General features: G+C 35.9%; 6 protein-coding genes, 1 long non-coding RNA gene and 1 pseudogene across 13 annotated transcripts; 6 read left to right on the forward strand and 2 right to left on the reverse strand.

The window, feature by feature from the left end:
• The first annotated feature begins 27,463 nt into the window (after positions 1-27,463).
• Positions 27,464-31,851, forward strand: LOC147521003 (protein DETOXIFICATION 14-like). Of its 3 annotated transcripts, none has more exons than XR_015217590.1 (8): positions 27,464-27,957; positions 29,194-29,738; positions 29,882-29,968; positions 30,218-30,274; positions 30,370-30,608; positions 30,693-30,898; positions 31,115-31,413; positions 31,584-31,851. XR_015217590.1 is itself a non-coding variant. In XM_086595216.1 (8 exons), the coding sequence occupies exons 1-7, from the start codon at positions 27,718-27,720 to the stop codon at positions 31,178-31,180; spliced, it is 1,440 nt and encodes a 479-aa protein (XP_086451342.1). In that variant the 5' UTR covers positions 27,464-27,717; the 3' UTR covers positions 31,181-31,204; positions 31,584-31,851. The 3 variants fall into 3 exon arrangements, 2 of the variants coding, with proteins under 2 accessions (XP_086451342.1, XP_086459407.1); XM_086595216.1 differs by having other exon boundaries at positions 31,115-31,204; XM_086603281.1 differs by lacking the exon at positions 27,464-27,957 and adding an exon at positions 28,821-29,088 and having other exon boundaries at positions 31,115-31,204.
• A 1,259-nt stretch (positions 31,852-33,110) lies between these two features.
• LOC147521004 (Pentatricopeptide repeat (PPR) superfamily protein) lies at positions 33,111-36,244 on the forward strand. 5 transcript variants are annotated; one of them, XM_086564557.1, is made up of 3 exons: positions 33,314-35,419; positions 35,564-35,832; positions 35,998-36,185. In XM_086564557.1, the coding sequence occupies exons 1-2, from the start codon at positions 33,437-33,439 to the stop codon at positions 35,828-35,830; spliced, it is 2,250 nt and encodes a 749-aa protein (XP_086420683.1). In that variant the 5' UTR covers positions 33,314-33,436; the 3' UTR covers positions 35,831-35,832; positions 35,998-36,185. The 5 variants fall into 5 exon arrangements, 3 of the variants coding, with proteins under 3 accessions (XP_086420683.1, XP_086415701.1, XP_086425443.1); XR_015202820.1 differs by lacking the exon at positions 33,314-35,419 and adding an exon at positions 33,111-33,302 and having other exon boundaries at positions 35,570-36,244; XR_015204220.1 differs by lacking the exons at positions 33,314-35,419; positions 35,998-36,185 and adding an exon at positions 33,145-33,302 and having other exon boundaries at positions 35,564-35,701.
• A 733-nt stretch (positions 36,245-36,977) lies between these two features.
• On the reverse strand, positions 36,978-39,150 carry LOC147521005 (palmitoyl-acyl carrier protein thioesterase, chloroplastic-like). The gene is made up of 6 exons (XM_086581517.1): positions 38,693-39,150; positions 38,438-38,571; positions 38,208-38,321; positions 37,941-38,109; positions 37,777-37,845; positions 36,978-37,672 (listed from the first exon to the last, which is right to left on the reverse strand). The coding sequence occupies exons 1-6, from the start codon at positions 39,080-39,082 to the stop codon at positions 37,346-37,348; spliced, it is 1,203 nt and encodes a 400-aa protein (XP_086437643.1). The 5' UTR covers positions 39,083-39,150; the 3' UTR covers positions 36,978-37,345.
• Positions 39,151-41,916: 2,766 nt separating this feature from the next.
• Positions 41,917-53,671, reverse strand: LOC147521006 (DExH-box ATP-dependent RNA helicase DExH3-like). Its single transcript, XM_086588586.1, has 19 exons — positions 53,094-53,671; positions 52,359-52,513; positions 52,144-52,231; positions 51,802-52,035; positions 50,906-51,001; positions 50,016-50,204; positions 49,745-49,904; positions 49,537-49,667; positions 48,280-48,447; positions 47,917-48,189; positions 46,501-46,695; positions 45,983-46,186; positions 45,740-45,809; positions 45,461-45,609; positions 44,394-44,702; positions 43,972-44,031; positions 43,712-43,864; positions 43,486-43,596; positions 41,917-42,969 (listed from the first exon to the last, which is right to left on the reverse strand). Exons 1-19 carry the CDS (start codon positions 53,496-53,498, stop codon positions 42,496-42,498), a joined length of 3,624 nt encoding a protein of 1,207 aa, XP_086444712.1. The 5' UTR covers positions 53,499-53,671; the 3' UTR covers positions 41,917-42,495.
• Positions 53,672-60,120: 6,449 nt separating this feature from the next.
• LOC147521007 (uncharacterized) lies at positions 60,121-62,330 on the forward strand (annotated as a pseudogene).
• Positions 62,331-67,199: 4,869 nt separating this feature from the next.
• On the forward strand, positions 67,200-71,690 carry LOC147521008 (F-box protein CPR1-like; the record flags this gene model as incomplete). Its single annotated transcript, XM_086557809.1, has 2 exons — positions 67,200-68,372; positions 70,165-71,690. A coding segment is annotated over one exon (1,008 nt), but the record flags the coding sequence as incomplete, so codon positions are not given.
• A 23,664-nt stretch (positions 71,691-95,354) lies between these two features.
• NIP5;1 (NOD26-like intrinsic protein 5;1) lies at positions 95,355-99,855 on the forward strand. Its single transcript, XM_086604089.1, has 4 exons — positions 95,355-96,250; positions 98,029-98,448; positions 98,584-98,645; positions 99,318-99,855. The coding sequence occupies exons 1-4, from the start codon at positions 96,032-96,034 to the stop codon at positions 99,511-99,513; spliced, it is 897 nt and encodes a 298-aa protein (XP_086460215.1). The 5' UTR covers positions 95,355-96,031; the 3' UTR covers positions 99,514-99,855.
• Positions 99,856-101,198: 1,343 nt separating this feature from the next.
• LOC147521010 (uncharacterized) lies at positions 101,199-103,047 on the forward strand. The gene is made up of 2 exons (XR_015220923.1): positions 101,199-102,451; positions 102,546-103,047. It is a non-coding gene; the product is annotated as an uncharacterized LOC147521010 (long non-coding RNA).
• Positions 103,048-128,866: the final 25,819 nt, after the last annotated feature.

Here is a 128,866-nt window from a genome sequence, read left to right on the forward strand (position 1 = left end):
TTCGGACGAGCACATTACAAATTTGAGGCCTCGAGGTTGAGGAAGCTAGATTGCAATCTGTAATACCCGAGTACCACGGTCGGGGGAGAGAGTGTGGTTTGCTATGGTTTAGCGGTGAAAGGCATATCAAGCGGTTTTGTCCCGAGTCCACTTGGGGTGGAAATAGAGACCACGAGGCGAGGTGTATTATCTAGTGCGAGGAAGAAGTTGTGGATCCTACGTCGTGTCCAAGAGGAAGCCACGGTATATAATCTTATGGGGGCGGATCTCGGCCTTCACCGATCAAGTGGTTGAAGGTATGATATGTCCATTTTACACATAATGTGCATGTCCTGTTTGATAATGGTGCTACTCATTTCTTTCATTGCTAGAAATATGGTGAAGATTCTTGGGTTGGATGTAGTTAATACCGAGGAAGCTTATTCTATCTACTCCTCTAGGAAAGAAAACTATGTTCTTTGAAGTTTGTCACCATTGTGTGATAAAGATAGGTGATAGGGAGATGATAGTCGATCTAATCGGTGATGGACCTAAAAGATTTCGATGTCATCGTTGGGATGGATTTGTTAGGGAAGTATCATGCCCATGTAGATTGTTTTGCCAAGACAGTGACGCTTAGAGTAACGGGACAGCCTGAGGTTGTGTTTGAGGGGATTAGAAATACGGTATCTCGAGTGGTGAAGGCCAAGTCTGACTTCAAGTATGATAGATCACGGTTGTTAGCTGGTCTTAGTCTCGGGGGCGAAGTTCGAATCTTCCGAGCTTGTTCCCGGATGTAGTTAGTGAGTTTGCGCCAGTTGTTCCCGGATGCATTCGGATTGCCTCCCTGGCGTGAGATAGATTTTGTAATAGATCTAATGCCGGGAACGTCGCCTATTTCGATGATTCCTTATCGAATGGCTCCTCTCGAAATGAGAGAACTCAAGTCCCAATTAGATGAATTGAAAAGATTGGGGTTTATAAGGAAAGCCAACACCTTGGGGAGCACCAGTGTTATTTGTGAAGAAAGAAGGATGGGTCATTTCGGCTATGTGTGGATTATCTGGCTGAATAATGTGACTATCAAGAACAAATATCCGTTGCCTAGGATCAATGACCCTATTTGATCGTTAAGGGGTGCCAAGTATTTCAAAGATAGATCTCGAAACGCGCTACCATCGGATGAGAATTGGGAAGAAGATATCTGAGAAAACTGACTTTCCACCACGGCTAGGGCATTTTGAGTTTTTGGTGTTACCATTTGGATTGACTATGCTCCGCTGCATTTATGGATCTCATGCACCGAGTGATGTGGAAATACCTAGATCAATTTGTTATCGTATTCATAGATGACATCTTGATTTATTCCAAGACTAGGGCTGAACACAAGGAACACTTGAGGATTGTCTTCCAAACATTAGTTGATCATCAGCTTTATGCCAAGTTCAGCAAGTGTGAGTTCTGGTTGAATGAAATGAGATTCTTAGGGCATGTTGTATCGGAGAATGGAATCAAAGTTGACCGTTCAAAGATAGAGGCAGTGAATAATTGGCCGAGACCGACGTCAGCGACGGAAATCAGGAGTTTCTTGGGATTGGCAGGGTATTACCGTCGTTTTGTAGAAGGATTCTCTAGCATAGCATCGTCCTTAACTAGATTGACACAGAAGGATGTGAAGTTTGAATGGACGGAGGCATCGCGAAAAACTTTCAAAAGCTAAAGACGATTGATAACACCGCCAGATTTGACTATTCCAGATCCCGAGAAGAGCTATGTGATTTATCTTGATGCCTCTAACACCGGGTTGATGTGTCTTAATGCAAGAAAGCGCAAGTGATAGCGTATCGTCTAGACAATTGAATGCCCATGAGAAGAATTATCCTACTCATGACTTGGAGTTAGCGATCATTCATGCTCTAAAGATATGGAGGCATTATGTGTATGGTGAGAAGTTTGAGATATTCTCGGATCACAAAGAGTCTCAAGTACTTGTTCTCATAGAAAAGATTTGAATATGAGGCGGCAGAGAGATGGGTTGAGTACATGGAGGACTATACCTTCACATTGCAATACCATCCGGGGTAAAAGCAAATGTAGTTGCCGATGCATTGAGTAGGAAGCGAGAACATGTCCGTGCTCGATGATGATGAAGAAGAGTGGCAATTCTTTGGAGTCTGCTGCTTCTATGGTTTTGAAATCACGGGGAAATGGAAGTGGAGATCCTCATAAATGCCGTTATTTAGCACGGATGATGACGTGACAGAAAACACCTTGGTTCAAGAGATTGTGAATGCTCAAGAATACCTCGAGGGATGGACCTAGGTACCAAGGATATGTGAATAATCTTGAGGATGTTGATTGGGAAAAATCCGGAGACGGAAGCATCGATTCGTGAGGAAGAATTTGGGTACCTTTTGATCACTCTTTGGGAATAGTATCTTGAAGGAGGCACATAGATCGAAGTATACCATTCATCCCGGTGGTACCAAAATGTCTGACGTAGATCCGCCATCATGCGGTTTGGTGGTAGGGGCATGAAGCCGACACATTCAAGAAATATGTGAAGAAATGTGCCACATGCCAACAGTGAAAGAAAGTCGAACACCACATAGACCACCTGGTCTTCTTAAACCCTCTGGAGATTCCGGAATGGAAGTGGGAGAATATAACTATGGATTTTGTATCCGGGTTACCGAGGACCAAAATGAGGGAATGGATTCTATATGGGTCATTGTTGATAGACTAACCAAGTCCGCCCATTTTATACCCACAGTAAGACTACTTACTCTGCTGAAAAGCTAAGTAGGATCTACATGTCGATGATAATCGAGGTTGCATGGGGCACCACTCTCTATAATTTCAGATAGAGGTACTCAATTTACGGTTCTTTTTGGAGAAGTCTTCAAAGGGAATCGGGGACCAAACTGAAATTCATACAGCATTTCATCCATGACCGATGGGCAATCGGAAAAGAGTCATCCAAATTATAGAGGATATGCTTCCGGCTTCTTGCGTGCTTGATTTTGGGGGGTAGTTGGAAGACTCATTTGGCATTGGCTGAGTTTGTTTACAATAACAGCTTACCAATCTAGTATTGGTATGGCTCCGCTTGAAGCGTTGTATGGCGGACCTTGCGAACACCTCTCTGGCCGGATGAAACCGGAGATAGTATTATGTTGGGGCCGAGATGGTTAGTGACACCACCGAAGATTAGAGTGATAACGAATCGGTTGCTCCACGCCCGTGAAGTCGTCGAAAAGCTATGCAGATAGGCGAGACGTCCCTTGGAATTTTATGAAGGCGGCGTATTTCTCGAAAAGCATCTCCGAAGAAGGGCATTCGGAGGTTCGGGATGAAAAAGGAAACTTGCACCTAGATATGTGGGACCATTCACGATTATTCAAGATCTAAGAGCTAGCTTATAAGCTCGAAGTTACCGTAAAGGCTATCACGTGTTCATAACGTGTTCCATATCTCGATGCTACGCAAGTATGAGCCGGATCCACTACATGTTGTCGATTTGGAATCGTTGGAGTTGGAAGAAGACATTACCTATCCGGAAGGGCCAGTTCAGATCCTAGATGCGAGAGAGAAGAGATTGAGGTCCAAGGTCATTCCATTGGTAAAGGTCTTATGGAGAAATCACAACGCGGGAGGAAGCAACATGGGAGAAAGAAAACCGAGATAGGCAAACAATATCCGAATTGTTCGAGAACTAAGGTATGATTTAATTTCGAGGACGAAATTTTCTTTTAAGGAGGGTAGGATGTAAAGTCCTGAATTATTATTAAGGGTACTTGTGTAAATTTCATATCAAATCTAGGGTCATTTATGTAAATTGGTCGTCGGGTTTATGTTTCAAACGTACGTAACTGGATGAAACTTAACTCCGACTCATAAGTCACGTTAGGTAAGCGACCATAGGCGAAAAATTTGACAAAAGGCGGTTAAGCGGTTTTAAATCGTCGGCACGAAGTTAACGCTTCTACGCCGAGAGTGAGTTATTATTATAGCCTGCGGAGAGATAGAATATGGAAGATTAAATTTAGCGGGATGAGCCGGAAAAAATAATTACGACGCGACGTCAATTTCGTAGTGGTTAGGAGTCTAAGTAGGACATTAAGGCTAATTAGGATATATTGGGCTTGGGCCCAAATATATCGGCCCAAATTGAACCAACATCATGGCCCGAAAAAATCAAAAAATCGTAAATCAGCCAAACCAAAATCGCGAAACCAACCTCTTCTTCCCCAATTCGTTACTAAAACCCTAGGAGAGAGAAACTCCTTTCTTCCCCAAATTCAGTGATTCAAACCCAAAAATTTAAACACCCAATCACTAACAACCCTTAATCAAGCGTGGGGATTCGAAAAAATATTGGAATTGGCGTCGTATTTTCGCGAAAGGTAAGTTAAATTCATTTCAAATTAATGTTTAGATTCGATTCAATAGCTTGAGGTTGTATTTGATGAGAGATATTGAATGGGGTTGTATAATTCGACAAAGAGCTATTTGGAGGAATGGCTTAACGAAATCGGCCGAAATTTATTGGATTATTGTCGTTATGCCATTTGCCACCCCTTTAGGGTGAGTTTAATTTGCTTCAATCGATAGTTTAAACTCATTGCAATGGAATTGATGTATTCTTGAAAATATGGAACGGTGGTGGTGTTTGTTTAAAGAGCTTTCGGTTTGGAGAAGGAGAGCTGCGATTTTGGTGGAGCAGCAAGCTAGGAGTGATTTTGTGGCTGACTTGGTAAGAATTTGATTATTCAATCCAATTTCGAGCAATTCATGTTGATTTATAACTGTTTAAGACTTGAATGAGTAATGAGTGAGGGATAAAGAACACCCGATATTATTGTTAGAGTTAATATGAATCGAAGCATGGGATTGATTGTAGTTGAAATTTGGGACCCGAAAGTAGGATGGAATAGGATTGGCGTCGATATGAGGGCACGCGATGGCGAAACAGCCCATTAGAGACCGTCCGAGTTCTGATGCGAAAATGGCATGTAGCTCTGTTAACGGTAGTTAGATGGAAAGTTATCCGAAACCCAATTCTTAACGTCGAGAATTCTTCTCGACTTACACTAGATAAGAATTCCTCGTTGTTCGATCAATTCTAATAATCGACGTATTTGTATATGCTATTATAGGAATGAATTAGTGGATTGGGTTAAAGCGGGATTGATTGATTAAGTGAAATTTGGAGGAGAACGGAGCTTGCTAAGGTAGGAACCTACATACCAATATATAGTCTGCTTATTTTCATGCATGATTTGAGTTGTTTAAAATGTTAAGAAATAGTTTGCGTATCAACCATGCATGTATATATGATATTCATGTTTTTGCATTGTAGTTTTCCTCGATATGAATTAAGTATATGGATAGCTTTAGTGAAATGGTTTTCTCAAAAAATCGGGGTAGCGAGGATTGTTTTCTCGTTAAAAGTGAAAAACTGGTTTTGGGGAAAGGTTTGCGTCTCTTGTCTCGGTAAGGAGGCAGAGAGATGGATTTTGTAATGCGGGTAAGGATTACCCGGTTGTTTGTAACTAGGTGCGAAGTTCGGATTGGTCCCGGATGGTCGTGTTTATTTCACGATGATTAGCCGTTTGGGAATCATCGGTTGTTATTTACTATGATCCGCCCGTTTAGGAATCATAGGTTGTTACGCTTTCGATTTTTGGGAAATCCAGAACTCACACCTATATAATCAACGCTTTAAAAAAGAAAAACTAGATATGTAACTAGAGTATTTGAAAATAATCGGTAATAATCACAGTATATATATATAGATATTACTAGGTTTATCACGAGGAGATTTAGAAAAGGAACTGTGAATTCCTATAAAGAAGGAACTGTTGTCGCATTTCCAGGCGGCGGTTATTTCTAGGATTCAAACTGTGGTGTACACCTTTTCGAGGTGGTGGGCCACCTTTAAAGGGATGCATCACCGGATGTAGTCCGGGAATTCCTTTTCTACTTTTCTAGATAACCATGCTTGTAGTGTCCTTATTGTATGGTGATTAGCTTGAGTGGGGTTACATGTTACCTCGATGAGGTTTAGACGCGAGGTGAGTGAGAGTTTAGTCCACTCGGATGTGTGTCGATCCCGCGATCTGCGGTCGTCGAACGGTTGACCACCGTAAGTTAGGTGACAGCCCGTGTGGGGTTAGGTGGTCACAGGGCCCACCGAGCCCTAAAAGCTTTGGGGATTTTGTGTGTGCACGAACACAACAACGGCATTTCATCTCCTGCCCGGTAAAATCGAAAACAACGGTGCATGGTTCACTTATTAATCTTGAACCGAGATTACCGTATTTGGGGTCGAAATACCGGTCGTACCCTCACCATTCTAATAGGATCGTGACGCCACGATAGTTGTATCTGATTGTGAAAACTATATTTTATATATCAATGAAGCATGTCAAGAGGATTTCTCGCTAGTTAGTGATGTATATATACCTAGTCACAATATTTGAATACTATTATAGAAACCCCCGCATGTTTTAAATGTTTTCTATAAGTAAACTATTTATTGGCTATAATATGGCGTTTCTACCGGCATAGTTGTTTGCTCATCCTACTTAACATTTCGCGAGCGATTCATGGGAGGAGGGTTTCCACAACCCTAGTGATGACGTTATGGTGATTTGGGAGGATTTCCCCATGCTTGACAAGAGGCGAGTCAAGTTTATAGTTTGGACTTGTATAGAGATGACTTAGGTTATTCTTTTGCTTGTATATAATGAGCCTAGCTCTTTTCCTTTGGTTGTATAGAAAGAGACTAGTTTCTTTTTGTTGTATATATAGAGAGCTAGGTCATTTTGATGTAATAATCGTTTTGGCAAATGCTCTCCTTGTTTTGTAGTTATATCGTCATATCCCCTGTAGTAGTTAGAGTTAAGTGTAGTATATATGGTTGTTGGATGTATGTATGGTTGGAGGAATGAATTATAAGATGTCCAGGGTTTATGACAGGTTATGACGAGTTTTTAGGTTTCTGAACGCCGATCAAACAAAGGAAACTCACCGAAATTTCTAGAATCGGGATAGGTGTCCGCCTCGAGATTCATTCCACGCCCCTGATGTGTGTTGGGTCTCGGCGCGACATTGTATGAGTTGAAGCAAGCACCGAGGCGGTGGTACATAAAGTTTGATTCCTTTATGGCGAAGCAAGGATACAAAAAGTCCGCTTCGATCATTGTGTGTTTGTTCGTGATTTTTCGGATGGGGATTTCATAGTGTTATTCAGTATGTGGATGATATGTTGATAGTTGGCCCCGAACATCAACAAGATATCCAAGCTGAAGAAAGACTTGAGTAAATCCTTTGAGATGAAGGATTTGGGTCAAACAAAAGCGTATACTTGGGATGTGGATCACTCGTGACAAAAAGAGTGGGAAGTTGTGGCTTTCAAGAAAGCTACATTGAGAAGGTGTTGAAGAGATTCAACATGGATCAAAATAAAACCCAGTCAGTTGTCCGCTTGGTGGCCCGTTCATGACCAAAGAGATGTGTCTAAAGGGTGAGCATGAGCAGAGTCGATAGAAAAGATTCCTTATGCATCCGTGAGTGGGCAAACTTGATGTATGCCATGGTGTGTACAAGACCGGATATTGCTTTTCGCTGGATTGGTGTTGTAAGCGTTTTACGTCAAAACACGGGTAAAGAACATTGGGAAGGTATTAAGTGGATATTGAGAGATATCTCAAAGGCACTTCCAAATCGTGGTCGTGCTTTGGTGGAAGTAAGCCCTTACTTGAAGGCTACACCCGATGCATACATGGCGGTGATGTTGACTTGATGAAGTCCACCTCCCGGTTATCCGTTACTTTTGCGGGGGAGGTTTCTTGGCAATCAAAGTTGCAAAAGTGTGTTGCCCTCTCCCACTACTGAAGTTTAGTATATTGCAGCCACTGAGTGTTGCAAAGAGTTGTTATGGATGAAGAGGTTCTTCGACGAACTAGGGCTAAAGCAAAAACAGTTTGTAGTTCTATGTGACAGTCAGAGCGTCATCCATTTGAGAAAGAATCCGAGTTTTCATTCTAGATCCAAGCACATACACGTGCATTATCATTGGATTAGAAAAGTACTCGAAGACAAGCATTTGTGTATTGAGAAGATCCATACTGACAAGAACGGGTCGGATATGATGACCAAAGTCTTACCAAAAGGTAAGTTTGATGTTTGTTGTGTTATTGCCAGAATAGCAGCACACTCCTCATGTTGATTTGGAAATTGCATGGAGGAATCCTCCCTCACTGTTCGGGAGGGGGAGATTGTTGGCTTTATCCCTCACATGAGGAGAGTCCACTCTGCGTGGAGATGCGGTATCGCTAGCTCGAGATATCTCTTGCTTTCGGGCCGACCGCTTCCGCGACTTTGAAGGACTTCCAAGAGCGAGTGAAGACGCACAATACGCTACTTGGGCCCCAGTTGCGACTTCTTCGAGTCTATTTTTTTTTGGGCTTTGCTATAGTAACCGCGAAATTTGTTTTTTGATATAAAAACAAAATCAAGATTTTGGAAAACCTAACCAAGAACCAAACCAGAAAAGAACCAAAGAACAAAGAGAGAAACCCAATCTTGAAAGCAATCAAGATTGAGAGATAACATTTACAGAGAGACAACCCTGTAAAGAGATAAGAGTGATCTAGTAAGGTGAGAGACTGAAAGGAGAGATTGTAATCTTCCTTCCCACTTTATAAAGAACTAACTCTTGTGGAAGTAGGCACCATTGGCCGAACCACGGTAAATCTTTTGTGTTGTGGTTTGCTTTTGCTGCTTTACATTATTATCTGTTGTTAATAGTTGTTTAGCGAGTTGGGCATGTTAGTATAGATTGTAGTTGATATTTGGAATTCATTTGGAGTTGAAGTGTGTTCATACAAGTTATCTGTGTAATGGGGAAATCGATTGGTATTGGTATAATCCCCAACATTCACCTGATCACCTATAGTGCAAGATCAACATTAGGGGCATCACCACCACCATGAGGAATATTAGCATCAACATCACCGTTGTTTGTCTGACCGTTTATGTAATAATTTACTCCCATGTGTCGCATTGTTGTGGTCCTCAAGACCGGGTGTCTATAATAATGTATGCCGTACACATAATTCTGACCAGCACGCATATCAATAGCAGGAAGTCCTGCAGCCATATTCTGGGCATGATCAACACCTTTATATATTTGGATTGTATCGTGCACCTCTAATCTTTTAGCACGAACAAACTCCCTCCATCCCATTTTCAAGCGATAGCTTCCATTACAATGATACGTCATATTCATGGCCGGCTCAACCATATAGCAAAGTAGGCCTCCGCTTAGGGCCCTGTAGCCCAAGGCCCCCCACAATATAATCCAGCCATTGAAATAAAGAAAACAATTAAAACCAAAACCCACTATTGTTTTTAATTTAATTTTAACTGTTGGATAAACGTTTTTACATTGGCAAATTGGAAACCATAAAATCACGTTAAATAGTGTTAAACACTTAAACTCCTTCAGTTCTCTCGCATTCTCTAACAAAAAATAGCACACCTCCATAACTAATTAAAGTTCTTCATCACCCCATGACAAATAATCAAGTATATATATGCCAACAATTTAATCTTACTTATATCATTTTTTTGCCTTCTATATGGTTTTTCTCTATAATCTCACTCTCTCTCTTTCTCTCTCAATATTTGTTTTATTTGGTGTAGAATTATTCTGCATTCTCTCTCTCTATATTCGCAATTCTTTGTTAAATAAATTTATTGAAGTTTCAAATTTGTGCGAAGACTATTTAAAAAGAAAAAAGATAAAGTTTGGATCATATGAAATAACGTAAACAAATCAATAACATGTTGTGAGAAAATAAAATAAAAAAGATGTAACAATTTTTATTTGTTAAAGTAGTGTTAAACACTTAAACTCATTTGGTTCCCTCGCCTTCTCCAACAAAAAATAGCACACCTCCATAACTAATATAATTAAAGTTTTTCATCACCCCATAACAAATAATTAAGTATAATACCAACAATTCAATCTTACGTATATCATTTTTTTGTCTTCTATGATTTTTCCTTATAATCTCTTTTTCTTTCTATATTTGTTTTATTTGGTGTAAAATTATTCTGCATTCTCTCTCTCTATTTGCACTTCTTTCTTAAATAAATCTATTAAAGTTTCAACTTTGTGCGAAGACTATTCAAAAAAGAAAAAAGAAAAAGTTGGGATCATATGAAATAATGTATACAAATCAATAAGATGTTGTGAGAAAAAAAATTAAAAAATATATAATAATTTTTATTTGTTAAAGTAATGTTAAACACTTAAACTCTTTCGGTTCCCTCGCCTTCTCCAACAAAAAGTAGCACGCTTCCATAACTTATTAAAGTTCTTTATCACCCTATAACAAATAATCAAGTATATATAACGCTAACAATTCAATCTTACCTATATCATATTTTTGCCTTTTATGGTTTTTCTCTATAATCTCTTTTTCTTTCTATATTTGTTTTATTTGGTGTATAATTATTCTACATTCTCTTTCTCTATTTGCAATTTTTTGTTAAATAAATCAATTGAAGTATCAAGTTTGTGTGAAGACTATTAAAGAAAGACAAAAAGAAAAAGTTGGGATCATATGAAATAATGTAAACAAATCAATGAGATGTTGAAAGAAAAAAAATAAAAAATAAAATATAACAATTTTTATTAGTAGATATTAATCATAGAAGATTCTCTATTCGAACTTTGCTTAGAGCCCCCGATTATCTTGAGCCGCCCCTGGTCATATTCCATAAATTGTTCATAGGATCAACGTATTATTGGTTGGTACATGCGATCATTTGCATCTAGACGAGGTAGGCGCAGCTCAGCATGTTGTCTTGGGATAATAATGTTGCCAAGAACATCAGTATAGCTCAATCTCTTTTCAAAGAGTTGCTCGTGCCAGGCCACTGACTGACGTGATCCATCCGAAATTTCTACCCTGCAGAAAAGCATGTACACGTAGAGTTTCAAAATTGCAAGCATTATATGCATTATGTCTCTTAAGATTTTTTATATTTTATTAGTAAAATCTAGGTAGATACAATTCATCAAATGTGAATCAATTTCAAACCATTGCTCTAGAAGACCAGAATTAGCATATGTAAATCTTCGAATTTCAGTACACTTGCTAGAAAAAAGAGCAAGAAAATCAAACCTGTGTTGCATTGCCATATCTCAAACTTTCAAGAAACCAATTTTTGCACGAGTATTAAGCTATTGGTGAGTCTTAAATGGAAGAACGGTTATCTGTTTTGTAAAGAAAAGAGAGTGAAGGAGGAGAGAGGGTGAAAAAGATAGCAACTAACGAGTGGAGTGAATTCTTGATATTTGGCTCTTACTTGAGTATTAAGCTATGAATAAGAGTTTCAATTTTTTGCTGGCGGATTAGAATCTATATATTTAAGTATATAATATGGTACATATTTCGATATGGTCGAAATATCAAGCTCTCAATATAAACGTTTTGAGACTAATAACTATGATCGGAGTCACTCTGGACGCATCTGGATATGCTGGGATCCGTCTGTAGTTAGAGTTCTTCGAACGGACGCATCGGATCAGTATATACATTGTAGAGTTACATATCTTCCGAACCGAAGAGTTCTTGCTCCGCGAGTATACACGCTAGTAATGCTCCACGGAAAGACTAGTGTTATGGAAGGATTTGCATGGTATACACAAATCGATTCAGATGCCATGGTGCGTAGTAGGAGACTTCAATAACATTTTGGCTGCAAATGAAAGGATAGGAGGAGATCCTATGCATCCGAATGAAGTGATCGATTTTAGTATATGCATACACGAATCGCGGGACTCTCGGATATAAAATCCAATCGGGTTCTTTTATACTTGGTGGAATAAATCCATCGGATCAGCCTTCCGGCCGAGGATTGATAGATGTTTGGTTAATAGCATGTGGCTATCTCGATACCCGCAAAACTATAGCTGATTTTCATGTTTCATCACTCCCCTATTCTCATTACATGGAACGATTTTAAGAGAAAGCCAACACCGTTCAGATTTTGCAACTTTTGGGTTTATCAGGATGAGTTTAAAAGTATGCTAGAGGAAGTGTGGGCAACTCAAATCTATAATAACCCGATGTATAGACTGATGCAGAAACTCAAGTTACTAAAGGAAAGGCTTAGACCATGGGCAAGAAGGAACTTCTCCAATTTACATGAGAGAGTAATTGTTGCTAGGCAAAATTTACAGGATGCACAAGTGCTGGTCCAAAATAAGTCTGATGATGCGATGTTGGGAGCACAGGAAAGGGCTGCAATGCAGAAGTACATAAGTCTTGCACGAGCAGAAGCGGAGGATATGAGGCAGAAAGCAGAGGAGAAATGGATGATAGACGGGGATAGATGCACCAGTTTTTTCTTCAATTCATTGAAGGAAAAAGCCGCCAAGAAAGGTATTTGGGCAATTGCAAACGACCAGGGGGTTACAGTTAAGGGTCAGGCAGATGTATCAGATATCATTGTTGAGTATTTCGGATGATGGGTGCCGAGGGGCGCCAGCCGAGAGAGAGAGTTTTTCATGGATTTGAAAGTCCGAAATGTCATCGAGCGAACATGAGATTTCTACTTGATGCAGAGGTTACGAGAAATCGTAGATTAGGCGCTATCTTTGAGATGGAGAATAATAAAGTGCCCGGTCCGGATGGGTTTAATCCGTTCTTCTTTAAATATTGTTGGGAGACAAAGGGGAGAGGATGTAATAAGTGCCGCTAAAAATGTGTTCGATGCTTTAAGATGCCGAGGGGTATCAATGCTACCTTCCTTTGCCTCATCCCAAAGGTGAGCAACCCTTCAAGAGTGGAGGAATTTCGACCCATAAAGCATCGCAAACACGATATATAAGTGCATATCGAAAGTAATCACCAATAGAATACAAATGGTGATATCTGAACTTGTACATGAGAACCGGTGTGCTTTTATCCCGTAGATCTATTCAAGATAATATTCTCATGGCCCATGAAGTGTTGAGAGGATATGATAGGCGGCATGGCACACCCGTGATGCTCGCTTAAACCGGATATCGAAAAGCATATGATATGGTTAGTTGGCAAAACGATCCTCTTCTTGTTGGAGAAATTTGAATTCCCTCGAGAAGATCACGAAGATGGATTCATATGTGTATTAGTACAATTTCTCCGTCCCGGTGAATGGGGCTCCGAAGGGTTTTTGCTTTGCGCCAAAGCTTAACCCTATGTCTCCGTGATATTTTTGTGCTAGTCATGGAAATTTTGGGAATTGTGATCGGAAAAGCATTGGATCCAAGCTCATGCAATATCACTCTAAATGCAAAAGGAATATGTTGACATTTGGCCTTTGTCTGATGACGCTCTCATCTTCGCAAAGGGAAGTAACCTCTATAGAAGGCCTCAAGGACTGTTTACAAATATTCAGTGAAGCTACTGGACTCAGCATTAACCCGCAGAAGACTACTATAATGACGGGAGCTATGTTTCATGATGATGCACGAGCGCTGGCCCAGATACTGGGTTTGGAACTTGTGAAACCTCCAGTAAGATATCTCGGTCTCCCACTCATTTCTGCTCGACTTGGAATCAAAGAGTGCCAGCCATTGATTGAAAAGGTCACAGGCCGCATAAAGGACTGGAAAGCTAAATTACTATCTCACGCAGGCAGACTACAGCTGGTCCTCGCTGTTTTGAGTTCTCTAAACATCTATTGGGCCAGAACTTTCATACTTCCTGTAGCAGTGCTGGAACAAATTGAGAAAATATGTGTCACCTTCCTATGGAGCGGAACTGAATCCAAAAGGTGTGTACATCAAGCAAGCTTGAGTACCATATGCAAAACAAAGGAGGAGGGTGGCCTAGGGATGATGAGTATGGAAATATGGAACAAGGGCGCGCATTGTGGGCTGTTGTTCAAGATCGCAAGTAAAGAGAGTAGCGTCTGGGTCGAGTGGATTTGGAGAAATCAGTTGAGAATAAATTCTTGTGGACTATGCCGATTCCCGAGATTGTTCTTGGTCATGGCGCAATATCTTGAAGTCGCGAAAGGAAGCAAGAGAGCTAATCTGTTATTCAATCTCAAATGGGGAAGACACACTCTTATGGCACGACATTTGGTGCAAGCAGCAGAGTCCTCTCTTACACAATTCACAAGCGGTAGTTTGAAATCATGCTTCCCCTCAATGCAACAAAGGAAGGAGCTATTGACCAATGGAAGCTGGAATGACATTGTAAATAATATACAAAGGCGACCCTCGTGAGAAGATATCTTGAGTACCAAAGTGAATCGACATATAGAGAGATCGAGTAGTATGGACACCGCATCATAGTGGATCATTCACGAGCGGTCAAAGGCGCACTAGAAGACATGGGGGTAAGGTTAGATGGCAACGTATGGTATGGGGCGAATCGGTTATCCCTAGTCATTCCTTTTGCCTCGGCAATTATTCTCGAAGTCTTCCACTCAAGACAAAGTTAGTTTACAAGAAGATTCTAACACATTCATCTTGTTGCCCGCGGTCAAAAAGTCGGAATTCTCAAATCACCTTTTCTTTGAATGCTCCTTCTCTCGAGAGGTGATCAATGGCATTAAGATAGTCTTGGGTATTGGAACTGATTGCAGAAGCTCAAATAGAGAATGGTCTTCACTGCTGAAACTTTGCAGAGGGTCGAGCCAGGTGGTGGAAATCTATAAGAGTTACATATGTGCAATAGTTAATGGGATTTGGAAGGAGCGAAATGCACGTAGGTTCTCCAATCATAGTAGGCCAGCATCAGCAGTGTTGAAATGCATTCGAAAAGATGAGAAGGTATCTACGGTGAAGGTATCGAAATGGAGGACACGGACGTCGCCGAAGGCTAACTCGTGATATCGGAATCCGTGAAGTTTAAAAGCGCGCACAACAGTTTTGTACACTCGAACCACCGAACAGGATAGATTCAAATTGAATACGATGGGCTGCATTGCGGATAATGGTACGGGTCATGGGGAGCAATCGTAAAATAGTAAGGGTGAGTTATTGAGAGCATTCAATCGGTAGTGGAGGAGAGAGGTCGATTACTCTTCCAAGAATTGAAGGCCATCGAGATTGGGTTGAGTATATGTTTGGAAATAGGTCAGTGTACAAGTGGATGTGGCATCGGACTCTCTACAAGCAAGATAAATGAGTAACAAAGCTTGCCAAGCCGCCATGGAACTGCCAAGATGTGCTAAACCATATTTTAGATATAGCGTCACAGTTGTTAAGTTGTACTTTCTCGCATGTTTTTAGGGAGTCTAACAGAGTGGCCGACCACCTAGCTGGCCTATCTATTGACCATGGCTGTAATATTGTGTATGTTGGTCCTCCAATAGGTAGGGAGTTGTATAATTTCGTTGAGGAGGATGCAAGAGGAACCATATATGTACGAGTTGGATGATGAATACAGGTGAGGGTCAGCCTAACCCTAGCTTAAAGTTTAAAAAAAAAAATAAGATCGAGAAAATGATTCTCATATAAACTTTAGTTTCTCTGTTACATTTACTATTTAATGGACTTTGCAGTTAAAGATTCTAACAGAATACAAACACAGAGTTCTTGTTGATGACGTGGATAACTGTCTTGATGCTGATGTGTCTCTATTATTAGGAGGCCTCACAAGTTCCAAGAGTGACGAATTACAACATCCGGTTTCTTGCAGCTGTCTTAAGTACATTCTCGTCAGCTTGGTCACACGCGCTCAAATGGCTCAATCTAAACTAGGTCTGTCAAATGGTTTTCGATAACCCGATAACCGATCCGAACCAAACCGATAAAAAATGGTTGGGTTTTGGTAATTTGGTTTGCCTTCCACAAATCCGAAACCGAACCGAACCAATAAGATATTAGTTTGGTTTCGGGTTTGTCCTCTACCGAACCGATATGAACTCAAACCAATAAAATGATATTTTAATAATATTTATGATTAATTTTATATATATTTATCAATTGTGTGGCTAAAATTAATTGATTTAATTTAGAATTTAATTGATTTTATAGTTTTCAATTCGGTTCGGGTCGGTTCAATTTTGGTTTGTAATATATCTTATCGGTTCGGTTTGGTTTCGGGTTCTCAATTTTCTTATATGTTCGGTTCGGTTTTGGGTTCCCAATTTTCTTATCAGTTCGGATTTAGATTTTCCAAAATCTTACCCAAACCGATCCATTGACAGCCCTAATCTCAACTGAGCGAGTCTGTGCCATGAGCACCCATTAGATTGGCTTCCTTCTATATGATCGGGATTTAGTCAATTATTCAAGCAATCCATGTCTTCTAAGATGATGTAGTTTACGATTGGAGACTCTGTTGCTCAAAAAATAAAGTCAAGGGGGTACAATTATAATATATAGACTAGTTTTTGAACCCGTCCTACGAACGGATGTTGTTATATTAAATTATTCTAAAAAATATTAGCAATTATGCAGAGCTAGGAGATATATATGAAAATTATATTAATCGCTCATTCAAATTTCTTGCACCACTCTCAATAAAAAGAAAACAACAAATTTATCGCTTTCTTTTAGTTGCTAGGTTTAATAATTAAAGTTTGATTGAAGTTTTATGAAAATGCTCAATGTGGCCAAAATGATATTGAAACTACTTGAATAGCAAGACACTCTCAATCATAATAAAATAATTATGATAAACACTATTTAAAATGCAAAACTATACTTGTTGAGACATTATATTCCCCCAACAAATAATACAACTATATTTCGAGGTTAGTTCAATGCATTTGCATCAAGTTTCCGATTTTTTGTTAATTATTCATTGAGGTTAGTTCAATGTAGTTATTGTATCTAGTTTCCGATTTCCAATTAATTATTCTTTGAGATTAGTTCAATGCAGTTGCATCAAGTTTTCGATTTCCCATTAATTATTCATTGAGGTTAATTAAGTGCAGTTGCATCAAGTTTATGATTTCTCGTTAGTTATTCATTAAGGTTGATTTAGTGCAATTGCATCCAGTTTTTGATATTTCATTAATTTGTTTTTTAGATTAGTTCATTGCATTTCCATCTAGGTTCCAATTTCTCATTAATTACTCTTTCAAATTAATTCAATACATCTGCATCCAAGTTTATGATTTTCAGTTAATTATTTTTAGAGGTTAGTTCGATGTTCAATGCATTTGCATCTAGTTTCAAATTTATGGTTATTTATGCTTTGAAGTTAGTTCGACCAGTTACATCTGATTTTTTATTTCTAGTTAACTATTCTTTGAGGTTAGTTCAATGCATTTGCATCAAGTAGTTTCGATTTCCGGTTAATTATTTTTGTAGGTTAGTTCAATGTAGTTGCATCAAATTTAAGATTTCCCGTTAATTATTCATTGAGATTAGTTCAGTGCAGTTGCATCCATTTTTCGATGTTTTGTTAATTAGTCTTTGATATTAGTTCATTGCATTTGCATACAATTTCTGACTTCTCGTTAATAACTTTTTGAAGTTAGTTCAATATATCTGCATCTAGTTTTTTATTATTTATGCTTTGAGGTTAGTTCGATGCAATTACATTCGGTTTCTAATTTTTCGTTAACTATTCTTTGAGATTATTTCAATGCATTTGCATATAGTTTCTGATTTCCTGCCAATTATTCTATGGGGTTAGTTCAACGCAGTTGCATTCAGTTTTTGATTTTCTGTTAATTATTTTTGAGATTAGTTCAATGCATTTGCATCTAGTTTTCGATTTTCCGTTAATTATTATTTGAAGTTTGTTTGATGTATTTGCATACCATTTCCAATTTTCCTTTAAATATTTTTCAAGGATTTGCATCCAATTTCTAATTTCTCGTTAGTTATTCTCTGACATTAGTTTAATGCAGTTACATCCAGTTTCCGATTTTTAGGTAATTACTTTTTGAGTCTGGTTTATTGTATTTGCATAAAGTTTCCGATTTTCTGTTAATTACTTTTTTAGCTCAGCTCAATGTATTTGAATCCAGTTTCCGATTTCCTTTTAATTATCCAATGTGGTGTGTAATATCAACTTCAAATAGGACATAAAAATAAATTATGTTTGATTTACTATGTGGGATCATCAAAAATTATCCAATTCCCGATTTCCCGTTAATTATTCTTTAAATTATACATGACTCACTATGTGAGATCTTCAAAGATTATCTACGAACGTGTGATGTTATATTAATTATTCTAAAAAAAATTTGTAATTATATATGCAGAACTATTATATATGAATATTATATTAATCACTCATCCAAATTTCTTATAACGTGAAAACCCCACTATCCATTAAAAAAAAAGAACTCATCCTAAATAAAACCCTTCAACTTCATTTTGTTGTTTAATAATAGAAGTTTGATTGAAGTTTTGTGAGATTGCCTAATAAGACGAAGTTCATATTGAAGCTATTTGAATAGCAAGGCGTTCCCAATCATACGAAAAGAGATAAGATAAACACTATTTTAAATGTAAAATTATACTTATCGAGACATTCCTACAACATATAACACAACTATGTTTTGAGGTTAGTTTAATGTATTTGCATCCAGTTTCTGATTTTCAATTCCGTTATTTATTTTTTTATGTTAGTCCAATGCAATTGCATCTAGTTTCCGATTTTCCGTTATTTATTTTTTGAAGCTAGTTCAATGCGGTTAGTTCAATGTATTTGCATCTAATTTCCAATTTCCTATTAATTGTTCTTCAAGGTCAGTTCAATGCATTTGCATTCAATTTCCGATTTTCCGTTAATTATTCTTTGAGATTATTTTAATGTATTTGCATTCAGTTTTTTATTTATTGTTTATTATTCCATAAGGTTGCATTTGCATCTAGTTTCCGATTTCCTGTTAATTATTGTTTGAGACTAGTTCAATTAATTTGCATCCATTTTTCGATTTTTCGTTAATTATTTCTTGAGGTTAGTTCAATGCATTTGCAACAAGTTTATTTTTTAAGATTAGTTCAATACAGTTGCATCCGATTTCCGATTTCCCATTAATTATTATTTAAAATTAGTTCTACACATTTGCATCCTGTTCCCAATTTATAGTTAATTTTTCTTTGATGTTAGTTCAATGTAGTTGCATCCAGTTTCCGATTTCCCATTAATTTAATCATTGAGGGTTAGTCTAATGCATTTCCAACCAGTTTTCGATTTCTCGACAATTATTTTTTTATGTTAATTTGTTATATTTGCATCCAAGTTTTGATTTCCCGTTAATTATTTTTTGAGGTTAGTTTAATGCAGTTGTATCCATAGTCCGATTTCTCATTAATTACTTTTTAATATTAGTTTAATGTTTGCATTTGCATCAAGTTTCCGATTTTCTGTTAAATACTATTTAAGGTTAGTTCGATGCATTTGCATCCAGTTTTTGGTTTCCCATTAATTGTTTTTTGAGCTTAGCTTCATGTAGTATTATATATATTTTAAAAATATTTGTCATTATTGGTTTGCCGTTATTATTTTTTATTTTATTTTTTTTATACATGTGAGCTTGTGTTAGAATGAATGCAAAATTTTCTATTATATGTTTTATGATGTTATTTTTTGTATAATTTAATTTTCCACTGTAATTTGTTTTGGTTTGGTATATATATATTAAAATTGGAAATTACATTATAGTGTTGAAAAAAAAATTTATAAATTCAAAAATTTAATTGGAATATGTCGTAATTAATGTGGTTTTTGAAATCATTAACGATGGCTAAATGTCTAAATCCCAAAGTGGATGATGATGCATTAAATCTATCCAACTTTATTTGTTTAGGCCCATATAGACATATAGTACCTACAATGTAATTTTATTTGTTGTCCCCTTAGTTTTGGGTGTATACTGTTATTTATTTTATGATTAGTTTACTTTTATTTTTTCTTTTTTTGTCCCAGTCACGTGTGTGGTTAACAAATGTAGAACGTAAATGTTTAGGCAACTCAATTCATTTTTTCCTTCATTATTTCATTGTCTTTTTCTATAAAGAAACTTTGTTATGTTAAACTTCACCTAAGATTAGTGTGGAAACGATTCTTTGTCTCCTATTTTTTCGTAATTAGCTATAGTGTTTAGGAAAAGTTGGAGAATTTGTGAAACTCTGGATAAGATTGTTTCCTTCTTTATATCATTTTTTTTTTGTCTAATTAATAATAGAGTTTAGAAAAAACTGGAGTCTCTATGAGTGCTCCAATTGTCTGATTTTTCCATATTAATTTTCTACTTTTTCGTAATTAGTCAAAGAATTTTATAAATATTGGAGACTCTGTGAATGCTCAAAAAATAGAGCCAAGAGGGTACATCTATAATATATATACTAGCTTTCGAACCCGCCCTACGAACGGGTGTCGTTATATTAAATTATTCTAAAAAATATTAGCGACTATGCATAGCTATGAGATATGAAAATTATATTAATCACTCATTCAAATGTATATCACCACTCTCTATAAAAAGAAAGCACCAAACCTTGATAAAACTCATCAACATAATTTTGTTGTTAGATTTAATAATATAAGTTTGATTGAAATTTTGTGAGAATGCCCAATGTAATGAAGATGATATTGAACGAAGCTATTTGAATATAAAACATTCCCAATCATAATAAAAGAATTATAATAAACACTACTTAAAATGTAAAACTATACTTGTTGAGACATTATATTTAATGTAAAACTATGTTTCAAGTTAGTTGAATGCATTTGCATCAAGTTTACGATTTTACGTTAATTATTCTTTGAGGCTAGTTCAATGTAGTTGCATCTAGTTTCCGATTTCCCATTAATTATTCTTTGAGGTTAATTCAATATAGTTGTATTAAGTTTCTGATTTCCTATTAATTATTCTTTGAGGTTAGTTCAGTATAGTTGCATCTAGTTTTCAATGTTTTCCGCTTAGTTATTCATTGAGATTAATTCATTGCATTTGCATCCAGGTTTCAATGTTTTGTTAATTATTTTTGAGATTAGTTTATTGCATTTGCATCCAGATTTTTGTTAATTATTTTTTGAGGTTAGTTCAATACATCTATCCAGCTTCCAATTTCCAGTTAATTATTTTTTGAGGTTAGTTTAATGCATTTACATATAGTTTTCATTTCCAATTATTTATTTTTGAGGTTAGTTCAATGCATTTTGCCGGTTTTCAATTCCAGTTAAATATTTTTTAGGTTATTTCAATGCATAGCATCCAGTTTTCAATTTTTTTAAATTTTCTTTAATGGATATTGCTTCCAATTTATGATTTCCTAGCATGTTAGTTATTCTATGATTTTAGTTTAATACAGATTGCATCCAATTTTCAATTTTCTAGTTAATTACTCTTTGAGGTTAGTTCAATGCATTTGCAGCAATTTTTCTATTTCCCATTAATTGTTTTTTAGGTTTGTTCAATGCATTTGTATCAAATTTTGATTTTCCATTAATTATTCATTAAGATTAGTTCAAGGTCACTTTGCATCCATTTTCGATGTTTTATTAATTAGTCTTTAAGATTAGTTCATTGCATTTATATCCAGTTCGATTTGTCATTAATAATTATTTGAGGTTAGTTCAAATACATCTGCATCTAGTTTATTATTTATAATTATTTATATTTTGAGGTTAGTTCGATGCAATTTTATTAGGTTTCGATTTCCGTTAACTATTATTTGAAGTTATTTCAATGCATTTGCATCTAGTTTCTGATTTCCCGCCAATTATTCTATGAGGTTAGTTCAATGCAGTTGCATTCAATTTTTGATTTCATGTTAATTATTTTTTTAGGTTAGTTTAATGCATTTGTATCCAGTTTTTTATTCCCCGTTAATTATTATTTGAGGTTTTTTTGATGCATTTGCATACCGTTTTCGATTTCCCGTTAAATATTTTTCAAGAATTTGCATCCAATTTCTAATTTCCCGTTAGTTATTGACGTTAGTTTAATGCAGTTGCATCTAGATTCTGATTTCTAATTAATTACTTTTTGAGTTTAGTTTATTGCATTTGCATAAAATTTTCGATTTTCCGTTAATTACTCTTTTGAGCTCAGTTCAATGTATTTGAATCTAGTTTTCAACTTTATTTTGATTATCCAATGTGGTGTGTAATACTAACTTTCTACTAATCCACTTGTAGTGTTCTTGCAAACATGACATAAAAATAAATTATGTTTGATTTATTATATAGGATTATCAAAGATTATCCAGTTCTCGATTTCCGTTAATTTTCTTTTTTAAATTATATCCGACTCACTATATGGGATCTTCAAAGATTATCTACTTAACGGTCCTCTCATATTAATTATTCTAAAAAATATATGCAACTATATATCCAAAACTATTATATACAAATTTTATATTGATCATTCATCCAAATTTTTATAACATGAAAACCCCAATGCGTATTCTCCATTAAAAAAAACTCACCACTAATAAAACCCTTCAACTTTATTTTGTTGTTTAATAATGGAAGTTTGATTGAAGTTTTGTGAGATTGTCTAATAAAAAGGAAGTTCATACTTAAATAGTAAGGTGTTCCCATCATACTTAAAAAAATAATAAAACACTATTTTAAATGTAAAACTATACTTATCGAGACATTCTCACAACATATATACACAATTATATTTTGAGATTAGTTCAATGCATTTGCATCCAACTTTTTGATTTTATGTTATTTATTTTTTTTTAAGTTAGTTCAATGCAATTGCATCCAGTTTCTGATTTCTTGTTAATTATTTTTGCAATTAGTTCAATGCATTTGCATTTCCAATTTTATGTTAATTATTCTTTGAGATCAGTTCAATGCATTTGCATCCAACATCTAATTTTTCGTTAATTATTCTTTGAGATTAGTTTAATACATTTGCATCCAGTTAATGATTTTTCATTTATTATTCGATAAAGTTGCATTTGCATCTAGTTTCTTATTTCACATTAATTATTGTTTGAGGTTAGTTCAATGAATTTGTATCCAATTTCCGATTTTCCGTTAATTATTTCTTAAGGTTAGTTCAATGCATATGCATTTTTTTTTAGATTAGTTTAGTGTAGTACTGTAGTTGCATATGGTTTCCAATTTCCAGTTAATTATTTTTTAAGATTAGTTCTACGCTTACATTTGCATCATGTTTCTAATTTATAGTTACTTTTTTTAGGTTAGTTCAATACAATTGTATCCAGTTTCGATTTTCCCATTAATTTAATCTCGAGGGTTAATTCAATGCATTTGCATCCAGCTTTTCGATTTCCCACAATTATTTTTTTTATGTTAATTCGATGTATTTGCATCCAAGTTTTGATTTCACGCATTTTATTATTATTTTTTGAGGTTGTTAATTATTCTTTGAGGGTAGTTTAATGCAGTTCTATCAATATTTCGATTGTCCATTAATTACTTTTTAAGATTAGTTTAATGCTTCCATGTGCATCCAATTTTCGATTTCCCGTTAAATATTATTTGAGGTTAGTTCGATGTATTTGCATCTAGTTTTCTGTTTTCAGTTAATTGTTCTTTGACGGTAGTTTCATGTAGTATTATATATATTTTAAAATATTTGTCATTATTGGTTTGCCGTTATTTATTTATTTATTTATTATTTTCTATTATATATTTTGTGATGTTATTTTTTGTATAATTTAATTTTCCACATGTAATTTGTTTTGTTTTGGTTTGGTATATAATTTATTTAAGCCCAATGTCCACTTTAACTAAATCAATAGTTATATAATTTATTTAAGTCAACATCCGCTTTAACTAAATCTCGTTATTCCTCTAAAATTGAAAAATTATAAAATTCATAAATTTAATTGGAATATGTTGTAATTATTGTGGCGGAATTGTGGTTTTTGAAATTTTAACTATGACTAAATGTCTAAATCTCACATGGATGACATATTAAATTGATCCAACTTTATTTTTAGGCCCATATATATATTACATACAATACAATTTTATTTGTTTTGGTGTATCATTGTTACTTATTTTATAATTAGTTTTTTTTTTTTTTTTTTTTGTGGTTAACAAATGTGTGGTAAATGTTCAAACAACTCAATTCATTTTTTTTCTTTGTTCTTTCATAGATTCATTGTCATTTTCTAGAAAGAAACTTTTGTTATGTTAAACTTCATCTTGATATTAGTGTGGAAACTATTCTTTGTAAGCGTAAGAGTTTTAGAAAAATTATTTTTTGTTGAAACTATTGTTTTAGCAATTTAGTTTTTTTTTTTTTTTCATTTTTTCCTTACGTAATTAGCTATATTATTTAGAAAAAGTTGGAGACTCTCTAAAACTTTAGATGAAATTGTTTCTTTATTTATATCCTACTTTTTTCATAATTATTAATAGAATTTAGAAAAAAACTGAGTCCTGATCCGTGAGTGCTCCAAAAAAATAGATTGGTGACGGTATAGCTATAATATATATCTAATGATTTGGATTTTTTTTTTTTTTTGGGTAATTAGTGTTAGAGTTTATAAAAAATTGGAAACTCTATAAAGCCTTGAAAAATAGAGCCAAGAGGGTATAGCTATAATATATATCTAAAGACAAATATGGGATTGTTTATTTCTTTATATCATATTTTTTTCGTAATTAGTAATAGAGTTTTAAAAAAATTGGAGTATCTGGGAGTGCTCTAATTGTCTGATTTTTTCATATTAGTCTCTTATTTTTTTCGTAATTAGTAGTTTTACAAATATTAGAGACTCTGTGAATGCCCAAAAAATAGAGCCAAAGGGTACAATTATAATATATATCTAAAGATATAATTAAGAGATATTCATAGACAAATTGAAGAGTAATACTGTATACTTGTATAGTGCCCCTAAAGATATTATTCATAAACTAGGCCTCAGATACTGCCTCGTTATTAGGAATGGGTGGATCCGGAGAAGAACTTGTTCGCACAAGATAACCTCCTCCACATTTAACTAAGGGGCTATTTGTTTTTTTGGGTTAAGTTATAAGAGGGTCTTATAAGACCATGTGTTATAAGAGGGTCTTATAAGATGGTCTTATAAAGTGGTTTGTTTTTTCATTTTAAGTTTCTCTTAAAGCAATGCAAAAATAGAAAAAACAAATACATAACATCTTATAGATGGTTATTTGACAAATATAACCCTACTTTTACATCACATTTAACATGAATAAATTAATTTAAAACAAAAATATAGTTTGATTTTTCCTACGATTTCAAATCAATTTTGATAATTAGAATATCGATTTTAAAACTTTGACTTAGTTGGCAAAAAAAAAGTGGTCTTAATAGCACTTTCAGTGGTAGTGGAAGTGATGAATCTTGGTCTTAATAACACAGAGGTATGTGGTAGAGAGTAGTAGTAGAAGTGGTGGATATCTTAATAACACCATTTTGGTGATAGTCTTAATAACAACAGTGGTGGTGATGGTAGTGGTGGTGATGGTAATACATGATGGTTTTCAGTTTAGTGGAGGTGATGATTTGGTCTTAATAGCTTGTGGTAGTGATGGTGGTGGTGGTGGTTTTAATAGCACCACAACTGGTGATAGTCTTAATAGTACTCTAGTGGTGGTGGAGGTGATGATGGTTTTGATAGTGGTGGTGGTAATTAAAAAAGTGGTGGTGGTGGCAAAATATGGTGGCTAGGGCAATGGAGTTATTTGGAGAGAAGAAGATAATGAAAAGTAGGAAAGAAGAGATAAATGAGGTTAGGGGTATATGGACCGGGGTGTTTGAGTCATTTTTGCAAGTTATAAGACTTATAGAATTGAAGTAGATCCAATCTTTATATATATATTATAGCTTCTTCCCTTTCAATTGAGGGAAGCGTTTCTAGGGTGTCCACTTCATGGCTAATTAAGAAAAATAGGAGATAAAATAGAAAACAAATATTTATTTTTATCCTTAGATATATATTATAGTTATATCTTCACCCATCTATTTTTTGGCAAAGACTCATTTTTTAAACTCTATTATTAATTATAAAAAGTATGATATAAATAAAAAAACAATCTCAAAATTTCACAATCTAACTTTTCCAAACACTATAGCTAATTATGAAAAAAAAACAACCCCATCTAGAGTTTTGGGTGTCTCTAACTTTTCCTAAACAATATAGCTAATTAAGGGGAAAAAATGAGACAAAAACTAAATTGCTAAAAATAATAGTTTCCACCGAATGATTTTCCTAAAACCCTTTTCTTTGATCGTCATCCACTGGGATTTAGACATTTATTCATAGTTAAGAAATCTAAAAATCACAATTTTGACCACAATAATTATGACATATTCCAATTCCTTAGATATCTCTACTTTTAGTTTTTTGTAATTTTTTTATAAGACATTTATAATAGAATGCCTTTTAAGAAGCAAAAACAAACCAAAAATGTCAAATATCAAGTCATTATCTTATAATTTATAAGACCTTAAGGTCTTATAAGAGGCAAAAACAAATTGTCAAGAGGGGCCATTTGTTTTACCTATAAGACTTTGATGTCTTATAACCTCTTATAAGATCCAACCCAAATGATTTTATAAATTTTTTGTAAGGACTTTTGCCTCTTATAAAATGCATTCTACTGAAATGTTTTATAAAGGCTCAATGTACCTAAAACCAAAATTAGATCTACTTCAATTCTATAAGTCTTAAAACTTGAAAAATGACTCAAACACCCTCGTCCCATATACCCCTAAATTTCATTTTTTCTCATCTTCCTTTTTCATTATCTTATTTTCCAAATAACTCTATTACCCTAGCCACCACCGGTTACCACCACCACCACCACCACTGCCGCCACTACCACCACCACCATCACCACTACCACCACCATCATTACCTCCACCTCCACCACCACAACCACCACCACCACTGTGCTATTAAAACCACCACCACTACTACCACCGTACTATTAAGACCAATATTATCACTTCCATTGCTACTACTACCACCACCACCACCGTACTATTAAGACATCCACCACTTTTACTACCACCACCATTATCGTGCTATTAAAATCAATATCATCACCTCCACTACCACCGCCGCCACCAATTAAAGTAGTTTCCTAAAATCGATATTTTAATTATCAAAATTGATTTGAAACAGAAAATCAAACTATACGTTTGTTTCAAAAAAATATATTCAAGTTAAATGTGATGTAATATCTAAAGTTATATTTGTCAAATAACCATCTATAAGATGTGAAGATTTGTTTTTTTTATTTTACAAGTGCCCCTAAGAGGAACTTAAAATAAAAACAAACCACTTTATAAGACCATCTTATAAGACCCTCTTATAACACATGGTCTTATAAGACCCTCTTATAACTTAACCCAAAAAAACAAATAGCCTAAGTATATATCGATCACTACTGAATGTTGTCCCAAATACCATTGAGATGCACAATACCGTCCCATCGAGATTTGTGCTGATTGTGTAGTTTGACGGAAGTTGGCCCCGACCATAGGCCATGGTGGAGTACTGGAGTCACCTAGCCTTGTCAAACTTCCTACGTAACAAAATCCTCATATCTAGGGACAAAAATTGACTCCTACTAATCATCAAACTTGTGTTTAGTCCCCATGTCGTCATACCATAGGCCATGTCATCTATAAACCCAATGAGTATTGTGTGATCTTATTCTGTACTACTGGTAGGGTGCAGTTTTTCATATTCTGTACTAGTGGTACGTGTTGTCAATAAATTGCTATCGGAATATACACAGAGAATCCTGTTTTTTAAGAGAGAGCGAGATTGAGAGAATGGAGGAGGGGTTGTTGTTGAAGGAGAGAGAGGAGAAGAAAAAGGTGTTAACATGGGATGTATTTAAAAGGGAAGCGAAGAAGGTTGGTTTTTTAGCAGGACCTATGGTTGCAGTGTCCTTGTCTCAGTATTTGTTGCAAGTTATCTCAATGATGATGGTTGGGCATCTTGGTGAACTTGCTCTTGCTAGCACTTCTATCGCCACTTCCCTTACTGCTGTTACTGGCTTCAGTCCTCTTGTAAGTCGTTTTTTTTTTAAACGTTCTTTGATTTGAGGTCCTTTATTAATTGCTTTCTCTAACGTTCTTCACAGCAATGTGGTAACGTGGACTTGCAAAATACTGATTAATAAATTTGGGAAATTTATACAAAAAAACAACGGATACGAGCGAATATATTAGTCACCGGGTTCGAAGTGTGTATATCGCATTCGTAATGAACGACTAATAGATGTCTTTCAGTTCCTACTTTTGACAAATAATTGGGACTGCAACTTGTCTCTGTTTGAAACAAGTAATAATGCATATATTCTTATAATTCTGGTGTGGCTAGCTAGCTTAGAAACACTAAGGGCATCTCCAATGGGGGGTGTAAACCGTATAGAATAGAAATTTTACACCCCAAATATCAAAAAACTCTTTCCAATGGGGGTGCTAAACCGTAGGTAATAGTGTATTAGCTAATAATAAAGGGGGTGGGAATTCCCCCTCTCGCCATTAGTTAATAAAAAAAGCCCGGACGTCACTTAAAATAATGTCTGTTTAACTTAAAAACTCGGACGTCACTTCAACACACGTTTGAAGCTTTATTTTTTAACTCGGACGTCACTTAAAGAGGGACGTCACTTGGAGTGACGTCCGAGTTTAAAATCTATTTTTTTTACACTCTAGAGTGTGGATATTTATGAGCTATACAATACTATATAATTAGAGGTGTAAAATCCTAATGGCACCTACGTGGAACTTAGGTGGAGGTGTAATTTTACACCCCCATTGGAGATGTCCTAAGACAACATAAATAAGCTTATTATTTAGCAAAGGCGGAGTAAATTATAGAGCAGCACACAATACAAACTGTCCTCGTCCAATTGTGGTTTGAAATTTTATCGCCTCCATGTTTAGTCTCCACTAGTTCAGTCGTAACTGCTGTAACAACCCGAAATCTCACCAACATCAAGAGATATTCGTTAAGCAAGAAAGGTTTTGCTGCTAGTTTCAAAGAGATTCACACTTATATCCATGAACTCTCTCATATCTGGCGATGCTGGACTATTAATTTTATACACCGAAACACATGCTTCTTGGAGTTTCCTCTGTATTGAGTTCAAATTGCTTCCTACTGCCATAAAGGGTTCTTCTTACTCGAGACTTGTAAGTACACCTTAAAACTAGAAATAGTTTGCCACAAATGTAGTCTAATAGGTACAAAATTTCTGAGTTGCGCATTGATGATTAAATGATTTAAATGACCCGCAGGCAGGAATGGCAAGTGGACTAGAAACGCTTGGTGGTCAAGCTTATGGGGCACAACAATATCAAAAGCTTGGACACTATACTTACAGTGCTAGTATCTCTCTCATAGTACTCTGCCTCCCTCTGTCTCTTATTTGGATCAGCATGGGAAAACTACTCATTCTCATAGGCCAAGACCCTCTAATTGCACTTGAAGCTGGCAAATATGCAATGTGGTCGATTCCTTCACTGTTAGCTTATGCAATTCTTCAACCGGTGGTGAAATACTTACAATGTCAAAGTTTGATCCTTCCAATGCTCTTGAGCTCCTCTGCAGCACTTTGTATTCATGTTCCTCTGTGTTGGGTCTTAGTGCATAAGTCAGGACTGGGAGTAGTTGGAGCTGCACTAGCAATTGACATATCTTATTGCTTGAACTTGATATTTTTATTATTGTACGTCAAGTACTCCTCATCCTGCGAGAAAACACGCGTGCCACTATCGATGGAGGCTCTCAAAGGTATTAGAGAGTTCTTGCGCCTTGCTGTGCCTTCCACTATAATGATTTGGTAATGTTGTTCTATTATTCTTAATTTTTCCGTTTTTTTTTTGTGCTCTTTTTATTTTATTTTTTATTTAACTTTTTATGTGCTTCACATTGAATCATTTATTCTTGTTCTCTATCCTAATGCATTTCCTTCATATGGTGCAGTCTTGAATGGTGGTCATTTGAGCTGCTAATTTTGTTCTCTGGAATGTTACCTAATCCACAGCTCGAAACTTCCGTTCTCTCTGTGTGGTAAGTAACGTTTTTAACGTTCTCCTCATCACTGGAGATGAGAAAATTGTTCTGATCCTTCACTGGTTGAAACAACAGGCTCCCTTAAATAGGGACTAGTCTATTTTTGGTACATACTTTGTTGAGGGGGGGGGGGGGGGGTTGATTTCCTTTTTTCGTAGATTTTCAAGCAAGTGCTCATATTTAATTTGGTTTAGTTATCGTTTTGTATATGAATATAACATTTGTTTTATCTATTGCTTTAAACAGCCTTACAACAATTTCATTTCTCTACTCCATTCCGATTGGTCTTGGTGCGGCTGCAAGGTTGACTCTCCATCTACTTCTGCTTGTGTTTTCAAATGTTTGTTCATGCAGTTTTTTTCAACAACTGTGCTCACAATTGCTTCCATTCCTTACAGCACTCGAGTTTCAAACGAATTAGGAGCTGGGAACGCACAGGATGCTCGTATTTCTGTATGTGTTGTAATGCTAATTGCAGCAACGGTGATGGTTTTTGTAAGTGCCACTCTTTTTGCAAGTCGCAATATCTTGGGATATGCCTACAGTAATGAGAAGGAGGTGATAGATTATGTCACAACACTCGTTCCTTTAGTTTGTCTCTCAGTTATCATGGACAGTCTACAAGGTGTCCTCTCAGGTTAGATATAAACTTTGTAGGTCAGTGCTTTAACTTTATTTTCTTGTCTGAACAGAGGTTTGAAAGATAATCTGTATTGTTCAGGTATTGCGAGAGGAACGGGATGGCAGCATATGGGTGCCTACGTTAACCTTGGGTCTTTTTATCTTGCGGGTATTCCATTAGCTGTTTTGTTGGGTTTCCGTCTACATTTTGGAGGAAAGGGCCTCTGGATTGGAATAGTGATAGGTTCTGCCATACAGTCATCTTTACTCGCTTTTATAACATGCTCCACAAATTGGCAAAAACAGGTGTGTAACCCATTCCATTTTAGCTTAAAAAGTATGCTCTGTGGCCCTTCTTGGTGACCCAGAATATATGGTACTTGTGAGTTCTTGGTAATTCCCAAAACAGTTAACTGTGTCCAGGAACTCTCAATCAAGTGCTCATTGAACCTACCTTTTCTTACTCTGTTGGTGAACTTAACTGTTTATGTTTTAAACACTGCATTTGCATGTCTCTTGTAGGCACTGAAGGCAAAAGAGAGGATATTTGAGGGTAGACCTTCGATAGAGAATGAAGCAAGTGAATAATGGTTTCTGAAACGCCAATTTTTAGTGAGTCTATTCATAACTCTTAGAATAATTAAGTGTTGTTAGAAATGTATTTGCTCCCTACAGCTCCTTTTACGTACGTTACTGTTTGTTTGGTCGATCAGTATACCTTTGCTGTTTCATGGCTCACAAGTAAACCACCCTGCAAGAGCATATCTTAGTAAGAAACCTTTGCGGGTGCATGGTAGTACCAAAAATCGCTCTCAAGGAAGGTATTCCTCGAACCATCCATCGCCTACTCCCGACACCATATATGCGTCTGAAAACCTCCTGAAGAGGAGAATCGTTTTTTTCCTCAAAAGTCAAAACCATTTCAAATTCACATTATTCTCTCGCATCTCCTCTTAGCGCTTTGGTAATAATTGTTTGAGTCCCTTTCCAGATGAGGCAAACAAATGAGATAATCCACGTGACGGGACACCATACATGAACTTCAAGGGTGCTGAGTCTGCTGTGAAATATATCAGCTACAACAACGACTTGATTCTTTGTGTTACTATATCCAAAAAAGCATTGTAATAAACATCAGCACCATATCCCAGTTTTGGACCTTCTTCCACTCGATCAAATCGATTTCTGGTGAGGTCTGTACATCGATGAGGCTGGGTTAGGCAGTATCCAGTTATATGACAGTACATAATAGTAGTATAGTACACTCTAACCGCCAAAATACACTAGTCGTTTCTGTGCTATTTTCTTTACAGGAACTCTTAATTGGACTATACTCTATGTAAAGGAGCGTTTTAGTCCTCCTTTACATACGATACGATATTAGGAAGAGAAGGGGATTGAATATTGGAAAGACCAAGTTCGTTGTTGAGCGAACTGCCTACGTATCTATCTCTCGATTCTAGGGGGAGAGAAGAATCAGGTCTGGCGTAGTTTATATGGGACGTATTTATAGCTAGGAAAGGTGGATCTCTATCCAACACGTCCTGACAATCACAAATGTATGGTTAAAATTGAAAAGAAGTGTTGAAGTGGTGGTGGTAGGAATTTTGTAATGATGGGGAGTGGTTACAGTGGTTCGTAATTTGCGGTGAGAAGAGAAGCAAGTACAACTTTGACAATGATTGTTTCTAACTCTTAAAATGTGGCCCTATATGTGAAATTCAACGTCAAAAACAAAAATCGAAGCATTTTTTGCCTAAGCGTTATTATTTATTATCTCCTTTTTTTAGAAATTCTTTTTGTTAAGATTTTATGCATCTTTTGATTTGATATGTGAAATAGCAAGTGGATTTAATAATTTCATTAGCTATATATAAGCTACAATTAAGCCTATAATTATATTGTTATTATTAGTAAGTGTATATTCCAAGGTGTGTTAAACACTTTTACTTGGACTCTGGTGGACCGGTCCCCCTTACTTTGCCAAAATATCCCCAAAGATGTTTGTCCTTTGTCCTTCCTCTCAAATTCGTAATGATTGTTTCTAGAAGATCAAATCATGATATAGAACGTTCCAAAATTTCATTTGTTATAATTAATGTCGTATGTGATTTGATGACGAGGTAACCAAATGTTTTAAAACTAGGTCGTTTGAGGCCGCCCTGGAAGCGTTGATATTCCCCGAATGAGAATATATACACTCTAGAAGCGTAATACTATTCATCAAATCTTCCACATCTGTTTGTCCTTCCTCTCAAATTCGTAATTTCTTGCATCAAATCAATTCTTGTTCCAAACTTTCAACTATAATTAATGTCTATAATAACCAATGTTTTAAAAAGCGTTTGAGGCCGCCTCGGAAGCGTTGGCCCATATATAAGATGCATACATTTTTGAGGGGTTCCCAGGCCCACATTGCATTAAGCCTCCATCGCACAGACTTTAGGCCACACTACAAACCCAACTTTTTAGTCCCATTTTAAAGTTTTCAGGCCCAAAAGGCCCTCAGGCGCACATAGTCTTTTCAGCGAAAACCATACACATATTTAATGGAGTGCACTCAAAACTCCTCTTCTTCTTCTTGTTAACCTTTCTTCTTCCTTACAATAATGGTTAAAAAGAAGGAAAACACAAAATACTGATGATCCTCTGCAGTGTTAGAACTCCAACAGTCTTGGGCACTTCAAAAACTTCAGTTTTACTCTTCAAGGTGCGTTTTTTTTCAAACTTTCTAATCCATATTCACAACAAAACCATTCGAAACAAGGAAAGATACATTCTTTTACGAAAACCCGTCTTCAAAAGTTAGTTTATAACACCATTGATAAAAACCCATGTGCATTTATGTATGGTTATAAGGTTAATGATACATTCCAAGTTGTTATTAATGACCAAGAGTTATTTATACGTGTTCTTGATTCAATTCGAGAGAGACCCAAAGTTGCTTTAAAGTTTTTTAGGTGGGCAGAAGTTCAACCTGGGTTTAATCCCAATGAAGAATGTTTTTGTACTATGTTAGAGATTCTTGCCGAGAATGAACTTATGCGGACCGCGTATTCGGTTATGGAAAAGATTGTTTGGAATAATTTGTTTGGAGTAGTGGATGTTCTGATTGACGGGTACATTAAAAATGAGGTGAAAATTAAGCTTCTTGACTTATTGCTTTGGATTTATACCAAAACTTCGATTATTGTGTTATGTTTAGTGGCTTTTGATAAGATGGTAAGAAAAGGGTTGTTACCAGATGTGAGGAATTGTAATAGGATACTAAGGATGCTTCGAGATAAGAATTTGGTGAGGCAAGCTAGAGAGGTATATAAGGTGATGGGTGAGTGTGGGATTAGGCCGACAATTGTTACTTATAATACATTGCTCGATGTGTTTTGCAAGGAAGGGGAGATTCATGAAGCACTACACCTCTTTTCAGAAATGCAGGAGAGAGGGTGTGCACCCACTGATGTTACTTACAATGTTTTAATTAATGGGCTGTCGAAGAAAGGGCAATTAGACGACGCTAAGGATTTGATTGAGAAGATGTTGGAATCGGGTTTGGTGATCTCAGCATACACTTATAATCCTTTAATATGTGGGTATTGTATGAAGGAAGAGTTCAGTGAGGCTTTAGCACTTGTGGACGAGATGATGAGCAGAGGTGTTTCTCCCACGATATCGACCTATAACACATTTGTTGATGGGTTTTGCAAATGCGGAAGAATGATTGAAGCTAGAGAACAGTTCAGCAACATCTTGGGCAACAATTTGGTTCCAGATATAGTTTCGTATAACTGTTTGATATATGGGTACTGTAGGATAGGGAACTTGGAAGAAGCTTTTTTATTGTTGGATGAGTTAAGGAGTAAGCGTCTTACTCCATCTGTTGTTACGTATAATACACTTATGGATGGTCTTTGCAGAGTGGGAAACTTGGAGTCTGCTCAGCAATTTAAAGAGGAGATGATCCGTCAAGGGGTTATCCCTGACATATTTACCTATACAATTCTTGTGAATGGAAACTGCAAGATGGGCAATTTAGCCATGGCTAAGGAGTTCTATGAGGAGATGCTGAGAGAAGGTTTGCAACCAGATAGTTATGCATACACTGCTCGTATTTGTGGTGAAATGAAGCTCGGTAACCCATCCAAGGCATTTAGTTTACAAGAAGAAATGTTTTCCAAGGGATTCCCACCTGGTTTGATAACATATAATGTTTTGGTAGATGGGATGTGCAAATTGGAAATTTTGGAAGATGCACATTTGATGTTACAGAAGTTGGTTGCAGATGGACTTGTACCTGATCATATGCCCTATACTTCCATAATCCACACCCATTTTGTGAATGGGCAACTTAAGGAAGCTAGACAGGTCTTTGATGAAATGCTGAGTCAAGGATTGTCTCCTTCAGTTGTTACCTACACGGTGTTGATTCACGGTCATGCAGTCAAAGGGAGACTTGCACTTGCCTTTAAGTACTTCTCAGAGATGCAGGAGAAGGGGGTCTTGCCAAATGTGATTACCTACAATGCCATGATAAATGGTTTGTGCGAAATGCGGAGAATAGAACAAGCTTACGGACTTTTTGATGAAATGGAAGAGAAAGGGTTGGTCCCCAATAAGTATTCCTACACTCTACTAATAAACGAGAACTGCAACATCGGCAATTGGCAAGAAGCGCTAAGATTGTACAGCCAAATGCTGGAGAGAGAAGTCCAGCCAGATATTTGTACTCACACTGCATTATTCAAGCAACTTGCAAAAGATTATAAGCTTCGCGCTTCCTTGTTCCTTGACAATGTTGTACTAGGAAGTGATTTCACTATAAAAGAGACAGTTGAGTGAAAAATTCATCACACATAAAATTTACAATATTGAGTTTGCTGATTCTGTATGATGCTTTTTCCATTAATTAAATGATATAGTCATATAGCTGATTTCATGAAGCGCCATACTGAGACTGTTTATTTTTTGGGGCAGCCACAGACAGCCAAAGACCTCCAATATGGCCGAGTGTCTGCGGCAGAGTTGGTGCAGGCTGTCCATGACATGCTATCCATGGCTGGGATCAGTATGGACACCGAAAAGCAATCCCTTCTGCAAACGTCTCTGACTCTGCAAGAACAACTTAAAGAATCTCAGGCTGCACTTTTACTTGAAAGTCTTCCTTCTCACTTCTGTCACACACACACAGATAAAATAGTACAATCTTGTTGTTTTGGTCCTTATGGACAATTATTACACTGACGGTAATCATTTTGAAGTCTTTAAGCTCCCAGTGCAAACATAGGCTACTGGCTTCATTTATGCACCGATTTGAAGAATTTTATCTATCTACTACCCAAGTTATAAGATACTTGTGACTGAGTTAATTTATCTTTCAAATTAGTTGCTGATATTGAACAGATTTGCAGGAAAAGGTAGACGCTGCGGTTAAAGAAGCTGATTCTGCAAAAGCAGCTTGGTCGTGCCGGATATGTCTAAGTGCTGAGGTCGATACAACTATAGTTCCTTGTGGTCATGTAGTTTGTCGAAGATGCTCCGCTCAGAGAATTGCCTGACTAATTTTACGAGGTAGAAATGGAATTGCCAATATGTGAAAGTGTTGTTTGTTCATGATCTCTTACAATACATTTCTAATTAAGAAGAAAATTTACAGTATACTCTAATCTCTATTCATCTTTTCCATTTCTTTTCCTTTTAGAATATAGTGATATTAATGTATTATTATATGCCCCTGTGAAATTGCAATACAAACCATAAGAGGGAAACCTACCAGACTAGTAATTATTCTTTGGTGCTGCAATAGAAAATAGCTGATGGAAAATTCGAATGAGCAGCTTCGTGATAGACTACTTGTTCTGATTGTGACTTGTGAGTTGTGACAGAAACTCCAGGCCTTCGGGCTATTTACTGTTGGGGGATTCAATTAGTTAAGTTGGTAATATTCCTGCATTGGCCTTGTTTTGTTTTTTTAACCTGCAAATTCCCAATTAAAAGAGCACTTACTAAGACATATATTGAAGGAATTCTGACTTTGGAATTGCCAGATTTCTTCAATAAAATAATCCGGACAGATCAAAGGGAGGTTAATTTCTCAGCGACACTTGATACCCATATACTTCGATGTGCCCAATGTGTCCGTATCCATGGACAATTCTAATATGGCTACTTCAGTAATACTTCTTGGACACTTATACCACATACGGTATCACACTGGCGTTACTTTCCTACTTCTCAACATTTTTGTTGTTTGTTTGGGACAATTGGCACAATACCATATTGTGACAAAGGTGACTACAGAAAAGATTGCATTACTAAGTGTTGTACTGTATAAAGGAAATTCGATAATAACATAAGAAATTTTGCATTTACGCTAATCCTGCAAATTAAGTACTCCAAGCCATACTGTTTCATATATAGCAAGGTGTGACATGTACATAATCTAATTCCATTAAAATGAATAAAAGCTTGGCAGAGAAGAAGACGTTTCAAATATCAAAGTACATAGGAAACTTCGTAAGATATGTTTTCCCCTTTTTTTTTTTTTTTGGAGAACAGGGGAATGTGACGTATGGATTAAACTTGTACAGGATACCTAGCATGCAATGAACCTTGTGGACCTGCAAATACCTCCACGAATTGAATCCTTTTACTTACACCTCACAACCAGGTAGCCAACATCTTTTCCTGATACCCAATCTCTTTTAATCAAATCCACTAATGCAACAAACTCCATATGGGATGGTACCTATAATTTTCTTAGATAGAAAACGGAATGGTGGATATCTTTCTTTTCCATGTAGTTCTTCCTCTAACAATCTCTTCATTTTCTCTTTCACCTTTGATTTGGAGGAGATGTGTGAATTTCATTGGTCCCATGTCGAAGGACCCCATGAGTCCACGGCCTACAAGAATATCTGATGGCAATGAAAATCCATTAAGTATGTTAATGTCATTGCCTTGCTGAACTTCATCTTCTTCAGGGTCACAAAGGGATTGAACGATATCTGCACGTCCGCATTCCCTCCTATATTCCAGAGTGATACTGGATAGCTGGTGGCTCTCCAAATATTTGTCAGGAATTGTCTGAAATTCAATAAATCATAGATTTGTGAGGACGAAATCTAAAGGAGGAGAAGAAAAAAGAAGGAAGAACACTAGATGCGTCTCAAGAACATCTATGTATTTACCTCAAGCATCCACCTAACATATTTCACATTGTTGACATGGTGATTCATGTCCAAGTCACTCCTCTTTGGCTACAAAATTCAAAATTGTACGTATAAGTTTGCTTCGTAAATTAGAAGTTAGAAATGTGCTAACAACAGTATGTTATCTGGTAATATTTGTTTACCTTCAAGTTGGTCGTCACATACTTCGCCTTGTCATCCAACTTTTTGATTTTCAATGAGGCATCATGAGGGATGGCTTTTTTGGTGATGAACCAAGGTGAGATTTCGCCTCTTACTTCTTCTGGCATTTTTGAGAGTCTCCTCGTCTTTTGATTCATCATCACCCAGGTACTGTTTCATGTTCAGCAACTAAATTAGAATGAGTATCGAACCATCAAAGGAATAAACAGAACTGATAAAAACAAAAACAATGTTACTAAGTTTCGTACCTGGTTCCACGAGCAAAAACATGTCCAGTCTCGTGACTTCGGATAACCCAATCCCTTCTCATCCCATTCTTTCCTGAGGCTCCTACCCATGTATCAACTTCCAGTACTTCACCCCTGCAGAAGTCGTTATGTAGATGAGGATTAAGAGTTTTGCCATAAAAAATAGAATGGCCTAATCTTATCCCAAAGGAGGATTATCAAACACTGCTGTTTATCACAATAGGACTCACCAGATGGGATAGCTATCAACTTGGACTTGCAATCTTGTCACAACCCATATGAGATCGTTCTTCATCATGCCATGGGTAGCCCCAAAGCCATCACTTAGAAGTCCTGACATCCAGACGTGGTTCAAGGCAGTTTCCTGCATCATTTCAAAATATTCAGAACGTGTAGAGTTAAATGGAAGTACTAGTGTACTAGTTCCCAATAAGCACATTTTATACAACATATTGCTCTGTAGGACCAGAGTATAAGACCACTACCTGAAGAAGATTCAGGATGCTTTCAAGCGTGGCAGTCTTATCAGCACCGACTTCGTAAGACCTTATAACAACAGTCTGTCTATATCCAACCCCATTATCAATGATCAAGCCTTGACGATATGGATCAACCAACTGTTTCTCTGTTGGAATATTTTGTCTAGTCTGTTCCTTAGTATTAGTGTTATATTCAGTCTCAGCTCTGGAAGTAACAGCAACTAGTGTAGTACCAAGACCAGTTGATGACTGAGTTAGTCCCTCAATCTTGGTTGTGGACATTGCCGAAGTCCCATTTATTTTCATGGAATTAAGTTGTTGGTTGTTCGGATTGTTGTCTCTATTAGAAGAACATCTGATGGGGGCAAAGGAAACATAACAAGCAAGAGAAGCCATGCTTTGAGAGAGAGAGAGAGGAGAGAGGAGAGAGAGAGAGAGAGAGAGTTTTTGAAATTTTGGAAGCTTGGGGACCATGAGTGTGTTATATAGGTTATATAGTTGGCGGATGTGTCAAAGGAAGGTATATTTTTTAAAGATAAAAATAAGGTAAACGCAGGTAATAATTAATTAATTGAATTCATCAATTAAGGCTATTTCTTGTTAATGGTATGTGAAAGAAGTGTAGAACTAAAATGTAGTATCTTAGGAATAAACGTTTAGGAAGACTGAAGAGGACAAAAGTGGCAATATGAAGAGGACAAAAGTGGCAATATGATTAGGAGTTTAAGTGTGGGAAGTGCAGGTGAGCATGGAAAAGACATCCGAGTCTTGTATGTTCCTATGATCTTGGCTTTGTATTTATGCATATTATCAAAGTAAGGGTTCGCCTTGTGTAACAGCTTTTTAGTAACAGAATTAGCAAGACTGAATACTGTGTTTATTATCGTAAAAAGAGTGGAGACTGAAGAGTATGGTCAAGACTAAATACTGTGTTTATTATCCTAAAAACCAGCATAGATTGGTGTAGCACCAAAACTTAGTACAAATTAATTCATACTGGTCAAGCTGATTCGACTCAGGCTTATTCATTCCGTAAACATGTATTTGACTGAACCTCCAACTCGACTTGGAATCATATTTAGTCAAATTTTAGTCTGAATCGACTTGCTTTATATTCAAAGAAAGCATTTTCATGGTATGTTTGTCACTCTCAGAAGACTCTTTTTTAGGCTTTCTGAAGACTTGGATCCATATATTTTAGCTTTTTCCTGATGGAGTTCCTAGATACTGGTTTTTGTGCATTTTTTCGTTTACATGAGTATAATCCAACATTACTGACTACATTACTGAATAGTATTGTTACTGAATAAGATGATTAAAGTAATTGACGGAGGTGTTTAAAATTACTCTTTAACAACTCTTTAACAGGGTTGTTTCCTGTCGTTCCTCTTTCTTTTTTCGAAAGAGAATGATACCTCCAAGTTAATCGATCACCTCAAACTCAATGATACCTCTTTCCACTCTGTTGTAAGTTTGTAACAAAATTCAAGGATGGTTACACCCCTAACACTCCATCAAATGATTCAACCCATAGCATAAACCTAGCTAGTATACTATGTTAGAACATGCCTTTGTTCACCGCTTCACCCTGAAGACATAATAAGCCAAATTAGACCCTTGATTTTGCCTCTTGATTCGACATTTTCATAGGCAATATCAGAGAAACCTAAGGACTTGTTATGTTTTATGTAAACGAGGTGGTAAGATCAAAAAATGAAAGTATGTTTAGGTTGCTTTGCACTACAATGGCATAAAAGAGAGTGCAATCACCATCTTTTCTATGGAAGTTCCATCATATATCAAAACAAAATCAAATTTGGTAGAAAATTGGCAATTGACGTTTAGCTGTTCCAAAATGAATCTTAATATTAACTTCAAAGCCCTAAAATTTTCTGTCTCTAGGATCTGAAAGAGCAAGCACACACTTACACAGCTCAAGGTAAAGGACTACAAGTACAACGGTTGAACTGTCAGATTCCATGGGCTTAAAATATACAGCTCAAAGTACAACTATAAACCATCAGATTCAAAGATTCTCATGAGCGTAAACAGTGTTTTTGCATAGATGTGAATTGTCACAGAATGGCCTATTTGATTCATCTTTGGTTTTGAGCTTCATGTGGGATCAAATATGACTGTGAAGAGAAGTAGCGACGAGGTGCCTTGGGTCGAATTGAGGCTATGTTTATTGATGTTTTTCATTTCAGAACTAGCTGTGTTGGACTGTTGGTTACTGCATCTCCTTGCATCATAGTTTGCCATCTTTTTGTGTGCTTCAAATCAAAACTGTGTTTGCATTGGTCGATTCTCTATCGTTATAGTTTTGGTTTGGTAACACTGTAATAGGAGACTTGACATTCATACTTCAGGAATTCATTTGGGGCTTGAGGATGGAAAACATAAGTTTGTTCTTGTGAACTACATATTATTCCTTTATAGCATTTCCAATGCAAGTCATTATTCTTCCCCTCTTTTTACCTCCACGTAAGCAGTATTTCCCCTCTTTTCTATTTTGGTGAAAAGCTACCCAATGCAAAGGTGAATATTAATCTCGGACGGGATGTTAGATTCCGTTTCGACGTAAAAATCGAAAAAACACTCTAGACGGAATGAAACATTCCGTTTGAAATTTTAAAAAAAAACGAAAAAAGTCAAAAAATCATGTGAGACGGAATAAAATATTCTGTCCAAAAAAAAAAACCTATTTTAAAAAAAAAAACACACACAAAAATGGAATCCAACATCCCGTCCGAAGTTCACAACTCAGCCACTATCTCGGTTGAAGGTTTCACCTTCCTTTTGACTTGGGAAAATAGTTACCTTAGTATTCACCTTTGCATTGGGCAAAAGTTTTGAACCATTTGGAAATGAATAAAATCACAAACCCACCATAAAGACTTGCTGGGAATGCTCTTAAGGTGTCTTTGTAGGTACCACTTGGGCAGGTTTGTAATTGGTCTTTGTATTACTCCCTATAATGATGATACTCTTTGGGAGAATTGTAAGTTTTATCCTTTGGTTATTGAAACAAGTGGGGGTCTGCCTAACCCCAAAACTTACTCAAAAAAACAAAAACATAAGCAGAACTGCAGAAGTCATGCAACCCCTATAAAAGGTTAAAACACGTGCCAAATAAGATGGAACATGGGGCATTTGCACGGACAAGTATAGTGTATACCTTTGCTAGCCAAAATATGGTGAGTTATTTTAACCAGCTGTAAGATCAGTCAATCAGTAAGTAAGAATTTTTTTCAAAAATCATTTCATGATATGTACAGTACACGCATTGTGCAGGGGCTGAAATGAATAAAAACTTATTACAATTACTATTACAAAACTAAATGGCAATACAAAGGTAAACCTCATCGGATGCATGAATTTGGCATCTAATGTAATTCATAACAATGCTGCTGATTTACAAAGAAGATGAATGCCCCCTGATGCAGTCACCTCGGAATGAATACCCTTGGGGGTTTAAATGAATAACATCTCTCTCCTTTTCTGTTGTCATTGGTGGGTATCAAGCAGACTCATGTTCTGACCCATCCCGTACTTCATCAGTTGCCATTAGTATAACAATGGAAGCAACCACATACTATTCCCAGAATACTCCTCAATACCATCATTCAAATAACAGGCTCTTTTGGGGAATCATCAACTATGTTTCAGTATCAGAAAACCCTGAAGAACTATAACTTCTTGATTGAATGCATAACCAAGTTCAAGATGAACACTGCCCACACTGAAAATTGCCTTGGACCTGATGCTCTGCTGTTTGTAATGATACCCTATTGTTCAGTTACATGCAGCTAACTTCTTCTCCGGTGTTTCTTGTTAGGCTTCAGGAGCATTGACAAATGGTCAACCTTTTCAGGACCCGACTGGGATCCATTTGTCAGCCACTGTAAAGCCTCAGCTGCTGCATCTTTCTCTGCAAGCTTCTTGTTGTTACAAGGCTGCCCCCCTTTGAACTGCATGCCATTAAACTCCACCATTGCACGATATTGGTTGTTCTTGAGTTCTTTTGTCTTGTAGGTTGGGGCCTCATGACCTGCCCTGCTAAGCAGAGTTTGCAGCTGGTTCTTGGAATTATCACCGCCGCTTCCACTGCTGCTTCTTGAAGACATCTTTGATGACAACAATTCTCTTGCATCTATGCTTGAGGGTTTCAGGACCTGACGGCCAAAGACAAATTTGCCATCACAGTGGTCTTCTGAAACTAGCAACCGCACAGCTGATAGAAGGTCTTTGTGTGAATCAATGTCCATCTTGGGATTCATAAGCTTCCACAGAAACAAAAAAAAAATGTTAAAGTGAGGTAAAAGTAAATAAATTAACTATCTTGGACATTGAGGTAAAATATAGTAAATACTTTGTCTATACGTGTCTGCATGTGTTCGTGTGTGTGAGAAACCAAAACAGCATGACCCAAGTCAAAATGAGATATAAATATGAATGGCTCTTCAAAAAGAAAGACTCAAAGATCATAGCTACTCAATGGTGGTTTCCATGATGTGTTGTGCTTATTTATCCTCCAGCTCTGTGTACGTTTACTTTTCCACTTTTTGGACTGAACATGGATGGGTACTCTTTTGAACTATGTCCAGTTATTTAATTACAACTTTCTTCCTGACCTTTGATACGCAAATTACAAGTAAATAATTGTTTTATAACATGACTGAAATATGGCAACAAGAAATAAAATTAAAAAAATACTCTGGATATGGTGATATTGGGAATTCAATATTCTAAACAGCATACAGGCATACAGCTTACAGCTACACAGCATTTTCACTTACTTTATTTTGAATAAATTCATCAAGTTCTCTCTTTAAGTGTAGATATGTTTCTGCCAAGGCAGGTTTCATGAAGAACTCTAAGTACCCTCCCAGCATTTTAAGATGTCCATCCTGTCAGACAGAAGTAATTGATCAGTTAGTAAAAGAGAATGGAAAGAGTCATGCATGATGCACGACTATAATCATACATTAAAATTGAAAAGCATAGTGTCTGTTTTAAACTTACAAATCCTCCTCTGGAAACATTTCCACCAAAAAGGAGAATCACGGAATCTGATATTGCTGTCGAGTCCCGAAGGAACACAGAGTTGACTTTCACCTTCTCGTTGAAAACTAACCATGGGTATGGAATTTTCATTTCCCGGGCATTGATTGAGTTCTAAAAAGAAGAGTGAGGTATTTAGTATTAGAAAAGTACGAAAATAAAGCAGATTCTTAAAGGTTACTGATAATTCATCACAGGAATGTCGTACGAAAGGAGCTTACCGAATGAAGGAGGACTTGACCATCCTCCATTGTCTTCAGTGTTATAGACTTTGACTTGTTCTGTAAAATAATTTAGATCAACAATTGTTGAGAGAGTATTATGCAGGGAAAGAAATTGAACTGGTGTATTTGGTCATGCAGATTGTGTTTTTCTGCTTCCACTGTTCTACATTATGTATTTTTCTGAAAAACATGATATCATGTTTACCAATCTACTGAATGATGTGTTACTGAAATAAATTTTTATTCTTTCCGCTCAAACACCATGTAAGTTACTCTCAGGATCTAAACACCATTTCACTTATTTATGAACGACAAATATTCTTCACCCATATAAAGGTTACGTAAATTTGAAAACTTGTATGTCAAGGATAAAAACAATATAGGAATGAACCAATAAAATTAAAATGATCAAAACTCACCACAACAGAACATATCCCAGGATATAGGCCAGCACAAAGAACTGCTCGGATGAGGTGCTCATCCTGGCTCCACGCGCCACGAGAGGCTGTGTCACCATCAACCAGGCCAGTATCCTTGAGTAGATGAAAAAACTGCTTACGAAGAGAATCGGTCGCTTTTAGCGTTTGCGCAGAGAGAAAATTTTTCCAGCAATATTCATAACCGTTCCGCTCACTTTCAGCATTTCTCCAACCATCATAGGCTCGGATAAGTGCCAGATGATCACTATAGCCTCCTGAAGCAAATCTGGACTTTGCAGATTCTGCAAGCTGTGGAACAGGAATAATACAAGTTAGATAAATCCCTCGTAACCAAAATAACCTCCTTATTCATAAATACAAAATAGGAAAAGATAAAGTTGATAGGTGTAGCATTACAATTCTAGTTAGGACTCAATCAACCTCGGTACTCACACCTAACATCGGGGCCAACACTTTACCAATCAGGTTTTGATTATCAAAGGTATACTTTTAATATCTTCAATAAGCCCAACGAGAAAAACATCACATTTGCAGTTATTGTGACATTACTCGGTTGTCAAGATGAACATAACTCTGTTAACTTTCTGTTTCTTCAAGAGCACAATGTTCTATAGACATAATGATAGTGTTTACTACTTGGTTTTCCTCCGTGTGTCTGCATGAATACACATGCAAGCACAAACAGACTAGACTAATAATCCAGATAAAGTGATTCTCACCAAACCTATTCTTCTTAGACAGTCACGGACTATGCCAACACCCCCTATCAATCACCCAAGCAAAGCAAGATTCAACAAGTAAATATAGTTTCTATCTTTTTCTGCATCAATACTAATTAGTTTTTACTTATGCTGCTGGAACTCAGAAATACATCTAGCAAGTCGCAACTGAAATGTGCCAATTCAGAGTATATGAGTTTTCATTAAGAAAAAAATATGTTATTTTCACAACAGACTTTCGAGGATATGTCCAACTCCAAGTAGTTTATTTTCATGATCTGCTAGAAAAATGAATTAATAAAACCAATAATAGGGAAGTTCTCTTACGTCCTTCTTGTCATATGGCATCATGAACGGGTCTCTAACACTGAGACCTGCAACAACAGTTAAGATAGGGTCGAGGCATTTGAACATAGCCCCTAGTAGGAGCATCTTTCCAAGTTTGGGTTCGACAGGAAGCATCGACAAGTGACGTCCTGTACAGTTGAGCAGCATGAGTTAGGTCTTGGATTACAGAAAATTTTCATCTCAAATATTAAAGATCTTGTGTAAACAGTAACACGCAACCTAAACCCACAAAAGAAGAAAAGGAAAAAATTTGCATACCTAGAACAGTAAGATTTTCTTGCTCGTCCAGAGCACCGATTAGTTTCAAATAGTCAACAGCATTTTGAACCTACAAATATAAGTGGCTGAAAATTTTCAATAAGAAAGGACAACATCAACTGCTTTTTTGTTTTGTTCTCATTTACAATACCTCTTATTTTTCCTGTTTTTAACCAAAACAGCACACAAAATAATAGATTTTGATGAATAATAAAAAAGCAAAGAAGATATACTAAAGCTCACCGACAGTTGTTCTGGTGCCTGTAAAGCCATAGATAGAAACTTCGAAATACTTCCTAGTTGAAGACTCTTGATTTGCAGGCAGAGAGATTGTAAGGGTGTCCTTAAGAGCTCTGGCAATTGGTAATCTGCGAAAGCATCATATACACACTTTGGATAGAGATGATAACACTCACCAGATTGAACACGACCAGCTCTTCCTCTCCTCTACATTTGTGAAAAAAATAGGATCAACATCCATGATATCAACACAGACTAATTAAACAATGAAGAGACTTACTATCATAAAAGACTAAACTACAGCAGTACAAGTACAGTATATATGCTAACCTCCCTTTTCCTCCCCTTTCACTGTTTTTATCATTCTATTTTCAAGTTTTGAACTTAATATAATCAATAATTCAAATTTCAGAATTCAAGACTAAATACTAGATGTACAATTTCACAGTATGTACATGCATTATCTATCACATAAACTACTAGATATATAATATAATTATATCTAATCAATAGACTTTTACTTGTCGAGCAGAAGCCTTTGAGATCCAAGAAGGAAGCAAACAGGGTGTGTTATTCAACGCATCATAAGATGTCTCCTTCGCTTTTCCACAATCAACAACAAAAACCACATCGTTGATGGTGATACTTGTCTCGGCCATATTAGTAGCCAGCACAATTTTTCTCACTCCATCAGCAGGCTTATCAAATATTAACCGCTGCAGGAAATTGAAATAAACAATTCAGAGCAATATATGGAGTATTAAGCATCAACAACTACTAGGGATTAATGTGGGAAATATATGCAATTTAAAGATGGAAGCATATAGATAACATAAATCAGATGTTTACAAGATCAAATACAGCAAGAATGTTGATAGTTCATAATCCATTTAAGGGTACGCATCGATTGAAACCTCATTATCAAGTCTGGGAAGGAGTAGCAAATTCTTGCTTCAGATTCTCAGAAGTTGAGTACTGATAGCTGCACTTGATGACGGACAAGTGTGTAAAACAGTCTCTCAGGCCAGAAATGTAATCGACTCAATTTGATGAAAATCATGGGCAGGTATCGGGACATTTTTTTGCAAAATCTCAGAAAATTTGGCAAAAGAAGATGCAACATATCGGCTACACCAACACTATACTGAAGATATTCCGGAGTTGTATGCGTTAAACCAAAATTTAGGATTTTAGAGCTGTGCAAATCTTAACAATTTTGAGATTTTCTTCTATGCTTTATAGTTTATACATTGCATCATTAGCACTATCTAAGTCAGTATACCAATGGTTTCACAAACTTTATTTCCATTTAAGAAAGGCCAACATAATTTATGTCAATGCAAGTGCAGCATTCCCATTGTGACAATTTATTGTTCAGTGGGGTGTTTCAAGGCAGAAAATTTCCATGTCGGGCTATATATCGTGTACCCCAAAACCTGATATATATCGGAAATATTGGAGATATAAATCTTTTTTGATGAACCGGTCAAAATATCACTATATATCGGTATATCTCGGAAATATATCGGTCAAACAGTCAAAAAGTCAAACAATATATATATCGGATATGTCAAATATATCACCAACATATAAAAAATATATCAGAAAATGCAATATATATTGGCCGGAAAAAGCTAAATATCCGGTGGAGATATATCAAATATTTCCATATCAGGTACCCCAAAAACCGATATATATCGCCATATCGGCGATATTTTAGGCCTTGCCGGTGTTTAGACTTCTCAAATCAGATTTTCTACATTGATCCACCCAACATTGATTGGGATTGTTGACGCATAAGCACAAAACTCTACCAAATTTTCACTCAAAAAACAGAGAGAAGATATTATTTAGTGGACAGGTCACAAGAAACATACTACAATAGCAAAATTGTAGTCTACACCACATCAATACTTGTAATTCAAAACAAAGTTTACCTGCTCCGAGCTTGCCATTGAGCCATGACATGCAAGTACTAAAACTCTGCTTGGATCTCCCAGAAGAGGATGACATTGGAGCTTATCCTTCAAAGCATTTATGTCATCCCACCCAGTCATAAACACCAAAACAGCACCAGCCCTTTCATTTTTATAGATATGACATAAAACATGTTCTATAAGGTTGAAACCAATAGAATCAGGATCCCAACATGACAAAGAATCCTGAGTTCTGGCGCCAAATTCTCGGTAAGTTGCAGCCCCAAGTGTATCCTATTGAGTTTAGTATAAATTGTATTAAGAGAGAAAAATAAACTCCATGCAAAAACCTGATACATATTTACCCTCATAAAATTCACATACCTCAACAGCAGATGCAATTTGGCTCTTCCTCTTTCTGAGCTTTTGGTTCTGCATTTTCCACTTCTTATCATGGCCATAATCATCAATTTGGTTATAAGAAGTTAACCTATATCCAGTTGTTTCCAAAATATTTTCCAGGAAATGCGTACGAACTGGATAAGTAAAACCCTGAGAAGTTCCGAAAAGGAGTTCAATGTATTACAATAAAATAAAAGCAAAAACAGAGAATATATTATTACCATTTGTTTTTTTGACAATCAAAGAATACTACTTAATGTGACTGTCAGAATCTCCTGGTCCCGTTATTTGGGAATATGGGAATATAAACACTTACATGTAAAACTTCTCTATTCTATCAGAAAGAATAATTTGGCTATTAAAGTGCTTCTTGTTTTCACACCTAGTACTATAAGGACAACAAATTCCCTTCACTAAGTACATGGAACCATTCCACTGATCCAAAATCCACAAAGGATCAGTAAAGTGGACATCTCGGAGAGAAAACAATGGGATAAAAGGCAAAAAAAAGCCCTCAGCTCCTTGCCGAAAACATTTAATGCAATTGCAACACCAACACGCCAAAAATAATAAAAATAAAAATAAAAAAATGGACGCCACAGACACGTTTGATCAGAAGTATGACATTATCACTGCTAGGAAAGATAGTTGCATATACAATTGGGATTTGTTAAGGAATCATAAACTGGAACCATTCCACTGATCCAAAATCCAACAAATGGACGGCCAAAAAAAAAAAAGCCCTCACTCTGTTTTCCTTACTAATCTTATTTATTCAAGTTTCAAATTTTTTCATAAACTCAAGAACAAATCGCGGGTTTCAAATTTTTTTAAGCGGGGCAAGCATGACCATCCAATATTCTTAAGACATACAACGTTAGTCTTTAATGCTAATTGATTTTGTTTCAAGATGCATCCCAACAGAGTGGAACCTAGCTCAGCAAGCGGAAAAGGAAGAACCACTATATCAGTATTTACTTATTTTAATTGATGATTATTTCATGATTATGGATAATCATCAATTCTCCTGCTTTAAAACACCCACAAAAGCACAAAATATTTTTAGTGATTGGGGAGGAATCATCACATCATCCACTAATATCCTGCAACTAGAATAAAAGTCGGATGAATCTGAAACTGTTCATCATGCAAAATAACAGATAACTCGTGAAGTCGTGAACTAATCTACATGATAAAGATACGAGTTGCTTCTCAAATAAAAGATGATAATGAACTTACAGGTATGTGTATCATTGGAGCTCCACCAAAATAGGATGAGAAAAGGTCGGCGTTTAGCGTCGCACTCATCAAAATTAATTTCAGTTCAGGTCGGCGGGGAAGGAGCTCTTTGAGGACAATAAGCAGAAAATCTGAAATTCAGACCGCCTAGTAAGAACTCCATTTGACAACACTATCAAATATAATCTTATATAGGTTTAAGCGTTACCTTCATTCATTCCTCGCTCATGAATCTCATCAACAATTACGTGGCTTATGCCTTTCAAGCTTCTGTCAACCAGCAATCTCCTCAACAAAATGCCTGTGGTGCAAAAGAGAAGGCGTGTATCCCTCCCCTTTGTACCCTCTAACCGAACTTTATATCCAACCTTTCACCAGAATGAATGAAGAACCAGGAATTAATTGACTTGATTTAAAATACAGAAGCAAGCCACAAATGTTCAAAGCAATTGCCTAAAAACCGTTTAGTGGTAACTCACTGATTCACCCAATTTCTCCCCTCTTTCCGCAGCAACTCTTTCAGAAACGGACATAGCCGATATCCGTCTAGGCTGTGTACATATAATACTACACAAAGCTCCACGTCCAGCTTCTATCTCCGATTCTAAAATGTACTGTGGGAGCTGTGTGGTCTTACCACAACCAGTTTCACCTGAGACGACAACAACCTGCAAAATCATCCAAGAGATTCTAATTTTCATTAAGACCATATTACGACTTATTATCTATCTCAGTTAGCATGGAACGGGATGTGTCAGCAAAGTGAATGTTTTATATTCACATTACGAAAATAATAAGAATATTTCAGAAATCCAATGACATAGGAAGTACTTGGAGCAAATGAAGGTTACAATTGCAGATCTTCGATTGCGTTGTATACATTTCGGAATTTCTCAGTTAAAAAAAAGTTTCTATAAGAAAGAAACAGCTATAGTGGAATAATACAAAAACACTCTAAAGCTAAAACATAAAACTTCTCCCCACCACTTTTTAGCTAGATAAAGAGCATGGGATCTAGTGATGGTTTGCTTGTTTTTTTATTATTTTATTCTATCTTTAGAAGTGGAAAGGAAGCTTCCTTGGTTGGCACTTATGATTTCAGAGACCTAGTAAAACAGGAATGTTCACAAATTCTTTCCTTTCCTTCAGTTGAATTTTAACCTTTTAGATGAAAAGGAAGGCCCACTGAAAGACGTGCCCACCAAAAGCAAATAAGAACAAGTTGCAAGAAATGTATCTGTTTAATTAAATAAATGTAGTATTATTTTATATTATCAGAGCATTGATATCTTTCAATAGGAAATCGATCCAATCCATCCATGTCACAGTAACTTATGAGTACAGGTTCTCTGCAGGAGATGTAAGCAACCTGATTTTGTGAAACAGCTTTTAATAATGCATCCTTTTCGTTGTATGCAGGGAGGCCTCTTCGAAATTCTACCATCTTTTGACCTTCAACGGATTCCTACAGAAGTAAAATAATCATTACAACCTAGCTGTCAATATCGTACGATTATATATATATATATATATACAATACACAGGTACAATATGATACTCGATACAGTAAAATGAAAAATGATACAAGATACGATATACGATTTGATGACTATGCTTAGAACAATAATAACCACAATAAAAGAAAGAGAACTCTAGCATCTCAATAATTTAAGGCATGCTACCTAACAGTAAGGCAGTAAGCATGTCATGGAAAACTTAATGACAGGGAAAAGAGTCAAAAGACTAAGGAGTTTAGATGTTTGAAGCAAAATTGTTCATACTGTTCCAGATTTCAAGAGAAGAGAAGTCAGTTGGGGCTCTTCTGATCAGTTTGTCAGTACATCTCAAGTCAAAAAAGTTTGCACCGTTGGGAGAGATGGAGTAATGGAGACGGCATGAAAATCAAAGAAGTGGGTTGGAGGGAAAGAGATGCAATCATGGCATCTTTGTCTGCAATGAAATGGATATTCATCGCATTGATGGAGAGACAAAAATAAAGCATCAAAAATTCAAAAGGATTCTTTTTTTCTTTTTTTTTTTTTTTAATTTCTTAACCATAAAATTCTGCTACCAGTTTCTTTTTTTAATTGAATTATGCTACCTGTTTCAAATATCAATTTCTAACAAATTCGCTAGTTCTCCCATAATCTAAATACCACAGCAATTAGTAACCTAATTTGCAGAAAAAAAAGCCAAATATAGTCTTCACGATAAGAGAATATTTACAAACAATATGCCATGGATAATCATAGAATCAAAATTTACCTGCCAAGCCTGTTGCTGTTCACACAGTTGCAAACTTTTCCGTTTCAAGATTTTCTCCATGACAGCACTAATAGGCTTCAGAGGCTCTTGTTGCTCGAAAAAACCTTCATCAGTGTCCATACGGCCACTGCTGCTGGCATTCTTTGATGAAGACCCTGGTTTCATGGGCTTTTGAGAAAGGTGTTCTCTGAGTAAAGCATCCACTTGTCGTTGCAAACCAAACTGTATTGTCACCTTTAATTTCCAAAAAAAATCAATTATATGTACTGGTCCAAGGGAAGAGGAAGATTTACTTTTTCTTTTGGGTAATGTGAATGCACGAGTAAAATATTAAGAAATCACCTCTCTCTGAGGACGCTTGTCATCTAGATCTGATCTGTAGTTTGGTAGGGGTACTTTGCTAAAGACAACCACTCTCGAATATTGACGGCTGCCCAAGGTAAATATCTTCCACTTGTAAAAAAATATAATGAAAAATAAAGAAAAAAAGTGCTCAAATTAAAAATGCGTTCCTGCGAACAAAAATTTTCCCTTCTAGATGTTTATCAAAACTGTACCTGTACAAACCCATTCTGGTTGCTAATGCTTCGAGATGAGCAAAATCACGCCTATCCTTTTTGTCCTTTGATACCAACTCTTGCTCATCCTTATTCCTAACGAGCATGGTAAATTTCCACTTCCACTCTTCGATGTTATCTAGGGTTGAAGCCCCCTAAAAAAGATTTTGTGGATGAAAAGTGAAACGTAAGAAATTAATTGCTCATAGTTAATGCATAATCAGTAACAAAACAATTGATCAGTAATAAGCAGGAACCGCAAACATAAAAAGTTAAGTGAAACTAACTAAAGCAAAAGGGCGTCAAGTGAAACTTGGAAATGATTGCTCTCCTCCACAACCTCTCACACTCAAATCTAACCCTCCACAAACATTTACTCACGAGTTCACAGTTCGAGACCACTCTGATCGCACTTGACCAAACACACTCTATCCATGACGTACCTCCTTGTTTTGTTCCAAGGAGCATGAAGAGAGTCAAGATATACCTTTGGAGCATTTTGTGATAAATGGGAGTTACTTATTTCCATCCAGTTGAATTTGCTTTGTAGTTAGTGTTGTTTTTGCTCCTTGTACCAGTGGGACAACCTGATACTACTTTCTCTTATTGGTGTTATGTTAATTATCCTGGTTTATTCCTATAATTTCACATTGTACCACTACACCAATGCTCATCTTAATAACCAATAACACGTCTTTAATACGATTCAGTCACAAATGCAGCTAAAAAACTTACCTTCTGAGATGAAGAAGACGCTTGAACGTCATGATCAGATTCCTCTTCAGAGTAATCATCATAAGCATACCGCCCATAAGAAAAATTCTGCTGCAATTGTTGAAAAGAAGGAAAAGGAGTATACCTCCGACTCGAAACGGGCCCATTTTGATTCCTTTCCAATTCAAAATCAAGTGAACGACTACTACTACAAGAAGAAGAAACAATCACGGATTTTACACGGTGTGAAGGGAAACAAGAAATAGCTGAAGAGTGGAAAAGTGATGTTTGGATAGGAGTTAAAAAGAGTGGGTTTTTTATAAGCTTTTTGGGGTTTTTGAAAGAAAGAGTTGGTTTTATCAATGACATTTTTAGGTATGGACCAACTTTTAGTTGGTGACGAATTAGTAGAGATGAACAAGGCATTTTCTTTAATGTTGTAACATTTTTTTTTTTTTTTTTGTTTTGTTAGGGTTTTTGGTTGAAGAAGAAATGAGTGGAGGGTTTTTGAGTAGTGGACTAGAGATTTTTACAAGGTCGTTATCGTACGGGCTTTTTGTTGGTATCACACGAACTCTATGGGATCGAACGGCTGGGAATTGGATTGGGCTTTGGACCTTTCTTAGAAATCTTTGGACTTGGGGCTTGCGGGCTTTTTAAGCTGATGAAAATTTTACAACAAAATTAGGGTTTTAAACTCTGAAGAAGAAATTGAATGAAAGTATGAAAATGAAACACCCCTAAGAAATTCCAAAATAATGAACCGAAAAATCCATTCTCATTTTAAAAACACTCTCAAAGACAATAGTTGACTTTTGTTCGAAAAAGACAATAATACTCTAGTATGTACAGGTGTAGGCACAAAATATCAATCATCACAAAGAAAAAACCGATGTATATCGGATATATCGATATTTCGATATATCACCTTTTAAGGCAACCAGTCCAAACTATTTAAAATATCGAAATATGCATACAAAATATAAAATATCGGATAAGATTTGAAAAAATATCGGTAAAAATTTTAAAAAATAAAAGTTAAATATGTCCTTATTAATAATTAAATCGTTCCATATTATTTTTCTTGTAGTTATAAGCCAAAAAAATTCTATATCAATGGTTTCAAAGCCTAGTTGTTCTAAAATTATAATTAAAAGTGATATCGGCAATTTTGTCCATGGACATACACATCAAAAATTGTCCAAGGGACTAAGATTGAAAAGAGTAAAAAAAAAAATAAAAAGTTGAAATATGTCCTTATTAAAATTAAATATGTCCTTATTAATAATTAAATCGTGAAATATGATTTTTCTTGTAGTTATAAGCCAAAAAAAAATTCCTTATCAATGGTTTCAAAGCCTAGTTGTTCTAAATTATAATTAAAAGTGATCAAATTTGTGGACATACACCAAAAAATTGTCCACAGGACATCATAGTCTAATTGGCCTATATTGGCAAAGCAAGCTAGCCGACCTACAACTCATAAATACTACATCAGTTATCATTTTATTTTTTATTTTCTCAACAATGAAACAAAAAAGAAAAATAAATTAAACATAGATTTTAACATCCTTCTCCTCGAACAAACTAAGAACGAAAGTTCAAATTGAAGTCGCTATCATCTTTAAATTTTCTGACGACAACAACTAAAATTAGATCATTGAGACGATTTAGAGAAATACCAATGAATCCACTTTTTTTTTTTTTTTTTTTTTTAAACTTGGTTTTGGTATGAATTGGTACAATATTTCATGGAACTAAAATGATAGCCGAGGCTTCTAAAACTTGGGTTGCGTTTCCAAATAAGATTTGACCTTGCCAGATTTGGATTAAACATCGTCTCACGGGATGCTCTTACTAGTAGAGGTGCGTCGGAGAAGATGAACAGTCTGCCCCTTTTTTTTTTGTTGTTTCTTTTCTTGTTTATTCACTTTGTTGAAATGAAAAAAGAAAAAGAAAAACTGATGTTCTGGTCCTAGTTTTATGTCCACTAATCTCACTTTGCCCAGTTGGACCAATTAGATTATGCTGCCCCATACTTTTTTGTGTATGACTACAAATTCAATATTTGATTAAAACTAGCCATGCAGCCCGACCTGTGGCCGGGCCTGTTATTCTTAAACCTATCATGTCTGGGCCTATATTTAAGGGAAGCACTTGGAAGTTTAACATATCCATATCCAGCAGTAATCCATATCCATATTTATTAACTAAATACATATATCTATTAACTAATAAATATCCATATCTACTATCATATACTGTCCATATGTACTGCTGGAGGATTTTTTCTCCTATGTGTCACCCTCTAATATGAGAGTTAGATTTTTCTCTGATCCCATGTGCCACTATAATATGAAAGATAGTATTTTCTAATAACCTACAATCCTACCTACATTGAACCTCTTTGGAGAGTTTGAGAACCCTTCCAATTCTTATATTTGGAAAAATTGGAGAGTTTGATGTATTTAATTCTTATATTTGGTCCAGTTTGAGTGTATTGTCAATTCTTATATATTTGATAAAATAAAAAAAAAAATGCTAAAAAATAGGTGACATGTAGAATGTAATTTCATATTACGAATTAAACACTTTTATTGTTCTAATTTTTATATATTTGATCAAATAAAAAAATTGCTAAAAAATAAGTGATTTGTATAAACTAATTCCATATTACAAATCATACAATTTTAGTGTCTATGAGACTATGATAAAACACCGACTTATTTCAATATATCTTTAACAAGGTAATTATACTAAAAATAACATCACAAAATATATAATAGAAAAAAAAAAAAAACGACAAAGCAATAATGACAAATATTTTAAAATATGTATAATATTGAATGAATATACTAAAACATAGACCTTTAAAGGAGGATTTTCTCTCTCCTATGTGTCACTCTAATATGAGAGTTAGATTTTTCTCTATCCTATGTGCCACTATAATATGAAAGATAGTATTTTCTAATAACCTACAATCCTACCTACATTGAACCTCTTTGGAGAGTTTGAGTGTATTTCCAATTCTTATATTTGGAGCTCTTTGGAGAGTTTGAGTGTATTTCTAATTCTTATATTTGGAGAGTTTGAGTGTATTGTCAATTCTTATATATTTGATAAAATAAAAAAAAATGCTAAAAAATAGGTGACATGTAGAATGTAATTTCATATTACGAATTAAACACTTTTATTGTTCTAATTTTTATATATTTGATCAAATAAAAAAATTGCTAAAAAATAAGTGATTTGTAGAAACTAATTCCATATTACAAATCATACAATTTTAGTGTCTATGAGACTATGATAAAACAATTTATTTCAATATATCTTTAACACGTATAAATTATACTAAAAATAACATCACAAAATATATAATAGAAAAAAAAAATAATAACGACAAAGCAATAATGACAAATATTTTAAAATATGTATAATATTGAATGAATATACTAAAACATAGACCTTTAAAGGAGGATTTTCTCTCTCCTATGTGTCACTCTAATATGAAACCTATCCCTGCCACTATAATATGAAAGATAGTATTTTCTAATAACCTACAATCCTACCTACATTAAACCTCTTTGGAGAGTTTGGGTGTATTTCTAATTCTTATATTTGGAGTTCTTTGGAGAGTTTGAGTGTATTTCTAATTCTTATATTTGGAGAGTTTGAGTGTATTGTCAATTCTTATATATTTGATAAAATAAAAAAAAAATGCTAAAAAATAGGTGACATGTATAATGTAATTTCATATTACGAATCAAACACTTTTATTGTTCTAATTTGTATATATTTGATCAAATAAAAAAATTGCTAAAAAATAAGTGATTTGTAGAAACTAATTCCATATTACAAATCATACAATTTTTGTGTCTATGAGACTATGATAAAACACCGACTTATTTTTATCTTTAACACGTGACAATTATACTAAAAATAACATCACAAAATATATAATAGAAAAAAAAATAATAATAATAACGACAAAGCAATAATGACAAATATTTTAAAATATGTATAATATTGAATGAAAATAACGTAAAAAAAACACAATTAATGGGGAACCAAAAATTGGATGCAAATGTATCGAACTAACCTCAAATAATATTTAACAAAAAAATCATCTTGCAAATACAAGCATTAAACTAATCTTTAAAAATTAATTAATAGAAAATCGAATATGGATACAACTACATTAAACTAACCTCAAAAGAATAATTAACAAAAAAAAAAACTTGGATGCAAATACATCAAACTAACATTAAAAAATAATTGTCATAAAATCGAAATGGATGCAAATACATTGAGCTAACCCTCAAAGATTAAATTAATGTCAGAAATCGGAAATCAATACAACATCATTGAACTAACCTCAAAAAAACTACTAAAAATTAATTATAAATTAAATTAAAACATAATGCAAATGCAACTAATCTTAAAAAATAATTAACGGAAAATCGGAAACTATATGCAAATACAACTTTATCAAATAATAAACGAAAATCAAAATCATGCAAATACATTAAATTAATCTCACAAATAATTAACGGAAATCAAAATGCAAATACATCGAATCGACTTGAAGAACAACAATTAAATGAAAATGGAAAATTAGATGCAAATGTATTAAACAAAAAAAAAAAAAAATTAACGATAAATCGAACCTGGATGCAACGGCATTGAATTGATCTCAAAAAATAAATAACGAAATTGGAAATTGGATGCAAAGTTAAACTAACCTCAAAATATAAATAACGGAAAATCAAAAACCGGATGCAAATGCATTGAACTAACCTCAAAAAACATAGTTGGGTTATATGTTGGGGAATTCTCGATAAATATAGTTTTGTATTTAAAATGGTGTTTATCTTATCTCTTTTCGTATTCAAGTAGCTTCAATATATATGAACTTCATTTATTAGGCAATCTTAAAACATCAATCAAACTTCTATTATTAAACAACAAAATGAAATTGAAGGATTTTATCAAATGCAAGTTTTTTTTGTTTTTCACATATTTTTGGTTTAGTGATAAATATAATATTAATATATAATAGTTAGGGTATTTGCAAATATTTTTTCTCATAATTAATATAACAACACCGTTCAGGGTTAATCTTTGAAGATCGATTCCATATAGTGAGTCATGTATAATTTAAAGAATAATTAATCGAAAAATCCAAAAACTTTTTAATCTTCGATGATCCCACATAGTAAATTAAGCATAATTTACTTTTTATGTCATCATGTTTGCAATGACACTGGAGATGGATCGTTGAAACTTGGTATTACACACCACATTAGATAATTATAAGGAAATCTGGATTCAAATACATAACCGAGCTCAAAGAGTTTAACGGAAATTATAAACTTTATACAAATTGCATTAAACTAACGACAAGAATAATTAATGGGAAATTAGAAATTAGATGCAAATCTTTGAAAAATATTTAACGAAAAATCGAAATAGTATGCAAATACATCAAACAAACCTCAAATAATAATTAATGGGAAACCAAAAACTTGATGCAAATGCATTGAACTTAACTCAAAAAATAATAAACAAAAAAAAAAACCGAATGCAAATCAGATTGAACTAACCTCATAGAATAATTTGTTGAAATTGGAAACTAAATGCAAATGCATTGAAATAACCTCAAAGAATAGTTAACGGAAATCAGAAAACCTAATATAATTGTATCGAACTAATCTCAAAGCATAAATAATCGATCTAGATGCTTGACCATTGAACTAACCTTAAAGAGTTATTAACGGAAATTGAAAACTGGATCCAAATGCAATGAAGTAATCTCAAAGACTAATTAACTCTAAACATTGAAAAATGGATGAAACCATTTTGAACTAACCTTAATGAATAATTAACGGAAATTATAAATTTGATGTAACTTTTTGAACTAACCTCAAAAATAATTAATGGGAAATCGAAACTTGATGCAAATACATTGAACTAATCTCAAAAAAAGCAATTAACATAAAATCGAAATCGGATGCAAATGCATTGAACTAACCTCAAAAATAATTAACGGAAAACCAAAACTGGATGCAATTGCATTAAACTAAAATGAGATTAACTAACGAAAAATAAAAAAAATTGGATGCAAATGCATTGAAATAACCTCAAAAAATAATTAACTAGAAATCTAAGTCGGATGTAATATCGGAGCTCAAAGCATAAATGTCCACTTTTTAGCCTTCTCACATGAATAATTCGAGTAATTAGGAACCCAAAAAAAGTGAATTTATAAAAACAGACCTTTACATATATGTAAACTTCGATAGAAATTGTAAACTATCGAACTAACCTAAAAAAAATTAATAAGGAAATCGAAAACTAGATACTGAGATGTATTAAACTAACCTCACATTTTAATTAATGGAGATTGGAACATGGATGCAAATACAATGAACTAATCTCAAAGACTAATTAACAAAACATCGAAAAATTGGATGCAACTGCATCTTGAATTAACCTTAATGAATAACTAACCTGAAATCATAAAGTGAATACAATTGCAATTTGAACTAACCTCAAATAATAATTAACATAAAATTGGAAACTTGATGCAACCGCAAACTAAAAAAGAATAATTAATGAAAAATTATGTCCTGCAACGTGCTACATTAAACTAATCTCAAAGAATATATAATTAATGGAAAATAAAAAACTTTTGCAAATGCATTGAACTAATAACCCTAAAACATATTTGTATTATATGTGGTTTCAAATGTCCTAAATATAGTTTTGCATTTTAAATAGTATTTATTATAATTTTTTTATTGTGATTGGGAATGTCTTGCTATTCAAGCAGCCTTCAATATTATTTTGGCCACATTGGACATTCTCACAAAACTTTAATCAAACTTATATTATTAAACCTAACAATAAAAAAGAAGTCCATGAGTTTTATCAAGGTTTGTTCAAGCTTTTATAGAGAATGGTGCAAGAAATTTAAATGAGTAATTAATATAATTTTTATTTTTTCATAGTTATGCATTTGCTAATATTTTTAGAATAATTTAATATAATGACACCCGCTCATAGGACAACAATGTGATAAATCTTTTCAAATGAGAGTAGTGTATTTTTTGATGATATGAAAATAATCAAACATAGTGATTTGTACATTAGTACATAAAATTTGAATGGTGATGATTTACTGAAATCACCATAAATCTAATAAAATGCTATCATACAAGCTAAATTTTCTGTTTAAGATAATTTTATTTGAAAATTATGGATTAATATTCTAAACCATAAAGTGAAAAGGTTATCTCAATTAAATCCCTTTAGTTTCCAAGTACTTATACACCATAATCGCCACCATTAACATATTTTCGGTTTATTTTCAATAAAAATATATTGATTCAAAATTTGCCCTACACTATAAATCTAAGAAAACTATTATACAAAAATGATAGAGTTTAAGATAATTCTATTTAAAAATTACGGTTAATATCCTAAACCACAAAGTGAATATGCTATCTCAATTTGATCTCTTAGTTTCCAAGTACTTATGCACCATAATCATTAAACGTATTTTGATTTATTTTTAATAAAAATATATTCTTCGAAAATTTGTGTGAGACATTTTGTAAAGCTTTTCAAAGAAAATATTTAATAGATCCCAGCGTATGCCCCTCCAAAATCTAGTCTATTAACTAATACATATCCATATCCATATCCAATAACTTTACATATCAATTAACTAATTCATTGTTTTAAATTTGTTTTTTTATCCCATCGCTTGTTTGAAATAATGAAATAATCGTATTTGTTTTTTTGTTTTAGTCCATGAAAGGACAATTTTAATTTATATTAAATTAGAGAGCGGAGCCAAATTCAGGGTTAGTTTGGTAAGAAGGCAAAGTAATTATTTTTCAAATAGGGACTATTTTAAAAACTTTCTATGACTCACAAATCTTGGGAAAATATTAATATAAAAGGATTGGGAATTGGGCCTTTTGGCTTATTTCTTGTTGACTCATTGGTTGGATTGGGCTTATGTCCTTAACCGGGCTTGGACTTTGCGTTATTCTTAAGTTACTCCATCTCTAGATCTAACGGCATTGCTTAAATAGAGTTCAAATTGTTTCAGGCAAGTAAAAAAAATTCGTTTTCTTCTGCATAGCCTGTATTGCTATAGTTTTTGTTGTTGTTTTTTTATTATTATTATGTTTATCCCAATTGTTCTCGTGGCCTGTTTCATTAGGTGTTGAAGTTTGTGGTTATTCAAAGTGATTGTCTAGTTATCATTTCCTACATTACTACCATGAGAATGTTTCGATGGAGAACCTTTGCAGGCTTCATGGATGGGGAATTCGTGAGTCTCCGCGGTGTGTCTTTGTCTCTTTGATGCTGTGTTGTTCAGCAATGAGGTTGACATACTTACAGTCCGATGGAATGAGTTGTACCCTTACATTACACAATTTGTTCTCCTCGAATCAAATTCTACTTTCACTGGGTTGCCAAAGCCTCTTGTGTTTTCCGCTCATCGAGATGATTTCAAATTCATTGATTCGAGACTGACTTATGGCACTATTGGAGGGAGGTCTAGGAAAGGAGAGAATCCATTTGTTGAAGAGTAGCCTTGGATCACCTTCTCAGAATAGCAGGTATAACTGATGATGATTTGTTGATAATGTCTGATGTTGACGAGATTCCAAGCAGCCATACAATTAATCTTTTGAGATGGTGCGATGAAATCACTCAAGTCCTCCATCTCCGGTTGAATAATTACTTGTACTATTTCGAGTTTCTCCTGGACAATAAAAGCTGGAGAGCTTCTGTTCATAGATATCAGACGGGTAAGACAAAGTATGCACATTATCGGCAGACTGACTACGCCTTATCAGATGCGGGATGGCATTGCAGCTTTTGCTTCCGCCGTATTAGTGAGTTCGTTTTTAAGATGAAAGCATATAGTCATTTTGATAGGGTAAGGTTCTTGCACTTTTTAAATCCCCAAAGGATTCAGGATGTAATCTGCAAAAGGGGCTGACCTATTTGATATGCTTCCTGAGGAGTACACATTCCAGGAGATTATTGGGAAGATTGTACCGATTCCTCATTCTTTTTCAGCTGTTCACCTGCCGGCGTTTCTTTTGAATAATGCTGAAAAGTATAAATTTCTCTTGCCAGGCAATTGCAAAAGGGAAAGTGAATAAGTCTTATAAGGATTGGAGTGTTTGCACTGTAAATTTAGACACAGTTGCTTAATGCAGTTGGGTCATTGCGGCAGGTGATGGACTTTAAGGTGAAAATATATATATTTATTTTTTTTACGCTAATCTTCTTAATTTTATAGTGAAAAAAGCTGCAGGTTGTTTTCAAAAGCTTGTGATCGAGGTGGTTCAAGGCGACCCAAGCAAGGTTCAGGAGTTGAATGTGAGGTGGTAATATGAGTATGACTGCTTGGCCTCCTAATAGTTTTTCTTTCTTCTTATTATACTGTTAATTGTCATACGAGGAGACAAATTCTGGACAGGGGTGCAAAGGTGACAGCAAATCGAGTTGATGAAGTTGTTGTAGCAAATGAACAGAGAGATGCTAATGTTACATCGGAGTTTTAAGGCGTCTTGAAGATTGAGATGCACGTGGGTTTGTTTTTTTATTTTCCTTGGATACTTCAGCGCGGGTTGCTCCTTTTTTCTTGCATCAGGTGAAAATTATGTTTTTTTCGCTGAACAAACTGACAGATTGGAAGCACAAGTGAAGGTACTTGGATAATGCATAATAGAAGATTTCCCACTAAATATAATAAAAAACAAAGGGGGAATAAGTTAAATACCAACTTACCACACATGACATAATGTCGCAAAGAACTGGACTACAAAATTACAAACAGATCAGGGTGTGTGCTGGAGATCAGAAGCCTCCACCTATTTCTCTTGGCTAGTAAAGTAACAATAGTTTTTATCCATAAGTAAATATACCATCCAAGAACCCTTGGTGCGTCAAAGGGCCTCAAATTTTCTTGATCCACCCCTGATATGTCCGACACGGACATATATATGTGTGTGATATACCTCCATTTATATTTCCCTATGTCAGACACTTTGTCCGTGTGGGGCATATGGACACCGTATAAGTGCCAATGTAACTTGCACGAAAACTACTACCCAAGCAAACACAAACTAAAGCAATACTTCTTATCCTAAAGTAAGCATACCGTGCAAGAACCATGGGTGCCAATGATCCAGTTTAGGCAATAGGCATATAGCTTGCACAAACATTGGCCAAACCAGCCCACCATTGAATGGTCTGATTTTCCACAAAATAGAATCGTGATTCCTGAGATTGATCCTGGGCAAGAGTCAGATCTAAAGTTCCTACATTAGATCACACTGAATGATGTTGAGTGTCCAGTCAACATCAATCAAAAAAGTGAAGATGTTGAGTGTCCAGTCAACATCAATCAAAAAAGTGAAGACAACATAAGACGAACTCAGACATTCTGTACCTAAAAATATCCAGCACCAAATACTAATAGAAAATTGGTTTAACACATACCTCGCTAGTGCCTACAGACTGTAGTTGAGTCATCTCGTGTCTCTCTTTCAGTCTATTTCTTTCTATTCTCCAACTCAATTCCTTCTCCAATATCTTTGATGCTAAATCAACTCCTATTACGTTCTTTTTCATTTTTTTTGTTCTTTTATGACTGATCCGAAATGAAAAACACATTTTTTTTTTTTATTCTCCTAACAATGTCCTCATCAGACCTCATCTAACAATGTGCTCAATGTCCTATTATCTGTAGGAAAGTGCCTACAGACTCCTGGGAATTACAAACTTGGCTGAGTCCTCCAAAACTTCAGTACTGATCAGGAACAACAGCTCAACTAACCAACCTCAACGTAGTACAGAACTACAGATAGACCATCGTCATAAAGCTTGGGCATTCACACTCAGACGCTCTCACTATCTTATTCAAAGTATAATGGCTACACTACAACAATCATAAAAATGTAAACAATAGATCCTTAAACTGAATAATGTAAACCAAATATAATCGTTATATTTAAATTAGTGATTAATCAGATGTTTAGCCAAACCTTCTTATTCACTCTGAAACATACTCTTTGCGTAATTAAAAGTGGCTTCGACAATGACAGCAGGGACAATGTTAACGTGGGAAGAAAACACTCATAGCATATGAATGTGTATCTGGAAACCTAAGTCAATTAGAAATTGATTTTGAAGTCAAACCCTAGAATTCATATATCAAAACATATATTGCAGTTGTGAAAACAGAAAACATTGAACTTATTTTAGTAAACAAAAACGTTACATAATTGTCGTTTCAAAACCATTGAAAACCAATTTCTTAATTTCTCTGTATTACATATACACACCAACTCCACACCAATTCCAATCGAAATCAGACACCAACTAATTTCTCTTGCAATCGAAATCAAACACGAATTTCACTGTATTACACATACACACCGACTCCACACCAATTTCTCTCTATACAGGATTTGAGTTTAATCTCCCTGGTTAACAATTGGGTCCATTAAAACCCCCTCAATTCGTAACAACTCACAAAATCTCCCTCCTTTTTATAAAATATAAAACTGACAAAAATACCCCCCACTTAAAAGCCTGATTCATTCTATTTTTCTCTCTTCCTTCTCACTTTCTTCTTTCTAGCTTTTTATATCTAAAATATCTTCTCCTGCCAGTCTAAATTCCTACATGAGAATAAAGTGGACTGGATCATCAACAAAAAAATATGAAAAGCAACAACGAGAAAAAAAGAACTTCGATCTACAATTTCGAAAAAACTGAAAATCCAAACAAAAAAAATCAAACCTTTAAGTTCTAAACGAGATGGAGATGAAATTGAGAAGATGGCTGTTCCAAAAACTACAATGAACAAACCAAATCTGGTGAGAATCTTCAACCTTTAATAATATTTTTATAAATTTGTATGAAAAATTAAAATGAATTTTCATGAGTTAGTTTGTAAATATGAATTTACATTTGTTTAGTGATTTTACTATTTGTTTAGTGATTTTACTATGTATTTTATAGTTTTCATAGTTTTGCAATTTCAAGTTTGGATTTATTAAATATTTTTAAGTTTGTGTATGTAGTAGTTTTAGTATGCATTTTTATATTTTTGTAGTAGTTTTTATTCTGCATTTGTAAATTTGCGTAGTATTTTTACTATGCTTTTTTATGTTTATGTAATGTATGGTGATAGTTTTATTCTGTATTCTTTTAAATTTGTGTAATAGTTTTACTATGCATTCTTAAATTTGTGTAGTAGTTTTACTTTGCATTTTCATATTTGTGTTGTAGTTTTACTCTACAATTTTAGATTTGTATAGTACGTATAGTAGTTTTACTCGATCTGCATTTTTAAATTTGTATAATAGTTTTATTCTGCAGAGGCGTGATTTGTATGGTAATTTATTTATACATTTTAAAGTTTGCATAGATAATCTTTGTTATTAATTGGTTTTTCTCATTGTAATTGAAAATGTAAACGAGCATAAGTCATACAAGCCCTTTAGAGCTTCCGTGACCCTTGTTGGTCTTGTGGCAGATTTTGAAAAAGGCTTGGAGTTGATTATATATATATCACAACAAAGAAAATGAGATCCAAAAGAAGAATGCAAGAAATGAGGAGTTGATTTTTGTTTAATCAGTTCTTGGTGGATTTGTTAGATCTTTGATATAATAACTACAATTGTTAGAATTATGGATGTAAAAGGCTAATTTGGCTTAATGTGTGTTGGTAGATTATATAATGGGAATCTGTTTTATCTTTTTAGTTGGTAAAATAGTTGGGTTTGTTACATGATATATACCGTGTAAAAATAATTTTGCAAATATTATAATCGATATGTTCTCTATGAAAATATAACTTTTAATAGGTCAAATTCTTATGTGTAAATTTAAATTTACATAGATCGTATCAGTTGTAGTAATCTCTTGTGTAAAAATACATTTTAACATGCCGTATAAAATTACATGAGTTCATTATATCGGATGTTAGATTAGTCAATTTCAAAGAAATGTTATGTGAAAACAATTTATCATGCATAGTTTCTTTTTGTTTGCACTTGTAAACACACTCTTCTAAATTTAAATTTTTATAGATCAAGTTCTTATGTAAATTTAAGTTTTCATAGCTTTTGTTATGTAAATATAGTTTTACATATATATTATGTAAAAAATACATTCATATATTCTTTTAGTTGTCGGAAAATTTTTCAATTCCAAAAGTTCTTATGTAAATTTAAATTTTCATAACTCCAACGACTATGTAAATATAGTTTTACATATATATGACTATGCAAAAATACATTTATATATATTATGTCAGGTGCCAACTGGTGTTCCCAATTCATTCTCTATAAAAGCTCGGGCTTTCTGTGGCGAAAAAGCAGGGACTCTATCCTGCAATATCATATGAAAACCACTTCAAATTACTTGAACAAAATCACGATAAGACATACAGTAATTTAACTACAAATGATTGTGGTTCATACAATTTTATTCCACATGAGCATTTCCACAAATACACTACCAGCAATAAGTAGATTCAACTTTTCCTCCAGTCCCCCACTCAATTTTGTATCTATAAAATGGTTATCTATAAACCCATTTTTTGTCACAATGAAATCGGTGTTCTTTTTTAGTGTAAGGATGAAGAATCTTTGTTGTTTGTCTGCTTTATCAGAGAGGTGTTCTTCAATGTAAGGATCTCCAGTTAATTTAAGGGTTTGATTTAATGAAAAGGGTAGAATGGGAAATATAAAATTTCAGGAGATAAGAATTAGACAGCAAATTGCTCATAATCTGAAAAACAGGGAGGTTAATTAGCAAGGTGTAAATAATAGGGAGGTTATATAGGTATGTTCGTGAGGGAGGAGTTTATATATAACCGGACTGGATTGAGGGGGCTGACGCCCATTTCTTGTCTCTCTATATATATGAAGGGTTTTGTTGAGAGGTATAAGGTTTTTTTTTTAAGGAAGAGTCATATAGTTGAAATCCAATGATAAAGTCTCTATATTCTTTCCTAAAAAAGTTATGTTCTTTCCAAAAGATTTCTTCCCTCCTCAACTTTCATCCATTATTTATCAGTAATTTTCAAGTAAAAGAAATACAGAGTATCCTCCCTCTAGACTACCTGTCAAGTCTCTTCTACAGTTTAAGTGCGTGTCCAAATCATGGCGTTCGTTAATTAGCGATCAATGTTTTATCGAAAGGCACCTTCACCGATCAAACAAGAGCAGCAACTGTTTACTAGTACCTGGACGTTATGCTACGTACTTGGTAGACTCTAATACAGGTCAGCAGATTGTAAAGTTTGATAACTTGCCACTGATATCGACTGGCACCATTTGGGGTTCTTGTAATGGACTATTATGCATACAAGTAGAGAATGAACATACCCTTTTTTTATGCAATCCCTCTACTAGAGAATGCAAGAAATTACCAGAACCTTCACTCAAAGGCTACCTTGCTCCTTTCACTGGGTTTGGTTACAATACAATTTCCAAGGATTATCTAGTTGTAAGAATATTTTGTCCCGAGGCACGTATGGAAGCACAAGTTTACTCACTTGCCAAGAACTCGTGGCGGGTTATCCAACCGGTAGATTACAGAATTACTGCTGGGAAATGCAACGGGATTTTCTTCAATAACGCTTTTCATTGGATAGGGACTCCTAGTACTACCGAAGAAAGTGGAAGTGACTTAGCCTCGAATTTTGTAATTGCTTTTGACACTACGAGTGATGAGTTTCGAGCAGTTGTACAACTGCATCCCGATGTGGCAGAGGATAGTTGCTGCATTCAACTTGAAGTTATCGATGGGTGCCTTTCTCTATTGTGTAACTTTGACTATGAGGATTTTGTCAAGTTTGAAGTGTGGGTGATGAAAGACTATGGTTTGAGGAAATCTTGGGTTAAACTATATACTGTTACTGGATTTGATCATCCTTACGGAATTACGAATACTGGAAACTTCATCACACATAAATTATATTCAGGTTTGTATGACCCTCAAGATAGAAGTTACAGGGATATCAATGTCCAAGGGATTCATAATCCAATAGTAAACTACACGGAAAGTCTTGTTCCACTATGCTGAAGTGCAATGAAACTGTGGACAACTGATGCAAGGGGTGATCAGAGTAAAGAAAGAAAGAACATGACACGGACTCTTGTATTGCTTTCACATAAAACTGTGCCATGAATGTGAATTTTCAGAGGTGTAGTTTGTTCTATTGTCATATATGGGAAGGCAAATATTGAGGTATAACATGGATGTTTATGATTCCTGATACTTGATGCAGTCTTAACTTAATCTTTTCACTGTTTCTTGTATATTTCCTTATTTTTCAACCACTATATTTATTTGTTTTTTCTATTTTTTTTGGTTTATCTGTGAATCTGTGCAAACCTATTTCTTTGAATTAATAGTGTGCACTATAATATTGTGATGCCAGCAAATATCTTTCAAATCCTAGGTTGAAATTATTATGGATTAGAGCTTAATTGGCTAGATATCAATTGTGGAGACAGCCACAAGTGATAGTCACCACAACAAACTTGGATGCCTGTTGTCACAGTTTTGAGGCACAAGAAATCATCAGACTTGAACCGTTGTCAGATGAACTGCCCTGGGACCTGTTTCGAAAACAAGTTGGTTACATTCTAGATTCTCCTCAGTTTCAAACAGTAGCTAGAGAAGTTCTCCACGAATGCAAGGGTCATCCATCTTTCATCGCACGTCTTGGACAGAAATTGACGGGAGAGAATTTAAGTGAGTGGCTTGTCGCTGCTCAATATTTTAAACACCCACGATGGAATCGGAAAGGGGAATGTATATTTGATGGAGACGCTTTTCGTAACCTTGGCTTCAATGCTCTAGCAAGCAGGGAAATGGAACTCTTTGTTGTTTATTTCCCGCAGGGTGCCAAATTCATAATGATGAATGGTTGAGGTATGTTATTGGAGAAGACATACTTGTAGGCATTCATAGTATACAGGATGCAAGAGCTAGATTGGTCAATATAAGGAAGAAACTTTATTATTATATACGGTTAGTAGCTGCAGATGAATTCATAAGTATATACGAATGGCTATAGAACTACTCATGAGACTTCCGATACTTTGTAAAGGTAAGAGTAAGATATTTTCGTATAAAATACTTGTTAGTCAATGTCTGATATGTATTAGTATGACTCAGACTGAATACTTATTCAATCACCATTATGGTTTCTAGAGTCAATGTAATTGAGCTTGCTAGGCACTGTCTGTGGAACGGTAAGTCTTAACTTGATAAAGTCATCTGCATGTATTTGTTGTTAGTATAGAAGCGAAAAAAGTGAAGTTAGTAGACGAGTGGCGGTCTAGGACATGATTCAGTAATATTAGCAGCCAAAGACCTTGTGTGTTTACGTGGTTCATGTCAATATGAACTGATCCAGTTATGCGTGATGCGGGGAATAGTGGTATGACAAAAGACGAATTTGTTCTTACTCGAAAATGGTTCCTCTCCTATATCTCTCTTTGTGCCTAGGTTGATTGGTTTGTTTGTTTGTTTGTTTTAAAAAAGTACGACAAAAGACGAATTTGTATTTTACTTAAAAGTGGTTCCTCTCCTAGATATTTATCTCCCTAGGTTTCTTTTTTACTCGTGTATTTGACATAATTATAAATTTAGAAATATTTGTTTCCTTGTAGTGATGTTTGAATTTCATAACATAGGGAATAAGTAGGACATAGTTCTGATTTATTTTGGTTACATTTTCTTCTTAAGATGTGAAAAGTTTCCCTGGGTGTTATATCAAAGAAGGTTAAAATGAAACAGATCTCGACTCTTTGGTTACAAATTAAAGGAACAACTGTTGTTACGCTAATGATTTATTTCTTTTTTATGCTTTACATTGGAGTAGCATGGGACATAAGTATTATTTACAGGTTTTGCACTGTAACTGTCATCTGCCTTGTCAACTGTGGTCCTCAGCTTTCTGTCATTTACTTGTCTCAAGGTTAAGCAAGCTATGACGTTTAGGGAACTGATGTTTTGTGTCATTTTGCAGAAAGGGTGCAAAGGAGGAAGTGAACTAATAACTAACTTCAAAACCAGTTGAGGACAAAAGTCCCCAGTTACAAATAGTCAAAAGTTGTTTGGTAACAAATATTCTCCTCAGTACATATTTGCTGCAAATATATTTGTTTGTGTGTGTTCTATAATGGATTCGTAAGCTCAAAATGGTTGGAGCACTCTTTGTTGAGAGGTTGATGGTTCAAATCCATCTGCTTCCATAAGTAAGATATTTTTATGCATAATACTTTTGTTCAAGATATGATCTGTTTATACGTATCTCATATTGATTATTCGCCTATTATACTAGTCAACGTTAAGGAAGCATTTTCTGAGCTTCCTAAGGCCTTGTGTATTGGAATGTGTGCCCCATACAAGGGGCATATTACAATATAGTATAAAAGTACAAAACCCTACACTATGACATCAGTATGACATAATGACCACATCATAGAATACACATACTCTTAACAGAATGCTTAAAGCATAACTTGCAATTCGTGTTTTGATATATGAATTGTTGGGTTTATTCAAAATCAATTTCTGATTGATGTAGGTTTCTAGATGCACATGAAGTGAATAAGAAAGTTCCTGATCAGTCCTGAAGTACTCCACAAGTGAATCTGTATGCACTTACCTAATGAGATGAGCAACTTTCGTCCCAGTAGAAGCTTTTTTAAAGTATATGCCTAAATTGGGTTTTTAAACTTGTCCCTGTTTTTTGTTTTATTCCTAAAAAGTTGCATTCTTCTGTTCATACCGTTTTAAGTGATAAGTGTCTTCTTGGGAACGCTGGATTATGACATTTATCCTTCATGCTGTTTTCTTATGAGTACTATTTTATGCTAGCAAAAACTTGTTTTATACCAAATTATAATCTGTTCTAGAAACCGATATATTATGTACTTTGGTTCTTCTCTAATGGGTTTCAAATAAAAAATAATAATAATAATAATAAAGAAAGAAATATAATATGTACTTATGTAAGTAACCAATGCCATTGTGGGAACGCTGGATTGTTACATTTGGTTTACTGTTTTTTTGTTGTGATTCTGTTGCAATGGTGCTATCTTTTTATGGCATTTTTTTTACGATTACAAAACTTGTTACTAATTTATGCGATGAATGTCTGTGGGAACGCTAGATTATGACATTCTGTTAATTTATACATTTTTTTTGGTGATTCCTTCAATTTATCAAAACTGTTTTTTCTTCCAATATCAAAACTGGTTTCACGAATAAGGTTTTATCTTCGAAAAAATTACTTTTCTTTTCAAAACAGAGTCAATAACTTGTGAGGATATTTCTCAGAGAATACAAATGGTGGAGAAGATGTAGAGTTAAGAATCTAATGACAATTCTGAAAACACTTAGGTACTAGACATACGTCAGTATGTATCTTTTTAATGCACTTTACATTGTGATGAGCTTATAAAGAGTTGAAGACCATTTTGTAATTTCACTTGGCTTACCTGCATACTTAATATGTCGCTAATATATGATGGGTTTAGTTCAAATTCACCAGATACACACTCATATGCTATGTTTTCTTTTCATTTTCATAGTTTCATACTTTTTGGGATTATATAGGTGTTTCCTTCCTACACTAATATTGTCATCCTGATTGTTGACGCCACCTTCAAGTACGCAAGTAATACAAAGGTCATTCGAGTTACACTTTGGTTTTTATAAAAGAACTGCTAACTGGAGCAAAATCGTAGGAAGAAAAAGGGAGATATAGTCCCAAAGGGAAATAGGTGAAAGCTAGTTTAATTTTTATCTCAAGCTCAAGTAGCTATATAGAGGTATAGCTATATAGTTTATTATTCTTATTACGACTAAAATGCAGACCAACAAGCTATGTGTCTCAATGTAAATAGATGGTCTTTACTGTGAGATTCTTCTCATTTTGGAACAGATAGAGACCGCCAACTTGATTGGGTGTTACATCTAAGATTGCTCCTTACTTGCGCAGCATTGAGAGTGGTTAAGTATGGACATGTGTAGCTCGAGAGTGATAAAAGTTTTGCTAGGTGTGTTGTAACCAGAAAGTCTGAAACCATCATGGAGTGATTAATTGTTCAAGATTTGAACTCGGGAGTGTTATTTTATATATTCGTTACGAGTTTTTTTTTGTTTGCTTGGTAAGTTAGAATATATTAAAACTTTAATAAAAGTACAAGGGTGGACAACATGTTGTCTCCCTCCCCTAGTTCTTGCTCTACATTCATGAATGTTACAATAAGTATGGTGTAGTGTATTCTCACAAAAATCTGAAATGCCGCCATTATGAGGATAAGTTGTGTGACTTACTCTGAAAGCCATTACGTCTTGCTTCTATTATTGCTTCTTTTTCTAAATTAATCTTCATGTGCTTCTGGTTTGAAAACTTTCACATCTCTCTCTGATATATGAATTCTAGGGCGACGATGAATTTTTACCTAGCACCGAGAGTTGTTAAGTGTGGACAGTTTTGCGCGAGAGCGATGACAGTTTCCGTAGGTGCTGTAATCAGAAAGTCGGAAACCATCGTGATTACTGATTAATTGTTCAAGATTTTAACTTGGGAGTGTTATTTAATATATTTATATGTATTGGGAGAAGTTGGGTGACTTATTGAGAAAGCCATTACCTTTGCTTCTATTATTGCTTATTTGTTGTGTGTTTTTTAGGTTCCATTTTGTTGAGGTGCTAGGACATGTTTCTTTATATCTGTATTTTTAATACATGAACGTACATTAGCGTAATAGTTGTACTTGGTCAGGATCATGGTTAGGGCATACAGTGTGCTACATTATAATATAAGGGATAGGCGTTAGAGCCACTCATGCTCACCCTCTCCTTCTCTGTATGATATTTAACTTTGCAGAGACGTGATTATATTGGCCTTCAACTTGGTGTGTATCATGGATTCTGCGTACCTAGGTATACATTAGCTGATTATCATATTGGCTGTACTTGGTGAGCTACTTTATTATACAAGGAATAGACGATAGAGCCAGTCATGCTCATCCTCTCTCTCTGTATGATATTTACCTTTGCAGAGGCGTGATTATTTTGGCCTGCAACTTGACGTGACTCAAGGGTTTCAGAGTACCTAGGTAAATTATAAAGAGATTCAGCAATTGAAAAGTGCTCCCTTTGAAACACATCCGCAGTCTGGACTTTGACTGGTCTTTGTGCTTATAATAGTCAGCGATATAGCTTGTGTTTGGCTTTCAGGGCTGGAATCTTCCACTTGAAGGGAGGAAGCTCGATAATAGGTGGTTGGTATAAGTCTTCTGGCACAGATGAAAGTAAAACCAGGATACATGTATATTATAGCTGGTTGGCTGAAGAATTGGTGGTTAACAGTTTGTATGAGGTGGGTAAACAGTAACCCATGGGAAGGTTACATGGAAATTTTGTGCAAGCAGACGGCAAGAAGCTTGAGGTAATTTTTGTAGGCCGATGTACTTGTCGGGTCAACTCTTACTTTGATTTCAGACCCAAGCGTGGCGTGTATAGTTGGCGGTTATAATACGAGGGATAGGGTCCCCATACTAGATGTGAATCATCAGGGATTCTGAGTATCTAGGTACACTTCAAACTTTAAGGAGATTCAGCAGTTGAAAACTGTAACCATCTTGAAAGTGCTCCCTTTGAAACAAATTGTTAGTCTAGGCCAGGGAAACAATCTTTGAGTGGCCCTGTGCTTATAATATTGTCTGTGATATTGGTTGTGTTTGGCTTTCAGTGCTGGAGTCTTCCACTGAAGGGAGCAAACACGATGATAGGTAGTTGGAAGTCTTATATCAGAACGCAGAAGTAAAACCAGGATACAAGTATATAGTAGCTTGGTTGCTGAGTGCTGACTTGCTGGTAGATTGGTGGCCTTAATGAAGCACGTTTCTATCCATGGCTTTTTTTAGTTGGATTGTCCAAGACTGCCAAAGTCGCTAATGTAAGTGCACATCAATTAATTGAACCTAAAAGCATGGCGCAAAATATTGCCGATATATTGTCAATATATATCGTTTTTTTTGGTACACCGACATAGATATATTTGATATATCTCAGTCGCTAATGTAAGTGCACATCAATTAATTGAACATGAAAGCATGGCGATATATTGTAGATATATATCATTTTTTTGGTACACCGACATAGATATATTCGATATATCTCAACTAAATATTGAATCCTTTTTTTTTGGATATATATCGTAATTTCTGATATAACGATATATATCGATTGATATATATAATATATCTGATATAAATTGTTGACTTTGACCGATATTATTGACTTTGACTAAATATTGTTGATTTTAACCTATATATTAATAATATTTATGATATAATCGATGATATTTCAGATATATCGATATACAAAACAAAATTTTGCCTAGTCAACAAAAAAAATAGATATCTCCGATATATCTGATATATATCAGTTTTTAAGTACATCAAAATATTCACCAAATTCGATATTTTGGGCCTTGTCTGAAACTGAAAGTACATGTATCAATTTTTAAAAGAGCTGGGATTTTGGGCTTTGAAATATGGGCCGGGTTTTGGGCTTTTTAAAATTAAAAACTGCTTAATGATTACGCTGAGTGTAGATATGACGTGGTTATTTTCATTGGCTTAGTTCCCACGCAAGATAATAAGGCGGTATAGTTACTTATAAATACAAGGTGTGGAGGGAAGAACAACAGAAACGAGAGCGAGTAAAAACAAGGTTATCTTGTTTTATTAATTCTAGTCTAGTTTCATCATCCTAAAATTAGGGTTACTAAACAAATATATTTTTTTTCAAACCAAAACAAATGCACACTCATATGCCATGTTTTATTTTATTTACATAGTTTGTAGGATTATATAGGTGTTTCCTTCATACACTAATATTGTTCTTCTAATTGTCAAAGCCACTTCAACTACACAAATTATGTCAAAGCCACTTCAACTGCTAGATTGGGATCGTATAGTGGCTCAAGGTTAAGGTTAAGAACTCAGTTACTGATTGCCAACTAATATTTGAACTTTTCATTATGGACTTTGTACTTTGCTAAATTTTGGACTCCCAGAATCTCTACTTTGTAATTTTTCTCATTTTTAAGCCTCCGTTTTGTTTACACATTTCCGATATATGTTTTGAGGCCATGATGAAATTACCTGGAAGAGTTTCCAGAGTTTCCTGACTCGAGTCCATCTCAAGCTCAAGTAGCCATAGAGCTTTAGGATTTTACGACTACAATGCAGGCTAACAAGTAATGAGCATATTTTTTTAGCTTAAATCATATTTTTTTACCCCTATGTAAATGTTTTCTTGCTAAGTCAGTAAAAGCTTTTCTATATAACTTGTCCTTGTTTTTCTATATTTCTTAAAAAGTTATATTCTTCTTTTTATATCGTTTTAAGTGATAAGTGTCTTCTTGGGAACGCTGGATTATGACATTTATCCTTGATACTGTTTTCTTATTAGTATAGTACTATGTCATGGTAACAAAAAGTTGTTTGCTACCAAAATCTGTTTTAGAAACACATATATTATGTACTTGGTTTTTCTCTAATGGTTTTCAAAAAGAAATAAAAAATCTGTACTTATTTAGTAACCAATGTCATTGTGGGAACGCTGGATTGTGATATTTGATTTACAGTTTTTTTTGTTGTGATTTCTTTGCAGTGGTGTTATCTTCTTACTGCGTTTTTTTTACGATTACAAAACTTCTTACTAATTTATGCGATGAATGTCTCTGTCTCTGGAAACGCTATATTATGACATTCCGTTTGTAACTTTTCTTTACTTTTGGTGATTTCTTCAATTTATTAAAACTGTTTTTTCTACCTAACTCAAAACCGGTTTCAGGTACAAGGTATTTATCTTCCAAATATCGAATGACCATTCTGGAAACACGTAGGTTCTAAACAAACGATGGTAGGTATCTTTATAACTCACTTTACATTGTGATGAGCTTATGGGAGACCCTCTAGTAATATCACTTGGCTTACCTGCATACTTAATATGTCATTGCTATATGATGGGTATAGTTCAAAATCACCAGATACACACTCATATGCCTTTTCAAAGTATTATGTTAATTCTGATTTAAAAACCACTCCTATTAAGCACTCCAATTTGATTTAAGGGAAATTAGGAGTCCACAATACACATTCATATGCTTTGTTTTCTGTTAATTTCATAGTTTCAAGGATCATATAGGTGTTTCCTTAATACACTAATATTGCCATGCTGATTGTTGAAGCCACCTTCAAGTACGAAAGTAATACAAAGACACTGCATTCGACGTACGCTTTGGTTCTTATAAAAGAACTGCTAACTGGAGCAAAATTGTTGAAAGAAAGGGGGATACAGTGTGGAAGAACTGCAAAAGGAAGAAGGCGGCTCGAAGGGAAATAGGTGAGCGCTAGTTAAAATTTTCATTAATTCTTGCAAATGCTGGTGTGATTAATCAACGGACGTTAGTTTTGTAGTGGCATATGAAACAGGTTAGTGCTTCATTATCGAGTGTAATGTACTTGGCGACTACAATGCAGACCAACAGGCTATGATAACTAGAAGCTTTGAAACAGGTTTCTTACCTTGTTTTTTTGTTTCAATTGCTAATATATTACTATACTATAGACTGCGCTGTGTCTTGGTAACACAGATCACATGGGTTATCGATTTTGAGTATATCGTAAGTGATGTAAATGGATAGCCCATCATTGTCTCTAGAGAACCATTCTTCCAACAGGGTATGTGCTTATTCTTTCAGTACCTTTATTTCTTTCGGCATGCCGCGAATGTTTATTTTCTGTAAATCATGGAAGTTACCAAAATTGCCTCGAAGAGGTTCCCTACTCGAGTCCATCTCAAGCTCAAGTAGCATAGATTTATAGGTTATTAAGACAACAATGCAGACCAACAGGCTATGTGCATATTCTCAATGTGAATGGTTTAGCATCCAATCAGGTTATTAAGACCAACTGGCTTTTGTTATTGTTACAGTTATTATTATTATTATTTATTAATTTTGATTATTATTTTGATTATTATTAATGTTGTTTTTATTGTTTTTAATTTAATTGCTAATTTAGTTTGTAAAGGTCTTGCTTGAGTCGCTTTGATTTTACAATGAATGGAAAGATCTCTATTTCAGACGGGAAGATGTGTGTGTACTGAATTATCATGTTGCTTGTCCCTGGGGAGCAGATAGTATTGCAAAATAAACCTTCATGCTTTCTGATGAAGATTTCGCCATCCTCTTAGCATAGTCCTTCAACTATTGAGTAGTACATTAGTGAATCGTGTGAAACAGGCGTTGAGGTCATATGGTGGAGTTTCGAAGTCGAATAGACTGGGGTAATTTCTCTTGAATGGAGCAGTCTCAAACCATTCACTTGATTCTTCTACTGAAGTAAACAGAGATGGGGATGCGTCCATATTAAACCCTTATGAAAACTCAAAACCGTTGCCTGATGTGGACTGTGCGTGGTGATTGGTGGGTGACATGCTTGCAATAGAATGAATTGCTTTAGAAAAAGCCATGCAATCTACCCATTTATTTTAGATTTAGTCTATGTCCTAACTCTAGGTTGCAAAAGTTGGTGTTACTGATGTTAGCGAAGAAGATAAATAAACTAACAGAAGTAATGAAGGTTGAATCCAAGAAGATGAGAAGGGTAGTTGTTTCTCTGGAGAGGGGGGAGCTTCATGGCCGTCTTGTAAGCTACTAGGTAGTTGGAAGGCCTACAAACATGTCTCAATTGCACTAGCGAGGTACGTGTAAAACCATTTTTCTATTAGTATTTGGTGCTGGATAATTCTAGATACAGAATGTCCGAGTTCATGTCTTATGCTGTTGTCACGGTTTTGATTGATGTTGACTGGACACTCAACATCATTCAGTGTGATCTAATGTGGGAACTTGATATCTGACTCTTGCCCAGGATTGATCTCAGGAATCAGGAATCTTTTTTGTGGAAAATCAGACCATTCAGTGATGGGATGGTTTGGCCAATGCTTGTGCAAGCTATAAATGTGCTATTGCCAAAACTGGATCATTGGCACCCAGGGTTCTTGCACGGTATGCTTACTTTAGGGTATGAGCTATTGCTTTAGTAGTAGTTCTTATGTAAGTTACATTGAATTGACACGGATATGTGTGTCGGACATGGGAAAATATAAAATGAGGTATATCACACATCATATGTGTACGTGTCCGGACACGTCAAGGGGGCTAAAGAAAATTTTGAGTCCCTTTGACACACGCTGGGTTCTTTGATGGTATTCTTACTTTATGATAGGAACTATTGCTTTTTCATATACTTCACTGACCAGGGAAATAGGTAGAGGAGTCTGACTTCCTAGCACACACCCTGAACTGTTTGCAACTTCGTCCCACTTCTTTGCTAAATCTGTTATGTGTGGTAAGTTGGTATAAAAACTTATTCCCCCTTTTGTTTTAATTATATTGGTTGGGAAATTCTTTTGTCCATTTATATTGCAAGGCTGTTAAGCTGTCTAGATATTGGTTAATAACTTAATATGATTTTGAGAGGGGATGTAGGTGTTAAAGGAGCCGGGTTGAGTTAGCAAAAAAACAGTCAAGCTCGAGTAGATCCGCCTTGTTGACCAGTATTACAGTATATTACAGTATCACAAGTTCTAACTGGCAACACCATATTACAGTATCACAAGCTACAACTATAATTGAATTTGGTGTAAGCATTGAATAACTGTTTCTCTCTGGGGAAATGCAACCTCGCTCCCAAATTGGTTGAGCGAACTTACTTATTAGTTGAACACTCTATTCTTAGAGTTTTCCATATCTCATTAGAGCAGTAGAGCCGCGTAGTATTCCTTTATCAATAATCCCCATATTGGTACTTCTTTCTGTAGCTACTTGTTCGTATGGCATATTGTGCTGAAGCGGGAAATTTGAGGTTTCCCGAAACTTTCTAAATGAAGGGGTACTTTGTGACAGTGCATTGGTGAAGTTAGAAGGATACTGAACCTATGGCATTCTAAAGGGTTATCATTATTATTTTATTTCTGAATGGAATTAATATTTGAAGCTTCATGCTCAGACTGGAATATTGATATTTTTGTTAAATGCAAGAAATAAAGCCGCTGGCCCACAGCTGCATCTTAAGTTTTATTATCTCTATGGTGACCACACCTAGTGACCTAGATATGGTATAGTCATTCTAGCAAAAGTGGCTGGAATCTTCCACTTGAACGAGCAAGCTCTTGATGATAGGTGGTTGCTATTAGTCTTCTGGCACAGATGATAGATCCGAAAGTTAAAGCAGGATTATAACAGCTGGTTCACCTGAAGCATTGGTGGTAAACAAGAAAAGAAACACCTCAATTGACAAAAAATGCCCCTTTAACGTCCACCAAACTCTTATTTTGAAAAATTGCCGAATAGGATAAGGACGAAAAAGAAGACGGGAATCAACTGATTCTCAAACAGTGGGTTATGGGCTACTTTGTCAGAAGTTTGTACATTTTTCCTTAGATCAGTGTTTGTGGTCATCTCAGTTTGTCCTTGTAGAAGTCATCCAGTTTTAATTGGTTTTTTTGGGTTGGTATCCTTTTGTGTTCAACTACATCTTTTTCTGTGGATTATTACCCTTGTGTGTTTTATTTCGCTTAACAGTTTAATTCTTTCTAAACTACGTGTTTTTTCTTGGTTTATCAGTCATACATTTACTTTTGCTTTCTTCGCGATTGTTTTCTAATTGTTTTCCATTTTATTGTTTTGTGGCCTCTCGTCGCTAAAAACCTCCATTTTCTTAGATGTTTTTTATGACTAAACTGTTGTTTCTTTTTTTATAAGTTTTTTTTTATCATTTTTAGTGCTTTTGGACAGTAAATAAGGTTTTTCTTTTTCAGAATTTATAGTTTGAATAAAATTGTATATTAATACTTCTTTTAATAATATCGTCGTTTTCTTTTTTTGGTTTACTCGTTTGTGACTTTGTGCTGATAAGTCCCTTTTAGTGGTGGATAAGGACTTGCTGGAATGTTAATAGGCATGGTGGGTTGTTGATTAAGAACATGTACCAAAGAGGGGATAGGCGCTGAAGAGAGGGTGAGAACTGGAATTGAGGAAGAGGGAATCAATGAATCGTCCTTATAGTTCCTTGTTCCTTAACTATTTCAGTGGAGAGATACTATCTTTATGGCTTTGGACTTTCTCCTAGAGAAGTAAGGTTACTTTTTACTTCGGCATTGTTTGAACCTCCAGACCACGGGCTCTAGTATTACCGCCTACTGTCTTATTAGCCTGTCACCTATATAGTTTGGTACTATTCCTTTATAAGTTAACCTAACAGTTGTTTGGGGTACAAAGTTACATTTTTAGTGTTATTTTCTTGCTTTGCCACAGTGATTTCTCCTTTTTGCGCTTATTTAATTTGAAAATTGTATTTATATATCTGTTAAGCTTATTAGTTGACCCAAAAATTCATCAGAAACTATATTAATGACATTTCACTAGTCTATTTGTTTTCTTTTTCGCAGAAGTTTCTGCAATTTTTAGTAGTGGTTTTTCTTATTCCTTATATTCTAAGCCTTTTTCTTGGGGTTAACCCGTTTCATTCGTTTTCTCAATGCTCTTTTCGTTTTCTTTTTCTTGGTTTTTCCTTTTTATGGTTCTTAAAATTTACAAGTTTTAATTTGCAAAACTCTATTCAATGCTAATAAATGTATATTTTGTGCATTTTGTGTTTTTGTGTTATTGTGCTTTTCTCTTTCCTAGAATTTTCGTGCTCGCAAAACAGTAATGGCCTTGTGTGACTGGGGGTTTGGAGTTGTTTTAGTTGTTTGCCAAGTAAAGCAAAATTGCTAGGTATGGTTCACTAAATTGTTGGGAGCCCTTGCCACTTTGCCAGATGAAATAAGGAGTGCGAATGTTTCTCGATCTCTTCCCATATTAGGCATCACATGGAGTTTATTTTATGCTATCATCTGAATTGTCTGAAACTTTTGCCAGGTAATTGTTTGCATTCTTGCAAATGTTAGCACTTTTAATCAGCACAGGGCTGTTTATTACATCCACTCAATGATTTTTACTGTGTGTGAATAGAACTTGTAGATCCGGAATTTCGAGTGGAGTCATATTGAAGTTTTTTGCGTCTGTCTACATTGGTTGATGTTGTTTCAACTTTAAACAATTGTCTTTACTGTGCATTGCAGTATGCAGTATGCAGTATGCTTGATGTATTCTTGCAGAACGAAATATAGTGCATACGATAATTTGTTTAAATATGTATCCTATTTGTTTAACATTTTAACAGATATATGTAGAAGGTGATTGTAACTCTTATGATTTTCAGTTTCTCTTTTCATACATGCATGTGCTTGACTAACTTTCCATATTCATAATGTTATGTGATTTTTTGTTGATATTGCTTAATACTGAAGCCTGTTACCAGAGCAGGCCTATCCTGTGGCCAGTTCAGGTTTAACCCAACTTGAGCAGAAGCTCATTTTGACCAGCCCGGCCAGATCCAAAGTGATTTCAGCCTTCAATCCAGGCCTAGTCCTATCATTTTGGATCCCAAAGCTCAATCTTGAGTTATGGCAAGCCTGGACAAAGCGAAAACATGGAATTATGCATATGGTATGTATACTAATTCAGCTTGTAGGCATGAATTTACTTTCAGGTCAGCTACTTTAGTTTTAATAATAATTGAACTTGGTTAAAGGAGTTCGTGATTTACTGATTCAGACGCTTAAATATAATCTATGAAGGATAAAAGGATTCAAGTAGCAGTTTATGTCAACCTTTGTCTTGATCCAAGTAAGGTTGTTTGTATTCACTAGTATTCGTCTTCCCTGTGTCCTTGTCCATGGTAGGGTGCTCTAGAATCTTCTCAGACCTAAATAGCCACGAAACATGCAGGAAAGCATAAATTTCTGGCGCGACAGTCCTCATCTGCCCAAACTTAGTAATCGTGAATTGTATAGACTTTTTAACACAGGGTTAAAACATCCAAATGATATTAAAGCCTTTACTATTGAAATTTTCAGTTAATTTGGTTTGAGTAGTGATATTGAAAATCTTGAAATAACATTGGAACTGCGCATTCATGATCACTGTCGTAACATCTTGAACTTTGCTATATTAAGTACAATGTATGTCAGCTAAGTTAGCTAGGTTTCTTGGATCTTGAATGAAACTGTTAGCAATGAGCCCCCTACAAATATTAATAAAAATAAAAATAAATAATAATAATAATGTTGGGGAGTTTCAACATACTGATTCACCTTTATAATGTTCTTTTGTTGTTGATTAGATGAAGGTAATTTTCTTTTGCCAAATACTACTGCATCATGTTCTACTAAACTTCATATTAATCATGATCACTATTCAATTTTTAGTTGGTCTTGTTTCTCAAGAGGAGATTTATGTTCTTTGAAGAAGTTTGCATTGCCTGTAAGTGAAATTTATATTAAAAAATAAATGATATTGACGATTTGATTATTGTACCTTCCGCTTGTTACTCTTTGCTTCTTAATTTACTATTCTTACTGATTTTCATGCCTTGATATTTATTGGCATGACAACAACAAAGTATACCTGAAAAATGTCAACTTGGAGAAATGTTGTATATGTTGTTAGGAATTAATAACTGTGTCTCATGCCTATGAACAACACAAAACATTTAAACCTTCTTGAATGAAACACCAAAATTTTAATAACTGTTTAGTTTTTAGTTTGTTTGTTTTATTTATTATTATTTTAGTTTGAGTTTTATAAAATAAGGAGTCTGCCTTTTTTTTATTTCATTTGTAGAGACCAAATATTCTTTCTAAGGTTTTAATGATGGGAATGTCTGCAATGCCACCAAGCAAGGAGTGGCTGTCGGCACCAACAACGTCTCTTTATTACTTTCAAGGTGTCAAATTGTTTGCTGTGTTCGCCATGTATAATTGAAAGGGTGATGATTAATATTGTTGTCCTTGTGTCAAACGTCATAATGTGAGTGGAAAGATAACAGTTGCATAAATTTCAAAGCATTTAGTTTGTGGTGGCAGAGATGAGGCGTACATGACATAGAATATGTCAATATGGCATATATAGACTGAATGTTCAAATTGCTGCTTTGGCCGATCAACTAGATGGATTTAGAGCAGAAGTTTACTGAATTTGTTCCTGGGTACGTCAAGGATCAAAGATCCAGTTCTCAAATAATTCTGCCATATCTTGCGAATGAAATTGATTTTCATTCGTATTTTACAATACATGTATGTTAAACTGATAAATATTTAATTGATTTTACCAAATTTTAAAATAGTTTATATTTTATTTTATTCAATGCAGGAAGCTACGGCTTGATGCCTTCGTTGTCTATCCAATCATCAGTTCCTTGCACACACTTGGACCGATCTCCTGAAAGATATCAAATTTGTCAGTTGAAAAGTCTCGGAGCTAGAGTTATTGCAATTGGAGAGATTGTGCGAAGACTAATTTAATGTTCATGAACCGTAGGTGATGAGATCTATTATATGAATGCTGAAGTATGTGCTCAAGATGGGACTACATTTGCAGATATCTGTTTTGGAGATATAATTCAATGGCTCAATGTACTTGTACTGTGTCACTTAATCCTTTTTATTTTTAATTTCCTTTACCATTTTAACTCTTTTCGTTGGAACAACTATATTTTAGAAAGTGACTGTAACCTTCATGATTTTCAGTTTTTCTTTTTTCATACATGCATGTGGTTGACTAGTTTTCCTTTGATTATGTTATGTGATATATTGTTGACATAGGGTTCGTGCTGAAGCCTGTTACCAGAGCATGACATTCCTGTGGTTAATGCAGGTTACTAAGTTTAGCCCAACTTGAGCAGAAGAAGGGCATTATCACATTATGCGCAGCCTGGCCTTATCCTAAGTGATTTCAGCCTTCAGTCCTGGGCTGTTACTATCTTTTTGGAGCCAAACCCAGAGCTCAACCTTGAGTTATGCACAGCGCGATCCTGGACCAAACGAAAACATGCAATTCTGCATATGGTATGTATACCAATTCACTTTGTAGGCATGAATTTACTTTCAAGTCAGCTAGTTTAGTGGCAATACAGAACTGAAATCAGTTAAATCAGTTTTCGTTTTCACTGATTCAGTCGCTTAAGTAAAATCTACAGAACATAAAAAGATCCAAGTAGCACTAGGGTCAACCTTTGTCTTGATCATAGCAAGGAAATCGATATTTAGTATTCCTCTCCCTTGTCCCTGTCCATGGTAGAGTGATCTAGAATGCCTAGACCTAAATAACCATGAAACTTGCATGAAAGGATAGATGTCTGACGACAATCATAATCTGCCCGGCATTAGTAATTGTGAAATGGACTCCTTAACTTAGGGTTATTCTGACTTAAAACCATTACTATTGAAATTTTCACTTTCTTGGGTTTGAGTAGTGATATACTGATATGTATTTGAATGGTCTATTTATCTAGCCCTGCCATTTTTTCACCTGCTCTTGGTTTGTTGTTATTCATCTGTTATAATTAAACTAACTCTGTTGAGATAAAAATCAAAATTTTAAACTGATAGAGTTTTAACCAGAAATAATAGTAGTGTTTGACTGTATGTATGGTAAAATTTTATTATAGCTAATGAAGAGAAAAGTTTGGGAGAAAAGAGAGTATGGCTCAATTAGTTTTCAGCCTCCTCTCACACTGTTTTACAATATGGGAAAGATCTTCCAGGTCATGTGGCCCCTTAATCCGACCTATTTAATGTCTCGGCCTAGAACTCTAACATGTCATCATGGCTGTGGTGAAAGAGTTTCAAGATCAGGCAACATTGGATAAGAGAAACAATTCGACTTTCATCACTCATCCCAAAAAAGAATGGCGCTCTTTCTCTTAAGGATTATCGTCCAATCAGTCTAGTGGGGGGTATCTATAAGGTGATATCAAAAGTACTTGCTTCCAGAATTTGAGATGTCCTACCCTCTATTATCTCGCATCAACAAAGTGCTTTTGTTGGCGGGAGACAGATCCTTGATGGTCCTTTAATAGCGAACGAATGCATTGATACTCGCTTAAAGAACAAGGAGAACGATATGTCTTGTGCAAGGTTGACATCACGAAAGCTTACGACCATGTTAATTGGGTTACGACCATGTTAATTGGGCATTTCTTGATTATTTGCTGATTCTCCCATCCTCTTTCTCTGTGTTGGTTGACGGCTCTCCAGCAGGTTTCTTCCGTAGTCAAAGGGGCCTATGACAGGGCAATCCCATATCCCCCTTTCTCTTCAATGTCATTGTGGAAGCACTTTCTCAACTGACAATCAAAGCGATGAATCTGGGATACATTAGGGGTTTCAAACCTGCTGTTAATGGGCCAGAGGTTGTAGTGCTTCAGTTTGCAGACGACACATTGTTTTTTATCGAAGCATCAATTTCACAATTGTTTGTGGTAAAGTTTGTCCTCCTGATTTTTGAGGCGGTTTCCGGCTTAAAGACAAATATGGTAAAAACTTCTCTTCTTGCAGTTGGTGAGGTCGAAAATATTGAAGGCTTAGTGAGGACTTTGGGTTGTGAGGTTGGAAAACTACTGTGTCGGTACCTCGGACTGCCATTAGGTGCATCCTACAAAAGTAAAGTTATCTGGGATCCAGTGATTGAAACGGTGCAACAAAGATTGGGTGGTTGGAAGCAGAAACTTCTCTCCAAAGGGGCAAGATTAATTCTAGCACGAAGTGTCTTGTCCATCCTACCAATATACTTTATGTCTCTTCTCACCTTGCCTGTAGGTGTGGCAGCAGTTATAGAGTGTGAGATTAGAGATTTCATTTGGGGGTCGACGGAGGGAAAAAGGAAATATCATTTAGTTGGACGGGATAAGGTGTGCTCAACAAAGGTGAATGGAGGGTTGGACATCAGGCACTTGTCAATTATGAATCAAGCATTTTTAGGCAGGTGGTTATGGAGATTTATTACCGAGGACAAGTCCTTGTGGAGAGAGGTCATTATTGCAAAATACGGACACAGTGAACACGGTTGGTGGCCAAATTCCACGTCACAAACATACGGGTGTAGTCTCTGGAGAGGTGTACTTAATATCCTTTCCGATTTCACAAGTGGAATCACCTTCAAAGTTCGCAATGGCCATAGATGTCTATTTTGGCTCGATACTTGGGTTGGAGATAAACCGTTGGCTGAGCAATTTCCATTGGTCTTTCAAGCTTGTACAAAGAAGAGAGGCTTCATTAATGAGTTTGCTTGTGGGCAACAATCAATTGGCATGGAACCTATTTCTTAGAAGGCAAACTAATGACTGGGAGATGCGACAATATGCCAATTTGACGCTGAAAATTGAGAACGTGAGACTTAACGAGGAAAGTGATAAGTGTGTATGGTTTTTGTCAAAGTCTGGAAAAATTTAAAATGAAGTCTTTTTACACTGCCATGGACACTCAAGGTCGCAATGCAGGGCAAGCTTTTGAGTCTTGACCCCTTTCCAGTTAAGTTGGTGTGGAAAGTCCCAATAACACTAAAGGTGAAATTCTTCTTTTGGAGGGCAATACACGGACATACGCTAACAGCCGATGCACTCATTCAAAGAGGAACCATGGTATCTCCTACATGTTTGATGTGTGACTCGTGTGACGAAAGCATATTACACCTGTTTCTCCATTGTTGTTTCACACTAGAGCTTTGGGAAAAACTAATGGAACCAGTGGCGAGGGTGTTCCCCTTGTTGGGACAAGTTGATTCCATACAAGAGCTCTTGCAACAATCGAGAAGAAGAAGTGGGAATAACTTTGGCAACAAAGTATGGCACTTGCTCCCTTATGCTGTGATCTGGGTCATATGGAAAACAAGGAACAACCATGTCTTCAAGAACAAAGAATTGTCAATGCAGAGAACTATCTTGGAAGTTAAAGGAACACTATGGTACTGGTTGTCTGCTTCTGAGCTGAGAAGAAACTATGCTTTCAAGGATATGGTTCAGGGCTGGTCTACTGCAATATTGGGGACTTAACTCTGTTAAAGTCTTAGTAGGGATCTAAATGCTACTTTTACTTTCGTGTAGCTTAGTGTGAGGAGGATCACACTCACATTCTGTAACTATTTCTATTTCACTCCAATCAATAAATTTTAACTTATAAAAAAAAAAATGTATAATAAAAGTATGTTCATAATTAAAGTAAAATTTTCTTTTACAAATTTGAAAACACGGACAAACTAAATTTTTGTGAAAATGATCTGTGCAGCAAAGATAATGTTATTCACTATTCTATAGAAGTCGTCTCCAACTCATGTTAGTTCCATTAGATGATACGGAGATGTTGACATTTAATATGGTATTATTTTAAGCCTCACAAATTGTTCGATGTCAAGATATTAGCATAGAGGGTTAAACTGCTATGACAGTATCACTAACTATTCCATTCTGAGTAATTTTATCAGATAAGAACTTAAACCCAAGGAAAAGGTAACCTTCTGTGAAATAGGATAAATGCAATATGAAATGCTATATGATTTAAATTTCCACATCAAACAATTCGATTACTTATTTGCTGGCATAGAAAGTGGGTTGGGTGTTGACCACTCTAAAGTCTAAGCACAATTCTCAGATGAGATCCTCGAAGTATCTTTCACTCAAAAGAAACAGTGGAAGGTTCCTACATAAAAAAAAAAAAAAATTATGGGACTAATCTGCATGTTCAGGGCACACTGCCGACGACAACAACCCCACAAGCATTAATAGCTCTTGCACACCAAAATAGAAATATGTAAAATGAATAGTGAACTCTAGGATCTTTTAGTTGAATAATTCACCATCTATTCTATTAGGCTTTTGAATATAATGAATGAGAAAGGTGGCTGTGGCATGCACAATGAATATGACTTTTCTTGTGTGAGCAATAACAGAAAAAGTCTAGTGTTGAAAAAAGAACAAAAAAAAAACATGTGAGCATAGAAGTAGGATGGAGGGAATCATGCCTTTGTTGAAATTCGTCCCTTCAAGCCTCTTAGAAAACAATTTCCATTTAATTTTTGTCCTCAGATTCAATCAATTAAAAAGAGTGCCGACTAGTAAAATCGGTAAAATTTTTAGGTGATGATATCAGAGGTCTGGGAATCGAACCCGCTAGCATCAAAAAGTTACTAATCTCATTTAAAACAGATTTACCAATAAAAAAAAAAAAAAAAAAGTGAACATATGCTCATTTTTAAACAGATGTATGAACTATGAAGCCCTAGTCAGCTTCCTAGTTGATAACTAATAATCCTATCCCTCAAATATCTTTTCCCTTTTCCTCAGCTGTTAGAATGAGAATAGTATGCAAGTAATGATACCCCTTCGTTTAGATCCGCAGGAATTTATCTGATAATGTTGCGTTTATTGACATCCAGTCCCTTTATCGGGCGGGCAATTCGATTTGTTTTGTGTATTTCATTCATTCCATCTCTCATTCTCATTGCCCTTACTCATTATCACTCGAGGTTTCAGTGGCCCCTATCTGCATGTATTATTTAAACACAATTGACTCTCTCATGAAACAGCAGAATCCAATGGCTCAACAGAGAGAAACATGAAGTTTCCTCCCACATAAAACAAACAATAATATTTAGTTTTCTAAGACAGCAAATAATAATACATGGATCGATCTAGTCTACTCTCATGAACGCCAGATTAGAGTCCTGGCTATTCTTCATCTTAGTCCTTCATGTGGATGAAGAATTTGGCTATTCTTCATCTTTTGTTACTCTCAGTTGAGTAACAAGCACGACCTCTTACAAAATGTCTGAAGTGATAAATTTTTTTTCTTAAGCATATGAGGGTAGGAACTGGGGGAGTCCTAGTCTGCTTTTTATTGAGATTAATCATTGAAACCTTCGGAAAAAGGCCACCATATAATATTTGTCCTCAATACACACTCAGTAGAAAGAGAGTGAATCATTATTTAAGTGTACTGTATATACCATGTTCTCATTGACTCTCTTCTTAAAACTTTATGTTATGAGAGACTTTAAACACCACTTACTAAGCGACCTTTTCTGTGGTATTCTCCATAGTCCTTACAACATGACGTGAATAAAAATAGGCTAAAGTGAAAGTGCACGTCTCAATCTATATAGGGGGAGGTGCAGCGTTGGCTTCGAATCTAATAAAGAAGCTCACGGATGATAAGCAATTTGAATGAACCTGAATCAAACATCTCAGTCGATGGGAACAGTGAGTTGCACTCATCCTCTCTTTGTAGTTAGTTATTGGCTGGAAACTCCAACCAGATATTTATGTCCATCAGAACATACAGTATATGGGTCAAGCTAATTTGTATCCATTTTCGGTCTTTTTTTGTTGTTGAAGATATAACAAATGTTCATAATAAATAAGATGCACAATTGCGCATAAATGTTTAATGGTTAGTAAAATAAAAAAGGGAAGATGGTGTTTAAGTACTTCTCAAGAGAAAACAGATGACAATTATTTCATACGTGGAAGTTGATGAGGCTACGTGGAGAAGGACATTAAGTGTGATTTTTTATTAGCTTCTTGCTGAAGTTGATTCTAATCATATGGTTAAATAAAATAGCAGATGATTTTTATTTGTTTTATATCTTTTTAGTGTAAGTGTATTTAGATCAACTCTCTAATCAGTAAAAGAAACACTGACAAGTTCGATTCCCCTCAAGGCCACGGGAGAAGCAGTACCTAGTCGAATTTCCAACCAGGGCCTGGGACACACCCGGTTAAAAAAAAAAAAAAAAGTAATCCTATTGAAAAAACGTCTAAGACTTTTAGTTATGGGCATTTAGAAGAAAATATTGAAGGACCAAATTTTGTCATCAAATTGCTTCGAATCAATTTGTTCAAGCAATACCGCACCATTTTCTTCTTACCAATAAATCTCCAATGTCAGCCAATCCTTTTAAAAGGTAGCATATGAGTGTTTAGTCCTTTGAGGGAAAAAATATTAAGCAAGAATCTCATTAAGGAGGATGAGAACTTGGACACTAAGCATTATTTGATTGATTAAGTGCTATCCATTCAAGTGCTTTGCCAGATTAAAAGTAGAGATCAATGAGAGGTCAAGCAATAATTCACTTAAAAAACGGAGTATTGTTCTGTGGCATCGACACTAAAAGGGTCCTCCATTAACATAATCAAGATTAGCATCGTGGAAGTCGTTTTTGTGTAAATTAAAGGTTGTATTAGAATTAGCGTAACAGAATCATTTCTCAACTCAAAGATTCAAATAATGCAATATCTTTAAGATCTCCGCGTACACTGGCTCAATTGCTGTAAGTTAGATCGAGGCATATAAAATGATATCCTGGAACCTCATATTGTTAATTAATGAGACAATGTGAATATGTGATTGTATTAGCTGCTTCTTAATCAAGTAAAGGTTGATAAAAAAATTCATTACATTCATGGTGCAATGAAACCTTCTTTTGATATACTGATACTGTGAGTTTGCAAGAGAGCGCGAGGTAACCTTGAAGGGTAGCACAACTGGTCCGGCCTTGGATTTGCTCCCCAATGGTCACTAGTTTGATTCCCTTCACCCAGGATTAGTCGAGCTGCGTGTAAACTAAAGAGAGATCGAATGAGCTGATCAAGACCTTATGAATTAACATTCTTGATATGTGCTGTAATTATTAAGGATAATTTATTTTACTTCTTAATCTCAAGATTCGTCATTCTGCCCTCCATGGCTGAATCAACTTGTTCCCCACCAATATGGTATAGCTCGCTAGACGCTTATCTGCATATTTGTCCGATAGCTCAAGGCAATAAGCTTGAAATGGAATCAAACAAACTGTCAAACTATGGTGACTCTGTCCATTTGCCTAGGTCATATATAGTACAATGATATCGGCACGGCAACTCTTTGTATATAACCGACCCTCGGTCATCAGCGGTAGGTGGAAGTGTGGAACGGTAAAATGCAATATTTAACTGGAAAAGTTCTTTTCTAACCCACTTTTAACGCTAATTTTATATGATTACTTACTTGTGCAGTGAGAAAAACTAACTTTCTGTTATTGGTCACTCATGGAAACTTAGTAAAGCTGATTATAATCGGCTATGTGAAAGAGATTTTTTAGCTTATTTTTAGCGTGGATGATTTCATCACCATCTCAATTATCCTGAAAGTAATCTTATAAAATTTTGACAACAACTGAAAGTACAATCTGATTTGACTGTTGATCTGAATCGTTCCAATTCATAGTACATCGGTAAGAAGAGATTTTTTTTATTTGACGTGAAGTTTAATAAGAATTAGGATTTCATCAGGATTCAGGACTGCTTTTACCAAATGAAATTAAACAGATATCTTAAAATTTATCGAGCCATTGATGATCAACAATTGTGTGGTGTCTTAATTTGCACATTGATATGTGCAAATGGGCAAATGGATATGACCTCAAAATCATTGGTCATACTTGAACTTTGTGCAGCATCAAAAATAAGTTGAGAAGAATCCAATCAATCCACATTTAAGTTCTAATGTTTGATGAGAAAGTAAGTAAGAATCAGTTCCCACCATTCTGATGTACGATGAGTAAGGTAAACCTAGGGCTGTCAATGGTTTCGATAACCCGATAACCGATCCGAACCAAATTGATAAAAAACTGGTTTAGATTTTGGTAATTTGATTTATTTTCTACCGACCTGAAATCGAACCGAACCAATAAGATATTAGTTTGGTTTTGGTTTGTCTTCCACCGAACCGATATGAACCCGAACCGATAAGATGCATTTTAGTAATATTTATGATTAATTTTGTATATGTTTATCAATTGTGTGGTTGAAATTAATTGATTTAATTTAAAATTTTATTGATTTTATAGTTTTCGGTTCGGATTCGGTTTGCAATATTTCTTATCGGTTAAGTTCGGTTTTGAGTTTCCAATATTTTTTATCGGTTCGGTTCGATTTCAAGTTCTAAAATTTCTTATCGGTTTGGGTTCGGATTTTTCAGAACCCGACCCAAATCGATCCATTGACAGCCCTAGATAAACCTAGGATCAGATTGGAAATGCTATACAGTTTACCGTTTCTGTGTTCTCTACTTCTCTCTCGACGAACCAGGGTTTTGTAGCATGACGTGAATACGCAATGATTTATAAAGCCAAGAGGAGACTGTTCTAACATTCGAGAAGTAAACAGATGTTTGCTTTGCGCCTCCACTGCGAAGCCTTGCCACACTATCAAGTATCAATCAAATTCATCATGAGCCGATAACCATTAATAGTTGTGACTTGTGATTGACAATTATATTGTGTCAACGTTCAAAAAATTTAACTTATAAGGCAATCTAGACTTACCCATAGTTTGGGATTTCAAATTTTTGGAATTCCGACAAATCCAAAAACTGAAATTCATTAAATTTCAACTCCTATTATATTTAGAATTTCAATTGATTTAAGAATAATTAATATTTCGACTCTATATTTGGAACTCCGTTTTTTTAAAAGCCTGAAATATTAGGCGAATTCTGAGGTTTTCGAATCACGAACACTGGACTTACCCAAATACTAAAATAAATAAATAAATACTAGACCTACCCACAAATAATGAAATACTTCATTTTGGTGTTATATGTCACACTTTAATAGTTACATAAACCACTATTCATAATTTATATAATCTATTGTTTCTTTTCATTTGGATTTTATTAATTCTATAATCTACTATTTTTTCTTACTAGTATATGCTAAAAAAAAAAGGACCTACTACTTACTACATAACAACCATTTAATCAAGGGTCATAAAAATTCAATGAATCGCCTTCATACATATGCTAATTTTTCTTTTCTTTTTTTTACCTTTTGTTTTAGTTCATCTTTGTAATAACTATATATCGTTGGAAAAAGGGAGGGGAAACGTAGAGAATGTCTTTCCTAAACTAGCTAAAGTAGCTATTGATTCTCCTAAGTCCTAACATTATCTAGGATGTATCAAGACACGACATAGAGACAGAGAGAATCCGGTAGGGAGCATGTAAGCCATTTGGAAAAGAGTAGAGTCTATTTGACATCTCTTGTCCACCCCAAAAAGAAAACGTCAAACTAAATTGAGATATTTTCTTCTTATATATCTAGGTGATAGACTCATCTCATATATCTCTACTGATTATACTTTATAGTTCCAGACAAACAAACGACTGTTTAGAGGTCTTGGACGATTTCGGATTTCCTATGAGAAAGACGTCATTCTTAATCCGTGGATAAGACAAAGCGAAATTTTAAAAGGTTAATGCCTGTGAAAAATGTCAAAAATTGGAAAAGAGAACAAAGTGTGAAAAATGAAAATTTTCTTTAGCAAAAATATCAAGGCCCAAATTACATCCAGATCGATGGTTTGTACCTTTGTATGTCTCTAGTCAAATACAAACCTTGTTAATCTATCCAAAAAACAGATTGCCAATATATTTGGGGTGTAGGTAAGATTTAAAACTTGAATATAAAATTGGTGAATCTATATAGTAAATAGGGTTAACTAGTATTACCCTCCACTATATGAGCCAATTAGACAAATGTACTTTCTCTGCTGGCAAGTCTAAGGTCAGGACTTTAAAGTTTAAACCCCTGCTGTTAACATCGCCCTATTACCCCATAGGACATAATGGTCCAGTGCGTGGTACCCATTTGGTGTAATCACTAATCAGCATTAAGCAACCACCGGAGATTTTAACTTGCAAGAAATATTTCGGGTCAAAATCACTTTCTAGGACAGTCATTTTTTGAAATTATGTGAAAATAACTCATAAAGACAAATATTCTATATTTAAATAAATATTGAAATAAATATTTTCCAATTTTGCATTTTCTATCATTTTAGTATGAACAATGATTGTTTATAGCCAAATAGATTAACATATCTCATACAATATGTTGAGGTATGCATAATGATTGTTCATAGCCCAAATAGATAAACATACCTCATACATTATGTTGAGGTATGAATAATCACTAGGTATGAGTTCGTTCTCCAAATAGGTATGAACAATGATTGTTCATATTTCAATAGGTGTTCTCATTGCTCATACATTATGTTGATGTATGAACAATAGTTATTCGGAGCTCGTGTTGAGATATGAACAGTGGGTGATCATACCCAAATAGATATGAACAATAATTGTTCACTTTAATATGTATTTTTACTGATTATACATTATGTTGAAGTATGAACAATGATTGTTCGTGTCTTCATACCTCAAATAGATATGAACAAATACTTTAATAGGTGTTCTCATTAATCGTACAATATATTGAGATATGAACTGTGATTGTTCATAATACATATGCCGCGTCGTTTTGGTTGGACTGAGCTATTTTTTTATTTTATTTCCGGTCATGAGTAAACTTGACTTTTTACCACCTGGACTGTTTTTTTATTTTGCATAAGGGGTATTCTTGCCCAAAAATCTACCCGGTCTTTTTGTGAGTGATTATAAAAAAACGTGGTTTTGAGAGTGATTTTTTCATCTCTTTTGTCTTTTGAGAGTTACTCTCTGTTTTAACTTAAGAGTTGAGAACTCTTGAGAGCCCCATCAGCCATTGGTATTTCAAAGTTCCAAACAATTGAGTTGCATGTTGGGTAAAACCGTAAAAACAAATAAGATATATTTTTAACAACAATTTTTTTTGCTAAGTGAGCTATTTTTAACAGCAAAAACAAACATAAAACACTGATAAATGCAACAGAACAAACCACTACCAATCAGTGCTCACGATACCAAACGGAAGGTTGGAATTCCATAGGATATTTTGATTTAAAAAAAAATATATAAAGTCAAAATATTAATAATTTTAAAATTAGTCGAAATCAAAATATGACATGAGTCGAAATATTGTCAATTTTGGTTTTCTAAATTTTTGAAATTCCAAAGGCTACCGATACAGGACTACAGTATGAGTCTATGACTGAAGCAACAAGCAAGTAACAGATCTCATAAAAAAAATAAAAAAATACAGTATCGGATTTCTTAAACAACTGGAACAAATAAGCGTGGACCGTGGGTAACAGTAGTTATATAAAAAGTGCATTTAGTAATTTATGAACTAAAGTATTCCCTTACCCAATACGGGTCCCGTACTCTCTGTATATGCTCACTCTCGATCAGATTATAGATGAACACCACATGCATGCATGACCTCATGTTTTTAATCTTTAACAATTGAATTCATTTACGTTGGAGTTTGTTCATTATTGAGTTGTTGTATTAACTTACTCTCAGACTACTACTTATTAGCTGTGAATGTGACGGGGAGTCATTGACTTTCTCTTTTTCTCCTTCCAGTCATATAAATATACCCCTTGAAACCTTCAAAAACCTCTATCTCCTTCACTTCTTGCAATCTCTGTGTCTCACTCTCCTGTTCTTGCATTCTAGCCATTTCAACATCAATAATCCCAATCCGACATTTCGGTTTCCCATCAAGCTCAACTTGACATTTCGGTTACTTCATGTCAAAAGCTGGTATTTCTCTCTAAGTTTTGATTTATTTTGATTTTTTGAAGCTGGATTACTTAGTTCCCATTATTCCTTAATACCACCTTTATAAAAAACTTTGCAAGCATGTAATTAGCTCCTTTTCTACATTTTACCAGTTTAATTTTCAAAAAAAAAAAAAAAAATCATTTTTATCTAGATACTGATGATTATATAGTGGAAATTCTCTTTGGTTTGAAGTAAACTGGCTTGGCTAGTTTCTCTTATTCCTTGAAAACACATTTATAAAAGCCTTCCCAATATGTAAATCAGTCTATCTTTCTTTAATTTAGTTCTTTAAACCAGGGGAAAAAAAAAAAAAAAAAAAAAAAAAAAAAAAAAAAAAAAAAAAGAAAAAGAAATAGAAAAGGTGTATCGGAATTGGAATGGCGGAAACGGAAAATGGGACACCAAATGTGTCAGCACCAGCGACACCTGGAACACCAGGTGGACCATTGTTTTCATCGCATCGAGTTGACTCACTATCTTATGATAGAAAATCAATGCCAAGGTGCAAGTGTTTGCCTATAACTGCATGGGCTCCGGATCATGGCTGCATCATTGCTGACTTCCCCAGTGCATCTGATGTCTCTCTTACTAGGAAGGTACCATTTTTCAGCTTTTGTACTCTCTTTAAACACTTGTTAATAATTTAAAAACGTACCTCTCAAGTCCCAAGTCTCAACTTTCAAGCACGTCGCATATTCTGAAATTATCGAAATCTCAAAAACCAGATACCATTTTCTGATACGTTTCGATTAAAGTTTCGGAAATACGTAAGAAATTGATGTGTGCGCTCTAAAGTTTAATTCACTGAGATTAAAATAAAATGAGTTACAAATTTTTGCATTAGTCTGTATCTATGATAATATTATACTTTAAGATAAACATATATTAAAAAGGGATGGTTATATGAACTCCACTTTCTTTATAGTGACTCCAAAGTTACTCCACTCATAATAGTTGTTTTACCATATGAATTGATAGCTAATTTTTTGTAGATATATACATCACATGATGGGGAACACCCCCACACAAAAACAGTTTAATTGAATGCGTTTAGAATTGTCAAAAGTTGTACCAAAATTAAAAGAATATGGAGCTGTTGAATATTTTTATGAAGATGATCTTTATTGTATGGAGACCATCTCCACAAAAAATTAGCTTCTAATTCATTGTATTTAGTAGTGGAGTTTTTTTAGAATCATTTTAAATGGAATTCATATAATCATTTCCATTGAAAGGATACCTTCCCTTAAAATATATTTCAGAGCATTGCATTAGGACTTTTTTTTCCCAATGTACGTAATCAGTTATCACTCTCACTCTCACCTTGTTATTTTGTTTTCATTGTTACTGCACGGTGAATCTTCTTATTATATGCTATTTGGCTACACCGTCCACTATAAACTTTAAAGTGTTTATCTTATTCAAACAAAGCGTACAATTTGTTTGAATTTTCACTTTTAATCTTGAGAAAATTATAGTATAGTTGATTTCATAGAAAGAGCCCGGAGTATATCGACGTCTGATATAATTCAACATCAGGTGTGAACATGTTGCTAAGCCAAAAGTTGAATTTCGCAACATGTAGTAAAATTAAAGGATTTCGTTGAATCCCTCTCATATAATATTCATAGATGCCGTTACATGAATATATTATATTATAATCTAAGAGAATTGTTGGTGCTAAAGGTACAAAATTACATTTGTGTACTATTATAAGTACTACTGGCCACAATATCAATTTGTAACGACTGTTTTTTGTTTAATCAATTTCCCTTGTAAACGCTAGAAGTTTAGAATGATTACTCCATGTTTTATAGGTTGGTCTAGGGTTCAAATGTTTGCACAATAAAAAGAAATAGATCTTAATCTTGAATGGGGCCTGAACGTGCTATCAAAGCCTCAAAGGATGGTTTAGAATGTGTTCAACTTTTCAATTATTTAACTTTGCTTTTCACAAAAGCAAAAAGTGAATATGTCAGCCACCTGATTGCTGGGATTTTGGATCTGTTCTTTAGTCGAGAAATGATTTCGTTAGAGCTTTTGGAAATGATCGGCAAAGTAATGTTTTCCTTGTAAACTCATAAAAAGCAAAAGTACCTAAGACCATTTGTTTATTGAAAAAATATTCTGTAAAGCTAATGTGGAACAGATAGTTCACAGTACTGAAAGGAAACTGATATTTGGAATTTGATTTTATGTCGATCATATTGGCGTTTTACATTTTGATTTAGTATCTTTTCCTTTTTAATGGAGGGGTTCAAGCCTTCGAGATTGATTATCTGCGCTTCACCAAAAAAAACACAGATTGATTATCTGCGAAGTCATTAGACTCCGGTATTTCTCTGACGTTCTAATTTTCTATGATCATTTATAGTTGGGGGCAGAATTTGTGGGCACATTCATCCTAATATTCGTAGCAACAGCAGCACCCATAGTGAACCAAAAATACAATGGGGCAGAAACACTAATTGGGAATGCAGCATGTGCAGGACTAGCAGTGATGACTATAATACTTTCAACTGGCCACATTTCGGGTGCACATCTCAATCCATCACTTACAATAGCCTTTGCTGCACTGCGTCATTTTCCTTGGGTTCAAGTACCAGCATATATAGTGGCTCAAGTTTTAGGCTCAATATGTGCTTCTTTTGCTCTGAAGGGTATATACCATCCTTTTATGTCTGGTGGGGTAACTGTTCCTTCTGTCAGCAATAGCCAAGCTTTTGGTCTTGAGTTCGTTATCACCTTCAATCTATTGTTTGTGGTCACTGCTGTTGCTACCGACACACGCGCCGTAAGTTATATGAACTACCAAATAGTTTTTTTTAATTTTTATTTTTTATATCGTTCTTATTCCAAGTTTCCAACTTTTCAATATGACACGATAACTGTGTATATAATATATTTAATTATATATTTCTGGCATTAGGTGGGAGAATTGGCAGGAATAGCAGTTGGTGCTACTGTTATGATGAACATTCTTATAGCCGGGTTAGTAATTTCTACCCAGTGGATTTTTCTTTAAGTGAAAATGTCAAAGATTTTTTCATTTTTCTTTTCTTATTTCAGATAAGTAATGAAAATGCAAAGACATAGTTAGGGATATATATATACATTTAAGTATGCGATTGTAATCATCCAAAACGAAAATCTGCAAACTTTTTTAAAAATTAAATAGTAAATCACAGAAAAAACATAAAAGAAAATCAGCCCCAGTTTTTATTGATCCCTTGAGTCATTTTTCAACACATCAGATAAAATTCTTGAAAGATGCCTTGGTCAATTATATCAGCAACTATATCATCACAACGGAGACATAATTATCAATCACCTTAGCTTCGTGTTTGTTTTTTTCGAAGACTATGACCTTAGGTTTGTTTGAATCCAACACATACCGACATATTAGTTTTACCTACATATTAGTTTTTTTCGGAGAGGCTATTTACATGCTTTAATAAAATGTTTGCAGGTTTTATCAAAAAAAAAAAAATGTTTTACACTATAATGCTCAGTCACTTTGAGGGATTTTGTGTTCCATAAGTTATTTTCAGTCACTAAATGTATGTGACATTGGTATTTCTCCAGTTTCATGGCAACAGCAATTGAAATTTCAAGAATCAGTTTTATTCCATTCTGATTTTTTTTTTTTTGATGATGTGGCAGACCCTTAAGTGGTGGTTCAATGAATCCCGTACGAACTTTAGGCCCAGCAGTAGCAGCAAATAATTACCGTGGAATATGGATTTACCTGGTGGCCCCCACACTTGGTGCCCTTACAGGTGCAGGAGTCTACACCGCCGTAAAGCTCCGGAATGAAGAATCGGACCCCCCTCGTCCGGTTCGAAGCTTCCGTCGCTAGCCCAAAAGCCACCGTCAGTGATGTTTATATGGGCCCCCACCTACTTCTTGATGGGCCTAAAATATCGTAGTGATATGACTTCTGAGTGTGAGAACACCACCTAAAGTCCACTCCTCTACAGTTATATATATATAAAATAAAAAGAGGTACAATAATGTGTGTTTGGTATGTAATATGTGTCTGTCATTACATTTCACATATCCATTGAATGGAATATTTGGATGGATGACTTAATGTGAAGATATGGTTTGTTGTAATGTGCTTAACTAAGCATTGACTTGGTTAGTTGTGTTCCTGTGTGAGTTTTGAAGTAAATAAAGTTGAGAGATAGTGTCTGTATTAGGCGTGTGTGTATGGTTATTCGATTATCCGAAATTAATCTGTAACAGCAATCGTTTTATAACAGTTGTGGGTCCTAAAATGTTAGACCTATTAAAAATAGGTCTTTAAAAACCGAACCGATAAATAACTAAATAGTAAAAAACCTGTGGGTATTCGAATCGAAAACAAAATTAATTATTATGATTTTAATATATAAAATTTAGTATTATATTGCACTAAAAAAATGCAAACCTAAACATTATAATATATATATATATTTTTTTAGGTATAAAAGTCTACTAAATATATTGGGGTAGCATAATAGTACGTGTGAATGTATGTTATTAAATACATGCTTTGTAACATTACATTATATTGAACATGTGTATTAAAAATATTCTTAATAATATCAACGACTACACACACATATACATGATAATATTTATATAAGTGCACGCATTTATTAATATATTACACGTGTATATAAGTATATATATAATAATGAATGCGTGCAATGATAACAATTATTGTAGTACATAGACTTATTCTACATGTTAAAATTTAGCGTGTGATATATATTTATATAGAACGTAAGTATATACGTATTGTATAATATATTCATGTTCGATTTGAAATACAAATTAATACACGGGTACGTACAATTTATGAGATATATTTAAAGTTTTTCGAAAATTTTCAAAATTATTGAATTTAGAACAATTACATACAAGTGTTATTGTTGCACTCAAAACCAACTTTTATATCAGTTACGCAATTTTAGTAATAATAATATATAACCCGAGAAGGAACCAAAACCAAAACCCAAATCGGAACCGAACCGAACCGACTTAATTAATGAGTATGGTTATGGGCTTTCTAAATATAAGGAAAATAAAATGAAATAACCGAACCTGAAATCGGTAAGAACTGAACCAGAACCGAACCATGAATGCCTTAGTTTGTAAGTTATTCGTAATTTTATTTTTTATTGCCAAACCTGTTTTAAACGACATCAGTAACTCTTTGATGCTGGCGGGGTTCGAGCCCCAAATCTCTGGTATCATCACCTAAAGATTTTACCGATTTTGATATATATTCCACATTTACATTATGTCCAGTGGATGAATCAAATGTCATCCACTATATTGGCATATAATGGCATCATGTCTAAAGAATAAATTGTTATATTGAGGCCACAATTTATATTGGTGAAACTAAGCCTATAAATTTTGGGAAGGAGGCCTAAATTTTGTTAGATTATTAGTTTTAGAAATTTCTTTTTGGTTTTTATGATATAAAGCGAAATTAAGGCCTATTTTTAAGGTGAACTTTGGGGATTTTCCAACAAACCATGCAACTTATTGATAATGGCAGCGATCTCAATTCGTTTGGGGGTCAAACATTAACATATATGTGGAATTATGGATTGTCTTAAGTTTAAAATACTTTTATATAATTTTAGAATATAATATTATATCAAATTATCAATCTCCATTTTTTTTCCTCATAGTAACAGAACAAATAATACTCATAGAATTATATATATTATAGATTCATCAAGTCTATAGATTTATAGTTTTTACATTTTACTAGTATAGAAAAATAATGAAGACTTAAAACAATAAAGTAAAAAATAAAATATATATACAAATTTGGTGATGAGCACCAATTGGTTTTGAATTTCATGCTCCAAAGTTTAAGATGGTATCAGTCATGCAATTGTATTTGGCATATAGGCACGTATATAGTCGATGTCACTTTTTTTTTTTTTTTTTGCTAAAGAGTAATTTTGATCATAACTGGAAAAATGTACAGAGAGAGATGCAGAAGGAAAATAAAAAAAGGGAAGAGTTACAGTTTGTATTTTAGGTCCTTGGAAAGGAGCTACTACACTTAAGCTATTAAACTTGCTTGTAGTAGGTTGCCGTTGCGTCTTTTGTTCGCGTCAGGAAGAGTGGTTTGCCATGCCACCAAGCTTTAGTCCCTGTTGCCATCATGCATTTTTGTCGAGCACTTGTCTCCGCTGAGAAATTAATCTCCTTCCAAGTATGAGTGATGTTCAACCATTCCACTTTACTCTTTGCTTTGTGCCATGCACTTTTGATTCTCTAGTGGATTTCATCCAATTGAAAAACATTAACTGCTACTTTTGATTGGGATTCAATCCATATATTCCTCCATTCCTCCATCCCATACTGGTGGCTTGTGTAACTCCCTCAAGAATAGCTTAGCAGTTAGCATTATGGGTTATATTGACACCCATTCCTCCAGCCCCAACACCATGAACCCTCCCAGTATGATTTCTGTAGACAAATCCCCATCCTGTGATGCCAGGACTACCTCTTGTGCTTCCAGCTGCACTAACCTTTAACACTCCAATGGGTGGTAGAAGCCAATAACACTTTAGAGTCAAAGGAATAGATGGGTGCTGACTTTGAATTAGGTTCTTCTTTTTCTTGATATTTTCTTGCAAAATTGATAAATCTTCGAACTGCTTGACAAACATATGGGAAGTTAGGTTTCTCCTCTTCATAAATCATTTTGTTCCTATTTCTCCAGATAACCACTAGATATGAGATAGCAGTTGCTCCCCAAAGAACCTGATCAGTCCCCAAATGTGTATTTTATTATCTTTACAATACTTCAATTATTCTCTTTTTATGCTTAATATATATGAACAGACAACTTATAGTTGTTGCTACATTTTGCAGGATACAAGCCATTTAGGACGTATATTCCTTAAACGTGCATTTTAGCGCAAAAATGATTGCTATTGATGCTGCTTGGGAAGATTCTAGTTCAGGAGCAAAAGTGCCGAAAAGTCAAAGTCAACTCTCAAGGACTCAGGACTAAAAGTTAAAGACTCAAGGACTCAAAGCTAAAAGCTATGGACTTAAGGACTTAAAGCCAAAATAAAAATTTAATTGTATGGGCTTAAGTCAAAAGCCCACAAAGCTTAAATGTTGTTTCTAGATGAAAGGGCAAATATGTAATTGGTGTTCTATATAAACCAAAGTTGTAGAGAAAGAACATTACCCTAGAGCTAATCTTGATCATTAGGAATAGATAATATGTTTTAAATTAATAGTATAATTTGTTATTTACTTGTTTTCCATTTTTATGCTCTTCAAGCTTTAGTGATTAAATCAAGTTCTTATTATCTTTAATACTAGTTTTCAATCTTCTCTTTAATACAAGCTAAGTTTTCATTATTTCTATAATCTTTGATGCTACAAAGACTAGTCATACTCATTTGACAAATTCAAATGAATATAACATTGTGAGCAAGATATCCATCAAACCCAATTTCATTCCATGTTTTGATATGATTCAACAACGAGTTAAAAGCAAATTTTAAATCCATCTACCAATCAACCAAGAGTTTCACATTAAGAAATAATTTCAATACCCATTAGAAAATAGGAGAGAAGAGTTAGAAGTTTAATTTTTACACCATCAAATCCATTCCTCCTTATCATAGATTCAAGATGAAGATGAACAACACAACCCAACACCCACCACTTTACACCTCTTCAAATGGCGCCGCCGTCATGGATCCAAATGGAAAGAGGAAGATGGAAAAAAAATTCACTCATTGAACTCTTATTCTCAATATTTTTTTTAAAAAATTTTCCCTTTATTTCGTTACTGATGTTTCTTTTTCGCCTGTTTCCAGTACACTTCTGAGCAAACGGAGCCTAAGAATAGTACGAGACGAATCACTAGAAATTGTTGGAGAAAAATGAGCGCAAACGGAGCAAAAGAACCCGCGCCGCGCCTGTCACCCACGCACGACACGCGCCCGCACATCGTTCACTTGTGCCCGCATGTGACACACATCTGCGTCTCGTTCACCCACGCTGCGCCTTGATTTTTTCAGACGAAGATTCTGTTGGCTCAAAATCTTTGTGTGTAAGTCTCCTGTAATTCCCTCTAGTCTTTTTAATTCAACTGTTAGTAGATAAAAAATAGATATATTTGCAAAGTTTTGAGTTTGCAAAACCAAAAATTCAATTAAAAAAGAAATTTAAAAATTAAAAAAATGTTTATTAATTAAAATGAATTAGTAACCCATCAGTAAAATTAAACATTAAAATTAGTTTAGTAGCATGTTTAGGTTTTATTTTCTATTAATTGTTGTTTATGCATGATTAGATTAAGATAATATCATATAGTTAAGTCAAAATACAAAAAATTTAATTAGAATAAATACAAAATAGTTTAAGTTTGGAAATTTAGTCTTTTGGTTTAAGTTTACTTACAAAGAGTTGGGGATTCAACCAACTTGGACCGGTTGGATGTCTGAGGTGAGTAGTGTAACATCACGCTCGTGCATCATGACCCATGTCTATGCACAAACCAAATCCTCAAATTGGCGAACTCGCCAAGCATATATAGTATTTCAACTTTTCACTGAGAGAAGAACCTCTTAACTTCACTATTCACTTGAGCAATATTGAACTCTTAGAAATCTTAAAAAAAAAAAAAAAAGGAAAAAGGAAATATATTGATAAAAAAAAAAATGGTACCATGTTATGTGAAGATTGAAGGGTGCTACAAAGAAACGAATTAATCCAGCAAGTCACCGCCAGCTAGTGAAGAGAGTTTGGAAGAGAGTTTTGGTTTTTGTCCTCACTTTTCAAGTTTAGTTCATGTCTTTCCTGACTTTCCTCATGTTTTCTCGTAATTAGTAATTAGCCATAGTGTTTTAGTAATTAGCCATAGTGTTTTAGGAAACATAGACCAAAAGCAAGCCTATTAAGGGAGGGAACCTTCATTCTACTTGTGTTGCTTAATTACCGGTGTTCACTGTATTAGCATAACTTCTATGACGAAGCGAAGAGCTTAATTAAATCAATCATATATTGTAGTGACTCGTGAGAAAGGGGAAGAACTTGTAACAAATGGTCTTACGTAGTGCCGAATAAATCTTGTGTTCCAAGGCTTGACATTTTGCATCTACCATTAAGCTGCAATAGCAAAAACATGTCTTTGTTGTTGAATAAAGAAAGGGATCACCATAATTAAATAAAACTCACCCAACATCTTTCGATTTTCTGATTTGGAACAACTGATTCTTTGTTAGGCCTGAGTTCAGTTTTAAAGAAGAAAACTGAGTCGTGTTGCCTCCTTAACGTGGTTATACTGTTTATTGTACTAAAACATGAAGAATAAGGACTAACATTTTCTCACTTTACCCCTTGAAGCCTTCACGCTAGGAGTGATAATTTGGCCCTCAGGCCCTCAACCCGGCCCTAAAAATGTGCATCAAAACCCTCAAAAGTTGGCCCTCATAGATTTGAGGGGCGGGCTGGCCCGGCCCTCATGCTTGTTAGGAGCGGGCTAGGGTCTAGGTTATGGAGCATGGGCCCGGCTTGTTTTGGCCCTACCAAGCCCTCACTTGGCCCTCACTATTTTTTTTTCGATAAGATATATTTTATTTTTTTACATTATATATGTACGGTACCACAATTATCTCTATTTGAACTAAATATTTTCACTACAAATGATGTTTAATAATGGTAGTTTACCACATATCATATGGGGTATTTTGTAATTTGAGTAAAAGAGGTCAAATGTAAAAAGAAAAGTGAACTATGATTATTTTGTGTAAACCCAAAATAGGGGTGATAATTTATGTATTATACTATATATTTATGTATTATACTATATATTTGTGTAAACCCTAAAAGAAAACCACATTTTATTGTTATTTTATATTATATTTATGTATTATACTATAATTATCTAAATTGTATAAAAAAATCATTAAATTAGTTTTCAATAGGAGATAAATTATAACATAATATAACATATGCGCTTTTGTAATTGATTTAATGATTTAATAAAAGCAAATCTAATCTAACAACATAATTAAGTATAAAAAATATAGATGTTTTAAGAATATCATCTCTTCCACCATTTCTATCTATTTTTTTTTTCTAAAGACATAAGAATTAGTTTTGTATACTTATATACATATCATTAAGTCAATTACAAAAAAAAAAAAAAAAAAAAAAAAAAAAAACAAACACACAAAAAAATAGTAAACTAGTGAAGTATAATTAGACCGGAACCAACCCGGCCCTCATTTGGCCCTAAAAATGAGGGTCGAGGGGCGGGTTAAGGACTTGAGTTTTCATGCTTGACCCTACTCGACCCGGCCCTCAACATCAAATAGGGGCGGGCTGACCCAGCCCTCAATCATGAGGGCTTTTATGGTTTGAGGGGCGGACTAGCCCGGCCCGGCCCTTTTATCACCCCTACTTCACGCACAGTGGTAATGGAAGTAAGAGAAGCTAATCAGCTGACCTTTCTTGACCATGTAAGTGTACACCCATTGTTCATAACAGCATCAAGCTCCATGTAGCTTTACATTAATCTTCATAGTTCGTCGTCGCACATAATCCTACAATCAAAGATCCAAGAGAATAGCTTGCCTTCAATTGCCATAAAATACCATGCCAAACTTTCCTATACCAGACAGTGACCAAAAACGAAAATCATACTTCAGCAATAATGACAAAACTTGCTTAAGCTAAAGCCAATACCTAAAACTTAGAAGTTATCCATCATCACAAAGGGTACCATCACTAAGGACAATATAATACTGGATTACAGGCCCCTTTGCATGGTCTTAAAAAGCAAGTAAAAGCATAGCGAGCAAAAACATCATAGTACAACCACCAAATCATAACTCACATCTTAAAGGAACTTTAACAAAAATATATAGTCACCATCAATGTTAATGCCAAAGACCCATTAACTTAAATATGCTGCAAGCCATACCAGACACCATCAAATTAAACTAATACCTAGATGATAGTGCCGAAGACTCATCAGATGAATTTATAAGAAAATGACGTGTTTCCAATAGTCGTAAAGCATTAAAAATTTACTGATTACTTACCATTGAATCCCAAATGCAAAATATATAGATGGATCCATTGAAGATAGAAAATGAGTACAGAATAGCATGTAAGGCTGGCTTAGGGGCTGAAAGACCCAATATCAGAACAAACCTTAATCCCACAAAATCTTATGTTGATTTCCTAACGCAAAATAGAGATATACCCGAACATGAAAAAGGCAGGAGCACAGGAGAGAGACGTGTGTTTTCTTGTCTTTATTTATTCAATATGAAGAAACAAATCTTCACTTTTCAGCGAAGATGAAAAAAAAAACGTAAGAAATTGGTGCCACCAGCCTGAGTTGCTTGCTTTCCCTTAACTTGTCCACACTTCCATTTCCGACACAAAGACATAAGAACAACTATTAAGTAGATTAATCAATCTTCTTGATCGATAAATAATCATGCTACAAAAAATAAAAGAGACATGAATAACCAAAATGTTGTCCTAATATATAATAATAATCACCACATTTAGAGTGCAATTACATCAAATAGTAGACTTATCCTACTACATCTAAATGCACTCACAAAAAGGATAGATTATAATGTAGTTAAATTGACATAACCTGAAGAACATATGTTCTAGTACTATTATTAAGTCTATCTAATTTGAAATATTGAAGTGTCATCACAATTTATTCCTTCTCTTCCCGGTAAACAGTGATTACCACTCCTCACTCAAGCAGTGAAGTAGCCGAACCGCTATAACCATATATCACTGCTGCTGCTGGAACTGGTTGCTTCGGTCCAGATCATGATTCTGAGAGTAGTGATCGAGAGTCTAATTCTGACATGAGCGTGACCTAGACCTTCGTGATCCATATATATATATATATACGCCATAAGCAAAGCAAGCAGTAGACCTAGCAGCAAATCCTGTGTTAGATCAATACCTTGCAATTGATCCATACGCTCCTTATTCGTGTCTAAAACGTGAGAACTTTTTGCCTCATTGGTGATTTTTATTTTAAACCTACATGAATAACTTGTGTAAAGCTAGTCTAAAGTAGATTCAGGATCAGGGCGGTGGCCGGGTGGGGTAGGAAGGTAGATGATAATAAAAAATTATTTATCCTATTCTGCTATACTTCGTTTCTACGGGCCTAATTTTTCCAGTTTATATCACTAGCCATAGGTATGAGCAATTTTTTCAAAAATGCAAAGTTGACCATGTGCTATGAAATAATTGATTAAAGAAGAATGAAGTAAGAGAAAAAGTGGTTCGGTTAGGGTTTAAGGAATATTCTTACTCAGGATGAACTAGCTTTTCTTCTAGCACAATTAATTGTGACCATGAGCAAGAGATGTGGTATGCCATATGCAGCATATGTATCTTGCACAACGTAATCTGCAACGGATTTATACAATCCCCTCCTGTCATTAACGCCAAAACCTCAAACCATAATATATTATGCAAGCACTTATTTAAGGTTTTAACACAACACTTCAATATTCAAAGCACTTCAAAATAAAAATAAAGAAAAAAAAATTATACTAAATCACAAAAGTATCACTAAAGAAGGATATACCCATATATACTCTATAGAGACATAGTGTATTCACATGTTTCCTACAATGTGATCACTTAAGCAAAAAAAGTGTCCCTACATCCAAAAAGTTACAAATACTATTAATCTCCACTTCGAGATTTATTCATTACTCTTGTAAATCCACAGAAGTAAGAGTAATGATTGGATTACAAAAATAAAGCTTACCAATTTGGAGACGTTTAATTTACAAATCATGGCCAAAATCATAAGCCTTGGCTTTAGTGAATGGTGATGAGTCATTCAACAGTAATAAAGGATTTTTTTCCAAGTAAAAATTATGAATCGCAATAGTATTAAAACAAACAACCACAGAAACGTAAAGGTCTACCCATTCCATCACATAAGTTGAACTTACATAATATGTGTTTCTTATTGCCATTGGCTAATGGTGCTTTCTGCCTTCTCAATTGATGTTCTTCTCAGTTCTCCATGACGCTTCCTGGTCCAAAATTTGAACTTGATATTTTTTATCTAAGCAATTTGCACCCAACACCTTTGAAGTCATCAACTAAATTCATTGTAACATCTTGCTGGGTGATTATCCATTAGGCATCAGGGTACCTGATTATTCAAAGCAACATAATAGGTTGAACACCTTTGTACATGGCCAAAAAAATAACTCATGTAAATGTTTATATTTACATGGATTAAGTCCCATAAGTGGTTCTACTTACACAGATATTCAAAGCATATATAACTTTTCTAAAAATAATCTCAATAAGAACTTAGAGACAAATTAAACTTCAAATATTGAAAATTATCATCTGGGGAACATCATTCAGTCTATTGACTTAGTTCCAAGTGCATTTTATAATAAGCAGAGAGACATGTTTGGTTATAACTCACGTTTGCTAAAGATCTTGATGTAGTGTCAAATCTAGCTAAACTTCTTCGGATACTTGTAGAGTAAGTTAGGATAGCCTATTTTATGCAAAAGTTCCGGTCGACATATTGTTACCAAAGAAAACCTATGTCTAGTTAAAATGTGTTACAATTCCTACTTCAAGTCATGTATATAGTGAAGTTTATTACCTGGGAACCTTATATTCAGGGTAAAGTTCTGCGAGTTTAGCTGCAAAGTCACTCCAGTGGTTTATGACTTCGACACACAGGTGCCTTCCTGACGCCGATAAATTTTCATATAGCAGAATTTGAGCAAGGGGCCATATCTTTGACATGAACAACAGGTCCCATGTAAAAATGCCCATACTCTTCGATGGAACTTGTACCAGAAAGTAGTGATAAAAAACTAAACAATAATACCAGATACGATAGGCGACATTAATTCAAATAACTTGCAATTGGTTTCTCTTATCGGTCTGGCCATTGCAATCACATGTAATAGATTAGAAGTTAAAACTACAATACGATACCTTCAAGAAGGAGAAGTAGCATTATCATGTTGGCATTAAGGAGTGGAGGAATAATAGGTCCCAATACAAAGCCGGGATGGATGACTTCCACATCCAAACTTGTATCTTTGGCGAACTCCCATGCAGCCTTCTCCATAAACCCACTAAAATTAAAAACTAACAATTAAATCCTCATTCAGTTCAATAGAATCACTTTTGAATAATTTTGGTAAAGTAGAACCCATTAATTAGTGGGTAGTGATTTACCAAAATTTCACATCCGAATCACATAAGTTTCTTTCCTAACAACCTCTCAACCATTCTAAGTTTCTAATAACAATCCTGTAACAATGATCTATGAACACATATAAAAAGGATAATTGTATGTATAATCAGTATGTTTGTTGATTATAAAAAAAAAAAAAAAAAAAAGAATGGATAGAGGACTCACAAAAACAAAAAAAATCAATAAAATTGGAAAAGAAAACTCATACCTTAAGACTGAAGTAGAAGAAAATTGGGGATTTGCTAGAGCATATTAGAAGAAAATAAGAAGTGTTACAGCCGGAGTGGGGAATCGATTAACAAAGGTTTTTTTGAGTTCGATGATGGTTTTTTTTTTTTGAGTTTGTGAGAGAGTTTGGGGTTTTTGTTGGGCTTTACCTTTTCTTGTGAGTGGAGAAAGCCGGCACAAAAAAACGTAGATGAATGGTTGAGTTTAGGGAGGAGTCCGATTGTTTTTTTATTTCTTACTTAAACTTCCGATTTTATGAAAGTTTCGCAAACTTTCGTTTTTTCCTCCTGATTTATCGTAATTAGTCTGGACACGTGGACACTCTAGCAACACTTCCTCAATTGAGGAGGGGGATATATATATATATATATATATATATATATATATATATATATATATATATATATATATATATATATATATATAAAAGATATTATAAAAAAAACAGGGAGGTTATGAGGTATGGGCCGATGGGAGGGTGTTTATATACAACCATAATAGAACCAGGGGGCTGAGCCCCATTTCTTGCAAAAACAAAGTGACCAGTTCACCTATTATAATTGTTCCAATTTATTAGTAACAGAGATCAGAAAAGCAAAAATCAATGAGTCAACTCTTCTCCTTCTGGATTCTAAACAAAGGTGCCATTCTCCTTCAAAACAGTTACCAACATACCCACTAGCCACTGTCAAACGGAATCCAACCATCTTTTTTATTTACTTTTTAGTTTATTGACTGAAACAAAAGAATCCCCATTTCTATTCCACTAAACAAGTAACAAATTCGAGTTTATAACAACATAGCATAAATTTTTTTATAAACTATAACCATTTCAAATGATACATAGATGTAAATCAAGAACACATATTTCCATAAACAAAATGAAAGTGTTAAATCTCTCTCCAATTTCACTACTATTATGGGTATTTTTGGGAGAGTTTTCAATCCCATTATCCCAACAATAAACCATGGCAAGTTCATAAATAAATCATAAGTACATCCATAACTAACAAATTAAAACTGACAAAAGAGACTCCAACAGTCCACAATAAATCAATTATGTGATGAGTGGTTGTGATGTGGAGAAGAAGGAGAAGAAATTGAGTGAAGAAAAACTAAAAGAAAATTGAAAGTATTAGAGTATGTAGCATGTTTAGCTAATACCATCTAAGGGTAGTCTAGGTATTTCATCCTGTAAGGCTATATAAGTCACATCTAAACTATTCTCTGTTTTTTATTCTGGATTCTGAGAGAAGCCTTCGCTTTCTCCTTCGTAGGTTCACTTGTTCATATTGTAATAAGTAATATGGTATCATGGTATCGAGCATACAGGTTGATGTGGGAGTTTCTTATTTCTTGTTCATTGATAGTGAAACCCGTCGAATATCTCGTAATTGGTTGAGTTTGGTATCAAAGTTTGTCTCTTTGAGTTTGCTTTGGGCAACATCTTTTGGTTAGTAAAGCTTATACCTTTGTACTCTGTTGAGTTAGGTTGTTCTTCATATTTTTTTTTCTTTGGAAGCATACGTACAATAGCTTTGCATCCTTGGTTCCATATTGCAATATTGGCATTTCAATTGTTGATTGTTGCGTTCGGCAGAATAGTATAATTCTTTGCTTACATTTGGTATATGTTAAGAATGGCAAGAGAATATTCACTTCAATCTATCAGTGTGAAGTTGGATGGCAACAACTACTCATATTGGAGCTATGTTATGAGAAATGTTTTGAAGGACAAGATGATGTGGAGCTACATTAGTGGCAATTTTGTTAAGCCCTCCGACCTGACCGATGCAAAGTATATAGAAACCTTAGAGACTTGGGAAGTTGATAATTCTAAAATTATTATTTGGATCAACAATTCCGTTGAGCACTCTATTGGTATTCAATTGGCTAAGTATGAAAACGCCAAAGAGGTTTGGGACCACTTAGCAAAATTATTCACACAAGCTAATTTTGCTTTAGAATCACAAGTCCGAGAGGTTATGCAGGGTAATATAAGTATTCAGGAGTTTTACTCTGTTATGAGTGGCATTTGGGACCAGCTAGCTCTCACAGAGTCAGCTGAGCTTCAGGCATTTCCCCCATACATTGCTCGTCGAGAGTCGCAGTGCCTAGTTCAATATAAATCTTGTTGGCACTTTGTCCTGACTTTGAGGGGCTTCATGGATCCATACTTTATCGTAACCCACGCCTTAGTGTTGATTGTATAGTTAGTGCACTTTTGGCCGAGGAGGTGCATCTTAAGTCACAAGCTGCAAAGAGTAGTCTACTAGTGCCTACACATCAGTTCTGGCAGTTCCCTTTAGGCCACCTCGTTCACAAAATAGGCAAAATTGGAGGGTTGGTAGTGATGAGTGCAGTTTTTGCAAACAGCAAGGTCATTGGAGGGTTGATTGTCTAATACTATTGAATAGAGCTAAGTTACAGTCATATGTGCCTTCCCATCCCATTGTGACACAACAATCATTTATGCCACAACAAGCATTTGTGCCGTAACAATCATTTGTGCGCGCGACAAGCATTTGTGTCACAACAATCATTTGTGTCACAACCATCATCTATGTCGAGAGTTGGACAACCACAACAACGACCTCAAAGGCCTCCACAGTCTCATACTGCAGCAGTTGTGCCACCACATAACTCTCTTGGATATGGAGAGTCCTCTTTTTCTAGTTCATCCATAGATATCCTTCCTGAGCAGCTTGAGAGGTATTTCACCACGTAACCACATGCACATGCCATGCCCACCTCCGCTTCCCTAGGTTTGTCATCTTTTGGCTCCAAAGGTATAATATCTCTGTCCACTTGGATTTTTGACTCGGGTGCCTCACATCACATGTCATATGATACTCCTTCATTTGCATCTTACGCCCATCTACATCCTCTATTCCTGTTGTAACTGATGATGGTACCCCTATGCCATTAGCAGGTGTTGGTTCCATTGTGTCACCTCACTTGTCTATTTATGATGTTTACTGTATTCCGCAACTTAAATTGAATTTAATTTTTGTTGGTCAATTGTGTGACTCTGGGTACTCTGTTCATTTCTATCCCAATTCTTGTCTGATCCTCACTCACGTAGAAGCTAATTGGGACAGGCCGTAGAGACGGGGGATTATAGGTTTTGGATGAGCTGCGAGTCCCAGATGTGGCAGCTCCTAGTGTTGATTTATCTTCCTTACGCATATGTCCCAAATCCTATAACTTTTATATTTGGCATTCTCGACTTGGGCATGTTTCTTTTCCTCGTTTGAGAATTTTGGCTTCCACTAGAGCATTAGGTAATTTGCATGCTCATGACATTTTCGATTGCAGTGGTTGTAAACTTTCAAAATTTTATGCATTACCTTTTAATAGTAGTACTTCTGTTTCTAGTGCACCTTTTGATTTGGTACATTCTGATGTTTGGGGATCCACTCCTATTGCCACCAGGGGGGGGGGGGGGGTCTAGATATTATGTTTCCTTTATTGATGATTATACTCGGTTATTGTTGGGTTTATCTTATGAAGCGTCGTTCCGATTTTCTTTCTATTTTCATAGCATTTCGTGCATTAGTTAAAACACAACATTTGACTACAATTAAATGTTTTAGAGGTAATTTGGGTGGTGAATATACATCTGGTGACTTTTCTACTTTACTTGCTTTGGATGAAACTATTCATCATTCCTCTTGTACTGACACCCCTCAACAAAATGATGTTGCTGAAAGGAAACATTAGCATATCGTTGAGACTGCTCGTTCTCTTCTCTTATATGCTTATGTCCCTTAGTGTTTTTTGGGGAGAAGCAGTTCTCATTGTTGTTCACTCTATTAATAAGATCCCTACAACTCAAAATTATGGAATTTCTCCCTTTCATAAGTTGTACGGACATGCTCCAGAGTACTCTACCTTAAGAGTTTTTGGTTGCACTTGTTTTGTGCTTCAACCTCATGTTGAGCGTAGTAAATTATCTGCACGCTCTGCTATTTGTGTACTTTCTTGGGTATGGTGAGGGCCAAAAAGGCTATCGTTGCTTTGATCCCGTTGCACAAAAATTGTATGTTTCGCGTCATGTTTTCTTCATTAAGCACATTCCTTTTTTCTCCATTCCTACTAGCTCTCACAATATGACTAAGTCGGACCTCATTCGTATCGACCCTTTTCACTAGGATGATGGTAATAGTTTGCCATCTGTTGTGTCATCTTCTCCCCATGTGAGTCATTCTCCTTTGCATATTCCTAATGGTTTGCCTCTAGTTGATGTTGTTGAGGTTCCACCCCCAGTGGATATTGATGTGGCCTACCAAGCACCTCCTAAATATGTGGATCCTCCTGCTCTTCGCAATTCAAATCGTCCTCGTAAGTCTACACAACTACTTGATTTTATTTATTCTTGTTACTCTGATTCATTTGCTTCTTTCTTAGCATTTATCCATAGTCGTTCCGATCCCACACTTCCTATAAGGAAAGCAAGTCTTGACCCTCTTTGGCAGCAAGCCATGGCTGAAGAACTCTCGGCATTGCAGCACGTACACCGATACTTGATAATTGGTACTACTTCCTCCTAGTCAAAGCACAGTTGGTTGTCGTTGGGTTTACAAAATCAAGACTAAGTGTGATGGTTCCATCGAGAGATACAAGGCCCGATTGGTTGCAAAAGGGTTTGCTCAGCAATATGGTATGGATTATGATGAGACTTTTGCTCCCGTTGCTAAGATGACTACAGTTCACACTCTAATTGCAATTGCTTCAATTCATCAATGGTATCTCTCTCAAATGGATGTCAAGAATGCATTTTTGAATGGGGAACTCAAAGAAGTAATTTACATGGCACCCCTCCCGGTGTTTCCCATAACCCTGTGAGGTTTGCAGGCTCAAGAAGGCATTATATGGTTTCAAACAGGCTCCTCGGGCCTGGTTTGAGAAATTCTCTAGCGTGGTTGGATCTCTTGGGTTTACCTCCGGTGATCATGACTCGGCATTGTTTGTCCGCTCCACATCTGTTGGTCGTATCTTTTTGCTTTTATATGTTGATGACATGATCATCACCGGTGATGATTTGCCTGGGATTACAGAATTGAAGTCGCAACTTGCTCATCGATTTGAGATGAAGGATTATATTTGGGCCCGTTGCGCTATTTTCTTGGCATAGAGGTAGCCTTTTCTCCTAAAGGCTATTTTCTCTCACAGTCTAAGTATATTGCTAACATCCTTGAGAGAGCTCGCCTTTAGATACTCGGATTGTTGACACTCCCCTTGAGCTTAATGCTCGGTACACTCATTTAGATGGTGATTCCTTGCTGGACCAGACCTTGTATTGCACTATTGTCGGTAGCTTAGTCTACCTTACCACCACCCGGCCCGACATTGCATATGATGTTCATATTGTTAGTCAGTTTGTGGCCTCCCCCACCACTATACATTGGGCAGCAGTTCTGCGCATCATTCGATACCTTCGCGGCACTCTCCATCAAAGTCTTTTGTACCCTTCCACCTCATCTTTGGAGCTTCGTGCCTACTTTGATGCTGATTGGGCGGGTGATCTCACTGATCAGAAATCCACCACTGGTTTCTGTGTCTTTTTGGGCGACTCTCTTATCTCGTGGAATAGTAAAAAGCAAGATGTTGTATCTAGGTCTTCGACAGAAGCTGAATATCATGTTATGGCTTCTACTACCACTGAGATAGTCTGGATATGTTGGTTACTTGAAGATATGGGTGTACCTCCTATTGCTCCCACTCCTATGTATTGTGACCATAAAAGTGCCATTCAAATTGCTCACAACTCCGTCTTTCATGACCGGACTAAACATATTGAGATAGACTGCCATATCACGCACCATCACCTCCAAAGTGGCATGCTTACCTTGCCTTTCCTCGCGTCTTCCTTGCAGCTCGCAGACTTCTTTACGAAGTCCCACGCCATTTCGCGCTTCCGTTTTCTGCTTGGCAAACTCTCGATGCTTCTTGGTGCTGCATCATGAGTTTGAGGGGGGGGGGGGGGGGTGGTATTAGAATATGTAGCATGTTTAGCTAATACCATCTAAGAATAGTCTAGGTATTTCATTTGTAAGGCTATATAAGCCACATCTAAACTATTCCCTATTTTTTATTCTGGATTCTAAGAGAAGCCTTAGCTTTCTCCTTCGTAGGTTCACTTGTTCATATTCTAATAAGTAATATGCTATCAGAAAGGAGGAGAGGAAAAAAAAGGAGAAGTGGGAGTAGCGATGACATTGCTTAACGGTGACGGGTGGGGGCGGTGTTGACAGTGACAGGTGGCGGTGGAAAGGATGGAAGATGGGGGTGAATGGTGATGAACTTGCCAATGACTCGGAGTCATTTGAGTTAAGCAGCAAGATATGGATGGTATTGGAAGTTTGCAAGTAAATGGTCACTTTTTTTGTCTTTATATAGAGGTAGATGATCCTACCCATAAAAGGGTTAGGATGCTAGCATTTCTCAAAAAGCATTTCTCAAAAAAAAACAACGCGAAGAACCCAAAGCTATAGGTTAACCCTTCCACCAAATGGGACAGATGATTCATTTTGCAGGGTAAAGGTTACACCCAGTCCAACTTTACAAAATTTTGCAGCAAAGAAGTCCTCTAGTAGACTCATTTTTTAGCCCATCTCATTCATATGCATTAAACCCTTCAGTGGTCCCAACCTGCACTATATCGGGATTATCATTGCAACAAGCCCACAACTCACATGGGCAATTAGGCTAGGATGCCTTTTGGAACCGTGGTTAATGTAGGGGTGATAATTTGGCCCTCGCCCTTAAGCCGCCCCTACCCAGTCCTCAAATTGCATGTTCAAGCCCTCAAAAGTTGGCCCTCACAGAAATTTGAGGGGCGGGCAGACCCGGCCCTCATGCTTATAAAGAACGGGCTATGGACTATGTTTTGAAACATGAACCCGGCCCTCATTAAGCCCTCACCAGCTTTTATATGTTTTCTTGTTATTTTACATGATATTTATGTATTATACTCTTTTTTTCACTAAGTATTTATGTATTATACTATAATTATATAAGTTGTATAAAAAAAAAATCACTAAATTAGTTTTCAATAGGAGATAAATTAGAACATAACATAACATATGTATTTTTTATAATTGATTGAAGAATAGGTGTATAAGTCATACATAAAAGCAAATCCAACCTAACAACATAATTAAGTATGAAAAATGTAGATGTTTTAAAAGTATTATCTCATCCACCATCTCTATTTTATTTTTATTTTCTTCTAAAGGCATAAGAATTAGTTTTGTATACTTAGTTAAATTGATATACATAATCAAAGTATGATAAAAATAAATAAAAAATCACTAAAAAAAAAATAAACTAGTAAAATATAATTAGACCGTGCCCGACCCGGCCCTCATTTGACCCTACTCGACCCGGCCTTTAAAACAAAATTACCCGCCCTCAATCATGGGTTAATGACGTTTAGCCAGAATACGAAATGAGTACTTGATTTATATAGAGTACAGTAATACACACCAACGTTAGGTCTAACCCCTCTTATGCAATTGCATGAACATGAGAACATCTGCAGTTTTATATGTGCGAAGACATCGATATGTGCTCAGGGAAATCTCCACAAATCTAACTAGTATAGCGTATATAAAGCATATTACAGAGAATTATATCTGTTCTTTGTGTGGAAATGACGTTCTCTTTTAATTAATTACAAGCGTATACAGAATATAGTTTTTCACTGTTGTCGTTTCCTTTTTGGTCTTCAGTTCAATTCTTCTCATCTTCTAGCGCGCTTGTCAATCCTTTCTTTTCGTTCATTTCTTGGTCTGTTTTTAACCAGAAGTCCAGAGTACTAGTTCTCAGGATTTCTTTTCCCCTTGCATATCTCTGACCTTGTCAAACTAAACCTAGCAAATTAGCAGTGATCGAATGCGTAAAATTACAAGCTCAATTTAGCGATTAATTAGTTGCAAGTAATCTCGACTTACATACAATTTATTTTTAAAGCATTTAAATTCACCAATATAATGGAGGATCCACGCACTCCATGTACCACTTGATTGGCTGCAGAAAGAGATATATGCATGTTGCTTACAATAAGAACAAGGACAAAAACAAAATGTATGGAATTTGGTGAGCTGAAGTTGATGACAGAAGCATAGAGAGCACAAAGGAGCAAAATGCAAATTCCTTACACTTATCATCTGTGCTCTCTATCTTCTGTCAGCATCATATCGATCACCATAGACTCTAATTCTATAAGATCAACATGGTGTGTCGACGCAAATGTGGTACTCCAATAAATTGCATAAATATTTTACAAAAATGAATGCAAAGCTATATAGTACACACAATATAGAAGCACAGATAGCGCTGTGCAAACTTTGTACACCACCATTTTTTTTCATCAAAAAACCACACGGTATCCCGGCCAGCTATATCTCCATAGTTATAGATCGCCGCTTCTTCCAAAAAACAAGGAAAAAGAGTTAACTAAAAATAAAAAAGTATGGCCGAACTGAAGGGCGATGACAGAAGCATAGAGAGCACAAAGGAGCAAGATGCAACTTCGCATTCCGTCATCAGTGCTCTCTATCTTCTGTCAGCATCACCATTACCTGGTCATTCCCTACAACTAGAGCAACTCAAACTAGGAAAAAAGAGATATAAGTCAGCAGAAATTAATTTTAAATATGTTAACAGGTGAAATCAAAGTCAGATAATATAGACTATTTAGTATGCTCAATCTCGAATAGAGTTAAAGAATGATCTTAATAAGCTTAACATATATATGTAGAGCACTTCTGAAGTACTTGTACAGGAGCTAGTACGTACTACTGAAATGTAGGCTACAGGTCCGCTATCCATCCTCAGATATCTTTTTTTCTGTTGTTGATGATAAGATAAACATGAGAGGAAGTAGTAGTAGTTAGCTAAAGATAGACAGCGCATGAGATAACACTGAGCACAAAACATTGGGCTTTGTTTTTGGTTGCAAAATGAAGTGAACAACCACGGTTGTATTTATAGAAAGATTTGTTGGTGTGCACCTCAGGATTACATCATCACTTTAAGGACATTATTCAAGCCATGTACATGCACAAAATTAATGGTGACATACTCCATGTGATAGACTTTCTCTTTTTAGAAATTTGAATCCTCTTACAATCATTGTGAAGTGTTCCCATTGGCTCGGGGTAATTGGTCTATGAAAATACACAGCATGCACCATGTCTCCCTAGCTTGAGTACTTGACCACAGAAATAGTTTCATCTTCTGGATAACGTACTATATAGTCTATATCAACTCGATCATGGCTTGTACCGAATAATCCCCTACATCTCGGACTGTTTTTATTCATTATTATAATTTACTTTAATTTGTTTTTTTTTTTATTCTTCTTCTTTTTGAGAACTATATTGACACATACTTACTAGCAAATTAATTCAAAACAACGTAACTAGAAATCTGATTGATGCAGTTCAAACCAGCTATATATGTGATTAGAAGAATGGAATCACCTTAAGAATGTAGCTGATTAGAACCTCAATTTTGAAGTTTTTAACAATCTTGCACTCTGCACTAGTCTTGCACTCTTGCTTAATGTATCAATAGCATAATAAGTTGGATATGATGGTCCTATGGAAACAACATTTTTGAAGTTGTGAGGGAGATTGCGTCATGGCTTAGGCAAATATATGCAACTTGTCGGGAGGCATAGAAGATAAAAATGAGGTTCAAACTTCCAACTTCAAATATCGGCCCCAAACGCACGACTCTTATCCTATTCTTGCCTCTTTATTTGCCACTTTCTTGGATATCATTAAAAATTCTCAACATAGCGAGAAGAGATGGGAAATGGGACGGTGAGTCGGTGACACTGTTGTGACCACATTTTCAACCCACGCGTCACTACCCCAATCTCCCATTTCCGTGGATGGGGTTTATCCTGGAAGTCTGGAAAGAATACTCAAAAGTTGGCATGCATGCTGATGCAAAATTCCCGTCTTTCTACAATGAGTGGAGGGAAAATATGCCATTTTTGGGCAGTGTCCTTTTACCTTTGAGCCTCTGAGATGACCAGATCTTTTTATTTTCAGATATCTAAAATTCTCAATTGTCAAGTAATTAAAGAACGCTTGACCCCTTACAAATTACGAGACACATGTGCATCTCTCAATATTGTACAGTTTCTCATGCATTATTACTATGTAAACTGAGCAAAAAGGTTCTCCTATTCCTTTCAGTTCAGGGAAGGATCACTGCTCCGATCCTTAGACGGTTAGACCTGAACGTCAAGTAGTTGTTAATGTAACATTTTGTTTTCACCGATTGGGCGAAACAGCTAGTGTAGGGGAGTAATATTCTCATTAAGGAATATTGCATACGCACGAAACATAAGCGAACTCAGGACATCGACCTCCAAGACCGATTTGTGAGCAGCTTCCTTCATGTAGGTGGTACGCTTAAGCTCGTTCAAGGATATCTCAAGACGAATAAACGACTGGAGACAGAACGCCTCAGATAAAAACACCACCAGGTGTAATCATTACCAAAATCTTACTTGTACTTCCCACCACCGGAAAATAGGAACTACCGCACCAACTTCCAATCAGCACACAACTCCTACTAAAACCAACCTAACACACATTCATAATTTCCACCCTATATGTGTACAAGAGGGTACACGTGTCTCAATGATCAACACTCCCTTAGGCCTATAAATACCACCTACTTGAACTACGTGAGACCTGATTCTTCTCTCTCCTAAAAATCAAGAGAAGATACGTAGGCAACTCGCTCAGGGGCGAACTCGGTCTCTCCAAAACCCAAACCCATCCTCCTCTCTTACATTGAATGTAAAGGAAAACCAAAACACATCTTTACATTTGAAGTATAGGTTCTCAACGAGCGAGGTTCGGAGAGGTTGTGGAGCCTGTAAGCTCCAGGGAGTTGATTGCTCACGGAGAGCATTCTCGTTTGGTCGATCCTAGAAATATAAGTCCTCGACTTGACAAGAGTTGGAGAGGTTGTGGAGCCTGTAAGCTCCAGAGAGCTGTCTGCTCACGGAGAGCATTCTCGTTTGGTCGATCCTAGAAATATAGGTCCTCGACTTGACAAGAGTTGGAGAGGTTGTGGAGCCTGTAAGCTCCAGAGAGCTGTCTGCTCACGGAGAGCGTTCTCGTTTGGTCGATCCTAGAAATATAGGTCCTCAACTTGACAAGAGTTGGAGAGGCTATGGAGCCTGTAAGCTCCAGAGAGAGTCGCTCCGGAGAGCGTTCTCGTTTGGTCGATCCTAGAAATATAGGTCCTCGACTTGACAAGAGTTGGAGAGGTTGTGGAGCACATGTAAGCTCCGTAGAGAGTCGCCTCGCTCACGGGAGGCGTTCTCGTTTGGTCGATCCTAGAAATATAGGTCCTCGACTTGACAAGAGTTGGAGAGGTCAGGAGCCCGTAAAGCTCCGGGAGGAGCCGCTCGCTCCGCGGAGGCGTATTAGCTTATGACAACGTATTGCTTTCGGCCGAGAGTGTTGGACCCGGGTAAATTGTCGGTCGCTCTTCTTCGGTCATGCGAATTGTATGACTTTTCGATGCAAGTAAATGGAGTAGATTGTAATAGGCAACATAAGAAATTTAACCTTGAGTTTACACTAAATGAAAAACTTAACGGAATATACAACATCAGTGGTTTTACTGATAAATTTTTTTCAGCAGATAAGTATTCCAAGGGCGAGGCAACAATTTCCCTTCTTGGGTTTTTATCCAGTATGCTCCATTGCCTACAATGCGTTCAACGATGTATGGGCCTTCCCACGTAGGTGCTAATTTGGAGTCATCTTGCGTCTTTTTTAGCACTAGATCGCCAAACTCTGGAAAGATCTAGGATGCACTCGTTTATTGTAGGAGTTCTTCAGAGTTTGTTGATAAGATGCGATTCTGATGGCGGCTAAGTCACGCCATTCTTCTAGCAAGTCGACCTCTCGTGCTAAAATGGAGTCATTGTGTCCCGTCTCTACGAGCTCTGACCGAGTCGTAGTGACTGTCAGTTCGGTGGGAATTACGGCTTCTGTGCTATAACACAAGGAGAATGGAGATTCGCATGTACTGGACCGAGCTGTCGTGTGATGAGCCCACAAAATGTTCTCCAACTGATTTGGCCATTGGCTCTTGTTCTTTTCAATCTTTTTCTTCAAATTTTCTAAGATTGCCTTGTTCTTTGGCTTCGCCACCATTACTCTGAGCGTATTGTGGAATAGAAAATGCATGAACGATCTTCCACTTGGCTAGAAATTCTTTAACTGTTCTGCCTTTGAATTGGGGGCCATTGTCCATCACTAGTGTATGTGGCAAACCAAATTTGGTGATGATGTGAGTCCATATGAAGTTTCTGACATGTGATTCTTTGACATGCGCTAAAGGAATGGCTTCGACCCACTTAGTGAAATAGTCGGTTGCAGTTAAGACAAAGCGGAAACCAGTGCTTTTCTGTGGGATGAATGGTCCCATGATGTCCATGCCCCACATGTGAAATGGCCATGGGCTCGCTATACTGATCAGCTCGCGAGCGGGTTGGATGATGTTGTGGCCAAATGTTTGGCATTTTATACACTTGAGGACGTATGCTTTGGCATCGATCTGCATACGGGGCCAAAAGTATCCTTGGGAAATTGCTTTGTGGGCTAAAGAGCGACCTCCGGCATGATTTCCGCATTCTCCTTCATGGATTTCCGCAAAAATCAATTGACCCTGTTCTGGAGTAATGCACCGCAAGTGTGGTCCACCAGCAGATTTCCTAAATAACTTGTTATGAAGTAAGCAATAACGACGTGCCTGATATGGGATTTGCCTGGCCTTGGTATGCTCTACAGGGAGCGCACCATGCTGGATGTAGTCTATGATGGGCTGTATCCATGTTTGACTTAACTGATTGGCAAAGAGAGGGAATAGATCGCTTATTGCTAGGGCATGCTCGATTTGATACGCAGGTCGGTCGACTACTTCAATGAGTAGTTGTCTTGGGACGCAGCTCGGTGTTTTAGTGGCTAAGTAAGCTAAATTGTCCGTATGACGGTTCTCGTCATGCAAAAAATGATGTATGGTAGCTTTCTTAAAAGAAGGCAGTAAATGATGAACGACTTGAAGATATTTCGAAGGTTACCTTTATGGGTAGTGTACTCTTTTGCAATCTGGCGAACGACCAATTGCGAGTCACTAAAGACTTGGAGTTCCTTTACACCGAGCTGTAGCGCCATACGAAGTCCCATGATCAATGCTTTGTACTCCGCCTCGTTGTTGGAAGTGGCGAAGTCGATTCGAACGGACTTCTCTACCATAGTTCCCTCGGGTGACACTAAGACGACCCCGATGCCACTCCCGCCACGGTTGCTAGAGCCATCTACAAAGAGAGACTAGACTGATTTGATACGTTCCTTTGTGTCTGCGAGCTCCGTTTATGGTTCCCAATTTGGGTCATCGACAGGGAAATTTGTTAGGAAATTAAATCTCTGCTACGACTTGACCTTTCTGAGAAGTTCGAGGTACGAACTCCATGTGGTGTTCGCCGAGCTCTTCGGCCCATACTGCCATACGAGTTGTCTTGTTTTCTTTGTGGAAGATTTTCTTCAAGGGGAGGTCGGTAAGTACTTTGATCGGATGCGCTTGAAAGTACGGCCTGAATTTTCTTGCCGAATACAACAAAGCAAGCAAGTCACGACTCTTTCAATGAAAGAATAATTCTTTTCAAATGGCGTGGCGTCTTACTTGTAAAGTAGATCGGTTTTCCGAGTTGTTCTCATTTTTGAAGAGAACCGAAATGATGGCGGTTCGATATTGCGGATAGAGCCCCGGTGTTTCTCAATCATTGGTTTTGGCTAAGATGGGAGGCATGGTGATGCACTCTTTGAGAGTGGCGAATGCTTGGTGACATTGATCGTTCCATGAGAACTGCTCGCCTTTTTTGAGGAGTTGGAGGAACGGTCGGCACTTGTTTGGCATACGGATATGAATCGGTTGAGTCACGGCGACCATGCCCGGCAATTCGTATCTGTTTCTTTGTCTGTGGATCGGGCATGTCTAAGAACGCTCGGATTTGGTCTAGATTTGCTTTGATCCCTCGCTGTGACACCTGATATCCTAGAAACTTTCCGGAGGACGCTCCAAAAAGAGGCATTTCTCTGGGTTCAGTTTCATTCGAGTTCGGCGTAACCTGGAGAACGCTTGCTCAAGGTGAGTGAGGTGGTCGCTTACTTTCTTGTTTTTGACGACCATGTCGTCGATGTAAACCTCCATGGTATCTCCTAACATATCCTGGAACATGTCAGTTACTAGACGTTGATACGTCGCTCCAGCGTTCTTAAGGCCGAACGGGAGGACGTTGTAGCAATAAATTCCTTGCTTTGTAATGAACGAGGTTTTCTCTTGATCCTCCTTAGCGAGCGGGATTTGGTTGTATCTGCTGTACGCGTCCATGAAGGAGAGAAGTTCATGACCACAGGTTTGGTCGACAAGTCGGTCAATGCGAGGTAGGGGAAAACTATCTTTCGGTATTTCTTGATTTACATTCGTGAAATCGATGCATAGGCGAACTGTTCCATTCTTTTTGGGGAGCGCGACGATGTTGGCGATCCAGTCTGGATAGTCTACCTTAGGGGTGTAATACGGGGCGGGCCGGGTCAACTGCAGTCAAATAGTGATGGGGCGGGTCGGGGCAGGTCTAGGGGATACAAATCCAGTGGTCCCCGATGGGGCGGGTTGAAGTGTCATGTCTTAGTACCATCACCCACCCTGTTGGGTCAGCTTACGGGGCGGGTTTTGGGCGGGTCATCCGGGTCGGGTTGAAATTATCATTTTAACCCAATTTCACCCTAAAAAAACTTTCTAATTCTGCAAGTAATATATTTCCAATTCACAACATAGAAAAAAATGGAATGAATCAATAAAAAATAAACAAAAATAAAAAAAAACTTGAATTTGAACCCAAAACCATATCTGTAAATTTGAAACTTTTTTTTCGTGATTTACCATTTGTAAATTGATTATCTTCCATAGCATGATAAAATGAAGATGGGAGCGAAGATCTATGGTACAAAACAATAAAATATAAACTAAAAGAATTCGAAATTAATATAAAGATGAATGATTCATCTTTTCCAAAATTCGAAAGGTGAATTTGAACTTTTGATATTTGCCCAATGTTCAAATTTGAATACGTGAAATTGATGTTGAAATCATAAGTTTGTATTCATATCTCTCAAATTCCTACAAAAGTTAAAAAAAAAATATAAACAAAATACAAAAATATTAGAGTTAGAGTCTTGAAATTGTGCGGGTCAATGAGGTTGGGTCAACGGCTTTTGACACGGTGCGGGCCGGGGTTGCTTGACGGGTCGGGTTTGAGTATAGAACCTACACCCATAGCCCGACCGCATAAAAACGGTGGCGGGGCGAGGCGGGTCTGTTTTCGGGTCGGTGCGGGTTTGGGTGGCGGGTGAAGATCGGGTACCCTACCGGATGATGGGTTAACGGGTTTTTTTTACACTCCTAGTCTACCTTTATGATGAAACCGACTTGCTTGAGTTTGTCGACCTCGTCATTGATGACTTTTTGAAATCGCAGGGATAATCGGCGAGGCCGTTGGCGAACTGGTCTAGCATTGAGATTTACATTTAATCTATGACATTCTACATTAGGATATATTCCGGGCACATCTATATACGACCAAGCAAAAATATCTTTATTCATGGATAAGAAGTTTACAAGCTGGGCCTTGACTGTGGGGTCAAGATTAGCCCCTACATAGTGTTCCTAGATTCACACGCTCTTTTTCTACAGCTGGGGGTGGTGCGTCTGATGGTGATGTGTCTTTTGGCGATTCGATCTCTGGGAATGCTTTATCGCTCTGAGAGACGGTGTGATTGACATTGAGGTTGGAGCAACCTCTGTGGCGACGACAGCCGGGGTAGGCGTGATCTCTGGAACCGGGGCTGGTTGCATGATACTTGATGGTGCGGTTTTCGGGGTCATAAATGGTGGCACGACAACATCTGATGTGACCTCTGGGGCTTTGATCGATGGAATGACGGATACTGGATTGACGTCTGAGGTCTTGGTTGGTGAAGTAACGACTACTGGAGCGATTGCGGGCGTCTGAACAGGAGAGAAGGTGTTCTTGCTGGAGCCCCCAGCGTTCTGCGGTGGAGTTTGGACTTTGATTCCGGCAACTAAGTCGTTCGCCATTGTATAACTGGAGGGTTTGTGTTTTGAGTGGATTGGTACACTGGCAGTCTTATTTGCTGATAGGATCTGATTACAATGATACGCTTCGAGCTGATTGCTGCGAAGTTCCATCATTCCTCTAGGGCCTGGAAAACGGAGAACTTGATGTAATGTTGACGGTACAGCTTGCATTTGATGGATCCAACACCGTCCTAGTATGGCATTGTAGGACGACTTGATGTCTAGAACGCTGAAGCGTGTATTACAGCTGACTTTGTCTTCTCTAGACCCTACCGAGACTGGGAGTATGATGTCACCGATGGGGTCGGCCCTGGAGCCATTGAACCCATAAAGGGGGGCAATCGGATCTATGAGGACTGATTTGGGTAAGCTCATCTCTTGGATGGTGTGGTAGAACAAAATGTCGCCGCGAGCTCCTGGGTAGATCGGGGCGCTTTGATCGGTCGCTAATCTTGGCGTGGACGACAAAGCGTCGTTAAGGGAGGCAGACCTTGTTGAGGTCGGCCTTTATGAAAATGATATCTCCTGAGTTGTGACCTGACCTTCGCGGAGCATGTCTTGCGGGAAGTGAAATGATAAACTTCCGGCCCGGCCGACCGCGATGTCTTTTCTCTCTGAAGGAGGTTACAGAATCATCGGGGAAAGTAATCATATGAATGGTTCTAGCATTGTCATGATCTGACGAGTGTTGTCTTCGCTCGTGGCGATAACGGTCTCTGGGATGTCCTCTGCTTTGAGGGTGAGCTTGAACCTCTTGGTGGTTACGGCGAGGCGGAGATCGACTGCGTACTCGGCGAGCCATAAGTTTATGGCGCAAGTCTCTATCAAGAATGTTGGTGTACTGTTTTATATGACAAGTTTCCACGAGGTTTTGGAGATAGTGCTTAAGCCCCCAGCACGCATTGGTTTCATGGCATTTTGCTTTGTGGAATGCGCAGTAGGGCTTGTCAGGTCGATCTATTGGTTGCCTCACATCTGGTCGGAAATATGGGGCTCGCTGGATCTTGTCCAGTATGTAACTGGGGGAGCGAGTCAATACAACGAACTCTCTGCTGTTGTCCGTCAGGTACCTGCCTTTGGTGCAAGCGACCTGGATCGCTTCTTGGCACGCGGGGTGTGATCAGAGATCGCTGCCACCTCCTGGTCCTCGGCTAAGCCATGGAGCTTCAAACTTTCTTGCAATTTAATATACTTGTCTACCCGAAAGCATACTTTAGGACAAATAAGCTTCTAAGGCGTTCTTTCATCAATGATCTGGAGAGGTTAGTATTACGCACTCAACAGGCGTTAGAAAATGATAGTGTGGCAAAAGACTCTTTCAGGCCGCTTTCCATACATAACAGTTTGGCCTTGAACCGTCCTAAAAATTGGCGAATGGTTTCATCTTCCCTGAATGATAGCTGGAACAGTGAGTCAAGATCCGCTTTCTTTAGATGCATTTGTGCGTATTGGGTCGCAAAACATCGATGAAGTTGTTCAAAGGTTTTGATAGAATCAGACTCAAGTGAGAAGAACCAATCAAGTGCGCCATCCTTGAGATTGGCTGGAAATAATCGACAGTGAAGGTGATCAAACTCGGGTGAACTATAGAGCACCAGACTTTGAATGTAGCGAGCCACATGCTGACCGGGGCACGTGCTGCCATCGTACATTGGGAAACGTGGCTAGATAAAATCTTTCGGAGAGGGTTTATTGAGGACCTCGGCACTGAACGGAGACGCGCGGTATGTCTTGAGCATTTTTTGAACAATTTGGGTCGCATCCTTTCTTACTGCACTCTAGCCGATCCTTTGCGATAACTCGTTAATCTATTGATTAACTTCGTTGATGTCGTTCTCAGCAACGTTACCGACTGGTTGTTGTTGGTAAGCATCTACTTGTGCTCGTAAAGCAGCATTTTCTTGCCTGAGCAAGGAAATGCTCTCGTTTGTTAATCCCAGCTGGTTTGCGAGGTTTTGAACTTGATCTTCGAGGCTTGCCATGCTTCGTGGGCTTAAGAATCGTTGGGTTTTGAGTTGTGTGAGAGTGGATTCTCAAGTAATCGAGACCACAGACGGCGCCAATGTAAATATGTGTTTTGGTTTTCCTTTACATTCAATGTAAGAGAGGAGGATGGGTTTGGGTTTTGGAGAGACCGAGTTCGCCTGAGCGAGTTGCCTACGTATCTTCTCTTGATTTTTAGGGAGAGAAGAATCAGGTCTCACGTAGTTCAAATAGGTGGTGTTTATAGGCTTAAGGGAGTGTTGATCCTTGAGACACGTGTACTCTCTTGTACACATGTAGGGTGGAGATTATGAATGTGTGTTAGGTTGGTTTTAGTAGGAGTTGTGTGCTGATTGGAAGTTGGTGCGGTAGTCCCTATTTTCCGGTGGTAGAAAGTACAAGTAAGATTTTGGTAATGATTACACCTGGTGGTGTTTTTATCTAAGGCGTTCTGTCTCCAGTCGTTTATTAGATCACGAGATATCTTTGAGCGAGCTTAAAGCGTTACCACCTA

Source organism: Coptis chinensis, chromosome 1 (genome assembly GCF_015680905.1).
Source record: "Coptis chinensis isolate HL-2020 chromosome 1, ASM1568090v1, whole genome shotgun sequence".
Classification (NCBI taxonomy): Eukaryota; Viridiplantae; Streptophyta; class Magnoliopsida; order Ranunculales; family Ranunculaceae; genus Coptis; species Coptis chinensis.

What these genes read in the sequence shown, in the direction of transcription:
- LOC147521003 (XM_086595216.1), top strand. Translation starts at nt 27,718, where the DNA reads ATGGAGGAGGGGTTGTTGTTGAAGGAGAGAGAGGAGAAGAAAAAGGTG. An exon ending in ACTTCCGTTCTCTCTGTGTG is followed by an intron (nt 29,969 to 30,217) that starts GTAAGTAACGTT and finishes TGCTTTAAACAG; the next exon opens with CCTTACAACAATTTCATTTC. An exon ending in GGTCTTGGTGCGGCTGCAAG is followed by an intron (nt 30,275 to 30,369) that starts GTTGACTCTCCA and finishes CATTCCTTACAG; the next exon opens with CACTCGAGTTTCAAACGAAT.
- LOC147521004 (XM_086559575.1), top strand. Translation starts at nt 33,437, where the DNA reads ATGTATGGTTATAAGGTTAATGATACATTCCAAGTTGTTATTAATGAC. An exon ending in ATTTCACTATAAAAGAGACA is followed by an intron (nt 35,420 to 35,563) that starts GTTGAGTGAAAA and finishes TTTTTGGGGCAG; the next exon opens with CCACAGACAGCCAAAGACCT.
- LOC147521005 (XM_086581517.1), bottom strand. Translation starts at nt 39,082, where the DNA reads ATGGCTTCTCTTGCTTGTTATGTTTCCTTTGCCCCCATCAGATGTTCT. An exon ending in GTTGATAGCTATCCCATCTG is followed by an intron (nt 38,322 to 38,437) that starts GTGAGTCCTATT and finishes CGACTTCTGCAG; the next exon opens with GGGTGAAGTACTGGAAGTTG. An exon ending in GTTTTTGCTCGTGGAACCAG is followed by an intron (nt 38,110 to 38,207) that starts GTACGAAACTTA and finishes AACATGAAACAG; the next exon opens with TACCTGGGTGATGATGAATC.
- LOC147521006 (XM_086588586.1), bottom strand. Translation starts at nt 53,498, where the DNA reads ATGCCTTGTTCATCTCTACTAATTCGTCACCAACTAAAAGTTGGTCCA. An exon ending in CGTCTTCTTCATCTCAGAAG is followed by an intron (nt 52,514 to 53,093) that starts GTAAGTTTTTTA and finishes AATCTTTTTTAG; the next exon opens with GGGGCTTCAACCCTAGATAA. An exon ending in GGGAGAAATTGGGTGAATCA is followed by an intron (nt 49,905 to 50,015) that starts GTGAGTTACCAC and finishes TTCTGGTGAAAG; the next exon opens with GTTGGATATAAAGTTCGGTT.